Below are 122,481 nucleotides of genomic sequence, written 5' to 3'. Positions count from 1 at the left end.
AGGGAAAAGCAGCTGGGGAGGATCAGGTAACAGCAGATCTGTTGAAGGATGGCGGGGAGATCGTTCTATAAAAACTAGCCACCCTGTATATGCAATGCCTTATGACCTCAACCGTACCAGAAGCTTGGAAGAATGCCAACATTATCTTGGTTCATAAGAAGGGAGACACCAAGGACTTGAAAAATTATAGACCGATCAGCTTACTATCTGCTGCTTACAAGGTATTTACTAAGGTAATCGCTAATAGAGTCAGGGCAACCTTAGCCTTTAATCAACCAAATGATCAGGCAGGCTTTCATAAAGGATATTCCACAATAGATCATATTCACACTATCAATCAGGTGATAGAAAAATGCGCAGAATATAACAAACTCCTATATATAGCCTTCATTGATTACGAGAAAGCATTCGACTCAGTGGAATCTTCAACAGCCATAGAGGCATTGCATAATCAGCGTGTAGAAGAGCCCTATGTCAAAATACTGGAAAATATAGCAACTGCACAGCTACCATAGTCCTCCATAAAGTCAGCAGTAAAGAAAGGGCGTCGGGCAAGGAGACACGATCTCGCCAATGCTATTCACCGCCTGTTTACAGGAGGTATTCCGAGGCCTGAATTGAGAACAGTTGGGAATAAGAGTGAATGGAGAATACCAAAATAATCTGCGATTCGCTGATGACATTGCCTTGCTGAGTCACTCGGGAGGTGAACTGCAAATCATGATCAATGAGTTAGACAGGCAGAGCAGAATGCTGGGTCTAAAAATTAACATGCAGAAAACCAAAGTAATGTTCAACAGTCTAGCAAGGAACAGCAGTTCACAATTGGCAGTGAGTGCCTGGAAGTGGTAAATGAATACGTCTTCTTAGGGCAGGTAGTGACAGCTGATCCAGATCATGAGACGTAAATAACTATTAAGGGTAAGAATGGGGTGGAGTGTATATGGCAGCTTCACTCAGATCATGAATGGCAGTTTACCAATTTCCCTCAAGAGAAAAGTGTACAACAGCTGTATCTTAGCAGTACTCACCTACGGGGCAGAAACGTGGAGGCTAACAAAAAGAGTTCAGCTTAAGTTAAGGACAACGCAGCGAGCCATGGAAAGAAAATGATAGGTGTAACGTTAAGAGACCGGAAGTGGGCAGAGTGGGTGAGTGAACAAACGTGGGTTAATGACATCCTAGTCGAAATCAAGAGGAAGAAATGATCTTGGGCAGGGCATGTAATGTGAAGACAAGATAACCGCTGGTCCTTATAGGTAACGGAGTGGATTCCAAGAGAAAGTAAGCGTAGCAGGGGATGGCAGAAGGTTAGGTGGGCGGATGAGATTAAGAAGTTTGCAGGCAAAGGGTGGATGACGCTGGCAAAAGACAGGGTTAATTGGAGAGACATGGGAGAGGCCTTTGCCCTGCAGTGGGTGTAATAAGGCTGATGATGATATGAAGTGTGGCTAGGCTACCCGTGCCGTCCCTTCATGTATCAATAGACCCCTACTTTTCCCTCCATTAACAACCCCATTCCCCAACAAACGGCCTTGAGCCTCCCTCTCTAAATAAACAGCTCATTCATTCAAACACAAACATCTCGAGTGCCAAAGGCAAAGCGTATTCTGGAATTGTATGCGAAGAGCCACTTACACGTGGAGGAACCCTGAAAGCGAGGAGGTGACTAGTCGCGGTATGCGCATTACAATTCATCTAGGGTGACAGAAGAGTACTGCACTGGATCAAATGTATACCTATCCATGCTTAATTCCAGCTCGGATAGACTCAGTTGAAACGTACGTGCTAATGCTTCATTCAACGCCCGCAGGGTATATACCACGCTAGAACCCAAGGAGGCAGTCTGACCACAGATGCGGTCACTAATGTGACTCGCTGCACCCAGCATCTGTACCGCCCAGAAAAAAATTGGCAGTGGCTTAGCTCGGCTATACCAGGATATACATAGCGAGAGGTACATTTCCTTGGCTGAGCTTGTTTTTCGGAAACTCGAATGGTGTGATCAGTCACATGACGGGTCTTCACATCCTCTTCTGTTGGTTCCCTTTGAATGACGGCTTCCATAGGCTCCATCTCGACGGCTATGCGCCGTCTATTACGCTCAGCAGTCTGGCATCTCCATTTGGCAAGCCATTCCTCTCTCTGTTCGGCCGTCTCCACTGCTACCAGCTGCCAGGCGACAACCAAGATCGAAAGAGTTAATCTTCTCTTGCTATACCGCCGTTTAGCAGCAGCTGGACTCTCCTCTGCATGCATGTCAAACGTTGTGATACAGACTGACTGACTGATGTTGCTGAGAGGAAGAAGGAAAAGTGCACGGGCCTACCTACTGGTTCAAGCCGAGCCATGCTCGCTGCCGCGTGCTGAAAGTAGGAGGGGTAAAGGATAGGAGAGCAAAGAGTGAAAGAAAAGACGCGCCGCGCTAATATATATGCATCGGGCCGATCCCGGAGGCAGTGCAATACCGGGCCGACCCGTCCTTTCTCCCGGCCTTCTCGATTGAAGAAGGAAACCAGCGCAAAAGACGAAGACACAGGAACAAGGAAGTCCTGTGTTCCTTGTTCCTGTGTCTTCGTCTTTTGCGCTGGTTTCCTTCTTCAATCATGTACCGACTCGCCCAGCTCTCCACTCTACTAAACCCGTCCTTCTCGTACGTCCGATACAGACGCCCGTTACATCTCCGCCTTTTATACGCTACGCTGCGCATGCGACGCGCGATTCGTTTGATAGAGCGGCGTGCGGCGAGGCGGCGACGAAGAACGCGGCGCAGCTATGGGGTCTCTCTTTGGTTACTATGATATCAGCGCATGCGCACAACTGCTCATCCGCGTGACGTCACGCTTGGCTCCGTCGGTGGAGCGGGCGCGCGGCCGCGACTAGAGTTTTGAAAGAGACGCGAGAGGAAAGATTTGAAAAGCAGACGCGCGTCGCAAAACCGTTGACACAAAGCTTTGAAAATTGTGAGCGGCATTAGCATCATCACGGAGGACAGGAAAGATATTCAATGCATTAGTGGTGGTTATTCTGACAGCCATCCTTGCTTGCGTGCGTTCAGTTTTTGCTTCGTTTCATACGGCGATGGAATCGTTCAGGAGCGAGACAGGATGGAAGCCAAGCGTCAGCGTTACGGTGTTAAAGGTAAGCTCTCCGAAATTTTTTCCCTAGCTGTCATGTTGTTCGCGCTTAAAGATTGCACTTTCGGTCGTCATTACACGCTGTTGTTTTCGAAGGCGTCAGGAGTTTTACATGCCAGAAGAACGCGGTCGACAAGTGCGAATGCGGTCTTCGAACGCGAGCCCAGCGCTCGATCTTGGAGCAGTAGTTCCATAAACCACGGACACTTGTATAAGCACGTGTTTCAGGATTGTTGGCCAAGGCGGCGAACTTTTCTTGTGGAGTGGCTCCTCAAGCTGCGGCCGGGTCAAGCGTCGAACTGCGTGCAGGACACATGTTCACCTTGCGCTGACAGCTCCTTCCTCCGTGTTATGGCTTCGTCTGTCACGGATCCCTGAAAGCTGGGGCTGGGCCGTGGGGCTTGGAGCCCCACTTGCTGAACCAAAAGACGCTGTGGAACGCTCCTCGGCCCTGTCCCTCAAGCAGCGAACCAAACTTGGAAAGGACTTATAATTGGCCGGGTTTTTTGGGCCTGTGCGTGGTATGAGTTGCGGTGTGTGTAGTCGATGTCTTCGTGAAACGCGGTGCGGTCTACAGAGTTCTCAGTTTTCGTATGACGTCACTGTTGTGGGGCGGTGCTTAATTGTGCCGCATTACCTGAAGCCCCTCGCACTCCCACACGAGGTGCCGCAAATTTGGGGTCACTCCACAGCCACATGCGTATATAGGACTTCAAGGGCGGCGGTGACTGCGGGTTGGTGGGATCTTTGCGTTCGAAAAAAGCGACGCGATCGGAAAAGCGAATTTGTTTGCTTTTAATTTTTTAGGCGACGCGGTCTAGTACGCGGTAAAGCGAATTTGCTTGCTTGTACTTTTTTAGGCCACTTTATTGATCAGTCGAATTTGCTTGCTTGTACTTTTTTAGGCCACTTTATTGATCAGTCGATGCACCACGCACGTTATTACATCATCCTAGCTATATAGTTTGATTTCAGATTTGGTTTGAAAAATTTGGAGCACGCTTAAGCTCGCGACAGCGTGTTACAGCGTTGCCAAGGGGTGCACGGAATCAACGTTGCACGGAACGCCATCGCCCTTTCGGCGCGACGCGTGGCCCGTTGTGCGATTTAAGGAAGGGATGCCTGTCTCACATATCTCGGTGGACACCCGAACCGGGCCGTAAGGAAAGGAAAATGAAATTTGGTTTTAAGGAAAGGAAATGACGCCTGTCTCACAATTCTTACTGTACACCTGTGCCGCGCCGTAAGGGAAGGAAAATCCCTTCCCTTACGGCGCAGTTCAGATGTCCACTTCGCTCACGGCCAATGACGCCGACGACACCGGCTTTTCTGCGACACGAGCTCCTTAACGCTGTCGCATTAATACTCGCGGACATACAGTGCAAAAAAAAAAAACAGCATCCACTAAATTAAGGGACAACACGTCTTCACCCAGCCAACCAAGTTATATCCAGTGGATATTCATATATCTTCCACAAGATATCAGATGTCCATACGATGTTCACAAATGCTCATATTACGTCCATGTAATGTCCATACAATGTTCATTTTGATCACAGTGGACGCCCATACAATACTCATATTGTGCCCACATGAGGCGATTCCTAGACATTCAGAGGATGTTAACCAGATATTCTGCCAATCTATTTTCAGGTTGGGTGCTGGATGCTGTGCCATATATTTTGTGCGCTGTACAGCTTACAACAAAACAAATATGATGCAAGATATGACAGAGAGATACAAAGCAAAAACCAACAGGTGCTAATTACACAGGAAACTTCAATATTTTGTACATGTACATTTCACATAACAGGTGCATTATGAGAAAATTATGCACTGGGCTGTGATCAGTGCAATTACATAAACATGTCACAAAGAAGTGTCATTTTCTGGTATGCATGTTACTTGAAATGTCATTTCCAGTATGTGCAAGATAGAACATTCATGTGTAGTGAAGTCATTAGTTTGCGCTCTCTGTGACTTTGTGATCTTTCATCATACTCATTCTGTTCTTGCAAGCTGTACAGCACATAAAATAACAAAGAATATTGCACCTCGAGGCAGTACACGGTTTCGAAAGGAATATGCACAGGCACAGGCTTTGAGTACGGAAGAACATCAAGGAATACAATCACTTGTTTTGCCCTCAGCCATATTTTATTGCCCAGTAGCCATAATGATCAGCGTCTGTTGCTGTCTTTTACTCCAGGTCCTCGGAGGCCTGTGAATATAACAGTGCATTGTGTTGAACAGTAGTAATGACAGCAGGAAATATGGACAAAAAAGGGTGCACAAGAATATGCAAAAGCTAATGTTTGACCCAACTGGCTTAATATCTTTACTGAAAAGTAATGAGAAAAAAAGCATGCGATAGAAGCCAAGTACACAAACGTGCATCCACTATAACCTTTAGCCTTACCAGAGGTAAGACTAAATCCAGACAGGGGTTTTAGAGTACAAAGATCACATGCAATAGCCTGAATGCTTAACATGAAGAAAGAAACCCAAGCCTCAGCAAACAAACACAAGGACGACAACCAAGAATTTCAAATACATATATGCAACCATACTTTTGCAATGAAGTTAGAATGTGCACAGCAATAGTGAATAATGTTGGCTGGCGACTGCATTCAGATAAAACTCAAGAATGAAGTGGCAAATGCTTTCTTAAAGCAGGCCCTCCATCCACTAGCATCAACAGATTCTCATGTCATGGGTGTTACCCCATTTACACCAGCTAGAGTGACATCGTAGATGAAAGGGGATTAACCACTGTGGCATGATAATCGATCCCCGCCTTTGGATGGAGGAACATCTGTCGCTTTGTTCTTAAGCTGTATCCAAAAATACTGCAGTGGGACAGTGGTGCCAATCACAGCATGCTTTCAGCAGGAATGAGCATGCGTATATCACCATATTGGGCGACGTATGCTGACTTCATGAGTGTGGTTGGTGCATAAAAGTAGGAAGTAGCAGGTATAACAATGTGCAATCAGAGCCAGCCGTGGTGTATTTAAAAAGATAGAAGACACCTTATGGCAAAGAGTGAGGGGGGATATTTGGTTTTTTTCATGTCTATGATGTTTGCAGTAAGCAGGCAGGATAAAATGTATTGAGCAAATGTGCACATTTTTGGGGGAATTTATAAGGAGACCAGCCATGGCCTAAATAGGGCAAGGATATCGTAGATTAAGCCAGACATAGGTAGGCTTTTTGAGTTTCACTGGAAAAATTGTGTAATAAATGCAGCAGCGTACAACTAGATTTTCACATTAGGTAGTCAATATTAGACTTCCATGAATTTTTGTTAAAGGTTGTAATATCTATGCCAAAGTACTTGTATGCTAGGGAGAAGTCAAGGTGACTATATTTTGAAAATAATAGGGACAGGGTGACTGGTTATGAGAAATGCTCAATTTTAAAAAGTAAAGCTTCGCACTCTAGCAAAAGCATTACACGGTGTTATTGAATTCAGTCCGAAGTGATGCAGTGACAGAACTATCAGAACAATTAGCAGCAAAAAATAGCATAACTAGAAACAACACTGAATGAACTGCTAATTCAGATCAGAAACAATAAACATGCTAAGGCACATTATTGACGCATGCCTGAAAGGGTGGGAAAACCATGAGAGTTGGTAGCATTAGCAGTCTTATGTTGTGTAGTTAAAAAGGAAGTCCGTGATCCTGTAGAGAACCAAGTAGTCAATGTTGAGGTGCCTTAGTTTTATTATAGAATCCTGGAGCTTAACAGTGAGAGAAGCCTTGAAGACATCTAAGAACAAAGCTCTTTCCAAACTCAGAAGCTACAAATGTATATGCTAATCATTGTTGAACATTAGAAATGGTTTTTCATGAAAGAATTTACAGAATCGAATTTGGGACAAGTGGGAAAACAGGTTTAAATGAAGCGAGTCAATGAGGCCAAAGAAAAGTGATTGCTTGAATTTTTTGTGTGTTATGTGAGGGAGAAATATGTGGCAGTAGTTGGTAATTAGCCTGTATTTAATGCAGAACTAGAAAATATTCGGTGAAAGCTATTTGCTTTCCGTAGTCATGACTATAACTACCTAAAGATGAAGTACGAAAAACAGTTTCATACCAGCTGTTTGCCTTCATGACGCAGAATGCATCTACTGAGTGACATGATGCATGAGACTATTGTTTCTCTGAACATGTTTTCCAAGATATCTGAAAAGGAACAGCAAAGAAAAATGGTCATGCCCTGCTGCATTATACGAGGTTTACAACCAGCAACTCTCATTGTATACATAAGATGTAAACCCTTGCTGGGGCACAATCAGTAGCAAGAATTTTCACAGCACAACTTTCATTCTACACACTGTAACAAAATAGAAAATTTCAGAAAAAGCAGTCAAAGCCACGAGCTGAAACAAAAAGTATTCAATAGCCAAATATCGCGAAATGTGCTATTGAAATAAAAGGAAATTACAAGAAGTGAGAACAGACCAAGTTCCCACGAAAGTTTAAAAGCACAAAGATGAAAAAAAAAAATCCGGGTACAAAAAAGGCAAAGTTCGACACAACAGCTTGACTGAACAAAGGCAGATAAGAGCGTATTGGGCGCTGTTAGCAAATTTTACAGCAACACAAGATCTTCAAAAACTGTCTTCTTGAGCCGCCGGAGACAGGAAACTGCCCCCCTCCCCCTGTAGTATGGGCCATAGCATGCCTGACGGCAGGAATATGCAGTGGAATGTGTGCCATCAAAGTGCAGGCTATTCCAACAATTGTTAGAGGGCACAGCTGTCAAAAACTTTGCCTTACAACTGAGCACTGAAGTCTCATGCGTGCAGGCTGTTATTTAGAGGCAGAGAAGTGGCACAGAGTGCAGCCACTCCGGCGAAACTACTTCGGGGACAAATCGAGCCACAATAACTAAACACCACAGATTTTGAAGCCATGCCTGCACTCCATGAGCTGATAAACCGGAAGATGAAATTGCCAGCATGAAAATTGCTCAATACCACAAACGAACACTAACACTTTGTTTGGCAGAACAGTGTCATAAACACTCACCATTATTGCTGTTATCCGCGTAATCCTCCAGTACTTCCAACAGTGAGGGCTCAGGACTGTATACAACATGCACAACAAGCTTGCCGCCACAATGAAAAAAATGTGAACACGCAAAACAACAAATAAAAACTTGCGAAGAAACGCTGAAAGAAATCACGAAAACGTCGCGGCCGGCGCATATAATGACGTTTGGATTGGATTGGATTGGATTAAATGTAAAGCTAGCGTCGCGGCTAATGACGATGCCCATGGCCGTTAGGCTGCCCAGAGTCAAGAAAGTTCTAATTATTGTTCTGGTTTTGAAATCGCGGCATTTGTGGCTATCGGTCTAACTTGAGCAATTTCTTCAAATAATCGTACCGTACATGCATTCGCACGCATAAAATAAAATCAAAGCGTGCAATAGTCAACTGCTTGAAATAATTCGTTCCTGGAAATGTAAGACTGCGAAAACAGGAATGATTAAAATCTAAAGGTAGCATAATTTCAGCATGTTCATGCCTTCAAAAACAAAGATATCTTGTTCTGGCAAGTTGTTTGCACATTTCCAAAACTTTCAATGTGCTGAAAGAACATCATGCATATTTGAATATCCTCTGAATATCCGCTAACTGATATCTGAATCCAATAGTCCCCTCAACATGAAAAGGATATCAACACATGGACATTGGATGTTAGGACCATTTGTGGATATCCTCTGCATATTCATGGTTTACTCGGCAGCGTCCGACCGTTTCCTCATTTTTCCTGCTCACCTTTGTTTGCGTTCATTTTTAATGCAAAAGCATCATATAGCTCAGTTGTGTCCGCAGATCTTGTCCACAAAATGTGTCCACACAATATATGATGTCACTCCACATGAATGAATGTGTAAATGTTTATAATGATAAGGAACAAATTAATGAATGGTGTCATATGCCGTGATGAAGAATGATGACGTGTGCGCATGCGTGCATGCGTTTGTGTGTGTGTGAAGCCTCCTGGTAGCAAGTATACATGTAACATGGCTCATTGAACACCTCATTTGCATTGTGAGTAGGGGGTGGCATCCATCTACAAATTCAAGGCAGCAAAACCAGGGGAAGGTTTACATGATTGATTTTGAGGAATTAAGGCACGTAACTGGCTCCCTGGTTCAGTGGATACCTCAATGGTGCTTTGAGGTGGTGGTGGTGGTGCTGAAAACTTTGTGGTGGCCCACCTGCAAAAAAGCTGTGCCTTCCTAGCAATGCTAAACCATGAGGATTTTTTTTTATCATCTGCATGTGTGCAATGTAAGAATAGAAGGCTGGCATTTTGCTTGTCATTTCCACTTGATGGAAATTTATTGCAATCTGGGAAAGCAGTATATAGGGCCCACCAAAAGGAGTATGAAGCATCATTTTGAAGGGGGATGTATTTTTAAAACACCTATGCATGGGATTGACTCCCATCTGGGCATATGGGAATGGGAGCCTGGCCCATAGAAACATATGTAGGCAAAACTAAAACTTTCAGAGATATCTTTCTCGTTTCACAGAGTACCCATGAAGGTGGCCGTTTAACTGTCAACAGTTAGCGTGTGCTTTGCAGAAGAGTGTATGGCAAGTCTTTTTGAAGCTATCTTTGTAAAATGCTAAGATAAATGTGTGTTCGGAAGCTGGTCGCCAGTTCCCATTGAACTCTGTTTACGTATTTAGCACCAAGGAATATTTCAACTGGCTATTATTTTCATCTGGGAAAAGCAAGTATTTAACTGTTTCAATGCAGATAGGTATACCTTGGTGCGTGTTATTACCACACACATATTTAAAACATTGCTTCAGTGCTATAGCTATAGTGGAGAACTTAGGTGCAATAAAATTTTGCCGTAACAGAAGTGTCGATTTTAGTTCAACTACTAGTGCCAGTGAAGTTAGAGGCACATTTAGCATTCATCCCTTTTAAGTTGTTTCCTCATCTCTTGTCCATAAAAGCCATGCAGCATAAAGAATAAACGTGCACTTTCAGATACCCGGCCTCTTCCAGTCCATATGCATGTTCTGACCTTACAACCATTCAACGTCTAATTATTGATGCTATCCTTAAAATATTTAAATGACAGTCTGTGAAATAAAATTATGCATTTGCAGGTTCTTTCACCTACTCGCTTTTTGGTGAGGGAAGCTCCAGGCCCCCAGATGTCTCAAGGTGGGAGAGACTTCATCATCATGGAGTCAAAGATTAAGAAACTTCTGAAGAAACAGGACGCAGAGTTTACAAGTGAACTGCCACTTGAAGTTGGATCTGTAAGTGCTAGCAACTAACATTTGATTGGTTTCTGAAGTCTGAGACAAAGCACCTGTTGGTGTAGGATGATCGGTGCGTGGGAGGAAATGGTTGGTCTTGTGGAGATTTTTGAAATTTTTGTGGGGTATGTACAATCATTTATACAGCAGTTTGGTCACGATTAAGTTATTGATGATTTAAGTCCTGATGATCATCATTCTGAGGAGCTGCATAGGAATTATAGAGAATTTATGTGTGCTTCTAAACTTGATTTTAGATTCAGATATGCATGAATTTGTATGACATATGTATGTGGTTGCTGTAATCATGCGTTATTTTTGCTTATTAATGGTTTATGGTTTATGGGGGTTTAACATCCCGAAGTGACTCAGCTAGGCTATGAGGGACGCCATAGTGAAGGTGTCTGGAAATTTCAACTGCCTGAGGTTCTTTAATGTGCACTGACATCACACAGTACATGGGCCTTTAGAATTTCGCCTCCACCGAAATTTGATCGCCGCAGATGGGATCGATGTGAAAGCATATCATACGGCTCAGTGGTCAGAAAATCCGGTGTTGACTGACTGTCTATGTTAAACGGACTGAAACGCCCACGTGACTTCAGATGTAGGCAGTGCCTACATCGTCAGAAAAGAAAGAAAAATAAAATTTCTTATGAAGAGGATTTCGAACCCAGGCTGGCACAAACAGATCAGCTTCGCTGACCACTTCATTAGAGCATTACATCATCACCACAGCACAACACCTTGCACGCTAAACTGCCATTCTCTCTTGCTGGGTGTGGGTATTGTCATCGTCATCAACTTCCATTCGGGCGGTGTGAATAGATTAGCTTAGTACGGAATCGCCGCAGCCAAATGCCCCGCATGCATGCTTTTGCGTTCATAGAACATAAGTAGTCTTTAAGTGCTCTCCGTAATTTTATAGTAAAATACAATTTCAAAGCCAGGAGCATTCACTGCATTATGTTTCTGCTACGCACAATCTAGATTAAGTACACATTTACTTTCAGTCATCATCAGTGGCCATGCATTTTGGGAATAATAAAAAGAAGTTTACGTACCTGGATTAAGTTAGATCAAGCACACATTTAATGTGTGTCATCATCAGAGACCATGCATATTGTGAATAATAAAAAGTATTCTGCATGTTGGGAATAATAAAAAGTATTCTCCGTGCCCAGATCAAGTGCCCAATGCACTTTCATTGTTGGTGAAGCAGTCAAGAGCATAGGCGTGCACACAGGAGGGTGCAGGGCCCCTAATCATCTAAAGGGTGCGCCAAACCTGCCCCATACCTTTACCCTGTCAGACCTGTCCCATCATTATTTATAGTGCGGTATTATTATTAGTAGTTTTCGAGGAAAGGAAATGGCACAGTAACTGTCTCACTTCTCGGTGGACACCTCAACCACTCCATAAAGGAAGTGCGGTGCTGCTGAGCTGAAGTACAGGGGTTAGAACTGGACCGTGGTGGCTGAGTTTCAGTGCAGGCGAAACGCAAAAGGCGCCTGTGTACTGTGCAATGTCAGTGCATGTTAAAGATCCCCAGGTGCTTGAAATTCTTCTGGAGCCCTCCACTACGGCACCTTACTTTTTCTTCTTTCACTCCCAGTGTTATGGCCATGCAGGTTTTTTTAGGATACTGGTGGCCGAGGGCCCGTGATGTTGTGTTCGAAGAACTGTTTATTTACCGGATCACTTTGAGGCAATCTTTTCAGGTTCTTTTTTTCAGTTAACAAAAGACAGATGTGTTGTATATTTGCTGTGGTTTAGAGAAAATGTCAACCCTTTCCGAGGCACATTGTTAAACTGATGCCTCAGCGGCACAGGGACTGCCTTTCTCTGCAAATGTTACACATGAAAGTAAAAACTACTGCTCAATAATATTTTGTGTATTTTGCAATTTCATGAAATTAAAATAAATTTTTTAACCATTCCTCATCTTTGCATTGCATTTTGACAATAGGAGCCTCAGTGGTAGGTGTTGGGGGTGGGGGTGCTGTAGTGAAACTTGGCTCCCCCTAATGGAGAATCCTGTGCACGCCTATGGTCAAGAGCAAGTTAGTAATTGGCAAAAATCAGGAGTACCCAGAAAGAGACAAGGCGTCAGGTCAATGCCGTTACCCCAGTATAGGTAAGGTAGATAACACTTTCACTGCATCGTGGGGCACCAGTTGGTCGTGTCATGTGTGCATGATGTGCGGCCATGAATACTGAGTCAGGTGATGAAACTGTGTGAAACAGTGAAAATTGCAAAGAGCCGGCAAAACGCACTCATACAATGTCACTATTGCCATCTGTTGGCAGCTCTAAGAATCCAATATTGCCAACAGCTCACTGGTACATGGGTCACGGCGGACCCAAGAGAATTTCAGGGTGGCCCACCAGTAGGCCATCAGCACAGAGATCCGGCCTTCAGAAATCGCTGCCGCACTGAGTGTGTTAAATTAGCCAAGGTATTCTGCACAGATCTGTAAAGTAGCTCAAATAACCATGGTGCTAATGACTCAGGCAGTGGTTTGGAGCAGTCGGGCATCCTCCCGGTAATGAGGTTTGAAGTAAAGAAAAGCTAACAAGCAATGCAAAGGAGAAATGTGGCAGGTGATGATCAAGTAACTGCAGCAAGTCTATTGAAAGGAATTGACATTTTGCTGTGAAAACTTGCTGCCTTGTATATGCAATGCCTCACGACCTCAAGCATACTGGAATCTTGGAAGAACGCTAAGATTATTATATTTCATTAGAAAGGAGATGTCAAGGACTTCAAAAATTGCAGACTGGTCAGCTTACTGTCCATTGTTTACAAGGTTTGCACTAAGATAATTGCTAATAGAATTAGAAACAGAAGTACAGAGAATATCATTGTCGTCATCATCATCATCAGCCTAACTACACCCACTGCAGGACAAAGACCTCTCCCATCTCTTTAGTAACCCTGTTTTGTGCCAGCTGTGCCACCCTAATCCTGCAAACTTTTTAATCTCATCTGCCCACCTAACTTTCTGTTGCCCTCTGCTACGCTTCCTTTCCCGTGGAATCCAGTCTGTTACCCTTAAGGACCAGCGATTATCCCGCCTTCGTATTACGTGCCCTGCCCAAGCCCATTTCTTCCTCTTGATTTCACACAGAATATAACCAGTCCCTATATATGGCCTTAAACTTAGGGGCACACCTAGCAGTTGCAAGCTATTAGCCTACAATACGCTTATAAGACCAAAACTTGAATATGCCACCATCGTTTGGGACCCCCATGCAAAAAAAGACACAGGAGAATTATGAAAAATACAGAGACGTGCAGTACGTTTTATATTTAATAGGTACAATAGAACTGATTCCTTATCTTCGTTAATGGCAGCAAATGATATTAAACCACTCCACGTCAGACGCAAGATAGCCCGCCTATCCTTCCTTCACCAACTAATTCATGGAGAACTAGGCATTTCTCCAGTCCCCTATGTGCAGTTTTCAGAAACGCGTAGAACTCGTCGTCATCATTATCACACTTCAGCACCATACTTCGCGCATACTAACGCTTTCAAATTTTCTTTTTTTGGAATGATTGACAAATGAAACGCCCTGCCTCTACGAGTGATATCGGCTGTTGATTTTGACAGGGCACTCCGTGAGCTATTTTAGATATATGTACTACATTATACAATTTTATTGTTATGTGTTTTACGATGTAGCTGCTCTTGTACTGAGTGAATGTATTTTTCTGCCCTCCCTGCCTGGACTCAAATGATGGTCTGCAGTAATGTGAAAATAAATTTAAAAAATGTAGATTACAAGAAAGCATTCGACCTCAGCAGTATAGCTGGCGTTGTGTAACCAGGATACAGATTAAGAGGCATACTGTGCAGGTATTGAAAAATATCTATAGCGGTTGCACAGCGACCATAGTTGCCCACCGGGAAAGTGATAAAATCCCAGTCACACTGGGTGTCAGGAGGGAGACATGATCTCTTCACTACTAATCGCTGAGTGTTTTCAGGACGTATTCCAATAACTGGATTGGAAAGAGTTCGAATTAAAGTTAATGGCCGAATACTTTAGTAATCTTCAATTTGCTGATAACATTGCCTTACTTGCAGTACATGATTGGGAACCTACATAGGCAAAGCAGAGTGGTGAGTCTTAAAATTAATATGAAGAAAACTAAAGCAATGTTCAGCAGTCTCAAAAGAGAGCAACAGATAATGATGAGCAGCAAAGCATTAAAGGTCATAACGGGATAAAAAAAAGAAAAAACTGGTTTTTCAGGAAACCAAATGGCGCAGGAACTGTCTTGCATATCTCGGTGAACACCCGAGCCTTTATCCCTTAAGGAAGGGATCAAGGAGGCAGTGAAAGAAGATAGGAAGAATGAGGTGGCATAGTGGAGAGCTCTGGAATAATTTGGACCACCTGGAGATCTTGAACATGCACTGACATCGCACAGTGCACGGACGCCTTTTTGCATTTTGATGGAGGTGAAACGCAAAAACGGGATTCACCTGGTGCTTAGGGCAGGTAGCAACTGCAGATCGAGGTCATGCGAGCTAAGTGACTAGGAGAATAGGACTAACATAGAGAGCATTTTGGAGGCACTGTCAAGTCATGAGTAGCAGTTTACCAGCATCCTCATATAGGGCAAGAAAGTGTATTCCAAGTATAGGCAAGTGTAGCGGCTGGCGGCAAAGAATCAGTTGGATGGATGAGATCAGTTTGGGGAGATAAGATGGCTGCAACCTGCACAGGACAGGGTTAATTAATTGAAGGGATATTGGGAAGGCCTTCGTCCTTTATAGTGGACCTGTAGTTAGGCTGGTTGTGATGGTGTCGGTGATGACTAACATTGTTTAAGAAATGGATCCATCATCTGTAATACAGAACAGGAACTGGACGCAGCGATCAGTTTGTGAAGGGAGTGCTGGTTTTTCATGCAGGTTACTGCTGCAATGCAAATTACTACTTTGTTCAAATTTATTTTCACGGATCAAACAAGTAGGCAAATTAATTGTGAAAAAAGGAAGAAGCATTGAACAGCATTCACTGCGCTGCATTTTCAGTGAGCACTGCAATGCTTAACACTCAGTTTTTCTTCTTCATTATGATTTTTTTTTTTGACCATGCAGATTGTGTTGATGAACAAGCCAAAGGAAAATGAGTGGTACCGTGCACTGATCAACAAGGTTGTGGATTATGAGCGCGGCTACGATGTGGAGTGAGTCACATTCACATGTGCTTGCAGCCCGAATGCTTGTTTCATTACATGTGGAGCACTGTCAGCTGTCATTGACTCTGTGGTATGGCTTAATTGCATGCAGGGAAGGAAGCCTTATTTTGTAAACATTGTGCTCATTACAAGCTGTGTTAAAATAACTGCTAGCTTTTGTTTGTATGTTGGTTGGGAGTCATGTGAAAGCTCAAGGTGTGTATGAAATGGCTTGTTGATCTTTTTATGCAGTTTGCTTAGGGGCACTCTACAAGCATGCATATATTTGAATTCATGTTCTTTCAAGGTGTTTATGAGGAAGACTTTACTAGCTTTTAAGCCTTAAGTTCATGCCAGGCAACACTAATTTGAAGTTGAGCTTGCAAGCTGTACACACTAATTCTTTATGACAGAAGCTGCAGCCTACTCGACACCACTGAAGGCCATAAAACAACAAATGGTCAATATTCAATAATCAATGGTCAGTATTCAAGGGTCAGTAATCTGAAGCCTGATATCAAACATCGTGCATTAGCACTTGCTGTCCTTATTTTTCTTTTGCTAATTCATTCAGCAATATGTCCTTCTGATGTGGGCTTTGCCGTATGTCCCACTGCTTAATTATCCACTGACCTCCGTCTGGCAATTCAAGGTGCATTTCTAAACACAAAGCACAAACAGGTGAAAGTAACTAGGCTTGAACCAAATGCTCGTAGTCTTGCGCTACCTGCGTAGTCTTGCAACTTGTTGCCCAAGCATGGCTCCATCAGCTACCATGAAATTATAAATTTAGCGGAAGAAACAGCTAGGCGCATGCTGGTAGAGCCAGGAATTGAACCTTCAACCTCTAAATTTTAGGATTGTATGAAATGAATTGAGAGGTCATGAACAAAGCACATGCTTGAAAAGATTATAGTGTTACTAGCCAAGCATATGATGTGCGTCATAAGACCTCTGGCAAGGATAGTGGTGATGATAAGGACATAATGGATGATAGACGGGTCATTATTTTCCTTGATTGCTAAAAACAATGCACACATACTGTGTTGTTTCACGTTGTTTAATGCTTGTCGCACATATATTAAATAATTTATTGAAATCAGTGCAGATGATACCTAAATGCCTATAAGAATATTCATCTCAATGCTGACATATTAACATAATATTTTAATTTAGTTTTGGTGTATGATACTTAGCAAGCTCTAACAAGATGTGTTATGCTTCTTTCCTGCTAGGGTCACCTTGGTCGACTACGGTGAAGTGCTCTTCGCGAACAGAAGACAGTATGTGACATTTGTTTTTAATTAGAAAGTACAGTGTCAATCTAGGCGGCCTGCCGATGTCTGCTTGTGCTGCCTTGACATTTATGGCATTTGCAGTGCGATGCAGGAAGAAAAAGCATGCTTGTGCTCTGTGACACCGTGCTGCTGAGGTTTTCACACCGTTCGTTTTGTTTTGCAGTGCAGTCATTTCACAGCTGGTAGCATTCTGTGCAGTTTTATTCTGCACCCTTTCTCCGTGCATTGTTGTGAGTTTCATTGCTTTCTTGTGCTTTCATGCATACCCGACTTGCTTTCAGGTTTACTCAATTAGTTATCATTCATTGAAAAGCGCTTTGGACGTCAGAAAGCTTTAGCATTGTGTTATGTTTATTTTGTTTTGTGCGCAAGATGTACAACACCTTGCATGTGTTTGAGTTTCACTTTTATTGCCTTTCTTCAAAATGTGTTTCATTGAGTTTTAAGAACTATTAGGACAGCACTAACGTTCAGACCAGACTCTTGGTCTGCAGTGGTTAAAATGGTAGCTAAGACGCTATGGTAAATTGCAAGTGAGCTTATCTCCAATTAGCAGCAACGACATAAGCAAAAACCAGTTTTTCTGGGAAGTGTAGTGAAATATTAGGCGAGCGGTGCATTAGAGAAAAAGATGCCAGATCCAGCGTGCAGGCAGCGCAGCCAGTAAAGGAATGAAACAGATTCGTAACACAGTGCGCCTTGACGAAAGCTTGATCCCGTAACAGTAGAACAGAGTTAAGTAAGGAAAACGAATTGCAAAACAATTTAAATGTAGTACATAACATTTATATAAGCTGAATAAAGAGATTCGAGCCTTATTTTAAGCTTAAATTACGTGCTTACTTTGATCAGTGGGAGAACATTTCAGGACATGATATCGCATGAAGATGTTCCCGTATCTTAACAAATATAGTGCAGTCACTTTTCTTTGTGATTCAAGTCAATGTGAAAATGAGCCACATTGATACTATTTGCACTAGTATATTTTGGTTACACTTGAATGGTTACATTTGAAGAGATGGTAATCGGTGTTTTCATTGATTACCATTTCAAGTCACTGTTAGTAATGTGGCTTATGTTTTTCATCCTGTGACTAGCACAATGTTGGCGCCTAATTTTTCTTTCCCTCACTGTTCCCTTTTCTGGCAGGTTACGCAAGGTGCCCAATAAAAGGGTTCTTAAAGTGCCCTTTCAATGCGTCGAATTTTCTCTACTTGGATTGACACCTGTGTCGCCAGCAGCTGTCGGAGCAGCCATGACAGCTAAGCAGTAAGGGTGCTTTAATTATTAAAGCTTTGTTACCAGCAAAAGGTTTAGTACAGGATGTGCCATTCAACAGCATTTGAAATGCCAGCGATGATGCTTGCTGAGAGGCTAAACTGGCAGTGTAGCTCACGGTTCTCTACTATTTGACTGTTATTTATTGGTCACTAGCACTCCTTAAAGGTGGATTGGTATGATGCATTTAGTATATCACAGCAGACAGCAACTAAACTTGGCCATGGCTTTTAAAAACTTGCTTTACACCTGGTCTCGCGATCACTAGAGCAGCAAAAGCAGAATGAGTGGAATTTGAGCTGCTGTGCCTCTTTAAGATTCCTTGGAGTGATTGCAGTTATGCTGTCTTAGTAATCTTAGTGTCGCTTTCTGTTTCAAGGAAGTCCAACGACCTGTGGAGTGTTGCTGCCATCTTATATGTGAACTCAATGATGAAGAGTAAGTTGATTGATCATGAATCTGTACTAGTGCACATTCAAGCATTTCTTCCTTCCTGGTGCATTTAATAAGTAGAGTTTCTTGGGCACTATATATATAGGGGTGTTTCTCAGTGCAAAGCTTGCAGTAGTTTTTCCAAGTTATAGGGTAGTCGATGATGAACCTGCACTAAAGTTTTTCTCTTTATTTTTGTTTTTACTCAATTATTGCCATTATTCACTTCAATGCCCTGTAAGCATCTATGCTTAAAGGAGTAGACGCACCAAATGCTAGTTGTGTGTTCTGTCTTTGGAATAATGCACAGCACTTTATAAAACATGGGTATGCATGTGGATTAAACTAACCAGTGGTAAATAATTTATAATTGAATCTTCTTTCCCGTTTTGTTTCAGTTTTGATTTCAATGGCCTAATGATGGCTGTGAAGTCACAGAGGATTTGGGGTTATGTGAGGCATACAAAAAATAGCTGGCAGTTTAGCATTGCTTAGAACGAAATATTGTGGGAAAGCACATTTTTTTTTTTGCAGGTGCATGCAGCACTGCGACAAAGTGCAGTTGAGATGTCCACTGACCCAGGGAGTCAGTTATGTGCCTTTCCTTTCCTCAAAATCAACTGGTTTTGAGAAAAGGAAAGGTGCATAATTGCCTCAGTTCATAGGCGGACGCCCAGCTGAAATGTTTACTGACCCAGTGGGCCAGTTACACTTGCTACTACTCTGAGACTTTGTACACACAGACACACACTGCTGAAACCTGGAGAGTGCTTCCACACTAAAAACTGCAATATGTTCTACATTTTAATTCACCCCAGCTGATAAACAAGCCTGCCCAAGAGTTGAAATCACAAAAAAGGAACAAGCAGCAATTAAATCGGAGTTTTTGCATATCTCATGTGACCGCAAATTATCTGTTACGTCGCATCCATTGTTCAGCCCCTGGAACTGAAACGGCAATGAGAAAAAAATTCAATTATGAATTATTCAGCTGGCTTAGGTAAATTCCACATTATGACTCGTAAACATATGAGTCACAATGTGCATACCCTTCCAAAGGAAAAAAAACACATCCATAAATTTGGTGTCTCTATTCCTTTAAAGGCCAGCTCATTTTCTCTCCTGCTAGCATTTATATTGCAGCTCATTGCAGCCTAATAACAGTATTACACAGCTAGTCGTAGTGGTCACTGAATGGTGTGGGTAACAAGGTTGTAAGAGACTCTTTGCTAATTTAAAAAAAAAGGACTGCATCCACTTGTGTATGCATATAGTGCTATTCGGTATTCAGTTATTCACTTCCTGCAGGAGCAGCTTGGTGCGCACGGGTCGCTATTATGGTGACCATTGTTTGATGGGGTTCTCATTTTAGTCAATTGTTTTACATCTGCTTGTTCTCCGTTTTTGTCCTCTGTTGACGTTTTGTGAGCTGAGCAGGTTCACTAAAAGCTGACATTTTTTTTTTTCTTCTAGCTTTTCGTTTGGTTCACAGTAAAATTTGGCTGACAAGCTTCAGCAAAAGTCAGCGTCTTAACTTTTTTTTGCAGAGGCCAGTTCAGTGCAGGTAGAAGTGCTTGGCGAGACCGTTTCGGGCGGTCTCTACGGAAGGCTGGTTGTTGAATGGAACAAAAGTTTCGTCATCCTGAATGAAGAGCTGGTCAATCTGAACTATGCCATTTTGGATCCTGAATCAGGCCGCGACGGTATGTGAACCTGCTGTACTGACCACACTGCATTGAACATGGGCTGCTCTGCTCTGTTCTAACAGACTGAGCAGTTTGAAAAACTTTGTGTTAGCTGTTACTGGCATTCTTGTACTAATCATGTTGCTATCCATTCAAGAAACTTATAGCTGAAAAAATGGGCTCAGTTAACTGTACTCAAGCGAGAACCTGCACATCCTGCTTCCTGTCAGACCACCTGAATTCATTTCAGACGGACTGCAGGAATTGCATACTAGTCTTGGGGAGGTATTGCACGTGCGTCAATTGAGACTCGGCGGCAGTTAGTCCTTTATTGCAGCCTTATTGCAAGCAGGCAGCACCTGGTCCCTTAACGATGGTGCTGACCGGTTCAGTTGGTTCAGGAACCATGCAAAGTCACTGTGATATACAAGAATGAAATTGTTATTGAATAGGCCTAACTGTAGTGGCATATATAGCTCCATTTGGTGCACAGCTGGTACTGATCTTGCTTTTTGTCAGTATATTATTTTTACAACCAGATTGCGTATAGAAAATTTGATAATGACCTGTTTATGATTGGAATAGGCTTAGAAGTTTCTTTTCATGCCTTACCATGGGTCGCTCCGTATCAATAAAGATCAGTATCTGCAGCCACCACACCGTCACACTAAACGAAAAAATCATGATAAGCACATCCGGCCATACGTCACACGGTGCAATACTTTTAAGTTTTCTTTTTTTCTGTCGTCCGTAGAGATTTGGAATTCTTTGCCGGGGGATGTTGTTGACGACGATTCTGTGTCTAGCTTTGTCAATAAGGTAGAATCTTTGTTTCACTCAGTGCCATAACGCGGAAGCTCTTTTTTTTTTTCTCTACCGTTTGATTTTGGTTGGAATGATGTTCTGTTTTAGATAACAAGTTCTAGTGTTATTATATTTTACAAAGTGTTGTACATTGTGAATACCTTTGTAACCCACTGCCTGTATAGGCCTGTCAAAGGCTTACAGTATTGCTAAATAAATAAATAAATAAATAAATAGAATTAGAATAAGCTTAAGCCGGTTCCATAAGGACTGCACCACTTATTATCTGCACTACATCCTTGAGCCACACGTGTTGTGCTCATTTAGTGTGTGCGAGGGCGAGCTGAGAGGACATTGTTAAGAGTGATGAATAACAAAGAGCCTATGTTTGACCTGCTGCAGTGACCACAGTTTGAAGTCCTTCTGCACCTGGACTGCATATTGCGTCGTGAATAACTTTAATGGCTGAAATTGTTAGAGACAGCCAGCATGGCACATCTCACAGCGTGGGTACCTCTGGCATCTTAAAATAAAATTCACTTAGCCTAGATTCAGGTTGTAGCAAACATCAGTTTCTTGTAGATATTATGAGCAGTGCTGTTTAAATGCAGGGATGAGAAGTTGAGCCAACTGTCAGTAGTTTGCAACGTAGATGGCGCTGTTTATGGACTGAGGCACTGAACTGATCAGTGGCAGAGAGGCGAGGGCAACTGATATGAGGAACTCAAAGAACCAGGTTGTTGTCTGCCGGCCATATCGTGGCTTCATTGTAAAGTTTCTTTGGTATGTCTTGGTTAAACTGGTTAGTGAAACCATACAAATGCAGTACAGTTTAACCTTGCTGTACTCAGATTTTACAACAAAATGTATGTATTTAGCTGTGTATTTGCATGCATGTAGCCAGTTTTGAGGCGTTCACATTTGATGAGGCAAAATTGCTTTTCCTGCCTCATTAGGTTTCTTACAGCACTCATATTTTGTTTCTGACATTATTTTTCCGTGACAGAGGTTTTAGTGTTGCAGTTTAAAGTTGCTGAATTTGTTGGCTCACTGCCATTGCAATATTTGCCAGCAAATTCCTCAATCCCTGATACTCTTCTATTACGAAAGACCATACAATTCAGTTTTTCCTGGGAGTACTTGCAGGCGCAGTTTTTTAATAAAAAATTTTCATGTACATTTTCTTCTACTTTAGGTGTTCTGTTGAAAGAGGAAGGGGCTCAACATAAAAATGGTGAAGACAAGCATCCCTCAGTGCCGGACCTGCCAGTCGAAACAAATGTTGAGGGCTCCAGCTTGTGCCACGACTTTCAGAAGAGTGCCCTAGCAGAGCCGCAAGAAACGCTTGACAAAGCCTCCAAAGCTTTCCCACCAATTCTGGAACAACATTTCCACCTGGACAATCATATGGAAGAAGTGTCAGTGGGAACTCCCATTTGTGGCGACACACTAAGCTCTTTCAGGCAGCAGTCAAGCTCATCTACTAGCCCCTTAGCTCGGTCATCTGAACCTCAAGCTCTGTCTCTGAAAGATGCTGCTTCCAAAGATCTTGGCAAGCATGAAGCAGTGCGTTCTGTAGATGGAACAAATGTGTCAACACCAACCACCATGTCTTCGTGCCCCGCTGCCGCATCCCAAGGGTCCTTGTTCAAACTGATCTCTGACAGTTTGCTACAAACCCTAACCGCCTTATCCGAGCCAGTTGCACTGCCTTGCACGACTGGCATTAACCTCATTGAAGAGCCAGCAGCTAAACCCTGTGGCCAGGTGATCCGGCCACCATCCGGCTCAACTGCAGCCATTGCGCAGGTAGAAGAGGGCACCACGATTGCACCAGTACAAAACTCGAGCCCTCATCTCGCGGTCCCTTCACCTTCCAAAAATGATGGTGACAATGTCGGACTAGTGCCACCTCAGGCAGGTGCAAGTGACAGGTGCTTATCGCAGGTGGTCAGCAAGGCAGATAAACTAAAAGAGCTGCTTCGACCAAAAAAAATTTCAAGCAGTGGGCTGTGCAGGCAAAACTTCTTCTCTTCTCCCTGTGCCTCATCCACATCCTCCTCATCCAAAGAGGCATCTAACGGTAGCGGGCGAGTGGATCTTATGAATCCTGAAATGAGAACCAAAGCTGCTTGTGCTGGATCACCTGATGGTCAGGTAAGGAATACTTCCCATTGGGATCACTTGTGATCATGGTGGAAAGCTTTTCGAGACATATTGAAACTTCTGCCCCCTACTTTGCAGGCACTTGACAAGGCTAAGCCACGGGCAGAAAAGGCAGCCTCTAATCCAACTAAAACCAAAGGCCAGGTGAGTCTTTTCATATGTGCACCTTTCATTTTTTTCTTAACGAAGGAGTGAAGTTGTCTAAATTGAACTGCATTTTTATTTTCTGTCTTCACCCAGCAGGCATGTGCTGAAAAGGCTGAAAAATTGCTTTTTCATAATAGCTGCTCCCAATGCTTTTCTGCTTTATGAGACACGCAGGGTTTAAATGCAATACCTTTATTTAATATCACATCACCTTATTTTGTTTAAAGACCTTCTTGTGAGGTGTTACATAAGGGGTGGGATTTACAAGGCGGTGACATTGACAGCAGCTGTAAATGTTGATGGGCAGGTTGTGGAAGCGATATATGCTGGGAAAGGCCATTCCAGTCAGGTGCTACTGGACAAAAAAATGAGTTGGCAAAGATAGTAGTACAGTCACGCGAGCGCAGAACTTGAAGACGGTGACCAATGCGATGGGATCTGTGTGGCGGGGGTACGCAGATGTAGGGTTCTTGTCTGAGCAGTGAGTAAAAAACTTGTGAAACAAGACAAGACTGGCAGTGCAATGGCAAGCAGAAGGGTTACACAAACCTGATTACAATTTTAATGATGATATGTTAACATCATATGAGTTTGAGGAGTGGTGGCTGTGTTTTGCACAGCTTCGAGGGCATTTGTTAAATATGCTTAATGATGGCTTGCTTGATAAGATCTTCTAAGTACATGTGATGTACATACTGAAAAGCTTCTGTCCATATCTGCATAATTAATACGTGTAGTATCAAAATCATATTTTCTGGTTGAGTCTTTATAAATGCTGAAGGAAATTTTTGATTCAGTGTCTTGTTAAATCTTAACTGTATTTGAAAAATTTACCATTGAAAGCTAAGACTTGTGCAAGCATATATGGACATCCTGGGATTGCTTCTGCACTGGCTGTTACGGTTGAAAAGGGTAGGTTTACAACACTTGATATAAGCACTGCCTTTGAGTATTTTTTGAAAGTTTTGCACTATAAGTGCTGTAAACTACTGGAAGGCACCTGAAAGCAATCTTGTTTACCAAAGGCTTGGTTATAATATGGGCTTCCCTTGCTTTTAGTGTACCATCGGAACTGTGAAGGTTTCTCAACAAGTCGATGAGCGGCAACATTAGGCCTCAACTTCATAGGAAGGTGTTGCAGCACCTCCCCATGCAGCATGTTTTACCACATGCAGCATGTGGTAAGCCTTTCACTCAAGAGGCACCATTTGTATTCTCTGTAGGCTGCTGCAAAATCAAGGCGCAAGGGACCACCCAAACTGGGTGAGTACGAAGGCTTTATGACACCATGTCATGTGATCGAAGAGGATGTGGATCAGGCTGCTGAGGAAGCAAAGTGGAACCTCAAATTCACCCTTGAAGAGCCGGACCTTGCTGCCATGAATGTTTGCAAGGCAACGGAAGACTTTTGGTGAGTGTGCATGCACCATGCCTGGCATCTGTTGCTTACTTACTAGTTGTGCTCTTTGTGCTGACGAGGTCCTGTGCAAGCTATGGGGAATAGAATCCTTATAGATTTTCAGAAGCGGGAGGGTCCTTTCATGCCACTTTCATGCCAGTTATTATTGCCTCGGAATTGGTGGAGAAATCTGTGAGCGATGTCTCAAAAGAATTCTTCTGAAGTCTGCAAGAAGAAGCACTGTTGCTTGTTTCAGTGATTTGCTGCTAATTTTATTAAGTGCTGCCTATTAAAGAAGTTTGATTTTTTAAAGATTTTATATGGATATAAGACTGTGCATTAGGCCAGATTTTTTTGTGTTATTGAAAACTTTTAATATGCTTGGTATGATATCTGCACGATTATTGAATGGCACACATATGTGGCATATTTGTGTGCTGATGTCACAAAAATGCTGTGGGCTGCTGTGCACTTAGCTGATGTCACCTTCTTTACCTGACTCTGTGAAATACCTGCTGTTGTAAAAAGAGGTAAAACCTAACTTGTGCTTTATTTGTAAGCTGTGTGTGCTACATGGGACAGTTGAACTTGGCTGGGATGTTCGAAGCCAACGCACTCTACTGGGAAGAGTTCAGTTCATTGCACTCAAAAGGAGGGGAAGCTTGAACTATATGCATAATTCTACAGCGTGAAAGACGAAGACGAAAAGAATGAGACGAGACAAACATGGCGTTTTGTTTGTCTCGCTTCATCCTTTTTGTCTTCATGTTTCGTGCTTTAGAATTAGGCAATCGCCTGCCTTTCTGTCCTACAGAAGTTGAACTACATCTTATGTCAGAGTTATCACCCTTTCTTGTCTTTCAGGGTTTCTGTCTTTCTAGCTTGCACTGTTTTTTTATTTTGCGTTCGTGTGGATTGAAGAAAGACACAGTGGAAGGCTCATAGGAGCCCAAGCTGCCTGTGTCCAGGGAAATATAGCCTATGCTGCTTAGTTTTTCTTATTTTCCAGTGATATGTTTGCAAATGTACTCTTCTTTTAATTAAGATCTCATGCAAGAGAAACAAGGAAAGATACATGATGGTGGCACTTTATTAATATGAAAGCATTATATGTCCCACTAGAGCAAAAGCCGGCATCCGCCATCCGCCATCTATGGTGCAAAATTTGGAGGATGCCAGAATGCCAGTTTACGATGTCAAAATTCATAAGCGAACATGTATAGTCATGAGTGATGAAACATAACATACCGTGACCTATGAAATTCAAGACTCGTAGTCATTCTGCAACATATCATGACTCAGCACTTTAAAAGTAATGTAATATAAGATGTATAGAGTTTGTACTAAGTATGCATAGTCATGCCTCATAGTCATTCTGCAACATAGCATGACTCAGCACTCTAATGCTTTCCATTCTCACACGCAAGCAGTCTTAAGTGTCTGGGCAGAATTTTTTCAGTGACACTACATGTGTAAATGACCCTGATGTAATAAAAGGTATTGTATAGTTGGATACAACTTAAGTTGCAGTGAAGCTCTGCCCACATTCACGACTACCACACAGATTTCCTCCACAACAAAAAAGTAGATTGTTAAAACTTTTCTTATTACCTAAACAAAAAAACTAATCACAAGAAAAAATTATAGGAGCGAGAATTTTGCTATCTGGCTTGTTTAATATAGTCAAACATTAAAAGTTGATTATGTTTACTATTGCGATGGGCCAGCAGAGTAATACAGTACGCCACGGACCGTCACCCAGTGTTAGCAACCGCCATTTTTAAAGTTGTATCCTATTATAGAATGCGTAGGATATTAAATATAGAGCAAGAGCTGACAATATAGTGTTCTATGCTCTGTCTCACAAATTTTTTGCAGGTGCAGCAACACAAAAAATATTTTAAGTGTTAAACTATTCTCAAACAACTGCAGTAACTGGAAAGATAGCTCTGGCTTTTTTTTTTTTGGAAAGTACAACTGGCACTTTGTTCACTGGTTAAATTAGCAGAGAAAGACTGCATAAACACAGCACTGTGGAGGCCTGCTGCGAATTGGCGTGACGTCATTCACAAATGTGGCGTTCACAGAGTCGGCTGAGTCTCCTGCATGCAGCAGCTGGACACTGGTACACTTTCGTTCGCATTGGTGGAGCTGCCAGTCACAGAATGACAGGAATGGAGGTGCACATTTATGCAGTGTGTGCTGTTTTGATAGGCACAGACTGCTTTAGCATTTACAGTGCTGGAAACGACTTGTGAGATGGAGTACGTATAGGTCTTCTGGGAATCTACTGCACTTGGGTTTTCTGGAGGCTTCAAAGTGGTTCTTTTTTCTTTATTTTACTCACCTGGAGAGCAGGCCTGCCTACCTTTTGCCAGAGATTTTAGAAGTTTGATGGCAGTTTTAACTTCAACCATCAAGCGGCTTGTAATTTTTTCAACCTGGTACCATTGTTCATTTTGATACCCTTGTTAGTTATTCTTAGTTAATTCTGACTCATTCGTATGCCTCTTTTCTCCCTCCCTTTTCACAACAGCTGCCATGACTTCCGGAACTTCTCTGAAGTGCCACCCAATTTGGACCCTTATATGCAGCTCAAGAATGGTGCTCATTTCAGTGCTAATTTTGTAAGTTCATGCTTCCGGGGCTAAGATGAGTGAAAATAGGGCTGCTTTAGATCGCAATTGTGTGTATCTGTTACCCTGATTTCACATGGTGTTAATCTTATGGTAGTAATGTAACAAAAAGCTGCAAAGACATGAACAGCAAAACCATACCTTTGCTATCTGAGTGCAGCACATGGCTGCCTAGCCATGGCAATTGCGGGTATGTCGTGTTTGCTCGTATTGACCAGTTGAACTTGCAGTCATTCTATCATCTGAATCTTGATTCTGTAACAGAGTAGCTGTAAACTGTAAATCTACAATGTTTAATGCGATAGCACTAAGGACCCTGTGTTGTAGAAAAATTGACGTCGTTGTCCGTAACGAAAAATCTATGAAAAATCCCCAGTGGAACAACCTAGGGGGCAGGCGAGCCACTTGGGTCATGTGACCTTGTGACGCCATCACAATCCACACACCAGTTTGTGAGAAAACTGCCCACCATGGAAGGTGGCAGTTAAAATAATGGTTGGGTGCGAGTGTTTAATTGGGAAGAGCATTGCAATTAACCTGGGTCTCACAAGCCCCATTGGTGGCAGCACCTGCCACCACAATTAAAGGCAGTGGCGCATCGCTTAACTGGTACAGCGTTGTGCCAGGAGGGGTATGAGAACTACCAGGGATCTATAAATGTAAAATCGAGGGTGAACAATTCTGCATATATGGGCATTAACCCATTAAAGCTATTGCATCATACCCTTAAGACACAACTTCAGTGTCCCCTCCAGTTTTTTCTGGTGTTGACAGTTTAGTTTTGTGAGCACTTTTCGTGTTCCACTATGGCATACCTCATAACCTCAGTGGCTTTTGGACGTTAAGCCCCTTCAAATCAAATCAAAACTTTTTGTGTAATGTCAGTGATGTGAGCCGTTATGCATGTCGCTCAGAAACATTCACTTAAGGATTGAACTGAGTCATTTGGAGGCTTCCGGACCACATCAAACTCATGAGAGTTGTCTTACTGTTCTGCTGTGAAGCCAATGCTTTTCAGAGGTTTAATTCAAACATTTACATAAAGGATTTGTGGCTTGACCAGTGTCTAGCACTCAGAAACAGTTTTCTGACTACTCACTGATAATTCATTGTCCATTTTACTGCCGAACATTCAGATAATAATAATTGTTTTGTTGTGCATGGTTCTATGATTTTTGTTTCTTGCTTATGTCTTTCAGATTAACCTATGTTCATTAATAAAAATGTTTAAAATGTCCAGAAACAAACATGTTTTGGATATTCATTTATGGCAGATATCAAACTCTTAACAGGTCACAGATATTGAGGACCTGTGGATGTTGTACACTGTGTCATTGTGAATAACTGCTCAGGCAGACTGCTGACAGCTATCTTGTAATGAGTTTAGAAGCACTAAGGGATACTGGGGAAAAGAGCACTTATCTTTGTAAATATGTTTATGAGTTGAATACTTGCTGCATATCACCTTGAATATTTTTGAAATCTTCATAGTTATAAAAACATTACATTAGAGAGCATGTGCTGATGTTTTCAAGAAGCCCTTTAAATTAGTCTTATTAGCATTATGCACTTTCTGGTGTCTTAATATGGGGATGCTGCCTCACTGGCCATTATAGCAAGCTATACAAGAATAGCCATTGAGAGATAGACCATTGCTTTAATATGCCTTTGAAAGGCCCTGCGACATCAATATGTAAATTTGTTTGCACCTTTCTTGCAAAATTCTGTCCTCGCTTGTTTGTTTGTTTGCTTGTTTGTGTTCCACCGTTGCTTTTGTGCAGGGTTCTGGCAAACTTCCATCTCTGCCTGCCCAGAAGTCAAAATTGCGAGCCCTTTGCCATGGCTTGAGAGCACCAAAGTCTGCAACAACGTGCCTGGATGACACATGCTTTCCTGACTTTATGAAAGAAGTGAGTATCATAGGGCATATAGGACCTGGATAACTGTTACCTTACACCCTGGACCAGGCTAAAACAGTTTTGTGAGGTTCAGTTAAGACCGATTGTGAGAAAAAGTGAGTGACATGATAGTGGATGTGACAAAAAATGAAGTGACGTAAATCTTCAGGTATAACGTAACATATCTTTTTAGGTGCCTGCGTATCTAAGAGAGTGATTGTACTGAAGCAGTTTGATTGCCCGTCATCTTTATTGTGATGAAGGTTACCTGTAGTTGAAAGCTAGAGACACGTGCTGAGGCATAGTTGTATGGTTGGGGGGGGAGGGGGGGAAGAAGCAAAGGGATGATGATAGAATAGTCCTTGCCCACTCCCAACAATTAGATAAGCCTGCATATGTTCCTGTAGCAAGTGTTAGCCTGTATTTATAAAGTTCGCTGCAAACTTTGCAGTGAAGCTCAGAGTAGGCATGTCTCAGGAGTCTATCAGTTTCTCAAAGAGGAGCTTTAAGTTAGTGAAGTTGATGAAGGATGATTATGAATTTTTATGGCGCAAGGGCATCTATGACCAAAGAGCGCCATGGCACAAGGTATTCTCGACTTCTCAAGTTGGGGTAAAAGACCCATTTCCAAAGCATCTCACCCTAAAGAAGCCCAGCACCAGACCAGGGGAAAGCTTGTACCCATTGTATCACCGGTGGGCACCTGGAGGCACCGGGGATCGAACACCACCCTACACCTTCTGCATGCGAGGCAGATGCTCAACCATTTGGCCACTGCTGCGGTTCAAGGTAGTAAAGTTGAAGCTAGGTGGCCTGCGGGGTCATCATGCCACTTTGTGAACCATGGGGAAATGCAATCAGAGAACCTCGCCTAGGAATTTGATATTAGTAAGACTCCTAGCTTCCAGTGATTCTGCAAAAAATCAAGGATTTAAGCATTTTTCACGGAATTTAGTGTTAGCAGCCAAATTCTCATTTTTTGATAAGGTTGCTGTTATAGGCACCAGTAGCAATGACAGAATGATGAGAAAATTACTAATTTCCGTTATTTGAATGAATGCAACACAAGGGAGATTTTGAGACCTCAGGAAAGTTTTTAGAAATTACAATTATAATGAAATCCCAAACCATTCAGGCCAACCATAGCCAAAGGAAGGTAAGGTTTCTGTCAAAAATAAGGTTGGAGTTTGCAAGCATGCCTGAAATTGGCCAAGGATCACCAGACCTAGCTGGTGAGTGGCATTAAGTGCACCTGAAAACTGCCCGAGAACTGAAATCCGGTGACGGAGACCTGATTTCGATGTCCCATCTTTCTGGGCTGCAATGCAATGAAGAAGTGGCCTCAACACTCTCTAGATATGTTTTTGTATTTCTTCCTCCTGTTTTCAAAAATGTAATTAGCTTCACTATATCTCAGTTCTATTATGGGAAAAGAACTGAAACCTTATTAGGTATTGAAGTAGAACTTTTTTCTAGGCTAGTTGGTCCTTTTTGACATAAGTGAAGCAGTTCAGTGCTCTTTCCTGTCCCTTCTTCATTTCGCCTTTGGGCTTCTTCTTTCACGCTGCTTCACTTATGTACTAATTAGGTCATTCTTATAGGGCGTCAAGACGCATTTTGTTTTCAGTCGAAATGGAGCTGTAGCCAAAGACCTGTCACGCAAATCTACGCTATTTTTACTGTTATTGAGACACATCATCAAATAAAAATGTTTAATTATGTCAAAGTACCATAATTATGAATTAGGTGACATTATTATTCACAAAAATTGATATGTTTGACCCAACCATGAAAAAAATAGTATAGCTTCATAGTTTAGTTCTTCCTGAATTGAGCGATATAAGATTAATCGAACTGTAAAATCATAACAAAAACTTCCGTAAGGCTAAAGTCATGCATGTTGGCAAAAACATGAAGCGGAGAAAATTGCAATTCAAGTACATGCGCCAGCCAGTTGGTGGTTTTTGCAGAGGGCTCAGAAAATGGCAGAATGCAGACGTTCTGAGAGGATTTCATAATAGAGAGCATTACCAGAATGTAACGAAGAGTGCCAACTTTCGAACAAGACCAAGATGGCGGCAATACAGGACGTGGTTGTGAGATGCAACGGGTGCAAAGTTCTGCTTCATTTTTTCCGAAGTGTCATATTTATGAATTTTTTAGCAGCTGTAGGTCGATTTAGAGCTCGAAGCTTTATAGATAGGTACTTTAGAGTATATTGAACCTGAGTATGCCATTTCAGAAAGATCGAAATTTTAGCTTTTTGACAGTTTCAAGACTTGCATCTTCTGTCGCAGTTAAAAAAAATTTTCCTGGAGTTGAGCCATTTGTACAACTAGCCAAATTCCACTGCAATAAAATTCACGGGGTTCGTGAAAAAGTTTGCCAAAGAGCAACATCATTGTTGAGGAATTGGACCTAAAGAATGAGAAATTGGACTGGATAATTAATTAATAAGCAATGTTAATTACCAAAATTCTGTCAGATTTGGCCTTTCGTTGCAAAATCTGTGCTGTGGCATGATTTTCTTGTGTTATTCCAAAAATTTCTAAAAGTGGATGTATTTGCATCATAAAAGCATCCGGTGCATTGGTTACTAAAGTGCATGATACCATTTTTTTGTCCCTGCTCACATTTATATAAAAGCGGCCATTTTTGTCTCAGAATTTGAACTGCAAGTGTGCTGCCTGGAGGCATTTCTATGTTGATGTGCCATGTGTGCACTTGCATCACAATGCATACGTCAGATAGGGGTCATATGAAACTTTGAATTGATGTTGTGAATGACGTGGCAGGAATGCGGCTGCTATGATTCTTCGAACGCGCTTTGTGGCACGTGGCATGATGTCAGGATGGTGTGAAAGGAACAAGGACAAGAGAGGCACAAGAACACAATAGGACAGGTGCCTCTCTTGTGCCTCTCTTATCCTTGTTCTTTCCAAGCTGTCTTGACATCAGCTACAGCTATGAACCAACTAGCCCAAACCAAAGTACTACGTGGCATGAACATGCCCTGCTACTGATTCTTCGAATGCGCTTTGTGGCATGTGGCATGAGCACGCCTGCTGCATGTCGTTCTGTTGGGGCTCCGCCTAGAACCGGCGTCACTCTGCCATTTACAGAGCGGTGCATTTGCGCCAAAAAGAAAAGTAAAAAATTCCTTTCTACGATGCTCGTCTATGGAGCAAAAGTGAGGGTAGTGCACTCACGCCGGTAGCGGATTCCTCCTGCAACGCACCAATTGCTCGGTGTCACTTGGCATCCGATTCCGCATGGAATGTCAGTGGCTCCTCTGAAAGTGCTGACTGACTTTGGCACCTGTTTTTGATGAAAAGAAAAAAAGAAATGGCTTTATCGCAAAAGCTTCATTGAAACAGAAGCCAGCCCTGCAAATTGTTCATTGTGAGAGAAATAACGGCATTGCTTTATATAGTTTGCTGACAGGGAATTGGAAATACTTTGTTGTGGCAGAAATTTTGTTGCAGCATTCGTTGTGGCGTGATCGGACTGCATATATTCTGTTTGCTCTCAATGATTAGATATGCCAGCTTTTTTTTATGTTTCACTGCGTGACCCATAGCTTGTGTTCTGCGACAATCCTAACCCATCGCTCTCTTTCTCAATTCCCTTTTCTTTTTTCTTTCTCTAGCGCTTGTGGTCCCTGGGGTTCCGTGGTCCTTCCTGCATTCAGTCGGTGGTCTGGCCAACCGTAACATTTGGCCGCAATGTGGTAGCTGTGGCTCCTCCACACTCGGGCAAAACACTCGCCTACCTCATACCGCTGATGTCGCAAGTGCAGACTGATTCCGCATACGAGGAGCTGTGTGATGACGTTGGAGTGAGTACAGCGGAGTTTTCTGAACAATGCTCAAATCTAGAGCTCTGCGAGGTGATCTGACTGATGAAGTAAAGTTCCTTGAAGTGGCTCATTCACAGACAAACCAGAGTGAAAGGACACATGGCTTTAGTTTGCATTGAAAGTGCAGTGGGATTTTCTCAAAATAGCAGTGCTTTTGAGGCTCCTGAAGATTGCAAGATGTTTTGTGACCTATACTCACGCAGCCTATGCTCTTCTGAAACCAAAAGTATATATTTGAAAAACATTATTGCTATGGGGTTGTAATGGCTGAGCCTTGAGACAGACGCTAAAATGGGTCACCGGCATGACCTAAGTGGGAGCTTGTGAAGAGGCTCCCAAAACAGACAGTGCACATTGCTGGTATGAAACGACTCACACTTTTACTTCACTCAGAGGCAGGGTATTGCTTTTGCCTTTCTTGCTTCTTTCCCATGCAGCATGGTGCCATTGAGAGGGCGCTCATGGAGTCTGTTGAATTTGCTAGTTTGGGGGAATCATCACAGTTAATGGCTTTCGAATTTGCATATTTACAGAATGCCAAGCAATGCCATACCATACATTGACCCTTCGAGTGTTTCAGTCTTAGGCACATAACTTCCCATTCACAGTGCCTCAACGATTGGCTCAGGTGTCCAGCTTAGCATTTGTGCATGACATTGCTGTGCTACTTGACGAACACTGTATGCGTGCTCATGAATGGTGCATTGCTTGCATTGCAGCCCTTGGTCCTAATACTGACATCCACCTGGAAGGGAGCCCAGCGCATCTACGAGCAGGTCAAGTTGTTGTCTCCCAAAACTAAGGGTCCTACCTGCTGCACCCTCTATGCTGCCGGCTCGGAGTGTGGAAAAGAGGTGACTGTTGGGGCTGCACGAGTGGCAGAGTTTTGCAGTTGAATCAAACAAGCATTCAGAAAAGGTGGTATCAAACGTGCAGTGAGGTTTGGGAATGGATTGTTAGTCCATCCCCATCACTAGTCAATAACTTGTGTTTCCTCTTCTTTTGGAGAGGACATACAGTGATTACTGAATTCATTGTCAATCTACATTCCTTGAAAGGTTCTTGTAAGATACTGTTCCATGTTTAAATTGCCATATACCATTGACAGAAAGTGATTTTGTTCGTGGGATTCTTCTGTTACATCTAGTGCCACTGCTGCAAGCAGTCAATGATAACTCCATAGAGGGGCCATTTCACAGAATGGCCATCAGCTACACTCTACATAAATTGGTGTTGGTACATTACTCTTTGCTTAGGTGCCTATTGTCAATGGCGTCGACATCCTGGTGGCCACCCCGCACAGCTTTCTACGCTACCTGAACAAATACGAGCGACTCATCCTGAACCTGAACCGGTGCTGCCACCTGGTCCTGGACGATGGTGACAGACTGTTGGACAAATACAAAACGGAGGTGTGGATTGTCATGACAACACTGGAACCAGCGAATTACTGAAAATTGTTGACTGTGGTTAGAATAGAACAAAACTCGATGGCGTCACAGCGTCGCCAAAGTCAAGCTCACCTACGAAGAGAGGAGAGAAAGAGAGAGAGCAGAGGCGGCTTGCAGATGCAAATAAGACAGTCTTATTTCCGGTCTAATCTTATTCATGATGTAACACCTCTCTTGCTTTTGAGAAAAGGAAAGGCACATAGCTAGTTCAATTTGTTGGTGGGTGCAACGTGCCAGGAAGCCTGACTAAAACTTTGGGTTACCAAGCCCTTAGTTGGCATGCGCTTGAGATGTCCACCAACAAATTGAACTAGCTATGCGCCTTTCCTTTTCTAAATATTGAGAGAGGGTTTAGACTGCCCGGCTTAGGCTTTGGACTGTCATCTGCAAAATCCGTGATTGGGACTATAAGTGCTAGGCACTAAAAAAGCCATTCGCAGTTAGTACTGCTTCACTTGACAATATTTGAAGTAATACTCACAACAACAACACACTAGAATTTTTGAAACTCTTCTGAGCCTCATTAGGGCACCTTTGAATGTCCTGTAGCCTTGGTTGATGGAACCATGACAGACAATGGAAGTGGAAAATGTAGCCGTTAAATGCATTCCTGCATGAAAACTGCAAGAAACCATTTAATTCTTTCAGATGCTCCCACAGTGGGAAAATCTGACAAGACATTATAACTGGTGTCCCAAATATAACGAGCTGAGGACTAATTGTTTTTTTCTTCTGAAACCAAATTAACTTCCAAGTGGTTTCATGAGTTTTAGTTGAGACTTACGCGAACAGATAACTGTTTCAGTTGGCAGTTTGGTACCATTTTTATTTAGACTGTGATTGACATTGATTCAAGATTATTTGGGATGGCTGTGCAGGTCGTAATGGTGATGAGGGAATTCTTGCGAAGCCGGAAGAAGAAGCACTTGCGGTCCTTCCGATCCCCACAAATCCTTGTCTGCTCAACCACGTGGACTAACAACCTACGCATGTTTCTGCATTCGCCTGAAGCAATCCCCAACCCTTTGGTCATGTTCTCATCATTTTTGGAGGCCGCCGTGTACGCGCAGGTGCCGACAGTTGCCCACTACGTCGACCCAGATGCACGCAGTGAGGCTCTGCTTGGTGAGCATATTACCTTCTTTTTGAGGGTGGAAATTTTTCGTGCCCGTATATAGCTATACGTGGCATTACAACTTAGCTTAATGAGAAGTGCTGCAGGTGCTTTGAGCAGTTTCAAAATGATGATGACGATGTTCTTCGCAGCGGGTATGACTGCAGCATCGTCATCTTCAAGTTTTACTTCTGCTTTCATGATGGCAACAGCTGTTGGCCAGAAAGGCAACAGCGCTTATGCTATAATGTGGCTTTTTTGATGTTACTAGTATTTCCCGCAAAATTATGTCATTTGGTGGCACTTCCGACTTTTCTGCGACACGGGGCCCTTAACGCTGTCGCGTTAAAAAAGGCAGGCAGAGGAGCATGCAACACAATTATTGACAACAATGGCGTTTTATTGCTGCAGTGCAATAAGTAATGGGGAGAGCATTTAAAGAAGAGAAACGTCTAATTTGCTGCCCCTAATCATGCAGCGAATTTCGTTTTTGAGTAATGATAGCCATTCCTGACATACCAGGTGAACTTCTGTGAAGCTGTCACCCCATGGGAATACAAAGTCCATTGCACTTGGTGAGACAGCTGAAGCCTATGAAATGTACAGAAAAAAGGATCTTTTCGCACACCGTGTCACTTTAATTCCTTTGCAGGGATGTACGGTACCTGAAAAGATAAAACTGGTTTGGGAACTACTGTCTCGAACCTTTCTGTGTTTTAAAAATTTAGGGATTGCTTTTCTTTTGCAAGTTTTTCTCGTGTACGAGTGTTTATTCCATCACTGGGACAAATCAGTAGTTGCTAGTGCCTATGTTCTGTGTTTCTCTGTCCTGATCCTGTAATTTACGCAGTGCCGCTTCAAATGTGGGTTAGTGAGGTTCACAGGGTTGTCTATAAAAGTCTGCAGAGCTTTTTATGCTCTACTGAGGGAATTCCCAAAACCTAGGCGTACCTTTAGAGGGGCCAAGACAGCTTCAGTTTTTGCATGTTTTGAGCTGTAATGAGGTTGTTTGTGCACTCCCAGGCATCGATTTACTTATAAATGCATGGGCATCACTTACTCTCGGAAGCTAGCTTGCACATTGTACTATTGGAGGATATGTTCATGCTTTGCAGTTACCAAAGTGTGAGTTGATAGCAGAAGGTATCAGAGCTTACACTTATCACAGTGCACCGATCAGAGAACGTAGTACAGTTAATTTGATCAGTATGGTTTGACAGATCCTCAAATGTCGATAGCTTGTGTGTACTAACTGATCATTGTGTAGTCATGATGGCTGCTTTCTGGAGGTTTGCATATGGGTATTCAATTTTTGAGAAACACTTCAAATTTGTGTCTGCGTCAGCAAGGTGAATTTACAGTTAGTGTCCCTCTATATTTTTTTTTTAAACAGCAATCCTGAAACAACATTGCGGTCAAAAGGTGGTGGTGACAATGGCTAAGAGAGAGGTGGCCATTGCAGCACAGCAGTTGCTTTCATCATCCGGTGTGCATTCCCTCCTGGTTCACGATGAGCTGACGCTGGCTGCCATACAGGGTGAATCTTCATGAATGCTCCTTGTCATTAAATTTTGAACTTCGCTACTCATGACATTCCTGTTCATTGCGACATAAATTAATTTGTGGCATCTTACAACTTACTCCTGTACGCATCAGGTTCGGCTTTAGCTCGTGAAGCGTATGAGAAATAATTTTCTGCGCATAGAAGCCCATTTAATTATCTTTTGGTTAGTGAAATTGCACAAGGAAACAGTTTGTGGGAAGAGTTTAACATAACTGTATTCATGTGGGACGTAAAAACTCGGTTTAAAAAAGCCCTGAAACACCTGTTATTGATGCTGCCACTTTTTTGAGTGTGAACCTTTTTCACTCATTTTGGCATTGGCTGGCATACTGGAAGATACAGAAGCAAGGTTGGGTTGCAGCAGGTGAAGCATATAGAGCATGCAGACAGCGCTATTCTCTAATTTTTGTTGTTTCGACCGCATGCATTGATGTATGTAGCCTATCCTTTACCGCAAGGAGCCTCCCCAGGGGCGGAATTTCATCTTAGTGATGCAATGGAAACCACCCCCACACTGTAGATCCTACGAGGAATAATGATAAACTGAAACAGTTGCAGCAAAATGTGCATGACCATTTCAAGAAGTCCCTGTAGTGTGTAACTGCAATGTGGTAAAGGAAGAAACTATTCAAGAATATAACTGTGCTCAGCAATTTTTAATGATTTAATTTATTGCTTTGCTTCCAGCAGAAATTAAGCACTTATCTTGAGGTAAGCAAGGTCTCATTTTGAATTGCAGAAGTGTCAAGTGAGTGGACATCTGCACACCCCGAGGGCAGGTCGCCTGTTCTGGTGGTCCAAGATAGCATGCTGCTTTTGGCCGACATTCGTGATGCCTCCGTTCTCGTCCATTATGACATACCGGAGTTGTCAGAGTTCAGCTTTGGACTTCGCTACTCCTGTATTGCCGACCGCATGCGCTCATTCAGAGACAAGGCAAGTTTTGAATGTGCTTCTGCAGTGTAGTGAAAGGGAAAACTTTTTGTACATTGCTGTTCAACAGGTGTATACTGCTAACTTAATTTGCTTTAGTTTCTGTTAGTTCTTTTAATTTTAACTAGCAATTACTGATACAGTAACAGTGGAATGGTGTCTGAGCTGGTTTAGCGAGAGATGAATATTTCATTTTAAATCTTGTCTTTAAGGCAAAAACTAAGTGAGGTACCAGTGAACACATTGTAAAATAATTAGAGCTGTATCAGAAGGGCATGCAAGTTTTGTTGTACTAGTAGTAGAGGCATTGGTGCAATACTACTTGGTTATACAGTTGAGAACTAGCTATAGTGCACACTATTTGGTCAGAAAATGTACTCTGGCTGTAGTCAGAACACACACTTTGTCAGCCCTTGTGTATGCTGCAGCTTTTTTGCTCTCAAATTCAGCCAGAAATTTCGCATTGTTCACGAATTTATGCTGGAAAAAAAAAATGAAATATAGTAATTGAATGGACTTGATTACACCATTTTTCTTGTTTCCTTTTTTTTTTAACACATAGCAGGGCAACGTTCAAACCATTCTGGGAAGCTTTGCCTCATGGAGTTTGGCTTGAAACGTTTCTTACAGAGCACATGAAAGGAACATTTTGGTCTTAACAAATTTGTTTTTGGCTGTGACAACTGCTAATCTTGGATTAGCACGCTTCAGTGCTGTTTTTCTTATCACTTCTACCGTTTGTTTGAACATTGCCATCCTTGAATTTGCAGAGGATGCCTTATACTTTTTTCTTAAATGTGACTAAAAGAAGTGAAAGGATGTATTGAAATAGATTAGTTAGTGCGACTAATGCAGTTTGAAACATTGCCAGACAATGGCATTCAGTTGCCGTGACTATGACTGCACAGTTAATATCTTTTTCTAGGTTTCGATAATGGCTTTCAGGATCGGGCTGGAAACCATAGAACCATAGAACCATTATCGGAACTATAGAATGATTACCTGCAGCTTCAGGAGTGTCCGTATTTCTCCTGGGTACCTTGCTGCATGTAGAAAAAAGGTTGATTTAATCAAAAGTGGTATTTGAGTTAAATGGCTTTAGGATGCACTGAAAGCTTAACCAGCTAGTGAGAGTTCTGAAATTTGTTCGAGTTAACTGAACACTAAAATCATGTGAGTTTAAATTACTGCAGGCTGATACAGCCCCGTATTTAAGGACCTGTTATGAAGTTAAAGCCTCTGGTCAGTTATAAAAGTTAAAATCTTGTTTCTGCTTGTTTTGTTTCAGGGAAATACTTGTGCGCCTGATGGGCCAGTGTCCCATGTGGTAATAACAAGAGATGACGGAAACCGTTCTCTACAGCTTGTGGAGTTCCTGAGAAGGTTGGCCATCAAGATACCGGACGAACTGCAGCAGCTTGCCGCTCAGGAGCGCACTGTGAGTTCAATAAGGCTTGTCAGCAGAGTTCCTTTTTTGCTTTCTTTAGTTTCTCCACACTATCTTAGAGCAGGCATGGAGCAGTCCTTCTGAATTGCGTTGTTTTGTGTTCTTCATTGTGCCATAGTTATATAGATGCTGAAACAATCTGCAGTTTCGCGCAGACCTGCATAAAGTTGAATATGGACGAGAACATTGATATCCAGTCTGAATTGAAATCTGCATCGCATCACAACTTTTGTTCTTTTTATAACAAAAGCTGTGTCAAAAGTCAAGAAGCAAAGGATACTTGAAATTTGTGCTAGTGAGATTGTATAGAATTGGTAGTATAGTTCTTGTAAATGCTTGTGTTAACCCAAAAGTAATGTTCAACAATGTCGGAAGGGAACAGCAGTTTACAACTGATAGCAAGGCGCCACTTGAAGTGCTAAGGGATTATGTGTACTTAAAGCAGGTAGCAACTACAAATCTGGATGACGAGAGTGAAATAACTTTTGGAATAAGAATGGGGTGGGTGGAGCACATTTGTCAGGTTCTCTCAGACCATGAATGGCAGTCTATCAATATCCCTCAAAGGAAAAGTATATAACAGCTGTATCTTGATAATCCATAACAGCGCGACTGACGGGACAGAGAAGAGAAGACACAACACAGAACACTCTATGTTGTGTCCTCTCTTCTCTGTCCCGTACGTCCCGCTGTTATAGATTATCGTGAGCACCAACTCGCCCAACAAATGGTATTGGTAGCTGTATCTTACCTGCACTCACCTAAGAGGAAGAAAAGGGGGCTAGCAAAATGGTTCAGCTTAAGTTGGGAACAACGCAGTGAGCCATTGAAAGGAAAATGATAGGCGTAATGTTCAGAGACCGGAAGCGGGCGGAGCGGTTGAGGGAACAAATGCAAGTTAATGACATCCTAGTAGAAATCAAGAAGAAGAAATGGGTTTGGGCAAAGCATGTAATGTGAAGACAAGATAACTGATGGTCAGTAAGTGTAACGGACTGGATACCAAGAGAAGGTAAGTTTAGCAGGGGCAGCAGAGAGTTGGGTGGGTGGATGAAATTGAAGAGTTTGCAGGGATAGGGTGGCGAGAGATATGGAAAGGCCTTTTTATCCAGCAGCGGGTGTAGTCAGGCTGAGGATGACGACTTGCAATTTTTGCTGATGGGATTGCGTAGAATTGGCAGTATAGTTCTTACACATGCTTGCATATTTCATTGTTCCACAACTCCAGCCGCCATTCACTGCACACCAGGAACATGGGTTGTGGCAGGAGTATCAATAATACTAGTTGCTTTGTTTTATCTAAACTTTCATGGGAATGTTTGTGTGGAGGAGTGCACTTTTAATTGGCATTTGTATTGATGGGACCCACCTCCCCCACCTCCATTTCAGAGGGTCTCAACTGATGCCAAGCTGGCGCTGTGCCCAAACCTCAAGGCCTTTGGCTACTGCGAAGGGCAGAAATACTGCTCCTTCCGCCACCAGATCTTGCCTCAGGTGGATCACTCACCACTCTGGCACGACCTGCCTTCTGTGGGCACGGTCCGTATAAAGATCATCAAGGTGATGAGTGCGTCGCACTTTTATGCACGGATTCTGCAGCACTGGGAACCCGGATTGGCTGACGGTGAGACGGGCTTGAAGAGTAAAACTCTTTTTTTGTTACTAGAGTGCCCCTGTAAGGTGTATTTTATTTCAACAGCGGTTAAAGGGGGATGTTGCTTTCAACAATTATTTTTATTTCTTGTATTTACACAAAATTTTTGATCATATTAGAAATAACTTTATGACTACTCTCGCAAAATTTCACTGCTATGTCTCTTGAAATTGTTCTCTAAAATATATTTTCCCTCTGAATATGGTAAAAAGCTCAAGAATGAAGAAAATGTTGCAGAAAGCTGGTTCAACATTCATTGTGCTTCTGCTGCCGTGCTACAGGTCTAGATGTTTTTAGCATTTTTTCTTTTCTCCAAGCACCAATTCTTGTTCTGAATTTTTATGATGCAGCGTTCATTGACATATCCAGAGTGAGGAGCTAATTTCGTACTAGAAAATTAAAATTCATAAATTTGGAAAACAAATGATGCCTTGGTCTGCAGTATGGCCCTAGGAATGCAACAAAGCAAACAAGGTCAAAACTAATGAAGTAGTTGTGAAGAAATCTGGTTCACAACGTGAGCATCTAGTCAGAATAGCAAAACGAAGAAAAACTGATTGTTCAAGTGTTTCCTCACAATGTACAACTGCCACAGTTCACCAAACAGTTTTTAGAGCGAGAGCTCTAATCCTTGGGGTACAACTTCCAGTTTCGATGTGGATGAGACAAAGACCTTCAATGCCTCACAAGGTCAAACCAAACAACTGCGTGGTGGTATGGCCCAACCTATGGTAGTGTGACCTTGACTGTGGTGGCTTACTGGTTATGGCACTTGGCTACTGAGCCGAAAGACGCGGGTTTGATCCCGGCCGCAGCACTCGAATTTCGATGGAGGTAGAATTCTAGACGCCCGTGTACTGTGCGATGTCAGTGCATGTTAAAGAATCCCAGATGGTCAAAATTTCCGGAGACCTTCACTACGGTTAAAGAACCCCAGATGGTCGAAATTTCTGGAGACCTTCACTACGGCATCCCTCGTAGCCATAGTCGCCTTGGGACATTAAACCAAAATAAACCGTATGACTATAATCATTGAGTACCGACCTTGACCCCTGACATTGGAATTTGATTTGAGACAGTGGGCACCACCACAACAATGACCTTCAATGCCTCATAAGATCAAACCAAACTTAACTGCATGATGGTATGGCCCAAGCTATGGTAGTATGACCACGTGATTATATGACTATGACCACTGGGCACCTGATGGCCTTGACCTTGACATTTTATTTGAAACAGTGAGACCATGCTTAATTTCGCTCGTATAACTAGGTTTAAGCCACATTGAATCCCATTTTTTTAAAAGTACTTCCTGGTCAATTTCAGCAATGAAACTTATGGGCAGCATAAAAAACGTAGCATAAAAGCAGATACAACAATTCTCAAAAAATCGCTTTTTTGGGCCCTTTTTCGGGATTTCAAAGCTGGATATCCCCTTAGGGACGTTTGCCAATTCTGCGCCATCGTTGGCATAACATAGAGGAGGAATGAGGAGCTAAGGCCAGTGGCGCCGTTCATCGCGGCATGAATGTGTGGTGTTATATATGTGCAGCGGTACAAAAGAGTGCTTGTGCTATTCGAGCTTCTGTGCAGAGAGGGCACCACTGTGTATACTGGTGAACGGTGACCTCAGCAGTGCAGACAGCTGTCACAAGATGTCACATTACATGGGCGTCGCAACCATAAGAAGTTTTTCTTTAGATTTTTATTCATTACTGGTTTTCGGGTGACGTTTAAGGAAGGTTCACCTGCAAATTTTTTTGTGTTCGTCAAGTGGAGAGTCGTGTTATGGGAATTTCAAGTACATAATAAGATCCTGCTGCCTGCCTGATGCTGCTGCTTTTCGTGAGCACTTGCTGCTAATGCATTGCTCACACAACTTCTGCAGATGCACTCATGAGCCTATGTCGGAGACTAGATCGTGGTTGTTCATGTTAATTTTTTTTTGCTTTATTTTTGTTGCATGATAAATCTGCTGTCTCGACCTTGCAAGTTTCATGCAACTGTTACCAGTGCTACCATGCACTAATGTCTGCTCCTGCCTATATGACATGCCAACTTGTGTGCTAAGCGTTCTAGCTGTTGAAGAGTGCACATTTTGGGTTGTTTGAGATTTTAGGCTCTTTAATATGAATTGAGCAGTATTTTGTTTGCTCAAAATATGATCATGAGTGTGTGCCGTGCATGCTGCATTTGTTCTCTCAAGATGTCCTAATCTCTGATTCAACTTTCTTGCTTTTTCTCTACTTTGTCTTTTGTGCTGGCTAATTCTAATTGAACTTAAATCCTGATCCTGTAGTCTCATTTCGGCTTTAAATCTCAAGGGTTTATTTGAAGCTTGTTCTGCAACTAGAAATAGACTTTTGAAGTTGCAATTGAGATAATATATAGTGCTTCTATCAATTTCTGTGTCTTTGTTTCAGAGGACAAGGCTGAAGTCAGAAATCTGGAGGAGACTGTGTTGAATCTCGGCAGCTACCTCACACAGCCGGGAAACTGCAAACCCCTGGAGGAAAAAGCTGTGCCCATGCCTGGCCAAGTATTTGCTCTGCGATGCACCGCTGACCACTTTCAAAGAGTTTTGGTGAGAATATATCGCCGCTGTCCCAGCCGTCCTTTCACACTGGTCTAATGTGATTAGCTCACAGAAAGTCAGTGAGCTAAATGATTCAAAATATGCCTAAGCTGGGGCTGCCACTCCAAGTCTTCATAGCTTCTAAGCATGAAATTTCCAAAAATGTGGCCACCCATTAAGCGTTCATCATGAATTGTAGAAGTGCACCCATGCTGTAGTAATTGGTCATTTTGTAATATCCACTCTTATTGCTATCTAGAGACTGAATCTGCAAGTCACTGCCGCCACTGCTAATTGCATGGTGAGTTAATTGAGTGGGGTAGCAATAATTAAAATAATAAAAATGGGCATTTGAACTGTACATTATACAATGACTCATCTCTCATAGTCATATCTTATTGAGGCAGAAACTTGGGCTAGTTGGATATTGTTTGAACTCATATTTTCTAGCACTTGGTAACACAAGGGACAAGAACACAAATACACAGGACGTACGCTAGTCTTCACCTGTCGTTTAATTGAAAAAACATTCAATATAAGACATCTCAATTGCTGATGTTCACACACGCACAGTAGCAACGCCACGTTTCAAGAACAGCAATTCTTTTTTTGATAGATAAACAGTGTGATGTGTCAGCACCCCATCTGTAAAAAAAAGAATTGTTGTTCTTGAAACGTGGCGTTGCTACTGCGCGTGTGTGAATATCAGCAATTGAGATGTCTTATATTGAATGTTTTTTCGAATAAACGACAGTTGAAGACTAGCGTACGTCCTGTGTATTTGTGTTCTTGTCCCTTGTGTTCACCAAGCACTAGAAAATATGAGTTCATGTCTTATCATTGGCGGCTTTTGTGAACGAAATTCTGCAGAGATAGATTCAGTGGAAGTTAACTGGGCCCCAAGATTTTAACCTCATGGTACTAGAGTGTCAAAACAAAAAAAAACTTGAACTGTCCAGGGCTTCAGTAGCCTTTTGCAGTTTGCTTGGAAGCTAGCAGCGCAAAATTTTAAAATAAAGAGAATACATGAAATAATTTTTTTAGTGCAGGATCAGAGAGCAGCTCGTGTTTCCTTGCATGCCCTGAAGATGCAAAGAGAAACAAATATCACCAATTTTAGCCCACTTAACCGCAGCTACAATAACCGCGGTTAACATCACCTGTCTACAGGGGTTCAGGTACAGTTGTGCCCAATGTGACTAGCAACGCACCCAGTGTGAACTAACCGAGGTATTCGCTTTAACGTAAGTCTGCGTGACTTCACACAAAGTAGACAGTTTGTGCAGGTATTCAGTGTACTTAGCTCTCTGGGCTGACACGTAGCTGTGTCAATTTCCAGCACCACTGTGTTCGCACTGCTTCGAGAACGAAGCTCTTGCCACACCTCTTGCGTTGCAGCTTGTGTTGAGCACAGTAGTACGTAATACGCCCAGATTGGCTAGTAAGTTGAGGTCGACGTTGTTGGTAAGCAGTCATTATTCATGTGAGCGACAGCAAGCAAGGAAAATTCTGTGGACGGTACAAGGGAAAAGATACACAATCACAGAAGCGTATGACAGCGGCGGAAGGTCAGGATTGAATATGCGCTGCTTGATAGCTTTGATGAAAACTTGTGCAGTGAAGCTGTGTTACCTGTCAAAAGGAAGATGACTAGCTACAGCACATTCAGGCTTATGTAAATTTTACTTCGTTTTTAGATCAATGCTGACAAAACTGTAGCAATAAAATTGCACTATTTTCCAATGCATCTTCTGTGGACAGCTTGTGGACGGTAGTTACATGCTAGAGAGTTGAATGACATGCCTGTCCTGGAGCAGCACAAAATTTTTTTTTTTCAGCTACACACAAACACACCTGTAAAGTTCGGAACCGAAATTCTAAATTGACAGTGTGTGGCCTTTTCAGGTGACTTCAGTTGCACCAGGTGACCGTGCACCGGCTAGGGTGACTGTGACGCACATGGACTTTGGGGGCCAGTCCACTGTGGCCGCCAATAAACTCATTCCACTGCCACCAAAGCTCAGTCAAGTGCGGCCACAGGCAGTTGAAGTGTACTGCTGCGGAATCAAGCCCCCAGATGGCGATGTCAGCTGGAGTTTCCAAGCAGATTTCAGGGTGCATAGCCTTTTCTTCAAGAAGGAACTTGTGGGCAAGGTAAGGGGTTTTTTTTGTTTTTCTCATTATTCTCTGCTCATCTCTAATAACACAGACTGCTTCAAGATAGTGTATTCTACAGATATTGATGAGTGAATCCAATCAAACCAGAGTGAACCCCATAGTACTGTAGTGAACTTGATAGGGGCAGTGAGGCGAGGAAGGCTGGAGAGCAGCAGTGCTGGCATGACAGAAACTGCAGAAATCTTGAGTCCTAAATTTTAAAACAAAGATTGGAGGAAACACTTAAGCTCCATCTTAAGGGTATGACGTGATAGCATAGTGGGTTAATTCCCATATATGAAGAGTGTCATTCTCTTTACATTCATATATCCCTGGGAGTCCTCATACCCTTCCTGGCGCAGTGGTGCAGTGGTTAAGCGATGCACCACTGCCCTGCGATGGTCGGTGCTTCCAGCTGTGAGCCTTGTGTGGCACAGGTTGATCTTTCCGAGCAGCCAATCAATAATTTAACTGCCACCTGCCAGGGTGGGCAGTTTGCTTACTGTCCCATGGGCAGGTTGTGATGAAGCTGCAAGGTCACATGACCTACGTGGCCCTTCTGCCTCCTAGATTGCTCTCTGCACTACCTGCCAGAGTCATGCTTCGTGATTTTTCGTTCACAACGCCGATGCCTACAACGCCTGGGCCGTATTTTCTGAACAACGAGGCGTTTTGAAGGTTGCCATGGCCTCCTGCAGGAATGGATTTGAAGGAAAATGCGGCAGCATATTGGCTGCAGAGAGTATTTTTCAATTAGTTACATTCATGAACGAATTGTTCTTCAGTGAGCTTGATTCAGACAATCTGAATATTCACTCGCATTTTTGGCCCTCTATTTTTGCAGGAGGAATAAAAAGTTATTGGAAACAGTTATGTGCAACGTGCCGTTATCCTTGTACGTAAGCTCTAAGCCAAGTTAACGAACTTGAAGACTCCTAGCTGGGGCTTAATCTCAGAGCAACTCGTCCAAGTGTGACATAAAATGAGTGACTATATAATGAAACATCCCTCACATGTGCTCTTTCTGCAGCGCATAAATGTACATGCTGTTGGTTCTCTGCACTCTCATGCTCTGTCTTTTGCTCAGAAAGCCCTGGAACGGCCGTCAAGTTGTTCTCATATTATTTTGCCATGGAGCATTAGTATAGATGTTCAAAACAAAATTTGACTTTATCTGATTTGTTGCAGGCTACATAGCAAAGAGCATTCTGAAACTTAAGTTTCAATCCCGGCCACAGCAGTCACATTTAGTTGGAGGTTAAAGTAAGGCGCATGTTTATTGTGCAATGTCAGTGCACATTAAAGAACTCCTATGGTGGTCTGAATTCATGCGAAGCCCTCAACTACAGCATCACTGAAATCCCATGTGTTGCTTTGGGGCATTAAATCTCATGTACTGTCATCCCCCTAGTCGGGACAAAACACCACAGCACACACTGGGTCTCTGGAAAGTACACAGCACGAGTGGGGGTCGACATACAGTATTGTGCATATTTATTGTGAATACTTTTTAAAATATTCCCACCTCAGCCACTCGCTTGTTTGTGGTGAAACTACGCACAAAGCTTAGGTATTGTGGTAACTTTTTTGTCTCATAGTCTGAAAACGGTACTTTACCTGGCTCAGCAGCTGTGCATGATGTAAACCTATAATAGTCTGCGCCAGGATTGAAGAACTGAAAGCTGAAAATGCCGTGTTCTCGCCGAATGGCAGCGGTGGCACCATCTGTTGTCTGTAGGAGAAAATACCATGATGTGAAAAGCGCCGAGGCGAGTGTTGCTAGCTGTGCAGGTCATGCATTGTACATGCAGGGCACTGTACACTTTACTGACAACCATGAAACAAATGACATGGCACACAGAGCAGGGGTTCTTTGATTGCGCCACCACTGCCCTTCGGGGCAGCCTGGCACTGGCAGCTTTCAGTTCGTCGATCTCGGTGCAGGCAATTGCGGGTTTCTATCATGCGCTGCTGAACCCAAGTATCATTATCAAACTTAATACATGACAAAAGTTACTGCAATACTCAAGCTCTGTGTTCAGTTTCACTGCAAATGAGCGAGCAGTAGAGGCGAGAAAAGTTTGAGTACATATTGAGTACATTACTAACAAAGCTAACTGCATGTTGGGCTACGTGCGCCGTAACTTTTCCAAAACTCCATCTTTGAAATTATTGCTTTATAAAACAATAATACGTTCTAATCTGGAATATGCTGCCGCGATATGAGATCCCCATCATGATAAACTCATGATAAGCTCATAACTTTTCTTGAGCTGGTTCAAAATGATGCTTCTCGTTTTATCCTGTCAAACTTTGACCGTGCCGCAAGTGTAACAAGTATGAAAGCTAATCTTTCTTTACCTATTTTAGCATCCCACCGGCAGACAATTCGTTTGAGCCTTATTCATAAACTATACCATCACCCCATGCTACACGATGCCCTCATTTCGTCCCCCAGATACGTGCCAAACTGCATTGATCATCGTCACAAAGTTGGTTTTGAAACATGTAACACTATAATGGCATTTCAGTCTCTTGCCTCATACATCACGTGAATGGAACCGCCTTCCCGCAGATGTCGTCGACATAATTGATAAACAGCATTTTCGTTCTGCACTAGCTAACATTGTATAACAGGAGGATGATAATAGTACTTGTTCTGTAATATGCATTGCATCTATTTATGTATTTTTGTTTTGTAACTACTCCCCTCTTTAATGCCTTTGGCGCTGAGGGTTCAATAAATGAAAGGAAATGAAAAAGATGCACAATACTGTGTGCTGTCAAGAGATTATGCAGTTTCACTACAGTGCCTAATAATCTACTCACTGAACTCGCCATCGCTTGAGAACTCCAATGCCAGCAGCATATCCGCTATGTTGTGGCTCTTGTGGGGAAGAATTTATTTTCCTGTTTTAATAATGTTGCCGGTGACACTCACTACAGCTTCCTTTCATGCGTTCAAAAGTCCGCACGTTCAAGGTATCAGCTCAAACCAAATATTGTGCGATGCACGTCATGCTGAAGAAGGTAGCTTAATTGAGCACCAGGTTTATAGCAATATCTTTATGTTAGTCAATCGAAGCACTAATTTATGCCTTCTCTTTTGGCAAACAGAATGCCTGCATTGTAAATAAAATGGTTTGATGCATTATTTGAATAAAACTTTTCAGCCACTCTCCCAGCCATGGTGGCCGCATTGCAGGAATGCAAAAACGGCTGTGCACTACATGTCGCAAAAAAAAAAGTTAACCATGCTTTGTCAGTCAAAGTTTTCTGATGCCTTATGTATTAAAAATTAATAGGTATTTCATGCATATGCAAGTAGAATTTACTTTTGTGCTTGCACTTAAAGGGAGCAAACATTTATATTTCCGTTACACAACAGAACAGAAGAGTTCAAATGCCGCAGCGTGGTCCATAATTTCCACTTTGTGACTGCATGTGGTTATTTATGTTTTTGCAGCTTTATAAGCACATCAGTGAGCGGCAGTGCACGGCACAGAACCTTAGAAAATTGAAACTGATCCGCAGTACCAAACAGCTCGCCAGCAACAGGGGATTAATCTGATAGACCCGTCAATTTTTTTTTAGCCGCATGCAGCTCCGCAAGCTTTGCCGCAGGCGAATGGCGTCCTCTGCCTCTGCGTGTATCGCTGGCATGGTACGCATTCAGTATCGCTCTACATGACCACCCTGACCAAATTGATCCAATGAGTGGACGAACTTGGTGGCAGCAAGTGTGCGCAGCGCCATCTGCCAGTGTTCGTGCAAATGACCTTGGTGCTCCGCTCGCCCTCGCCTCGCTACTCCTATCAGTTTACTGTGCACCCATAGTAAAACCTGAAACTGTTCATTTTTAAGGCCACCAAGATTGCTGCGAAACAAGCTTCGATTCATGACTCGGGCCGGTGACCTCTGGAAAACACCTGCAACATCAAACCTTTATCCATTGCGCAGGTTATTAAAAAAAAGAATTGAGTTTTATTTGGGTCATGGTACATAGTGTTAAATTAACACATGTGTCATTTGTGTGTTAACTGCGCTTGAGCAACGGAGGAAAAGAGCCAAAGGAGCTCCAATAGTTGCATAACAGTGCCACATATGTTGTAGCTATGCATCTTTGAATTAGCAATTACCTGGTGCAACATTTTTCTTGCTTATTGGCTGACAGCACTAACGCACTGATTCTCAAGCACTTTGTGCATGCTGATGCTTAATCTCAGGGGCAGTATGGGGTGGAATTTTCAGGGATGCGGCAAAATACAAGCAACCATTCCTAGGGTTCAGGAGTGACGCACCTTTTTTTTTTGCATTTCACTGTTGTACCATTTCGGGAGGACATAATACACACTAAATTGTACGGAGCCATATTTGGGTTGTTGGGGGTTTAGCGCACCTTTTTTTCCTAATTCTTTGTTATTCCTTTTTCGAGCAGGTGGCTCTGCGCCTTGGCAACACACTGTGGTTTGACCGGCTTGTGGAGCAAGAAAAGGTGCCACGTATGGATGTAACCGTGACGGTGCAGAGCGTTGGCGGCACCCTTGTTCAGGAGGGCTTTGCCTGCAAGAGTGCCAGCCATGTGGAGAGCCTGCGCCAGATGGCTGTCAGTGCGGGGGTCTCACTACCCTTACCTCCATCAGGTGTGTGCTGTTGGCTATGTGAGGATTGCTTGGTGTGTGTTTGGGGTTGCGTGCAGAATGGACATTACACACGGAGCAGGTGTTGTGCACGTAACAGCTAGGGACTGCACATAGAACAGGGACTGTGTGTGGAACAGAGACTGCATATGAAACAGGAATTAAATATGAAACAGAGACTGTGCATGGAACGGGTAACAGGTTGTGCATGGAACAGGGGTTGTGGGTGTGTGTGGGGCAAATGAAAAGACTGGTGCCTGCTGTTCTGTAAAGTCACATCTGGCTATGCAACTTATCGGCTTTGTCCGAAGTAAATGGTTTCATGGTACGGGGTGCTGTGCCAAATCAAAATTGTGAAATTTCTTAGTAAAACAAGCACGAGGTTGTTTATTGCTAGGGAGGCATAAAACACGCCGTTTTCTTTGTTTTTTTCCCTGCGGCAGTCATTTGATTGTGTTTGCAACAGACAGTGCCATATGCATATTTCTTCGCATGTGAAGTTTGACGTCAGCAGCTGAGGCTGCCGACAGGTAATGGGATATTTCTCCTTACTTAAAAACTATGAAGAGGTCAAGTATCTTCACTTGGGTTCATATTGGTTGGGCTCAGTTGCTGACTGGTGATTTTTGGAATCGAAAGGTGACAAGAAAAAGGTCTTGATAATTGAGTGGTCATAAAAAAAAATGGCCTGCAATAACTGTACAATATTGTGAATGGTTCTGTGAAGCCGTCTCAAAAATTGACATGTTAAAATTTTTGACATTCAGCAGATCGGTTGCCAACATGCCTGCCTTCGCATATTGCAGAAGTCATTTGGTAATCTACTTTGTAAGCATGTGCATGGTGCCGGCGGTATAGACCCTGATTTCCTCTGAACTTTTCAGAAAAGAAACCATGCAGGAACAGCATGAATACCACTGTCAAGAGGCATCACACAGCACACCTTGATGTGGAGAGTTACAACCATGTGTACCTCTGGAAGGTGGTCTCGCCTGTGCATTTTTATGTTCAGCCAGCTCGGCACACTGAATGGTGGGTAATGGAAACAATTTGTCACTGTATTGTGCCTCTAATTTGATATATCTAATTCTATTTATTTTTAAGCATTTTCATGACTGCAAAATTGGCTTAAAATGAATGTGCACATTTACTTGCATAATTTGTGTACCCCTAAATGTTATCTCCCTGCTGTGCCAGACCACCAGCATGCATGCATCTGCATGCAGTGCGAAGTCGTTAAGTTCGTTTGTAAGTTGGTTCCGGCAAAAGAAAAATGCCGATTGCACACCATTTGCCCGGCTTGCTCTCACCGGCGATCTCGTTTCTCGGATGAACGGTTACGAGAGCAAACTTCTGGTAACCTACGGCGTGCACCAGGATCCGAAACTGCTGAATCGTTTGCTGTTTAGTTTGCAGTTGGTTAGCTAGGCTGCATGTGGGGGTGCCGTTTTATTCTCTATGAATCTCTCTTTTTTTTAATCTCTATTTGCCTCCGACTGTTGGCTTTGCGATTGTATCTATGCGCTTTTGAGCTGTGCAGGTGCTGCATGCCATCCTGCGGGTAACTACACAACGTCGGGCAAGAGGGGTGCGAGGGTTGTGTAGACATATATTTGGACTGTTGTTTTCGGTTAGTGAGGGGTGTGGGTGCAAGCTTGAGGTGTTGGCATATAAACGGCAATGCACAGTGTATATTTAGAGCCCTTTGTTATCTGATAAAATCCAGTTTTACCCAATTTTTGCACCCCAACCATAGTTCTTAAAAATCGGGTTAAACGCTATTTCTACGTGAAAATGCACTGTGAAGAGGATGTAGTATTTTAGAAGACAGATATATAAAAATAACGGATGTATCATGCACTTATTCAAAAGAAGCTTTTCAAGTTAACTCGTTATTTTAAACTTGATTTAACGTTTCTTATTTATGATGTGGCTGATAAGTTCTAAAAGTGTATTTTTGAGAATGAAGAGAGTACCAACTAACTAACCAGACTAACCAGGCATCTTATCGGCATCATTGTATCGAGAGCTAAGCACCCTCATGGCTTTCTACTCCAAGGCTCTTGTGTGCTTAAAATAATTGGTGTGGTGATGAATTGATGTTTACGAATGTGGACATGCTGTGCAGGAGATAGTGTTGTACAACAAGAATTAATTGTATTATTTAGAAAAAAAAAGAAGAAATAATCTCCTTTTGTGAACTGTTTTCTTGCAACCCACCACCTTCATATAAGCCAAAAAGAGGATTTTTAGCCCTACACAAAAAGAGCGCTTATTCTATTTATTTATTTATTTTTTTCTTTTTTTATTTCAAAATCATGCAGGCCAAAAAATTACTCAAAAATAACCCGAGTCATTGAAATATTGACTGAATAAACCAATTTTTACCCAGATTGCAGCTAAAAAAATATCGTCCATTTTTACCTCTCAAAATCAGAAGAAAAATGAAACCCAGAAACGAAGGGCTCCATATATTTGCATGTTATGACATTTGTAGACTTTTTTTAGGATGTGTTCGCAAAATCTCTGCATAATTTATGCGCCCTCTTTTGGAGTGCCAATTTAAAGAAACAAATGTGCAAATTATGTGAGTAAATATGGTATTTCGGTACATCGCTAGCTCTGTGACTTTTAACAGCAGTGAACGCTCTAAATAGGAAACGCTGAAATTCAGTGTTTGGAGACCTCAGGGAGTGAATTTTAGTAAAGCAGAAGTTTTTCAATGAAGAGAAGCCCATCTTCCCTAGATCTTGGTCTTACCTTTCTGTTTATCGTGATCTGATCACGGATTCTTACAGAAGATCTCGTCTTTCCTTGTGTCATGTTAGTGCGAGTGTAGTGTGCTGGCTTAACTGCCTGCACATATCATTACTTAGCCAGTATGACCAATCAGAGACAGGCTGCCAGTTTTTATCATAGTAAGCATTAGTGCTTCTCCAATTGCATGGATCTTAATTAAATGGGGTCACTAGTTGCTGTAAGAGCCAGAGGAGGGGTGTCGTTGATTTTTACTTTCTAGTGCTACGATATAATGCAGATGAACATGATGTGTAGAGCAGAGTGATGTGATGTTCTGAACATCACTTTCTTGAAGGAGTGCGGTAAGCTTGTCTTTTGTGGCCCGCATATCTGTGTGACCCTTTAACCTCATTAATACTGAAATGTTTACGGACACTTCTTGCAGAGTTGTGTTCCGGCCTTCTGCATGTCACAGTGTTGTATTTCTCATGGCTTATTAGTTCTCAGTATGTGTGACTGCTGTCTTTTTGTTTGTACAGCTTGCTTCAACTGGAGGACGACATTCAGAAAGCTGTCGAAAAAAGAACTGTGAGAAAGCTGAAATGTGTGAGTGTTGGAGCATCGTGTATCGCCCGCTGTACCAACAGCAGCAGGTGAGAAATTACTCAGGTAATGATGATAATAATTCCACATCGCCACACTCATTAGGTGGCTGATACAGGGAGAAGGAATAATTATAAAAAAAAAGGCATTACAATGGCAACATAAGAACTTCGAACGGCCATAACAGTTTAATACTCCTGTGGGAATGCTTCAGTGGCACATGCCCTTGTGTGTGTATTAATTATATTTTAATGTTAGCATCTTTCTTCGAGCTTGGTATTGGAATCTGTTACATTGAACCTACCATCAAAATTTGATCTGTGCCCAGCTTTCTTCAAAAGTGGCATCAGTCGAAGTGATTTAGTTATGCTCCCTTAAAAAAAGTTAATTCATGCTTACAGTGCAATGCAATCAGTCAAATTTTTCTAGAGAGTACTTGCCCTTGAAATTCACAAAGCACATTTCATGCACAGAACATCTTGCACTGAAGTACATATTCATACCTTTTTTAAGTAGTCTGGCCGTGATATCAATGGCGCCGGTGTTCTTCTGTCACAGAGAATTGATTTTAATGAAATATATTGTGCCTTGTGTTTGTATTGTAATAGAATGCTTGTTATTCACAAATATGGGAAGCTGTCAGGATATTTACTATGGAGTTTAAAATAATTGTAGAACATTTTTTTTCCTTGTTTTATGTCAGTGAGGATAGTTTGCATAAAAGCAAATGGTCCACAAAGCATAAATCAAGTACCTCATTATTCGTTCCAGAAGGCCATGCATGTGTGAGGTGCATATGTGTTGACAATTGGCCAGATATTACAGAAAAAAGGGAGGCAGCTTTTGAAGTTTTATCTGTGTGTACACCACGCCTCTTCTGTGGGTCCAACTCAGGTGGCACATGTTTTTCGATCACTGGACAGGCAGTATGATTGGACTGCAACATCTTGCTCCTTTCTTCCTGTCAAGCGTAATGCAACTTTTGATGTTAAAACAAGATAAAACAATCTCAACTTTGTTAACAGAATGTCTGATTGCAGTACGCACATCGTTTTTGAGATTTCTGTGACAGTGCTGTACTAAACGCCTGAGCCAATTTTCAGTGTTGTAATGCAACAGCCATTTGTGTTTACACTTTATAATGCTTCTGTGATGCTCTGCCTTCCTCTCTGAAAATGCATATGATTAATTTGTGTAATCGTTCCATAGTTATTGAATTTTCCCTTGATTCTCTGCTGCATCAACAAGTGATGACTGCTTTTGTTATGATGAGTTTTAATTTTTTTCTTTTTTAACGTAGCACGTGCATCCTGTTGCTTATGCTGTTATGATAATCTTTTTTTTATGCATTATTCTAGCTGCACATCCATCCCTTCTGCAATTCTGGTTGAATGCTATTTATGCATTTATTATTCTATTTATGTTATAGCGGGCTAAAATGTGGAGCTCCCAGTGAACACTAGTGCCAATAAATAAAATGAACACAAACAACCTAAACCATTAGATAACACTTCCATTTCTGTTCCTCCTTTCCTTTCTCCTTTTTTTCAACCCTCTATTATACTTTCCACTTTCTTAATAGTTTTCCCACTTATGCTTGTTTGTATTCTAATTCTCAGTTGTTGCATTCACTACTGCTGTCCCATGTTTTTTACAGCGATAGCTGTAAAGTGCATGTTTCTCAGTTCTGTGGCATCAGCATCGTTGGTGTAATACAAGAGAGAAATGAGGAGGAATAGGGTGCCTCAATGCAGTGTTCCTACGGAGACACCCATTGTTCAATCAGGGGACACCATTTGAATGATAAGGATTATGCCAACGCAAGCTTCTGAAATTTATTATGAAATTATACTTTGATGTCTGGAAGCAGTGGTAAACATTCTCGTGCGTTAAAGATGTGAAAATGCTGATTTCCGCAATAATATTTTGATGTGCCTAAATGAGCCTGTGCTACAAAATGGCGGAGATTTCAGCACTGTACCAAAGGAATGCTGCATCGAGGCACTCCAAGGGTAAAGGGATCAACCACTGACCAAAACGTGCCACTAGATTATGGCGGAAATGAAAAAAATTGCGCCTCATATTGTACGAATTGAGCACTGCAATATCGTAGAAACAATGATTAAATAATTTTAATTTGCCATTGAAAATTGCATAAAAAGCCATCTTGCTGTGAAACCTGCCATTTTCGGTGTATTCCACAATGTGACCACATCTCGGTACAATATCGCTGATTTCTTTTAAGTGCACAATGTTTTTCTTTTTTTTTTTCAGGAGAGTTCATCACGTTTTATTATAGTTGAGACTGTCTCCAGTGTACCCTAGGTTGCGAAGCAATGCTCCTTTTGCATCATCGACCATTGTTTCAGCTTTTGTAACTAGATGGCGCCACAGTATTTTGCATTTCTTAGATGGAGCGGCAACTACTATCCACTGAACTTTTTGATGATGAGGAGTACATCACTGTGTCATAAAAGGTTTTGGTATCGAAACAGAAACGGGTGCTCAGTGATCATGGTTCCCATCATCTGGATACATAAAAATGGGTGCATGCACTGATTGAAAAATTCTCAGTAAAAATCTACAGGATTTCTGACAAAACCGGTGTGAAATCTGATATACCTTAGACAGAAAGCTTTTTGTTGTGCCAAAAAAAAATTGAGTGCTTGAAAAGAAAAGATTGTAAATAGCTATTTTTCAGTTGCATCTTTTATTCTTTCAAATGTTGCCTTAGACATTAGAATATCCAGTCCACCACGTGGTATTTGCTTTCGACTGCTAAAATAATTTATAATTGCATTTCTTTTTGAAGCTGCTTCTGTTTTGGTGTCATCAGCCATACAGTGGCTGTGATGTGTTGGGAGTACTTAGATCGTGTTATGCATGAAAAAAAAAAACGATATAATGGCTGATACATAGCTTTAATTCACTATAGTTACTACAGTGCTTGAATGGCAACAAATGACATACCAGTGGTTATATTGCATTTAGTTTCATGTCTTATGTAACCAAAACACACCCAATGCATCACAACCATCGTTTGGCCAATGACACTGAAACCAAAACACCATCAAGAAGAAATTTAGTTGAGTTATTTAACGTCCGTAGGGGAACACCGCTTGGTGAACCAAGTATGTCCAATGCATCATTTGAAAGAAGAAAACATGCTACTAAAATTTTAAGGAGCAAAGAGGAATGGCACCGTCTGGGCACAGTGGTGGGAACTGTTTGCGTTTGCACTGTTCACACTAATACCCAAAGAGGCCGCTTTTTGGAGCGGGGAATTGGGCATTTGCTGCAGACAGCTAGCTGTTGATGAATTTCTTGTTGCACTGGTATGAAAACTGGCAGTAAGTTTTTTTAGAAAGTGCACCATTTCATATTTAATTTCTTCTTTTTTTTCACTGCTTTGTTTTAAGTCATTCTTTTTCTAGTTTTATATCTTGGTTTGTGTGTACGAGAACTGCTCTTTCTGCTTCAACCATAGTTGTGAAGTTGACAATATTAAAAGGAAAGAAATAAATAACAGGCATGTGTGTCTTTTTTTCTTTTGTAATTGCTCACAGGTGGTACCGTGCAGAGGTGCTGGAATTTATCAGTGACGATGAAGTCATTGTATTCTTTCCCGACTATGGGGACACTGCGACCTGCCATCCAGACGAGCTGTTTGAGTCCCTCCCGTCGATGATGATGCTACCGTACCAAGGCATCTTGTGTTCTCTGGCTGGCATAGGCCCCCCATCCCAGGAGTGGAGTGAAGAGGCTCAGCGTGTGCTTGAAGACTTTGGCTACGATGACAACGACATAAATCAAATGTTGTGCCTGAGAGTGAGTACTTGAGGGGGCGCACGGTGAACAGAAAAGGCCACGGCTGTAAAAATATTTAACTTCGTGCGAGATATTTTTATTGATCCATATGACACTTCTATGAAACTAATCGGTGAAACCCAAGAGGACATCATAGAGTTTTCTCAGAATGCTGGAGCAGTGAATTGCTGTGCTCTATCCAGTTTACTTCAGTATTATTTCTATATTGATGAACAATTTAAGGTTGTATTCTTGCAGAAGTGAACTGAATGAAGTGCAGCAACTTGGTGTGCTACATTCAAATTGTTTACACATTTTGTGTTTAATTGGCTGCTTCAGTCAAGTTTCTTCTGTTTGTTTGAGGTATACTGAAACTGGGGAGCGCTATAATCAAGACAAGGGGACAACAGCACATAAGAACACCACAAGACACGAGCGCAAACTTTCAACTGAGTTTATTTTCGACACGGTGCATATTTATACTACGCATCTAATCATGGGACACACAAACATAAAAGTGTTAGAGCCAGCCAAGATATCAAAACAATCACCTACACCATGCGAGATATAGGCTATCCTCGCAAGTCATGCATTTCACAAAAGTCATGCATTTCACAAAAAACAATCGCATGGTGTAGGTGATTGTTTTGATATCTTGGCAGGCTCTAATGCTTTTATGTTTGTGTGTCCCATGATTAGATGCGTATAAATATGCGCCATGTCGAAAATAAACTCAGTTGAAAGTTTGCGCTCGTGTCTTGTGGTGTTGTCCTCTTGTCTTGATTATAGCGCTCCCCAGTTTTAGTATGCACAACCAACTAGCCCCCTACAAAGCTTTACTGATGTTTGAGGTATCATATGAATTTAAGAGCTGCACTGATGCATTTTTTTGTGTATGCAATTCTTGCGCGGTTGTTTTGTGCTGCCCAGTTAAATTCAATAACAGCCGTTATAACAGTACTGCATCATAATTTCATAGAAGCAAAAAGCAGGTGCACACGTCATGTTGTTAAAGGCATATCTGCTGTAGATTTCACCCAGAGCAGCTGATAATATGCTGAAGCCCTTGTTTTTTCCACCTGTAAGGTTGTGACAAAAACTGCTGGGGATCGGCAAGAAAGTTTTCAATATGAAGTGCTCCTCTTCAACTCGTGCTCTGCGGGAAGAATCAGTGCAGCCAAAGTGCTTGTGGACCAAAGACTTGCCAACGCAACAGAGCTGCCTGCGCTGAACTTTGACATTAACTGTCCACACGAGTGCCTGCCTGAAGAGGTAAGTCTGATGTCCGGGTATGAGCTTATATTGCCAGTAGTGAGTTACTGATGATGCCGATGATGCGATTTACAAAATGTTGCATCAGCAGCAGAATCCCACAAATCATGAAGAGTTGATGAAGTGGTCCATACTGTTAATGCAGCGATTAAGAAAAAAAGTGAAACGTGTAGCAAACAGAAAAAAAAAACAATACAGTTAGACAAGTTCATTGCACCATTTCTTATATCTGGTTATGCTACTAGTTCCACAAAATTTGCAGGCTATATGATGATGTTTTGAGAATTCTTGAAATGGTGGCAGGGTGGACATATAAAGAAGCAAGTGTAGTTAAAAACAATTGGTATATATATAACTTTATCTCTCTGTCCCAGAAATTGCATATGTAAGGCATAATTTTGTGTAAACTAGAAAAATATATGTAAATTAACAAGCGCGTTGAAGTTTCCTTTATACCAAAATTTGTTCCTGTCAGTGTTTCTTTTTCCATTTTCTTTCTAGGTCACTTTCACATCATCTTTATGTAATTATTTCTTTGGCAGGTTTATAAGGATTGTTTTGCTTTGGGACATTGTCTCGTATACTGTTGTAGACGTGTGGTGCTTTAGTTTGTGGTAAAATCTACACTTTTCATTGCCTGATGAACTGGCCAGTAGATCAATTAGTCAAGTTGCAGAATAAAAATTTATCTATTGATTGGCCTGTATGCACAAAGCAAAGTTGTACTGTTCTTTCAGTTTATACCTGACAAAAATTACCCTCAACCTAGAGAAATTTTCTACTATAAAATGTATTCAAAGGACAATAATTCACAATAGGTAGAAACGTAAATACAGCTGACTATGTGACAGAAGGTGCATACATGATGATCTAGGTGATATCAGTGAAATATATAGAAATCTCGATCATTCACATGAATTTTGTTTTTGTGAAGTGTGGAGCAAGGAAATCTTCCTAGGAAGCAAAAATACATTGAGGTTCTGTGGAGGTATTAATGTGCTGGTGGCCTTTATTTACATCCATCTATGTGCTGTTAATTTTTATTGCTTAATCTTTTAATTGCTATGCTATGAAGCAATGTTTCAAAAGAGAAAATTCTTGCTGAAAATTCGTATACTTTCTAAAATACTGTGGAGAAAAATACGTAGCCACATTTAAAGTGACTAAGCAAGTTTCTTTCTGTGTTCCACTTTTGGAACATTGGTATTTCCCACAGAATGCAAACGACATCTGAAGCAGCTTTTATGTTCTGTGCAGTGCGAATTTCTTGTTATCTGAAGACAACTTTATAAGCTTCCTGCAGTGTCTGTAAATTATAGAGAGCAAGTAATTGCAAAAACAACAATGCTTGAATAATGTTTCCTTTCACCGTGCGAGCTGCAACACATTCAGCACTTCAGAAGCTGTGTTTGGCAGGAGAGCAGTTGTTGAGAAATAGTTTTTACACCGTAGCCATGATCCGCATGTCCCACAAAGAGCCACACGTAGCTCCACACACGATCACATGACCACCACTGATCACATGCATCAAGCTGCTTTCATTGTCTTCAGGTGCCGTGCGTGCTAGGAGTGGGGGGGGGGGCACTGCAGACACCTCGCCTCTCGCTTCGTCCAATATTTGCTGTCATCAGGTGGGACACATGGTATTGAGAGGCTCGAGGTGCTTTGAAATGCCTCTCAGACACCACGCATAGCCAGGAAGTGAGGACCCGAACACATGCATTTGAGCCCGAAGAGAGCACCAAGACAACACAGGTAGCACGTGCTTGTGATGCTGCCCACGAACGCTTAATAACATCCGCAAACTTTGCCCACACATTTCATAGACAGAGCGGGTCAGCATTTACACCAGCTGCCATAATATTGGACTTTTAAGGAACGCGTATCTTCTACATGTGTTTTCAACTTTGTTATTGCCGAAGGCCAGTGTTCTGAAAAAAGCAACATTTTCATAAAGCTTAAAGCATTTCTTCCACGAAGTCGCCAGCTGTTTTTCATTATTTTTGTTCAGTTGTCTTAAATTCAACATTTGTTTTTTTTGCTTGAGGGCTGCACAAACGCTAGGCTGTGACAAGGCTCAAAATATGTCCATTTGCCTGTAATAATTCAGTCTATAATGAAGTTGATAATAAAAATTATAGTTGTATTGTTCACAATCACAACACAGTAAAGCAAAGACAAAAATTTCGAAGATGGATGTATTCTAAAGGTAGCAGACAAAAAAATATTGAGTTTCATATGTTCCAGTTTTGCAACATTGCCAAGTAAAAGGCTAATGAAATGAGCTGCATGGCAACTTTGATGATGAGTATCATGAGGTGTGCAATCATTTCCAGTTGTATTTCAAGTGTGAAAACTTGGGATACGTTCCATCAGCATGCATACTGACCTGAAAGTTAACTAATTGTCTTTGTTGATTCAATTACTAAACTGGTCATCACAGCTCTTGCATTTTTGCAACCAGCCCCTCAGAATACAGGTTTCAAATAGCACTTACAGGCATCATTTTTGAACTGGCAGTATGCTGTCCTCTTAGTCAAGGCCTTGTTTTGCAGGGGGACAGCGGTCTTCCACAGAGTGGCTCAAGTGACAGCGGAAAATTACTTGTGGGCGAGAGGAAGATGGAAGATTACATGAACAACATGTATGCCATGATTTTTGGACAGCTCCAGAGTTCAAAGCGAGAGATGGAGTCAGGTCCTGAGCCAACTACACTGCAACAAGATCCCGCTTGCTTGTCACAAGCAGAAGAGACAGAAAAATGTGAAGAGCCCGAGAGGCAGATGCAGAAAGTGTCGGAGGGAGAAGAGTTGCTACAAGAACACCACCAGTCCAGAATGAAGAAGCAGTCTACCAAAACCAAGCTGCAAGCTGCCTTGAAGAGCAGCATGCCACTTCTCGATTCGCAGTTCAAAACGGCATCAAGGTATGGTTTTTCGTAAAAAAAAGAAACTGTCATATTTGTAGTTCGCGGTCCAGGCTATGGATATGAAGCAAGAAAAGCCTTAAATACCATGTTCACCCTTTTTAGAAGTTTCGGTGTTTACTGGAATGGTGTTGGCAGTGCTATCATTGCACTGAAGGAGACTGCAATGCTTTTCACGCATTTTTCTGCAACCGCTTCCTTTCTAACCAACTGTAGCTATGTACTGAGCAAGTTTAGGTGGTTGTGATTTTTGTTATATTTCTTTTTCAGCCTCCTAGCACCTGTGTCATGGTGGCAGGACCACCACTGGGTGTACGTGCACGTCCTGGTTGCAAATGCAACATACTACGAGCTGGATGTTACTGCATCTGTACTTCTGTTCAGGTGGGTCGCATTTAACTGTGCTGATGTAAATATACTACCAAGCAGCCAAGTGGGAAGTGATTAGACAGTTGCTATTCTAAATTTTATCTTACGACATAATGTAATACCACAAGTTTTACTGGAAGTTCTCAATCGCTATTGACACCTAGTGCCTTTTTGAAACCATTTTATTGGTACCACAAGACCAGGTTTTATGTTTTAGACAGTTGCGTGGCGCAAACCATTTTGGCTGTCCGAAACCACTAGTTATAGTTGGCTACTGACATTCTTGCTTGGTATGGAAAAAAAGCGAAAACTGTACAACTGTGCAAAAAAAAATCAATTCGTTGGTTAACGTCTGATATTCTAGCGGTTGTCATGTGGACAGCCTATATAATACTTGTCTAGTTTCATTTTTTGTGGCGTGTTGCTGGATATGAGGTCTGTTGAAGATGAGATTGCTACTACAACAAGTCGAATTCACTTTTTCAGTGTTGATTTTAAAAGCATATTGCTTGTGTGCACCTAAATGAAACACTAGTTTTTGTCACCAAAACATCTCAGTGGGCACTGGATCTCCCTTCGAGATCCTGCGGGCGTTCTGAACGTCCGTAAGACGTCCATAGGAGTTTTAATGTCCACTGGGATTCTACTTTGCAGGCCTTAATTGTGTGCACAGTCTGCCTTTTCATTAACATGCCATGCATAAGGCCTCTAGTTTCCCACAATTTCGTGAGAAATTGCAGGCTGTAGCATTTTTCGTGAAACTGTGCTAGCAGCTATATGCTCTTTATCTTTTTTAATAATATTTTGTTTGCGGACATCAGTGGGAACAACAGAATGATGGGGATGTGATTAATTTGTCTAAATTACCTTGATCTGTAAAATCGTAATGAACGAAGTGCAGGTGTAATGACACTCTTGCTCCTCAGTCATTCATGCAAGGAAGTGCATCAGGCGCTGCGGTTCTGCCAGGAATGCTCCCCAGTCACAATACTGGCACCTGTCGAAATCATTATTACCGTATTTGCACGAGTATAATGTTACTTTTTTTAAATAATCTTGCTTCAAAAAGCACCTCCTTGCATTGCATTTGGAGCCAAACTGCAAATATAGCGCAATTTTTTAATTTTTATCGTCGTTCTTCGCGATACAGACAGCAAGCTCGCCCACTAGGCTTGTAAGCTGCGAGAAAAAGCCAACTTGTCAACGACCTTGGGTCACAAGAGCGAAGCGCACGGTTGCTTTTGTGAGGGAGTCTTCCAACGGAATATTGCAAATGGTTTGTTCTCACTTCGCGAAGTTGGAGATTTTCTGCCGTAGAAAATTAAGGCCCTTAACAACGCATATGCTCGTCTCCTATGGTAGAGAAATTATAAAATTTACATATCTTAATGATTTTAATTAAAGAGTCAGCTGTTCATTTTAAGGTGTCATTGCCATTTCCGCTATGTGGCACTGCTCTATTCTGCTATGTGCACATGCATCCCACGCAAGGTGCTCGGTGTATTATTGTTGGTGTGCTTCTCTCGCCACACACCAAGCTTGGCAGAAGATGGTTCCTGAGATTGCCCATTGACTTTTTTCTGGAAGCAGGATCGAGACAGCAGAGCACAAGTTCTTGGTTCATGAGAGGCTGCGTCATTCTATTGTACCTGAGCATACAAAGCTGGTTCAGAAGGAACAGTATTTTGCGATCACCCTGGAGAAAGCACCAGCCAAGCTTACCTGGGACTATCTTACAAGACACGCATGCAAGGTGTGTGTTGGCCGTCTCTTTGACTTCCAAGTACCCGCCACAATGGCTCAGTAGGTTTGGTATTTGTGCAGTTATGCAGTGACACTTAATGGCACTCCTAGCTTGTTATTGTGGAAACCACACATGTAACTGCACTCCTAAAATATATTTTTACAGCAAAACTTGGGCAATAATGTTTGAATGGTGCCGGCAAACCATTAACACAACAGAGCAAGCAGGGCATGCTGATACTTCATAGACTAGTTCATGGTGTTACCGCAATTTGGCGTCAGCTTCATAAAAATCGTGAAGTACAGTTGGAAAATTGCCCCCGAAGATTTCTGCTAGCTCTTCTTGTGACATTTTCTTGATGTATATAAATTTCATCCAATTAGGAGCAACTGAAAAATAACTTCCTTGAATTGAGGAAAAAAAAAACCATTTGTTGTGAAAGGTGATATTGTTGCTGATGTTTTCATAAAGTCACATTTCTTTAAATTCAGGCTGAGGCATACAGTTGGAAACAACATTTGTTTTCTCACCGTATCTTGTTTGCATTTAGTTACCTACCCTGCATGATTGGTGCCAATATTGACAATGCCTCTGGGAGGGAGTTTTTATAGGGTGGGCTTTGGTATCGTGTGAGAACAGCATGGTGTGCTGTTTTTACGTCTTTGCTGTGTGGTTTAGTATTCTGTTCTGTTTGCAGGTGCCACACATTTGTTGTGACCTGAGCCGCATTTACGATGAAGATGAATTCTTGGATGCTTACAAGGATCCCTACTTCACAGGTCTGGTGCTCAGTGGGATTTTTTTTTTCTTCTTTTCTTCTGTGTGTGAGTTGAGTACTGTGAAGGGATTAAGTTGACTTTACTAGAGAGTTTTAGTTTCATGTACGTAGAGGCTTCACATACGTAGAGCTTACGGGTGACCAGTGCGCATGCGCAGAACGCAAAGGGTATGCGTGAGTCTCATGTACGTACGTGAGATTCGGATTTTTATGTTGCGGTCTTTTCGTTGCTTGCGCACGTAGTGTTGACAAACATGGCGGTGCCCTGCCTGCCGCTTCACAGCGATAACAAGTTTGTCGCTAATCCCTCGACGCGATATTGTGTTCTAAACTGTTGTATTCGCCATCGATTTGCCCATTCTTACCTTCGCATAAAGTTTCAAGCGACAAATAGCTTTTGTTTTTCAGATATAAGGGCGATTTCCCAGCTGTTAAGCCTAACGAAGCAGCGCTCCAACGCAGTTCGACTGGCTTGGCTTTGACTCGTCTTGTGTTAGGGTGGCTACAACAGTGTCTTCATCTGTCAGTAGATAGTGCTAGAAAGAATAATAATAATTGGAAGGCTCCGGGATAATTTCGACCCTCCGCGGTGGCTCAGTGGTTAGGGCGCTCGACTACTGATCCGGAGTCCCGGGTTCGAACCGGACCGCGGCGGCTGTGTTTTTATGGAGGAAAAACGCTAAGGCGCTCGTGTGCTGTGCGATGTCAGTGCACGTTAAAGATCCCCAGGTGGTCGCTAGAAAGAATGCGCGGCGTCTGTCGCGTGCGTGCAACTAAAAGAGTTTGAAACGACATGCGCATATGCTACGTAGACTTCTCACGTTTGCGTACGTGAAACATGCGTGAAACTATAACTCTCTACTGTCGCAAGAGTGCCAGTGGCGTGGCATCTGTCCTTGTGCACAAATGCAGTTTGGTTTCATCTATAGGTGCTAATGCATTTTCTAAAGTAAAAGGTATAATTCGCTAGCAGATCAATTTGTCTTCTTCCAAATAACATGTTTTATGTGTAAGATGGATTATGGAAGTATCTGTACAAAGGTACTTGCAGGCATCACTGAGCAGCGTTTCTTAAGTATGGTTGTACAGTCACTTTTATCCGACAGCAAGGGTGTTTGTCATACCGTGATTCTTGTGAGCATGTTTGTGCATTAGGAGATTAACTGAGAAAATCAGCTCAGTAAGGCATTTAACAAGCAATCTTTTTATTTTTTTCGAGTGTGAAGTTATTAGTGGGTGAACAGTGTTGCGGTAATTCCGTGGGGACAGAACTGCAAAGCACTGCTATTGTATAGTAGGGTATGACTTTGAACATATTTTTTGGACTATAATGGAAATAGTGCAAAACATGAGACAAGTTGCTTTCTGTCTTTTTGCCTTTAGGGCCCACACGGAGCCCAGTGATCTTGCCATATGACCAATTGGCTCATGCTGACCAGAGTATATTGAAGGAAGGTGACGTTGAGGATGACACCTGTAGCCCCACCATGGTCATGGATCGCGACTTCAATAACATCTTTGAAGACCCGGAACAGTAATAGGCTGCCCCAAAGACTGTATGCTGCCTCTTGAAATTCTTTTCTTTTCTGTAATAAACACATTGATCTATGCTTTATGATGATTTTCATTTGCATTCGTATTACAAATAAAATTGTTCCAGGAAATAGTCAGATCATCAGTGTGCATCGTTACTTCAAAAAAAATATTACATATAGCTCGACTCCTAGTCTCAAGCCATAATTTATTTTGGCTTGTAGTTAGGCTTTTTAAATTCTGCATTTTTTTCTACCAGAAAAAGTGCTTGGTTTGCAAAGGGGCTCAAATTAAAATTAATGCGTAGCTAAGCTTATCGTACTCCTGCTATTGACACCGGTTGTCATGGCAGCCAATGAGACATGGCTGATGGCGCTGAGTGCTCACATGCATTGAGTTCACCTGAATTGCAATTATAGATTTTGCTGATGCGAAGTATTCACTATGAGGGCACATTGCTTTTAAAACAGGGCGTGCAAGGGCGTAATTGAAAGGCCAAGGCAATGAAACAAAAAAAGTTTAACTAAAGTATAAAACGCGTTTGAGTAAAGCCCACCAGTAATATTTTAAAACTTGCTTTATAAAGGTGGCATTTGCAGCATAGTGATACCACTGGTAGCGAAACATCAGAAAACAGCTAGGTGAACAGTGCCAGTTCCTGAAGGTGGTCGACTGCATTCTAGTGCAATCTCCTGAGTGGTAGCACATCAGACTTGGGAATTTGGAAAGTGCTAGACGTGGCTCGGGCAACTCAGAGTTCCTTTAGGTAGCCGGAGCGCAATTGAGAAGGTCACGTGACACAAGTGCCGATGGGCGAAGTGTGCATGGTGGGTGAGACTGTGCGTGCCACTATTTTCATTTCACGCGCCAATATACGCCGAAGTCAATGTGCAACATCATCTATCAGAATAGGTAGTTTTCGAAATTGCTAAATCTGATATGGCTGAGCAGTGAGCTACAAATGTTCAATTAAAACAAGGCACCTAATTAGTGCAATAGAATTTAGTTCGCTACGTTTTGCATGGTTGATACTGTTGACCTGCCTTCTGACGTCAATTTGCCACCAGTGGTAAGTCAAGACTAAATAAAAGTTCTTTATAATGAAATAATGGATATAATAGAGGAATAGCCATTGCTCTTGGAAGCTCCCGTAGAAGCCCATGCATCAGATATATCGTTTTTATGAAAATTTCCCACCATGGGATATAAAGAGCCCCCAATGAACCCCAGGTAATGGCCATTAATTACCCGGTTATTTTGAGCTGTGCAGGTCAATTTGTAACGGTGCCCAACACTACCGTAATGATTCGATGTGGCAAATGGCAAGCTGAAATTATCACAAATAACCTGCCCTGTTGAGCACAGTGCACATGCGAAAAACTTTACCAGCCTGCATGGAGCGTTTGTCCCTACAAGTCAGTCTCGACACGTGGTTTGATGGCAGCGTTAACCCTCGTCGCCGGAAATTGGGGGTGTGGCCCGTTGAGCGATGTCACGCTGCGCAGTGCACACGGCCAGCTGCAGCATACTGTGCCTCGACAGAGCTGACACAGCCATTGGTGTTCCCCCGCACTCATTTAGCCACATCAAAATATTTTTTCGGAACTTAAAATTTCGGCATCGTTGACACATGCGAGCGTTCAATACTGCTTGCACAAATCGAAGTCTTAATTTAGCAACTAGTTGGCGCAACCTGATTCATAATGGCGTCTTTTTATCACACAATGGATGCCACCACCCTGGAAAGGAACTTGCATCGAGACACCCAGACTGACATATATATGGTTCCTAGCTTGTTCCTAGATGGTAACAAATTGACGCTAGAGTCACCAATGCAGGAGTAAATAGCGACTCTAGCGCCTTTTTTATTTTTATCATCAAGGTTCATGCCTGATGAAAAGGAATGTGAACAGCGGAGAGCATAGGCACCCCGCTGTTCGTATTTTTTTCGTGACAGTATAGTACGTATATTTTTACGCGCGGGCTTTAGTGGTGGGTGCGCACGTTGAAGGCTCCCACAATGCACATCGGTGGCAGACTAAACGCCAGCTGTGCTACCCTAGGTACAATGGCAGGTGAGCCCGTTAGCATGCGACAGTTTCAACCTAGGTGGCATACCTCTATAACAAACAAATTGCGAGGGACTTTCGACTTTTTTATAACCGAGGGTCAACTTATCACTGGCTGCAAAAGGCTGGCGGACCTTGCTGGAGGGGCCTGTTGAGTGAAGCGGCTCAAAACTGAGCCATTAAGATTGCTATACGCTGTGGCTAAAGGTTTTATTGGCCAGAGAAGTTTACGGGTTGTGGGTGACTGAAAAAATTTAGAAGCAGTCGCGCAAGCCAATCGCCTGAAATGTCTGCAGGTGTGTGGGTATCAGCTCACAACATTACCAGGCAGCAGTGCAATTCTTTTTTCCAAGAACATTCATTCTACAAACTTTTGTGGCCGGCAGTACGTCAGACGGACCCGGTGCATTTTTTCCAGGGTGCAGTACTTAAAAGGGGGTCAGGTACAGAATGCAGAACGCTTGTCAAGAACACGTTCTGGTTGCGTTTCGGGCTGAGCACGCGATATCTAGCGATAACCTTAGGTTAAAAATGGTCTTGATGTAAGCATGTGGAGTTAAAACTCATAGGATTTTATAATCTTTTTTGTCTTCCTCGTTGCAGCAGCTTTGGGAGCTGCTAGACAAGCTAAACAAGTTTTTTCCCTCTGTACGGAAAAAAGATTATGAAGTTCTAGATCGAGCGTCAACACAAGGCACAAATGGCCTATTTTTTTGTGTGTGCGCTAGGTTTCTGCGAACGTTTTTGCCGCACCCGAATAACTCCGACTATGGTAGAATACAACTGAAAAAAAAAAAACACTGGGCCACGGTCCGTGGCGTACTGTGTTACTCCGCTGGCCAATCATAAATGTAATCAAAATCAGCTTTTTTGTGTTTGACTTTACTAAACAAGCCAGGTATCAAAACTCTAGAGCTTATAACTTTTTGTTTGTGATCAGTTTCTTGTTTAGATGACAAGTTTTAACGAGATTACTTTTTTCGTCGTGAAGGAATTTTGTGCGCCGGTCCTGAATGCGGGCGGAGCTTCACTGCAGACTTAAGTTGTATCCGACTATATAGCAACATGTATTGAGTATCCCACGTTTAGCAGCGCCCTCTTATTAAGGGGGACACTGGTCTTTGGGACCAAAAAACGACCCAAAAATCAATTTTTAAAAACAGACATTTTTGGACCCTATAGCTATTATTCTTCAGCTCTACCAGTTTTCTCCTCCAGGAAGTCAGTATTTTGACCATAATATTAAATTTAGATCACTGTGTGGGCTCAATTTGTTCAGGAGCAGGCGATTTAACACCGTGAAAATTTTGGACACCTGGCTTTCTTAGTACGTCAATATCTCGACGTCTAGGACAAATATACATGTCATGCTGTTTGCTAAGGGAAGCTGAAGGCACAATGTATGCAATAATCGAAGCACAATTGTTCAATCACGCTTCAAGAATTTATAATTTTGCAAAGTTTATCAATGCACGATATTCACACTTTGAATGCTGCTATTCTAGGTGCTGTAAAAATACTAATGAGAGCAAAATGTAAAAACTGCTTTGATTATTTCACCCTTTACTCACCATACTATGTAAAAACTGCTTTGATTATTTCACCCTTTACTCGCCATACTATGTAGCCATGGGTTAAAAATTTTTTTATTGAGCCATTTTTTTTGTACCGAGGTACTAATAAATGACTAAATAAAATTGATTATCTTAGGAACTAATGAATTAACTGAAAAGCAATTTCATATTTGAAATCAGTATAAAAACTGCAATGTGATACAGTTTCATTAGGATTGGACTAAAAATAAGAAAAATAGGTCTAAGACCAGTGTCCCCCCTTAAAAAGCTGCACGTCTAAAATCGCGCAGTCACTATTGGCTTGCCCGCGAGGGCTGATCATCTCGTAACCGCTAGTAATGCGGTTATTTTCTTCCATAGTAGCCGCTCTCACACTAGCGGAGAATGCAGACGCACTCTGCGTGCAGTCTCCCGCACCAACAGTGTTTAGTGCGACGTTGTTATTGTTGGACTCAGGTGGAGTGGAAGATACCAACAGTGGTGGATTGGTCAGGTCACATGATCGTGTGACGTAATCACAACCTGCCCAGCGGATTGCGAACAAATGATATATCGTGAGAGGTTGCTCTGGAAGAGCAATCTTGGCTCTTACAAGCCCCACCAATGGCAGCACACCTCCCATCGCAGTGCAGCAGCACATGCCTTAACTGCTGCACCTCTGCCAGGATCCAGTGGTTTGAGGACTCCTAGGAATGTATGAGCGCAAAGTCCAGAATGACCAATTCCGCATATATATATAGGCATTAACCCATTAGTGCTATTGTGTCGCACCCTAAGGCGAGGCTGAAAATGGCTTTGAATAAAGTTCTGGTATACCTAGAATGTTAAAGGACATCCCTTCACAGGTATCCTCCAGCAAGAATTTTTTAAATGCACTTTGTGGAAGCTGAGTTATCTCATGTCTTCGCACCTTTTTCTCCCCTCTCGTCAGTTTTTTACACGCTGAAATGTCAGCGCTCCTCCTCCGGCCCCACCCACTTGGTCCGAGGAGGGGCGGAGCTTCCGGTCGCGGCCTCGTGCGTGACACCAGAGCGGGACATCACGCTGCTGACATAACGAGCGCTACATGACGCTTTGCGTGCGGATTCGTGCAAAAGCTTGGCACTGCAGGCTGCCGCGAGGCTTGGAAGTGAGAATTTCTAAAAATATATTGTAAATGATTGGTTATATTCGCTTTTGAGGTCCTGTATGTGGCAAGAACACTCGGTGGCCTGTACTCTACATAATCAAGTGTACTATAGCACCTCAAACACCGTTTCCAGGTACCCTTTAATTGTCCCCTTCAATTGTTTTCCCGCGGGAGGGCGGAGGGGTCTCTTGCGCGCTGTCATTTTTTACCGTTGTTTTTTGGCGTTGAGTGCCGCATGAAGTGCTCATCCAAGTCTTCACCTTTAGTTTGGACGGAGCTGTACCTCTTGTCACAAAATGCTCTAACTGTCTGGGTGCCTGAAATATAAATGTTAAGCATTATGAACATCTCCTTCAGCCCCACTTGATGCATGATTTGCCTCTCATGCTGGCCCATTTTCCCAGAAACACAATTGGTCTGACAACTCACAATGACAGCAACACCTTGGCAGTTTCTCTTAAACATGCAACATTCCCAGAGGCCTTGTTAATGCAACTATCACCAGAACAAATGCAGCATATACTCTCTAGTGTATTCATATTTCAAACTTCTCCCCTACATCATGTTTTTACTTCTATAAGAAATTATTCAAACGATATCACTGTTAAAAATTAAATTCAGAAGCCTCATGAAATAAGAGGCTTTTCCATAAGCTGATCACATAACACTTACTTGAGCTCACTGCTTTTGGTGCTGTCTGGGTACCAGTGCTGCGGCAGGATGCTCTCAAGGCGACTTGAACAAATTTACTGCACTGCTGTACCGCTGACTTGCCAGTGTAGCAGGACTCCTATACTGGCAAGCTGTGTTGCACATTACTGGTGCACTCAGTCATGCCCGACTCCTCTGGAAGTGCTCCTGCAATGCTTTTGTCTGAAAATTCCACACTGTCACTTTCAGGTGGTTGTGAAGAACTGCTAGATGCCTCTTGTTGAGCATCAACAGTGCTGGAATCTCTCAGCAGAGCCTCAATTATCTGTGGAGGAAATGAACGTTGAAGTTCGAGTCTGTGAGCACAACATGTATTTGAAAAATTACAGCGCGGAAAACGGGGACATCAAGGGTAGAAAACACAGGACAAGCGCTGACTCTCAACTAAAGTTTAATCACAGCAAACAGGCAAACATAAGCGAACAGGCCACAACCAAACATTAAAACCACAAGGCACGTGCACTATTTTGGGTCAAGATAGGCAACCTCACTGTCACGCAGAAGCACGGATGGTTTGCTGACACACAATCTTGATTTCTTTCTCATCTTGTATGCTTCTACGATCTCTCTGGTCAATTGATTGGGGTGTTTGTACAATATGCCACTGTAATACAAGGCAGGAAAACATGATTTACACTCTCGGCAATGATCAACCAAATTTGTAGAGCGGTTAGAATCTAATGAGTTTAGATGTTCTCAGACGTGTGTTAATACACCGTCCTGTTTGACCAATGTAAATTTGACCACAGGACAGCAGTATTTTGTACACCACGCCCTCAGAGCACGGTACAAAATTCCTAATCATGCTTAATGCCACAAGACGTTGCAGATTTGTTAGAATTGCGAGCCTTATTTTCAACAATTGAACAAATTTTATTGATCTTATTTGGTGCCGAAAAAACTATATCAACTTCATACCTATGGCCACATTTTTAAGACCATGGGACAGGCGGTGTGCATAGGGAAGGACTGTGAACTTTGCACAAGCAACGATATGCCATTAACAGTGTGGGCCTGAAAATCTGATGTCGTGGCCCCTTTAAGTAACCGCATACCCAGCAATCCTGGATAAAAGCATTTTTAAGCGGGAAAACGTTTATGAACGCAATTTTTTCGTATAATGGAGGATTTCACTATAACAATTAATATACTCGCATATCACCCGACGGCAGTCTTGTGTTTTTTTCTATTCACGTTTTTGCTATCGTCAAAAGCGTTCACCATTGGTTTTCAATGGCAGTGTTAAGGGTTTTCGATGCGATCGACGGAAACTCTTCATAAAAAAATGATTTTGCTACATATAAGAATAATAGACCATTGCTTTCAATATTTCCACAACAGTGTCTTACAATTTTCCAATTTTAAAAATTTTTGCCCGAGAAAGCTGGACATGTTCTGATTATGTCGCGGTTATATGTAACGGAAAGGGGCGCGTCGTGGGGATCCCTTAGGCATTTACATGGTTGGTTAGCTTAGCGTCTGCTCCGATGCTGTCCGGTGTTTGTGCGTGTGGCGTACGTGACTCAAGGTATCGGGTGTTCACCTGTGTTCGTAAAAAAAAATAAGGCGCGCACCAAAAGTGAAAAGACGATACGTGACTGCAACGACGTTGTTTTAATCATTTCTCTTGTAAATTTCCTATCGCTGTGGCTCGACGCCGCACAGATTTTCTCGTTGGTCGCCGCTAGTATTTTACGCATGCACAGAGTGGTAGAAAACGACAGGATGAGCTCTGCCTTGTGCGCGGGTCTAGGGGACGCTCACAACATTGAACGTTTGGCATCCCAGGTGAAAAAAAAAATGGATCTGATCCAATTAGGCATTCAAATGGGATTCATTTGGTTTCGATTAGAACTTCCAAACTGGAGCTTTCTTTAAGTACACAACTGGAAACAATTGAACACAACATGGTTTTTTTTCCCCTGGGACGTTTTCCGCGCACGTTCTTCGCACCAACTGCTAAAATGTTGCAATGTTCTCAAAAGAATGATGCTGACAGGAGTACGCAAGAATTGATTGTTAATGTCATCGAATGCTGAGAGGGGTGCTTGATCCATGCATGGATGCAACTGTAATAGTGCATGGTCGTATTTAAAAAAAATGGTAGGGATTTGACGTAGTTAAACAGAGTAGGGCGTGCGAAACCACTTGAGACAACGCCGCGTTTCAAAGCCAACTGCATACAAAATCAAAGTCAAAGTCAAATTTCAAGGTCAGGGGTCAAAGATCAAGGCCAAGGAGTGAGGCTTCACACGTACCTCGGGTTCGTTTGCTAGTGAAGTATATGTAGTGCTTTCCCACTAAAATATATTGCTGAAGCGGCAACAGAATGATAAAAAAGACAACAAACCAGGCCGCAGATGGTAAACGATGATAAAAAGAACGACAGTTTTGTACGGTGACCGCGAAGAGCAGTTGGACTCAGATCGCTCTTGGCAGAAATTCCTGACCCGCTCGTGCGTACGACGAATTTTTATTGTAACAATGACGTCATTGGGTCATTGTTACAATAGCTAGGTTCCTCTTATCTAGACGATGGCAGACAGCCCTCAGCGATAGGTGTACGTGCATGAGGCAAGGCTAAGGCGCTGTGTACGCGCACTGGTGTTTGGAAATTTGTTTTCGTTGTCCGATCACCGGACAACAGATTCGACCGCGGCGGTCGAATTTCGATGGAGGCGAAAATCTAGAGGCCCGTGTTTCTGTGCGATGTCAGTGCACGTTAAAGAACCCCAGGTGGTGGAAATTTCCGGAGCCCTTCACTACGGCGTCCCTCATAGCCTGAGTCGCTTTCGGGCGTTAAACCCCCATAGACCATAAGCCATGTTTTTGTTGTTTGCGGAGCTGCTGAGTTGGATTGTTGCCGATTCTTCAAAACAACAGGGGCGTTCAATTCAAGCTCGTTAGCGCGAAATCCGACGCCGGATCATAGGCCATCATAAGCACAGCTCGCATTTCAGAATGTCACTGGCCTTTCCAAATGTCGCCTGCCGACCTGTTTAAATGCACGCATACGTGCTTTGTAGTAGAAAACAGCCCGAGGAAGCCCGCTGTCGGTGAGGCAGTGAAAAGAGCGTTGACGACATGACTAGCGCTACGTGCGTGTTCGCCATTGCATTACCGATGGTTTTGCGAGCAGTTTTCGCTATCACCGAGGATACGTGTGATGCAGGTGGAGGGACCATCGTGAGCCATTTTCTTCACGGTCCGGATGCTGCAAAGGTATGCCGTTAGCTAAGTCTGCTTCATATTTTGAAGTGCTATCGTCCGTAGGTAGTCGGGGAAAATCAGAAATCGCTCTTCGCTCGATTGTTCTGATCGCTACTTGGTATACGATTCAAGCGTAATCTGTTACGCCTGTGTATGCCGAGTGTTCCAAATTAGACATTAACGATTTTTTTTTAAACAAGCGACGAGTATTGCACGGGAGCCGTTTTTGTACTCAGATTTTGCAAATAGGAGGACACGTATTGTGATAGCAAGTGCCGCTGGAAATTGCTGGAAATAAGTAAGGTCATCTGATAATGTTTTAATCACTGCCTTTAGCCTGCATACTTACGTTATAGTCTTAAGTCTACAGTGAAGCTCTGCCCGGAGTAAGGACTGCCGCGCAGAATCCCTCCGCTACAGAAAAACAGTACGCGTTGTGAGAGCTTTTCTTGTTACCTAAACAAGCCATAGCCACGAGACGTAATTATGAGCACAAGAATTTAAATTCGTCGGGCTTGTTTTGATGTAGTCAAACATGTCAAAGAACCATTTTCGCTTACTGTTGAGATTGGTCAGCGGAGTAATAAAGGACGCCGCAGACCATGGCGCATTTTTACTAATTGTCGTTCTTTTAAGTTGTATCCTACTACGGAACGTACTTCGTAGGTGGTCCTAGATTTAGACAATTTTATTTGGAAGAGTTCTCCTAGTACATCCGTTTTCCGGCTGAGACATCATCCCCCGAATTTTCGACTCAATTCATGCAGCTGTGTGCTGTGCGCGCAAGACGGCAACAGTTGACGCTACCTCCACGGTGTGGCGCAGCTTTTGCATACTCTCTTGAGGCTTGAGCGAGTTTCATTTTCCGCGTAAATAAAAATACTGTATATACTACTAAACAGTTGGGGTGCTCACATGAAAATCGGCTCAAAAGAGTGCAGCCGTTAGTCTAACACTTCTCTGCGATACCGGCCTATGCATTAGCATGCAACGTATTAGATGCCTTTTTAGTTAAATGAATACGTCGAAGAAGTATTAAACTCACAATTAAAATGTCTTAGCGGACCGCAAGAAAGCTTGCAGTTCCCCACAGGGAGCAGTTTCCCTTTACTAGCCAATGTCCATGGGCCCAGCAACTGTTTTGTATTTTGAAAGGAATATAAAATAAAAACCTTGAAACCTTGAACGCCGATTTAGACAAAAACCAACCAACTTGGAAGGCCTCCCAGAGCTCCTCTTATTCTTTTGCGACTCTCGGTGGGGACCATGATGGGCTTTTTTTTTTTAAACTTTTAACCGAATTTAGACAAGAACCGGCACAAAATAAACGCTGTAAAATATAGTCATGTACCTCAGGGCGATGCGGCGTGAAAGGTGTGAAAGGAGCGAAATTAATAATCAGTGCCACCAGCTTCTTCCCACGCTGCAGGAAACTTCATACGCAACACTCAGTGTGTCCCACCGAGGATCCTCGAGGTGCTCGTTGCGCAGAGTTTACCGAGATCGAGTCGAAAAAGTCAGAGCTGGGGTTCTCGAAGTAAGGATATGCTACGAGAACTCAAGCGAATGGAATGTTCTATAGAGTACGGCGGCATTTGAGTTTCTTATATAACGAGATATTGACTAAAGCTCGTTCATTTGCAGTAAAGAGGGTCAGTCTAAGCTATACTAGCAACCCCTTTTTTTTCCTTCCCTCGTCACTCAAGCTCATTCTCCAATTCGCATTGTAACGGCAAAGCGGACACTAACAGTGTACGTAGAGTCTAAACGCAAGCGACTGAGCGAACTGAGCGGCGCGTCACGGTGAGAAATTTCCAACTTGTTTGTACCTCGTCGCTCTAGCCGCCGCGACTGCTCGAAACAGGTTTTTGCGCCGCAACGGCAGAAATCGCGAGCGTTTACGCTCGCACGTGAAACAGGCCTAACGCGATTTGAAGGCTAGCGTATCATTTCGGCCAAAAGGGGGGACCAATAATTTTTTTCCTGGCGTGACGATCGGTTAGTCTGATGTAGAAATCAGGGTGCAGGATAGAGGGGCGTTCCTTAATTCGGCTAACTTCATGTATTTGATTCAGCCTTCTTGGGAAAATAAGCCGCTTTATAGCAGCTTAATTTGATAGATTTAGCTTGAAGTGATAATCTTCAAATCGCGTCAGACTGCGCGTGACACTTTCTAAAGAGTCGTCGTTTTTAAGCAGTCAGTCGCTCCGGCCTCCGGTCTCAGTTGTTACAAAGTGAAATTATTCAAACTATAGCCCCTGGATTTTTTTTGTGACATTTTTGACACGTCTGGATGCAGTGACAAGCTTGGAGTATTTCAGGGCGCTGACTTGTGAAAATGTTGGCGCTAACAAAGCATAACAGCATAAAATGCGTCCGCGCATATAATATTTCGACCGTCAACTGTCCAGGTTTGGGGCAGCGCCTGGCTTTTGTGCCTTTTCATGACGTTGACATTTGTCGCGACTTTGTAAGTCTGTACCGCCACAGCAGATGACATTTTCGCGTTGTTCTGAAGCATCGAAAGCAAGGCTGCTTTCGATGCTTAATATGCTTTGACTCCTTAGGGTCAAAGGAATATATTTTTGCAGTAACGACCTCGTAAAGAACCATGCGAGATTAAAATATAATCTTTTGTTTTCAGCACCAGCAGCTTGAAATATCGCCTTTGAGGATGACTTGTGTCTTTTGCGCATGTTGTAGTTTTGTGGCATGCATGTCAAACATTCTTAGAAAAAAATTTGAATATTAAAAAAATTTAAAGTACTGGTATAGAAATACTGAAGGTAATGGTCCATTCTTCCGATATGTAGCGAAATAATTTTTTATAGTGTTTCCATAGACCGCATCGAGCAATTAAGACTTCCACAGAAAACCAAAGGGGAAGGCTTCTGACCATAGCGAAAACGTTTAAAAAAATCAAGCCTTCCGACGGGAGATCTGCGGATATTTTGATTGTCATAGTGAAATGTTACAATATATGAAAAAAAAAATGACGCTCACAAGCTCTTTTCCGTCAAAAATGCTTTCGTCCAGAACTGTCGGGTATGGTTTGTCGACTACTACTCTGCGGTCTCGCTGATGTATTGTCTGTAAAACTGGCTCGCGTTCACGTAGGCGTGGCAACTGAATTCTCGTTTTGAATTATGTTCTCCTAAGAATATTCACTATTTATCAATGATGTCACGTTACGGGCTCGTTTCCTTCGTCCGCTTCATTTTCTTGCTCATCTCCTTTCAAGCATGGCTAACATACGCTCCTGTCAATGTATACAGTATGCGCTAAATTTTACCAATTATACAGGTACGGTCATACTGAAATTTGCACTCTTTGTTGTGGGCCAGTCTGGGTCTAAGACTCCTGGTTCGCTCAGTGATATGCAAGCTGCTTTCTTTCAACAAGGTGTATAAGCACAGAAGCCCCTCAGCTGATCAAACCCGTACTCCCGCATCTCAACGTCCTTAATGTTTGGGGAACTAAAAGATAATTTTCCCTGTAGGTTGCGGATGGCCGCCGCCTTGTGCTGTGAACCCAAATTATTCTGTCGAAACAATGTGCCTCGATTAACACGCCGCATGTTACGTTGACTCTGTGACGTAGATGCATTGTCTGTCATGCAAGTGAACTAGCCTTGTCTCAGTTTCTGACGCTATATACATTTTAGCAAGCAACCCATTTTTTTGTTCTTAGTGAAAAATGAATCTGTTGTTCTTCCAAGGTTTGTTTTTGTTTGCCCGGCATAAAATGACGCATTGATTGCCGAGCAAATTAGAATTAAGAACCGAAGTTTTTTTTTTTTTTTTCTCCCAACACCCAAATTGAAACTAGTGACATCTGGACTGAGGAGGACTCCGTGATTGCCGTCTAGAAATGTGTGAAGATATACATAGCTTTCCTCAGGGATACACACGAAAAGAACTGTTCTGGTCTGCGAAAATGCCCGCTGGTGGCGGTAGCTGCATTTCATTTTTAGACCTTTTGAAGCTTACAAAAAGTAATTAAATTTTCGAATAAAGTACCACGTCGTGAGAACGCTGCGAGAACTTCAATTTTTACAAATGTTTATTCAACAATTTTATTGTCACGCCCTACAGGTACCGCATACGGAGGTTATGAAAATCGTTAGACTGAACTAAATATATCATGTCCAAGTTCGACACGAAGTTCCTCTTCGTTGCGCAGCAGTTTATTTGGTCGGTATAGTTGTGTTAAGGATTTGCAGTGAATCAACTGGTATATACGAAATTATACAGTTGAGACCACTTATAACGGCAGCAGTAATAACGAACGCTGTCTTAATACGAACGAGGACGGTGGTACCGTTAAAATACGCACTGGGGCAATGGTACTGCATCTCAGACACAACGAACAACTGTGGCCCCATGCTCGGTTATAGCGAAGGGGGAGGGGCTGTCGATTCATCCCGTAGTCGATAAACTCGGGCTTCTCGCAAGCGTGGACACCAAGAGCGTCTCAATCCCAGCCGCATTCACAGCGCCCAAAAAAGTGTGGCGTGTGTTTTTATTTCTATTTTTTCCTTCCTGACTGTACACGCGCACAACCTGGACAACTTTATTGTTACCCTTTGTAAATAGTGTATATATGACCACTCCCTATGTCCTTTCTTGCTGTCCCCTCACCTCTTTCATTTCACTTCTTCATACTTACTGCCTGCTGTCCTTTATTTCCGCTGCCCCAGCTCAGGTGCCGCCGCCACAGTGATGACAGATGCCGGGGGTAGCAAAAATCTTTTACCCTCCTTTTCTATAATTATTTTTTAATAAACACTTACTACTACTACTTACCCAGAAAAGGAATGAAAAGGGCTGCACTGAAACTGTTGATAACCGCCCGCCAAGCAAGCGCCAACTGGCCAGAAGGCCTACTCCGCGTCGGCAAATTGTCTGAAGTATAACTAGAAGTGTGGTGGGTGCTAGAGAGGGGTGGCGTTGAAGTCAAAAGTGTTGGGCTCAGTCGGTGATCAAACAACTGCAGCAATGTCGGAATTTCGGATACAAGACATGTGGCATGCCATGCTGGGCCCCCTTACAAAAATTTCTTTAGACAGTCTACAGACTCTCCGTATACTTCTGTCTACAATGTCTGTAGACTCTCAGTAAAAACTCCAGAGAACAGTCTATAGGCAATACAAATGCTATAGACCATCTATAGATTATGTATAGATTTATGGCCATACACTTTTAGTAGACTTTTCTCTATAGACAGTCTATAGACTATGAATAGACAAAAATAAATATCTACAGGAAGGCAATAGAGTCTATAAGAAGTCTACAGACTGTCTACAGACCGTTTTTGTAAGGGCCAGCCGGTCTCCGCCATGGCTCTCCACCATGCGCGACGCGCTGCACTATACTTCTTGTTCGCTGAATATGCACAGGAAACACAGATGACCCAGTCCAATACATAGGTGGTGAGACGAACGGGGACATATCGCAAAGCGTCGTTGATGCACAACTGGTAGGAACTGATATCGCCGGTTGGGATGACTTCATTGGTGCGTGAAGTACGTGAAGTACAAGCACCCAGCTGCTGGAATCTGAAGAATGCGATAACAAGTATAGCCGACTTAGCACACTACAACGGCGCTTCGTTCCATCGCGTCTCCGCGAACTCCGAGGATAAGGGTGAGAAACACGTGGCTGTGTTGAAGAGCTTAGAAAGCACCGTCAATGACCTCCGGTGAAGCAGCAGGCATGATGATGACGTCATTATAGCGGCGTAGCAGACGCGCATGACGCAATGTTTAAATAATGCAGGCGAGCTTTGTCTGAATTAGTATTTTTGGTTGTAATATTGATAGTCCACTTGCTACGAACCTTCGATACAACGAACGCAATCGGCGCTACCGTCAGGTTCGTTATAAGGGAGCTCCACTCTACACAAGAGAATACTTCGCGCACAAAAATCAATGAAGAAACTTCATATTGCCTCCATTATTGCCCTTTAGTATCAGCAGATGACCCATTAAAGCTAACCTAACAAATGACAGGTCTTGCATGCTTCTCGTCTTTTTACCTGCACCTCCCATCCCCCCTTTTTTCGCAGCATTTCTAAAATGGCTTCCTAAAGCGCGTAGTAAAATGCCAATGACACATGCGACGAACAGGCATAAGTGGTGGCAAATGTAAGTTATGTACAGCTGTAAGTGCAGCTGTTTGTCTTCAACTGCGCCTGTGTCAGTGACATTGTGGCTTAGCTATGAGAGATAAGTGCAGTTTAGACGACATTTAAACGACAACGCGACCGCATCCGAATGACAGAAAACATCATGATGCTAGAGCAAAAATGACATCCTACAAAAGGTTATTCTCATAAAGCCTATTTGATGTCGCCATAATGATCATTTGTCTCCCTGTACGCTCGTGCAAAGCTTGTCTATCCACCATCGATTTTGAGCAACCTGACAGTTTCTGCACTGAAATAACATTTTTTATTTGTGCGCTGAAAGAATTGGGAGACGGGCTAATTTTCTAACATTTATTTACTGCTCTCCGTCTCCGCGCCTCTCCGCACACCGCTGCTCTGCTTTGCACGTGCTTTTGAATCTTCGGCGGTGTCAACAGTTTTAAACTTACGGAGCGTAGCTGAATATTAACTGATTCGGATTCCTATCATTGAGGTTGCAGCGCGCTTTCTAATCGCGGTGCCTTGTGTCCTGCGAACGGTCGAATCTGTACAGACTGTAGCGACACTGAATCCTGTCGCTATAGTTTCCTTCTCATGATAGATGCCACCGCCAGTCCAGTCAGCTGGGCCTAGCTTCCGGCGTAGAACCCTTCCGTGTCTCGTTTCTTTAATTATCGGCAGATGTCGCCACCGGTAGTCGCCTCGGTTCTGTGCTAGCGCAGCGGCTTACGTCACCGACGTGGACAAAGCGGCAAAGCGCGTGCAGGCTTTAACGCCGTGTTGTATTCACGAATCCTCGCGATCAGCGAAAGGGAATGCTTTGTGTTTCACCTGTGGGCATGCTTTTCCCTGTTAAAGAGCGAAAGAATCAAACCGCATAAGTTAACAGCATGAAAGCAGCTCCACTAGGTTTAGTCATCATCATCATCAGTCTGACTGCGTGCACTGCATACGACAAGGCCGCTCTCATGTCTCTCCAATTAACCCGGTCCTATGCCAGCTGCAGACACCTTATCCCCGCAAATTCCTTAATCTCATCCGCCCATCTAACTTTCTGCCGCCCCTGCTATGCTTACCTTCTCTTGGAATCCCTGCTATTCCCTTTAATGACCATCAGCTATCTTACCTTCGTATTGCATGCCCTGCCCAAACCCATTTCTTCCACTTGATTTCGACTAGATATCATTAAACCGGGTTTGTTCCCTCACCCACTCTGCCCACTTCCAGTCTCTTAACGTTACAGCTATCATTTGTCTTTCCATAGCTCGCTGCGTTTTCGTCAATTTAAGTTGAACCCTTTTCATTAACCTCCACATTTCTGTCCCATAGGTGAGTGCCCTTCAGATACAGCTGTTGCGCACTTTTCTCGAGGGATATTGGTAAACTGCCACTCATCTGAGAGAACCTGCCATATGCGCTCCACCGCATTCTTAGCTCTCTGTATGCACACTCATGATCCTAACCAGATTTAAGCTAGCTTAAATGATCCCGCGATAGCGTTGTCACGACCGCTCGACGAGAACCGTCAATGGGTCGAACTGAAAACAGGAAAGTTTGAGGAAAGCCGCGGAAATAAATACATAAAACAAATGCGGCCGAAGCGCCAACCAAAAACCTTTCCCTATGGGCGTCATGCTATAGAATATACCATCATGTAGTTAAGAAAAACACAAAACGGGCAGCTCTTACATTTAGAGCATATAATGACTTTTAGTCGTGTGCCGATTAAAAAAAATCACTTGTATGACCCTTGTTATTCAGCGACACATCCCAGCTTGAATCTGCTGTGCCTCGTGGGAGGGCACTTGCTCTCTTCACCAAACCTGGTTGGTGGACTGATCAATCACCAGTCAAAGCAATACTGGACTCGTGAAGTCGAACTTGTTCTGTCTATTTTTAAGCAAGACATTAGAAACATGCTTTCAGCATTTCAAATTCAAATGTTTTATACCTTTTCCTGCTTCTTTACAGCTGATGGAAAACATGGACAGATTCTACTGTTTGGTGTACCATTCGAAAAACCCAGAATTTCGAAATGAAATGCCCTGTCTTTGCGCACGTGCGTCGCTAATTGAGATGCCGGGAGAGCACGCCAAATACTCGTACCAATTTTCTCCAAATAAAACGCACCTGTAAGTTTACAGCTTCCATCTCCTACCTTCCCTCACACCACGTGAGAGCGCGAAAGCACGTATACAACTGCGCCGACAGTCGCCAAGCGTCACAAGATGGACACTCTTTCCTGATGAAGCTGTGCGAGATTATGAAAGCAGCTGTCACTTAACCAGGGGTCATTCCCTATTTGGATCCATGTGAAATTCATATCCATTTTATATTTCATTTGAATTGACATCATCATGACGGCAGCGTAAGACAAAAGCAGCAAGCGGCCAATCTCAGAAATCGCAAAATAAACGGTCCGTACATCGATGAAAGCCTTCACCTCTTAATCACTCAATGCAGCCAATGGTGAGGACCGGCCGTCAATGAGTCAAAGGCTCGGTCACTTTTCACGGACGCTTGAAAAACCGCGACTACGTTACCGACCAACAGTGGCCACTGCCAGAGATCCCAGTGAATCCGAAATGGAAAATAGATAACGAATCCTTATAGAATACGGCCCCAGGGTACGAGTTCCCAAAGCTGGTGGTTTGCAAGAATGTCTCATGATGGGCTAGCGCTTTGGGGCTGACTATAATAAGGCATTTTGTTGACGGGAACCACTAATCCTGGCGATGTAAGAAAGCCACGTTTGTATACATTTATTTAAAGGTCACTACACTGAAGCTGAAGGGGTGCTGAAATGTTTTCGTCATTACCGCAGAAGAAACTGCTGCCAGCTGTCGTATCATGGAGCCGTACTCTCAAAGAGCACTTATAGAGACCGACACAGCACGCCTTGTGGAGGTTGATCATTCATGGACGTCGTGAGATTTCGACGCATTGTTGCCAATTTTGAGCCTATTTACCTTCATTGTTATTCTTTTAGTCGCTGACGGTGTCCCATATCACCATGAGGCAAAATAGGAACGTTGGCTCAAGGGGCAGAGCCGTACCAAAGCATATTCGGAGCTTTGTTAGACAGCGATATAAGACTGCGTGGAGTTTTTAACTGACGCGTCGACTCAGTGCCGGAGATGTTTGCGCATATTTCAAAGCTAACCACTTGCGCGAAATGGCCGGTTGTTTTCTGCTTTAAGAGAAAGGAAAGTTTCTTTAAATGTTTTAAAGAAAATTAAAATAAGGCATCAATTACGTGCGATTTTGGCGATTTTGTTGGAACGCTCGAAGTTAATAGCGCTTAATTTGTTATATTTATCACTTCGTTAAAAGCCGCTTTACCAGCTTGTTGATGTTTATATTGATAAACTTATAAAAGAGATGTTCCGTTGAAAGGCAGTGTATGAGGGCAATTTTCGCTTTCTTTTGTCACTAAAAAAGAGTGCTTGTAGCAAATGGAAGACTACAGCTTTAAGCTAATGCAGAGGCTTTCAGGGGCCATAATAGAGAGTGTTTTTACTCACAGGCCAAGCGCTGAATTGGATTGCTGTACAGGGACCACGCGCATAAGTAACGACGAATGAAGAAAGAACGGAGGCCTCTACAGATTGGCAGGAATGAAGTGTTTTGCAACGCGCTTAATGTTGGCCTCATCTTTTAAAGGGCGGGTTGCCTAACATTGTGCTGAGCAGTCTCGTGAGCCTGAGAGGTGAAACTTCGCAATTACGGATGGTGGAAAACGTGTCAGATAGCGTGACGAAGATGTAACGCATGTGGCCTTTTTGGCGACATTTTGGGACTTACTCTACATAGTGATTTATTCCCCAATTCAGAAGTTTTTATTTTTTCAAATATCTGACAGAAATTGTTTTTTTTCTTTCTAGAAAGCATAGCCATGTGCGCGATTGTAAGCTGTTTTTCTGAAGGTTTTAATTCTTCCTCACATAGACATAAATTGTTAAGTAGATGTTCGATGCTTATAACAGGGAAAACTAGCCAGTGACAGAAAAAAATTTGTCAATACTTTTGGCTTGATATTTAACTGTACAGAATGTGAACGAGTAACTGGAAAGACGTCTTGTTTCAGTCTTTCAGGATCAACGGCAGTATACACAAAGAAAACAGACGGAGCGTTTAAATACAAGAATGAAATCGTTGCTAAATATGTCCGCAGTAAGTTATTTCTTCATACATTTTAATAACTGTATTAATTCACTCCCAGTGAGTCCCAGTCATGAAAGCCTTCAGCACCACTGTTGGCGATAATAAAGACCACGATAGCTGGAGCATATCACGACGACAAATGATGGGTTACACAGCTTGCTGTGCCGTGCCGTATATAGACTCGATTAACGAATGTAAGTAGTGCGCCAGTTGGTTTTAAGAATTAAACCATCCGGAAGGTTACATCCAGGCAGCCTCGCGGCACTGGTTTGCCGCGAAGGTAAAAAAAAAAATCAAAGGCAAAGCCTTTTAATGTTAGGATGCGATGAAGTAACGCAAAATGGCGGTATATAGAAAGCCAATATCTACCGGAAAAGAATGCCCGATATTGCTTGAGGTGACAGCATACAATTTTGAAACATTTTATCGGCTTGTCAGGTATTTTTTCTAATTGGGCAGTACGAAAGGGAAACGTTATTCGCGATATTGAAATGTCGCACTAAGATTACTTACCTCCACGTGCAACGACAATTAGAATCAATTGTCGAGTTTCAGCCGCCGCGGTGGCTGAGTGGTTATGGCGCTCGGCTGCCGGCCCGAAAGACGCGCGTTCGATCCCAACCACGACGGTCGAATTTCGATGGAGGCGAAATTCTAGAGGCCCGTGTGCTGTGCGATGTCAGTGCACGTAAAAGAACCCCAGGTGGTTGAAATTTGCGCAGCCCTTCACTACGGCGTCCCTCATAGCCTGATTCGCTTTGGGACGTTAGACCCCCCATAAACCATAAATTGTCGAGTTTCCTGGTAACAATTACTGCTTTTCTTAGCACAGAATTGAATTGAATGTTTATTTCAGGCAGACAAGGCGCAAAAGTACGTGTCTGTCTAAGAGGCTGACAAAAAGGCACGGATGCCTGACGAGTATCAGTCTCTCAATACACACAACACCTCAGCATACGGTGAATGCTTGTGAATGGTGGGTGTTTGCAGCCGCAATACGCGTTATTTTTTTTTTCAGACTGGACTTTATTTGAAGAAAGGTTTAGAATCTTATACACGGACTACAACTCATGTGTTGTTTTCAACTCGACTACTTTAGGTGAGTTATTTATTTAGTTGTCGCATGAGGAAATATAGCCTATCTATGTGTCGCCGCGTCGACACCCTTAAGGATGGAGTACCCTGGTGCACAGCGTCAGCATTACGGCCGACATCAGGCCACCCTAATCCGGCTTTGACAGAGTGGGACATCATCGTTTCCTCTTCCTGTCCATCCCTCCGTCAATAAGTTTAAAGTCGTAACTGCATAAGCTATTTCGCGTTCTTGTCCCGAGATTTTGTATTCTGCGTATAGGGTGTGGTTAGGGCGCTCGACTACTGATCCGGAGTTCCCGGGTTCGAACACGACCGCGGCGGCTGCGTTTTTATGGAGGAAAAGCGCTAAGGCGCCCGTGTGCTGTGCGATGTCAGTGCACGTTAGAGATCCCCAGGTGGTCGAAATTATCCCGGAGCCCTCCACTACGGCACCTCTTTTTTCCTTTTTTCTTTCACGTCCTCCTCTATACTTTCCCTTACGGCGCGGTTCAGGTGCCCAACGATGTATGGCACAGATACTGCGCCATTTCCTTTCCCCCAGAACCAATTATATATTTATATAGGGTGTGTCTTGGCATCTTCAGTGTATTATACTTAATGGCTGAAGACGTATGAGTAAGCTATGTTGATTTAAGGGGTTCCTATTAGAAACTATAACAACTGAACACTCTTTGTTCACTTTTGCGAAAAATAATATAATAATAATAAGTGGTTTTGGGGGAAAGGAAATGGCGCAGTATCTGTCTCATATATCGTTGGACACCTGAACCGCGCCGTAAGGGAAGGGTAAAGGAGGGAGTGAAAGAAGAGAGGAAGAAGAGGTGCCGTAGTGGAGGGTGCCATATTACTTGAGGAGAAGAAGAAGAAGAAGAAGAGGGCTCCGGAATAACTTCTACCACCTGGGGATGTTTAACGTGCACTGACATGGCACAGCACACGGACGCCTTAGCGTTTTTCCTTCAAAAAAACGCAGCCGCCGCGGTCGGGTTCGAACCCGGGAACTCCAGATCAGTAGTCGAGCGCCCTAAACACTGAGCCACCGCGGCGGGTTCGAAAAATAGTTAAAAGAGCATTTTGTACTGGAATCTTCTCTGTCGAAGACCTTAGGCTGCCTAGACTGCTTCAATCGAAATTAAGGCAACCCAGCATAGTTCAGTTTTGCTGGAAAGAGCTAAAACAACATTCCGTGTCGGAAACATTACAAATGATAACCTTAAATTGGCTCCACGCTTTAAGCGTGGCCAACTAAAGCATCTAGCTTATAAGTGAAAAGAAAGATAATGGCTTGGTGCCACATGAGAGTCGAAGGTTATGCACGGCGTCAGCGCTCCGTGGCAGTGTATTTACGAGAGGTTCTCTAGATGCTCTCTGTATTCTCGCAGGTGCGCAGCTGTGGGTTAAGCGCAAATATTTACTCGAGGAAAAAGAGATGCCCTACTTGTGCTCACTCACGTACAATCTCGCCACGAAGGACTCAGACGTTCGCCACATGGTCTTCGACTGGAAAAATTGCCCTGAGAGAAGGAGCTACAAGAGAAACCCAGGCCACCAATCTTGACTGACTGTACCCTGCTCAATAAACTCTATATGCATCTTTCTATGAGCTCAACCTGTGACTGCTCTGTACCTGCTTATTCATCAGTGCTGTCGCGTCAGGTCGTTAAGCTCATTTTCTAAATTATTGGACAAAATTTTTAATATTGGAAAGTTGTAAGGTACTGGTACAGGAATAATGAAGGAAAAGTTCCATTCTTCCCACATGTAGAAAAATCTTTCTTCTACAGTGTTTCCATCGATCGCATCGAACAGTTAAGAATGCCATAGAAAACCAATGGGGAACGCTTTTGAGCTCCACTACGGCGCCTCTCTCTTCCTTTCTTCTTTGACTCCCTTCTTTATCCCTTCCCTTACGGCGCGGTTCAGGTGTCCGCCGATATATGAGACAGCTACTGCGCCATTTCCTTTCCCCCAAAAACCAATTATAACTATATATAACGCTTTTGACAACAGCAAAAACGTTAATAGCAAAAAAATGCAAACCTGCCGACGGGAGATCTGCGGATATATTAATTGTTATAGTGAGACCTTACAATATATGAAAAAAGTGCGCTCATAACCTCTTTCGCGTTAAAAAATGCTTTTTGTCCAGAATTTTTGGCTATGTTTGGGCTTAATGACGAGAACTCAGCAGTCGTTTGTATTAAAATTATTCACTTTCTACAGAAATTGCTTAAAACTGACGTCATTCCGGAGCTTTCCTGCGGGAGAGTTAAACAGTGGTAAACATTTTGCAGCACTCAGGCTCATGAATGTTCATCACAAAACCTTTCCTGAAACTGCCAACTTGTGCCGACTTGCTCTGAAGGTCAATGTGCACCAGTTGAAATTAGTGCGAAAGCTTCAACTGCTATCTAAAGATCAAGTCGCAGGCGAAAGAATTAGGCTCATCGCTATGAAAGCAATGCTGAAGTTTGGAATAACATTTACAGAAATTAGCTCCAGGAACATGTGTTTTTATCTCAATGATCAATGTAAAACTTGTACTTTGGCAACCAAGTCCAGCTTTATCGGGCAAAAATTCAGAAAATTGAAAAATTGCAAGACACTATTATAGAAATACTGAAGGTGACGGTCCATTCTTCGGATATGTTGCAAAATATTTCTTTTAAAGTTTCCCCATCGATCACATCGAACGGTTAAGGCTGCCATAGAAAACCAAACGGGAACGCTTTTGACGATAGCAAAAAGGTGAATAGAAAAAAAATGCAAGACTGCCGTCGGGTGATCTGCGGACATATTGACTGTTAAAGTGAAATCTTACATTATATGAAAATATTGCGTTCATAAACGGTTTATCGCTCAAAAATGCTTTTGTCCAGAATTGCTGGGTATGGTATACATGCCAATTGTAGTTAAACTCAGATGAGACAGGCCTATACAAGTTTCACACCTCTTATATAGAGGTGCGAGACATCTCGGCGCCATCTTGGGCTGTGGGTACGGCGTTGGTGCAGCGGCTGCTGCGCTGTTCCAGTAAATGCCACCCGGTAGCGTGGTGTTTTGCGGTGTTGCTGAACAGAGAATACGGCTGGTTTTGTGTGTATGAGAAAGATGTCAGGGCTGCATGGCTGCAAGCAACAGTAGCGGTCAGAGCGAAGCTGAAGGGCGGCGCGCTTCGCCAACTGCCGAGGTGTCTGTTGCGGAGCACATTTTGTGTGGAGCATATTTTACCAGCAATTAATTTTAACTGCAGTTGTAATTGCAATTGCGGCCACAGCTATATAGAGGGAACCGCATACGGAGCTATCTGTTGCGCGATGCATGTGTATACTAGTGCTCACCGCAGTACATCTGCATCGCGCACTTATCATCGCGCAGTGCGGCCTCTTTCATCCATATATCTCATGACGGTGTTTGTCAACACTTATAAGTGGACTACAGTCATATGGCATGAAAAAAATGGAAGTTATGCAGGTTACATCACATGCGTATTGTTTACCTTTGTTTATGAGGTTTGTCGTCCCATCCCATAGGACGTAAAAACATAAGGTCGTGCCTTTTGCTTCCTGGGCTATGCCATACCATTGGGCTGCTGCATGACTGGCCTCGTCCATCATGGGGTATTGGTTTGGTTCGGCTTATGGGGGCTTAACGTCCCAAAGCGACTCAGGCTATGAGGGACGCTGTAGTGAAGGGCTTCGGAAATTTCGGCCACCTGGGGTTCTTTAACATGCACTGACATCGCACTGTACACGGGCCTCTAGTATTTCGCCTCCATCGAAATTCGACAGCCGCGGCCGGGATCGAATCCGCGTCTTTCAGGCCAGCAGCCGAGCGCCATAACCACTGAGCCACCGCGGTGGCCTACCATCATGGGGGTATTACGCGATAGCATATACAGCTCGTTCGGTCGAAAAGCCGTCGGCGTAGTAGTCGGCACCGCGTGTCGGAAATAATCACAGGCCGCGTACAAAAAATCGCATCATGGTAATTTGTTGTTCTAGTAATTGATTGGTGTGTGATAGGCGATGACGAGTTAATGAAACTATTGTAATTAATTGATTAATTAAATATATGAAAAAATAAAAAAAATGGTTCAAGGTTCCAAAACGCTCAGAATGGAAAACCAATGCTTGCTGACTATTTATACACTAAATTCTACAGCGCCCTGAATTTGAACAATCTACAGACTAAAGACGATAACAGCCTTAATTTCCTTTCGTCTATAGGCAGTTTGCAGACTGTCTGTTAACAGAAGTCAATAACAATTGCAATTTCCTTTTGTCTACAGCAATTGAATAGACAATATATAGTCCACAGTTCCTTAGAATTTCAATTTCCTTTTGTCCATACACGATCTATGCACTTACTTTAGACTAAAGTCTACAACAATTTCAACTTTCATTTGTCCATAGGCAATCGATGTACTTACTTTAGACTAAAGTCTATAACAATTTCAGTTATGCTTTGTCTAGGCAATCTGTAGGCTTCCTTAGACCAAAGTATATAACAATTACAATTTCTTTTTGTCTATCAGCAGTCAACAGACAATATATAAAACGCAGTTCATTAGAATTTGTTTCCTTTTGTCTACAGACGATGTACGAACTTCCTTTAGACTAAAGTCTACAACAATTTCAATTTCGTTTTGTTTATAGGCAATCTACAGACTAACTTTACTGTCTATAAACATTCAAATTTTCTTTGTTCTATAGGCTATCAGCAGACTAACTTTAGACAATAGTCTATAACAATTTCAATTTCCTTTTGAATACTGTCTATAAACATTCAATTTTTTTTTGTTCTATAGGCTATCAGCAGACTAACTTTATACAATAGTCTATAACAATTTCAATTTCCTTTTGTCTGTGGCAATTGAATAGACTATATATAGTCTAGAGTCCATTAGAATTTAAATTTCCTTTTGTCCATAGACGATCTATGCACTTCCTTTAGACTAAAGTCTACAACAATTTCAATTTTCGTTTGTCCATAGGCAATCTACATACTTAATTTAGACTAAAGTCTATGACAATTTCAGTTATGCTTTGCCTAGGCAATCTATAGGCTTCCTTAGAACAAATTATATAACAATTACAAGTTCTTTTTGTCTATTGGCAGTCAATAGACTATATATAAAACGCAGTTCATTAGAATTTCAGTTTCCTTTTGTCTATAGACGATGTATGAATTTCCTTTAGACTAAAGTCTACAACAATTTCAATTTCCTTTTCTTTATAGGCAATCTACAGACTAACTTTAGACCGCAGTCTATAAACATTCAAATTTCCTTTTGTCTATAGCCAATTTGTAGACTTCTAAAAAACATATAACAATGTCAATTTCTTTTTGCCTATTCCAGGTCTACAGATAGTGCATACTGCAGACGCAGGTTGCGAAAAAGACCAGCCGGCAGAATCACTCGTGGCGTCTCTTTCAGCGGTCTTAGGGATAATGTATGGGCTGCAGCTGCATTGGAAGATCATAGCACATTCACCTGAGACAAAGTTTTCTATTCCTGGAACGATAGCGTTCACCGCTTCTACGTAAGCAGGAGGATAAGGGACCTGATCCCTTTTAAAATCGAATTTCGATGGAGGCGAAATTCTAGAGGCCCGTGTACTGTGCGATGTCAGTGCACGTTAAAGAACCCCGGGTAGTCGAAATTTCCGGAGCCCTTCACTACGGCGTCTCTCATAGCCTGAGTCGCTTTGGGACGTTAAACCCACATAAATCAAACCAAACCCAAACCTTTTAAAATCCGAGTACATGCTTGGCCAGTGGCTGAAGACATGAAAAAAAAGAAAAACTCACAGGACGGTTACGACTATGTAACGCGAGATTCAGCGATAACGATTCATGCTCTTAGTCACGTGACCACTGGTGTAGTGGTCACGTGATTCACTCGCAGACCGCTGCTCCAAACAGAGCCACCCTTAGCCTTATGCGACCCAGGCTGACCAGAGGGTTGACTCTGCAGCGGGTGACCGCAACTATAAGGATAGCCCTTTTGCTATTCCGGGAATTAATAAAGTATCCGGTGAAGACAATGCGACGACCTCCAATATATATTTTTAAGGAGTCTTGACATCCTGCTTTTTGTTATACTGTGACGTATATTGTACAGTCAAATAAAGGTTATTTAATGGTAACAGGTAAATCATAGAAAGGCAGTCTCATGGGAGGCTGCTCAGCGATTTGCTCATCCAGCTGGTGAATTCTGGTTAGTAAACAGAGCTTTCCGTGAACCCAGGTCCGTAAGCTCTAGGACAAGTAGGAGTCGAAACTTTAAGTTCTTTTATTTTTTTGCTTCAAAATAAAGTTGTTACCACCACCACCTAATGCCGCGTGTCCTCAGCTTGCGCTTAGTGTAAAATTTAGAGTCCTTCTTGCTACGGACAAACTGAGACTGTGACGACCTTACCGCCTAAACTGCTCCATAACAGAGTGGTTTCATTTTATATCCACCGTCGAAGGCGACCGTGACCACGCATAATAATCCTTGTTAACGCCACTTTCTTCACCCCCTCGCTGTGGCTCAGTAGTTAGGGCACTCGGCTACTGATCAGGAGCACCCGGGTTCGAACCCGGCCGCGGCGGCTACGTTTTTATGGAGGTAAAACGCTAAGGCGCCTGTGTGCTGTGCGATATCAGTGCACGTTGAAGATCCCCAGGTGGTCGAAATTATTCCGGAGCACTCCACTACGGCACCTCTTTCTTTCTTCTTTCACTCTCACCTTGATTCCTTCCCTTACGTCGCGGTTCCGGTGTCCACCGCGATGTGTGATAGTTACTGCTCCCTTCCCTTTCCGCAAAAAACAACTTTCATTTTCATTTCACTTTTTTCAAATTCTGCACATTATGTAATACTTCATGACGAAGACCTTGAGATAAATGTATAAAACACTATATATATAAAATAAATGTGAATATATGAAAAATACATAAAAATAAAGAAATAAATACTAAGTACGCGAGTCGTGCTAAGAAAGGGGCGTCAAAACATCCAAAATCCATTTATTGAAACTCGTCCATGAAGGTCCCGAAAGGAATACCGACAAAAAAGTTCTGCTTTCTGAAGCATCCAAAGTAACTGGATTAGTCTGCCGTGGAATGAATGCTAAATTTCATCTTACTTTCCGAGGACCACTCCACTGCGAAGAGCATCGAGTGTGACTTGCAGTCAGTTGGCACAAAGTGTTGTAAATATCCATGTACTGTACATGTAGAAATTTTACTTCAGAGCAATCACAATTTTCGAAGTTTTTTCTCTGTAGTCCAATGAAGAGCTGAAGAACCTCTGGCCTTATGACTTTTGGAACAATAATAATGCCTTAGGAAGCATTGTCGTTTCCTGTGTACAAGCACTGAACAAGGAGACCATTCGGTCTGCATATAGGTGTACTTCCTTCACAATGACCGACGGGGCAAGAGTAGTGTAGGTTGTGCTGCATACGTCGGGCTTCTCCGGGACTAATTGCCTGAAATGAAAATGTCAGCTCATCGGTGGTGCAAAACACAGTATAAGTCAAGCACGCGCCAAAATGGCCGTTCTGTTCGTGCGATTAGACCCTAACTGAGCTGATATATTTTACAGCGACAGCTGTTAAGCACTCCTTCCGGCGTTACGCGTCGTCATCGTAGTAGTAGTGTGTCGTAGTCGTCGGCCGATGGGTGCGTTGCCATGGGAACCATCCGTAGGGTGGTTACCGTGGAAGGAAGAAGGTATGGCGAGAGCGTACAAAATTCAGCGGGGCACCTTGTTGACGTAAAGTGCGGTGAGGCGAAAGCCTTTAGCGTGATGTTGCTGCTTGTGTTGCTGATGTGTGGTTAAGCTGCTGATTAAGTACACAACTGTTTGTTAAACTTAAATGCTGGAGACACTGGAAAGGGCGTTTGGGAGGCATCCATTTGATTCGACGCCTTTCTGCAAACAATCTCCAGCGTCCGAGACAAGAACTACATAAGCGTTGACAAGAGGTAGCGTAGTTAGCACGCTCGGCTGCGGAACGGAAGGATAGTAGTTCGAATCTCATCCTGCACAAGGATTTCTTATCGAGTTGAAGAGCTTAACGGTCGGACGGACGGACGGACGGACGGACGGACGGACGGACGGACGCGAGCATGAACCATTAAAGGCTTCCGCCTTAAAAGCGCTACCGGTCGGTGGTGGCCACGGCAAACGTCCCGAAGGTGGTTACCGTGGGAGGAGGAGGGTATAGTGTAGCGTAGAAAAGCTTAACCGGAGGGTGGTTGCCGTGAAAGGAGGAAATTATGGCGAGAACGTAAGGTGGAGTTAAGTGTTGGGTAGTTACCATGGGAACGAACCTTAATGTGGTTAACGTGAAAAGAGGAGAGAAAGTGTAGCTAGCACGGAGGATATCGCACGATCCATCTGCGGCAGGTGCTGCTGAAAGCGCCGCCCGACGAGAGGAGCATAAGTAGCGCGGCGCGCCTAGAGCGGAGGACAGGAGAGGAGACCTAGACTAAAAGCGACTATGCGTGGAAAACTAAAACGAAGGCCCTAGAACAATGCAGCTGTGAGGTCGCTCGCATACTGCCACATTGTGTACCTCAACATAACGGGAAATATAAATACCTTAACAGCTGTCGCTGAACCTCGCTTAACACTGTGGTAACCACCCTGTCATTTTTTTTATATTTACGCAGCCGTCGCTACAAGCCCTTTATGTCCCTTGTACCTGCATAATTGTCTGTAGAGCCGTCAAAGCGTGAGATGCTCGCTATACGAAAAGTAAGAGTGCGTATTTGTAATAGCAGGCAAATATTAGAAAATTAATCCCATTGCTTTAATTTATACAGCGTACAGAAACAGATGACATGTTTTATGAGTTTTGTGCACAATATGATTGTAATTTAGCCCCCCTCAGGAAAGTAAATGACCTCTTCTACAAAGTCTACATCTGCCAGAGCTTGTTTAGACATGATTTCGGTCATGAATTAGTTCTCCACGCAAATATGAAGTACAAAGCCTGTAACGAAGGTAAAAATTTTGTCCCCGGCTTGCAATTTAAACCACTGCCTAACAAACACATTTACTGAACGCTGAACAAAAAAAAAATAAGCAAACAAGCAGTTCCTCAATGAGATTAGCTGCTACGTCTAATCAAGGAATAAAACAAGAGCCCTGCGCTTGTTCTTACCTCTTTATGAGCGGAAATTCCCAGGATTTTCCTTTGCGACTTCACTGTTTTACTTATGCAAAATATTGTTCTAGCTATTATTTAATGAACAGGACTACATACCACATCTAGAGGCTTGTGCAGATAATATATCGAACAAGATGCCAAAATACACTGCCATCTTCAGCGCAATGCCATATTTGAAGACCTTCATACTCATAGGAAAACTAGCAAGCCTACTCAACAAGTATTTTTTTTTATAGACTCTGACAGGACTCATTGACAGTGACTTTCGAGATAACCTCTACTAACAGAGGTGAGAACACAACATCGAGAACAAGAGTATGAGGTGGGAACAGTGCACGGTTTATGCGCTTTCTGTCTGAGTAAACTATATTCGTACAGTTTGTAATAGGACATTAAGACATAACTATTTCACTCAGCCTGAAATCAGAAGCACCATAACAAACGTAAGGAGATTATGGAATATTTGACAACCAACTTGTGCAGGTTTGCGTTAGGGACTGGACCAAAGAGTTCTACGGAGGAGAGAATTAACGTCGTACAATCCGTTTAGAACAACCAGTATGATACATAATTAGATATGCAGTTAAGGTAATAGCGTATTCCAATCGACCAATGTGCGAAGGAGCTCAGTATCCGTCGCCGCGTCCGGTTGTCCAATATGAACGCAGGATGTGAATCTAAATAGCGTGTTGGAACATGCCTTTCCGTTCGGCTAGAAAAAAAAAAACGTCCCCGGATCCTCGACTGGTACACGTTATGAGGCAAATCTCATGTCTATCACCCTTAACTAGGAGTTTGTTGAATTTACTAAGCTAACATATTTTAGTGGCGTGCCCAGCATATGCACGAGAAAGACTCATGCTAGCATCTGCTTTGAAGTCTTTTGACACAAGGCCCCTCTCGGAAGATTTGATCCTTAAGGCTTGGCCAGATAGTTCGAAAACTGTACAGGCGACGCGAGTGCTCTTACGCTTTTTAAGCGACACGGGCCTTGCCTCGCGTTTGTGATGTAAGAAAGTGTGCCTTGTTTTTGCTTATCTTTTTTTCATCTGCCTCCTCCCATCATCATCACCCCCCATCGTGACCCTCTTTTTTATCATCTTCCAGTTCCCCAGTGCAGAGTAGCAGGCCAGATATTTATTTTTCCGGACAACCTCTCTGCCTTTCCCGTCAATAAACCTTCTCTCTCTCTTTAAGCTATCCTTACAACCAAAATAGTTTTAAGTAGGTCTATTAGGTCTCGGGATCATCACTAGAAGGAGCGTCAGGAGGGATGAAGTAAGATGACTGTGTTTCATTGCTACTACCAGTATAAATGTGAAACATATGATTGAACTCACAATGCATTCTGCAGTAGAACTTGTAGTGGGCATGCCTTGCATTGTGCAGTCATTAGAGCAACCAACTTGAATCTGAACGGAGAGAAATGACAGTTTGCTGGTAAATATGACAGATATACAAACAAGCCACGAATTCCTTCTTAAACTCTATTCCTGACCCCGCATCGTGCATTTATTAGGAGTAAATCTATAGAATGCTGTATACTGTAACACACGTACTGGAGTACCGAATCACCATGACGCTGTATTTTTCAATTTTTTCCCCGGGACTATATGTTTTTCAATTTACGGTAATTAGAGTTGGCTGTATATTATCCAGACATTAAAGAAACAGTTTCAATGCATCTAAACCGCTAACTGAGATGCACTGCAGTGTTTTGTCCCGACTTTAACGTCATTACTCGAAACACAAATTCATTTCATGGATCATGTCCAACAATCCTCTACAAAAATGTTGGATATTAGAAAACTTTAAGGTACTGTTATGAAAAATATTGAAGGTAATAGTCCATTTTTGCGATGTGTAGCACAACCTTTCTTTCAAAGTTTTTTTCATCGCTCGCATCGAGCGGTTCAGACTGCCATTGAAACGAATGGCGAAAGCTTTTGACGATAGCATGAACGTTAATAGCAAGGTAGGTAGGTGAAAACTTTATTGATGAGCTTATGGATGAGTCACCGCCTAGTGTTGGTCTGGCTCTTGATCCCGGGTGGTGGCCGACAGTCCATAATAGCATGAAAATGCAAGCCTGCCGACGGGAAATATGCGGATATATTGAGTGTTGTAGTGAAATGTTACAAAATAAGAAGAAATTGCGTTCATAAACTTTTTCCCGTTCAAAAATTATTTTGTCCAGAATCGTTGGTATGTGCCAACTCCGCCTAGAGAGGCGCTCATTCCTCCCAGGAATAGGGATTCAACAGGCTGCGTATGCCCACCGAAAGACATGGACCTAAGTATTTATGGGACACTTAACTCGGTCGCGCAGCCTGTTTGATAGCGACAGCTGTAGGTATGTGATTGCGATGCGATCGCGGACCAAAGAGATGGTGCGGACGCTTTGCCTCTATCCTTCACAAGAGGGCTGGGAGGCGGCCCTGCTTAACTGCTCAGATCTTCACGCCCAAAGGGCCTTGGTTCAGACAGCCAGGACGGCGGCGTCGACCAGTGGGGTCCCAGACTAGGGACACCACCTGGTATGTGGGTCCCCACTAGGGGGTCCACACCTCTGTTTAGTGTGAATGAAAAGTTTTTAACCACCACCGCCACCGCCTTTTGACGTGCATGGAGTTGGTCAACATGGGCAGAGCTCATCAGACCACCCATTTTTGTTGTACGGCGAGACCACAGTGGAGGTAAATAGGATGTGTAGTGTGTGCAAAATAAATAAATAAAAAACTTGTGATGCATATCCTATTCCATGGTGTCGACCAGTGCTTTGTGATCACAATACAGCATGGCTGTTGCTCACGACGCGGTGGAACCAAGCTTTAGTTCATGGCCGGTTTCGGTGCACGCTTCTGCGTGCCTTGTTGATGCTCTCTCACACATTCCCCAGCATGCTGCCGCTTGAGCTCGCGCTTTACGCACAGGCCCACAATTTATGAAAATTGAAAATGCCAATCTACCGGCGCCGGTGCGGGGATGAGCGCGATACGGAGTGTGCTGGGGGCGAGGGCTTAAGCATGAACGTCTGGACGCTACGGAACAAGTTTAGAACCATCGGCAGCCATCGTTGTGAGTAATAAATGTGGCAGAACATTACTAACCTTTAGTTTTTCCGTCTTGACGAATACGCATGAAGATGTTCCTGGAAGGCACAAAGAAAACTTATCAGACAGTTCACACATCTAATATCTTGAGAAAATAAGCCCGACGTGTAATACTTTTAGATACTTCGCATGTAAGGTATTTCCCATTAGTTAGGAATACAGCTAGTCAAAAGAATATTAACGCACATTTACTTTTACGAATGAAAGAATATTCGTTCAACCTAGCTGCATCCGACAAAACCTTCACTTCCAGAACTCCAAAACAGTTTAATTGGTATTCAGGTTTATAACTCCCGTCATTAATGCCATTAAAAATTGGTCATATGACCGTTATCAGAATTTTCGCAAAATTTTGCGAAGATAAACTGTGCTATATGATTTTTGTGGAGCAAGGGGTTCTGAAAATTTGTTGCCGATTCGGTGTCGAACAAATTATGCGTTCGAGTCATGAAATGTATAATGTCCCTTCGAGTTGAAATAAGGTACACAATGTTATTCCTTAATTTACCAGCCTCACAAGCGCTAACAAGCTGAATATGTTTCTAGCTGATCTATTCAGCTAACCGTAGTTTAGTTATACGCACTCATTTTGGAACACCTCTTGTATGTCTTTTATCTAGCATATATATTGTCATGTAGTTGGTCCTATGTGCTAGGGGGTTGCATTAGGCGGTAAATACGTTTCCCCCGCTTAATCACGGGTGACACAGTTAAAAAAACGCCGACCCAACCCCCCGATCACGAACGCTACCCAGCGCACGCCGGCCATGGCTCGCATTGCTCTGAGGGGAACAAAAGAACGACACTGGCTGACACAAAGTAAGGCCTTTACTGCTACAACAACAATAACACCAGCAAGCAACAAAATACGCAAAGGAATCGAGTTCCTCCGACCCACCAGCATGGTTACGAGCTAATTTTTGCCCACGCTAGGGGAAGGGGAGATGGTCCGAGGACTGGACGAGCTCGCGAGAAACGTTTCAGTTCTTTTAGTTACTTTTAGTTCTTTTTAGTTCTCGAGTTAAGACTTCCGGAACATGCCCAAGTTTACAGGTCCGGTTTTGATGACGTGTCTCGGTCACGTTACCTAGGTGGGGATGTAACGGACGGACATGGTCACGTGACCTAGGATGTAACGGACGGTCACCGCGAGTATGAGCCACTAAAGTCTTTCACCTTAATACGCAAAGGGGTCGAGAATGTCCCACTCACCAGCAGGGTTACGAGCTAATGTTCGCTCACGCTAGGCGAGGGGAGATGGTCCGAGGCCGGACTGGACGAACTCGCGAGAAACGTTCCCCCCATGAGGCCAGGCCTCGCACCGCTAGCGGAGAGCGGAGCGCCGTGTCGGCACGTCTGCACGCGACCAGTTCCCGAGGCGAAGAGAGAGTGAGAGAGCAGTCTCCTGCACGCGCAGCGATTACGCTATCCGTGGCGCTCGTGGCGCTACGACGCAGGCGCCCTGTCTTGTTAGTTAAGCTAACTAGGGAGGACGAATCGCGGGAACGGCAACCATCAAGGCGAGTCCCCACAATGCGTGTATGCACCTCTGTCTGCTCAGAACGCGGCTTCCTGGTCCTCGTAGAGCTTCTAGATCTCCTATATTTATTGCCAGAAAGACCGTAAGCAGTGTAAGAAATGTTAACATTAAATATGATTTCATTTGATTTTAAGTAGAAATGACTACGGTGCTACTGTCGCAGGCAGTAGCTGGCGATGGCATCCGGCGCCTTCAGTGTACAGAGTAGGCGAGAGGGAAAGCTACGCGTCTGAAGGGAGAAGAGGCATACAGCAGACTCGACGCGCATGGACTCTAAAGGAACGCTGGAAACGTGCTTTATGAAACGAAGCCCCTCCTAGCGGCTGCATGCCTCGAAGCACTGCACTCTGCCGCCATCTGCAAAACGACCATCGAAACTCCAGTTGCAGTCTGAACAGGGACTCAAGCTTTGTGAAGTCTTCCTCCTCTGCCGCATTCCCCATCCTGGCCTTCCCTCTCCGCGCCTTCCCTTGCTGTAGAGATTGTTCACAACACTACTTTTGGCTTTAGTAGGCGCTCATGCCTATCTTACAGAGTACATGAGGTGTTCTAGGTGCCCAAAAATCAGTGAAAAGGCCTTATTTACGTAATTCGGCAGACGGAATGACTTGGAGAGCTGGAAATGAAAGCACAAAACGGAATTTTAGACACTCGTTTTCTTTCACTACACCTAATTTTTTTAGTTTGTGTGCACCACAGCAAAAACAAATGAAACGTTGCGGAGTATTGGCGTTTTGTTGTAATTAAATTTTATATCTGCCTGAAATAATGGCTGTAACTTTGTTTCGTCATTTTTATTTCTCTCTATAAAGCTGTTTAAGAAGACATAGTACGTAAATGACTTTACTCTTTTACGTAATCAACCGGGAAAACGATAAGAACCAGGTCACAGGTACCTAATGACTGCCCCGCGTTTTGAACATTACTGTATACATGAATTCATGGTAAAACGGCTATCGCTTACCATGGCCTGGTTTGTGTCGTAAAAAGTACAATGATGTAAATTGTCGCTCCCTGCTGAGTAGTACTGTCCAGTTTAAGAATGCATTTTGAAGAGCCTAGCATTGGGGCATCCTGCTTTCTTACAGCAAATTTTCAACAAAATTTCCCGTATTTTTTTGAAGCATGCTTGCAGCGAAGATGAATTACTTACTCTCTTTAATCCCCTAGTTTTGTACAAGCAGTCTTCAGAAGTTTTTTAACTTGTAGTAAATGTCTTTTAAGAACTGCTGTTGTCACTCTGCGAATAGTTTGTGCTGAGACACCATGAAACTCACGTGTTCCCTTTTCCCCCACCCCTACTCCCATCCTGGGCTTCCTTCTTTCATCCAACTTTTATTACCGCCTGTGTACTGCAAGACTATGGTTGCTGCGTCACCGACAATAAAATCTTGCTAACGGCCGGATTTGTTAATGTGACATTAAAATTCGTTTGGGAGGTATTCGTGAAAAAACACGGTAAAAAGGTGGAGCATAATGGCCCGCAGTTAGTATAACTAGAATAAGAATGGGGTGGAGCACATTCAGCAGGTTCTCCCAGATCATGAATGGCAGTTTACCAATTATCCTCGATAGAAAAGATATAACAGCTGTATCTTACCGGTACTTACCTATGAAGCAGAAACATGAAGGCTAACAAAAAGTATTCAACTTAATTTGAGTACAACACAGCGAGCTATAGAAAAGAAAATGATTGATGTAACGTTAAGGGGCAGGTAGAAGACACAGTGGATCAGGGAACAAACGCGGTTCAGTGATATCCTAGCCGAAACCAAGTAAGGAGAAATGGGCTCGGGTAGGGCATGTAATACGAAGGCAAGATAACGGCTTGTCCTTTAGGGTAACGAAATGGATTACAAGCGAAGGCAAGTGTAGCAGGGGGCGGCAGAAAACTGGGTGCGAGGATGAGATTAAGAGGTTTGCGGGGATAAGGTAGCCTCGGCTGGCACATCACTGGATTAATTGGAGATATATGGAAGACGAATTTGTCTTGCAGTGGGCATAGTCCGGCTGAGGTTGATGATGACTAAGCCATTTGCCAATTAAGCACAGCATAAATAAACATGATGGTGCCCATGATAAATATTGTCGAATAAAATTCATTAGCTCCATCGAACTTCTTTTTGACGGCTGTGCAAAAGAAACAGATACGTATACGTTACATAAGCAATAACAAAAGCATTCGTCGTTATTTTTCTATGAATTAGGTGACCGTTATCAAAAGAATACTTTCTATTTGTTTCTTCGGCATCCAACAGATTATACCTGCCTTATGGCTTCACACTCTGTCTTCCAACACTCTCGCAGTCTTGAGACAAACAGGAAGTTTTTAGAGAGAACAAAAAGAAACATGGTTTTGAGCAAAACTGTTTTAGGGTCTGTTAAACTTCAGCAATGCGAATACATTTCACGAAGTCTTACCCGTGGCTAGAACGACGAGTTTCAATAAGAAGGATGCAGCCATTTGTCTGGTTCCCTGGTAGCTGCTGCTTTGCAGTAAATCGGGCAGACGAAGGTTAGCGTGCGCTATTTATAGCCCACGCCAGCGTGATGAAACACAAGTCATGCCGCCAGGATTACTCGGAAGCAATCCATCACCATGAAGCCGCATAGATTCCTCGTGCAGAAACCGACAACTTGATGTAGATAAGGTCATTTCGAAGAAAGCAGTCGCTCGATTTCTTGGATTACATTCCTCTCGCACCCATCTGGCAGCGTTTAAGACGTCAAACCTAGGAAAAAAGGAAAATTGGAGACTGGTTTTTGTGGAAACTAAATGGGCAGTATCTGTTTCATATGTCATTGGACACCTGAACTCCGCCGTAAGGGAAGGAAGGAAGGCGAGAGTGCAAGAAGAAAGAGAGAAAGGGGTGCCACAGTGGAACGCTCCGGAATAATTACGAGCTCCTGGGCATCTTTAGCGTGCACTGACATCGCACAACAGACGGGCACCTTTAATTTTGTTTTGCCTCTGAAATTGCGGCAATCGGCTTGCATCAAACCTGGGGTGTGTCCAGTTTTATGACTTCATTACAATAAAGGTCTCAGCTCTGAAATGCGCAAGCCATCTGCCATCATATAGGCTCATTTCTCATGTTGCCGTTACTGGATTTCCGTTACAGAATGCTGGCTTCTAAATATCTTCTTGGGCTAGAGCTTCGTGCGTGAGGAATTACTTGATGTGTTCCACTAGTTTGATAATGATTACGACAGCAGTTTTCACTTATCTTAAAAGTGTACAGACACGAAATTTCGAGCGCGAACAAACTATACGGTTTGTCTCGTAGGCGCAAGGAGATGCCTTCTTGCAAGCTTCAGTTGCAAGCGTTGGGTTGAGCATTATTTATGATTTTTAATGCTGTACGGGGAGCCAATCGGCATTTTCGCCCCTATCGAGGGACTTTAAGATGCACTTGCCCTGTTTATTGTGACGTCACGGAACCCGGTGGTTTTTCACAGGAACGACCAGTGCTTACCGGCGACGCCGACGTAACCAGGGGTGCGGTAGTCAAGGTTGGCCGGTCGAGCATGGTGTCAAGGTGGACTTGAGCGCTGGTGCCGACCGAGACAGAAACTACCGCTTAAAAATCCTTTGTAATTGATTATTAAAGCTTTGAAAAATCGCTAATGGTTTTGAAATATGATTTCTAGCCATGTGGTCTTCTTTCAAGAAAAAAAAATAAGAAAAGATTGGACACCCAGAATTTTTGCGTTTGTACCCCTTTAACCCTGGCCGGGAAGAAGCTGAGCAAATCAACGTCATTGACCAACTCCACTTCCTCGGGCCCCGCCGTTGATAGACCCTACTTGATCTGCAAACTTCAGCGTCTACTCAGAGTCATCGCCAATGGCATCGAGGCAGTTGCTTTTATTCATCATCTATGATTCCATTTTTTCTTTCTATATTTGCAGTCGTGGTGATGACTCGTTTACAACTTTTTTTTATAAAGACTATCTGCTGAAGTTTGTCGATGTACATTCTGAGGACAACCGAAAGTTAAGTAAGACGTGCCGCTGGGAGAATTAGTTCTCAACATACTGACGGACTCGAAGGAGACGTGCAGGAACTACACGAGGGGCAGTATCAGCAGAACAGCCCTTAGAATACTCAGCGGGGTAACCTCCGCCGAGGAGAAACCCAGGCATAACCTAATCTGGGTCCCGGGCCACGCGGGCATAGGAGGGAACGAAAGGGCAGACAGCCTAGCTTGAGGTAACGCCTTCCTAGCGGGGCAGTCAAATGCTCCGGAGCTCCGCCTACAGGCTTGCAAGGGGGGATACGCAGAGACCTTGAACTTGCGTAGGGGAGCTAGAATTAGATATCCACCACCACACAAAGCCCTAACAAAGGAGGAAGCGACCGGCTGGCGCAGATTACAGACCAACTCCTTTCCTAACCTACACATACTTAATAAGATGTTCCCGACACAATACAGAGCCACCTGCCCTTGGTGCGATGCCACACCTACAATTCACCATATCACGTGGGAGTGCGAACGCAACAAAGCATTCCACCAACACGAACACCCGAGTGTGGAGCAATGGGAGAGTAGGCTCACCAGCGGCGAGCTCACGACCCAAAGGGCCTTAGTGCAGCACGCGAATGATGCAGCACGACTCAGTGAAGCCTTGGAATAGGGGCCCACCCTTGCTGACGAGAAGCCTAAAGTCGCCAGCGCCAGAGAAGACGACGGAGACTTCATAACCGCGAAACCCTTGAAAGATCCAATAAAGTTTTCATTCACTCACTCTATAAGTTTAGAGAGAGAGAGAGAGAAAGAGAGTAAAACAGTATTCAGGCACCCCAGTACGGGGCTGCAAGGGTGGGATATCACTGCATCAACAAAGTGTCCGAGAGGCCCAGCACAGAGACGAGTTGCACCAGGGTGCGTATATATTTAGAAAACTTGGCGCAAGAAAAAAACACAGAAGGAGAATGACATTCAAAAGACATTCGCAGGCGCTACTATCAATATTTTTTTTCAGGCCAGAGACAGGACGCAGAATCTTTTAAAAAAATACGCGGCCCGCTGCCCTGTCGTCACTAACAACCACTAGGAAGGGCGCCATGATGCCCTCGTGTCTTTATACATGCACAGGGAAGCGCACGGTGCGTGTGCATCGAGGCGCCCCAAAACTGCGCCAGGTTCAGGAGCTATCGCTTTATCATGCTCACTGTCCGACGAAATGAAAGCACATTGATTGATTGATTGACAGTTGCGCTGCAGCAGCAAGCTAGAGCTGTGTAGCGTTCAGCCACCACTCTGTGAAGTGGTGAAGCCCAGTTTTTCGTTTTAATGCGAGACCGTTGAGGAGCTCGTGATGCGTCGTCGTCGCAGGTCCGTCGCGTCGTTCGTGCCTGAATAATTCGAGGAGCACAAGCGGCGAAGGCCTTGCGCTGCTGTTCCGTCAACGCGCGGAGCCGTCCCACTGTCCCTGCACGCGGCTGCCCATACGCGGTGGCGGCCTGATAACGCTACTGCGTTCTACTACTCTTAAAAGCTTAAGCGTCTTCCATATTTTTTGATGGTCGCTTTGTGTTTCTGGTCGCGGTAAAAGCGTGATGCATGTTTTTGCATTGACTCCTGATCAAGCGCCCACTACACTCTACTGTGCATATAGTTGAACGTATAATGTAGGCAACATCAAGACCAGGAAAGCCGACATGAGACCCGCTTGATAAATTGTGTTGGTGGGTGCTACCTGCTGGGCCACTGACGCTCACGGTGGTGGTGGTGGTGTAGCACTTTTATTAAACAGCCTTTATGTTAGGCGTTTAACAGGTCCTGGGCCAAGTTGACAATTGCGCGTTGCAGGTTCAGGTCCCGGAAAGCGAGCCAGATGGGCCACGGTGGAGGTGAGGCGAAAGGATAGGCGGGGTACTGGAAGGCCGAGTGGCACTGTGTAAGACAGTGTTCTGTATGTGCATATGTGTGTGGACAGTTTGAGCAGTGAGGTGTGAAAGTGTACCAGTACAAATAAAGTTTGGCTGGTGTACGAAGGAGATTAAATTGTATTCGCTCATGGTGGACGATACCATTGCGTACCATCTGAGCTCTTTTATTGGCACAGCACTTCTGAATGTGCTAGTGAATGTTGCGCCACGGTTGTCGCATTAGTATTAGTGAGTCATCCTGAGCGTTCGACTTGACGCAGGTTGTCCACTGAGAAATGAAATGAAGACGCGCCTCCGAGCGCTAATTGCACAACTTGGACACACGGTTCGAACGTTTGTAGTGAGCTAGCTTCCAATCTGGCTAAGAAAAGTGCACTACATACATACATACATGCACACATACATACATACATAGACATACATACATACATACATACACACACATACACATACACATACATACACATACATACATACATACATACATACATACATACATACATACATACATACATACATACATACATACATACATACATACATACATACATACATACATACATACATACATACATATTTTATTTTTCCAGAAATTGGAAAGGTCACCTTAGCTAAAAGCTAAATGAGCTAAACGGAACTCGAAACCGCATGACGCAACCCTCAACGGTACGACATGGGTGGTTGCGTCATAATTTTAATGCGGAAATTGATTTTCGAGGAAAGGAATTAGCGCATAAACTGTCTCACATCTCGGTGGACACATCAACCGTGATTTAAAGAAAGAGGTAAAGTATGCGAAGGCATACAATTGAAGCTGCAGATGTCATCGATCATCTCAGAAGATTCCAGCGCAAAAAGCAACGGGCAAGAAACAAGGATGATGACACGGAATGAAGCTCTGAACTTTCAACCTTATTTCGGAAATATTATTACAAGGTATTTGTGCAGTGTCCTGTCAGAGGCAATGACGCACAAGCAGAGCAAAAACACTTTTGATAGGACAATGACTCAGGATCTAAATGTCGTCCTAAATGTCGTCCTCCTTGTTTCTTTTCCGTTGTTCTTTATTGCGCTGGTTCTTCTGAGGTCACGGCTTACCAACTAGGCCAACAACAAGTGTTGCTGCGTTGTCGTCGGTTCAGATCCCTCTCTCAAGTTAGCCTCTAACTTGGCTAGCACATGTAAGCCGTATGCAAAGAAAAGCCGTATGGCACCACCCGGTACGCTGTACGACAAGGTTGATCAGAATTTCGGTACGAGTGTATTCGGGAAAACTGGCGCCCCTTTGAGGTCAACCATTGAGGGCTTTATGAGACTAATGAAAAGGATGTGACTGTCTCAAATTGCGGCGCTCGGCTTGCTACATGAATCCTACGGCCGCTTGATAACGTCACCTGATTTTTCTTGCCATCGCTGGGATTTTCTGTGCCATCGGCGAACACACACACACACACACACACAAAAAAAAAAAAACACACACACACAAAAAACACTTTTTTGTGTGTGATAAGGTTCTAGAACCATAACCTTTTCGTTCGCACTCCAGCCTACAATATTAATTTAAAATCTTGTCATATACATGTGCTAGACGCGAAGCGAAATACTCGAAAAGGTGCGTGTTCTTACGCTTGTTATCTACATTTTAAGCACGCTCCCGTCAGCGAACACGCCAAAAATCCTTGGCAGAACAAACGCAAACTCGGTTTGGGGCTGAGATACACACTGAAAATGTAATTTTTCGATATGAAAACGAAGCTTTCCCGCGGTAGCCGGAGCCTGAAGATCCCATCAACAGACAACCACCGCCTGTCCTCCGCATGGTAATAATGACCACGACATTACCCAGAGACATCAGTTTTTTTTTCTCGGAACTACTATTCAAAACATTACGCTCGTTAAAAAAAAGGTACATATAAAATGGGCTGCTGAGAGACGTCAGTTTTTTTTCTCGGAACTATTATTCAAAACATTACGCTCGTTAAAAAAGTTATAAATAAAATGGGCTGTTGAGAGACGTCAGTTTTTTTTTTCTCGGAACTATTATTCAGAGCATTACGCTCGTTAAAAAAGTTACAAATAAAATGGACTGCTGTCACCTATTACAAAAAGCAGCAACTGCCGGCTAATTGCTTGATTACTTATCTTGCTGTCAGTTTACCAAATATGTAGGAGGTCACTCCATCGATGGCATGACTTTTTGTGAGTCCTGAAACGACAGAATTTCGGAATTTTTGTCAAGCGCAAACATAAGAAGTGACGATGTTCTAAAGAGGTTCTGTATGAAATGACCGCACTGTTGCAATGATCCAATACAATTTTCAGGCTTACGGTTTGGTGTTTCGTTTTTGGTTGGCACGTTTGCATTGACTCAATACAATTTGCAGGCGATGAGGTGTAAAGTTTCGTTTTGCTACAATGCTTCTTTTTTTGTAGCGATAGCTACATTACGGTAGCATTTCGAGCCTTCAGCGTGGCACCACGCTGTCACGTGGTTGGCCACGTGGTGCGGAGCAGCTGCCGGCGGCGCGGCGCTGTGGCTGATCACGTGGTTGGTCACGTGGTTGATCACGTGACTATGTTCCACACGGCCAGCTGTAGCTACCGCGTCACTCCAGGTTTAACCAGAGCTAAACCACCGCTTATTTTTGCTTGGTGTACATCCATGCGCCATATTTTAGTCAATAAGCAATGTTTTAGCCATAGCGCTACTGTGCCAGGACTTTTAGAGTGGTAGCTCACTAAACGCATAAGTCGCTCACCATTCCGTGCCTGATTCGACCTTGGCTTAACCTTTAGAACCAGAGCACAGTAACACATTGATCTTGGCCGATTTAGCCCAAAACCGATGTTCAAGCACAACTGAGTGTGCCCGAAAGGATAATAATTGGTTTTTTTGGGGAAAAGAAATGGCGCAGTATCTGTCTCATATATCGTTGGACACCTGAACCGCGCCGTAAGGGAAGGGATAAAGGAGGGAGTGAAAGAAGAAAGGAAGAAAGAGGTGCCGTAGTGGAGGGCTCCGGATTAATTTCGACCACCTGGGGATGTTTGACTTGCACTAACCGCGCACAGCACACGGGCGCCTTGGGGAAAGCAAATGGCGCAGTAGCTGTCTCACATCTCGGCGGACACCTTAACTGCGCCGTAAGGGAAGGGATAAATCAGGGACTAATAGAAGTAAAGAAGAAAGAGATGCCGTAGTGGAGGTCTCCGGAATAATTTTGACCACCTCGAGATCATTAACGTGCACTGACTTCGCACAGCACACGGGCGCCTTAGCGTTTCGCCTCCATCGAAACGCGGCCGCCGCGGCCGGGTGCCGATTCGATTTTTTCATTGTTGATTGCGCCGATTGAGGTGTAATGTTTAAGTTGCACGATCCCAGAGCACATCAAGGAGCCCGGGTGGTCCAAAGTAGATTCGGAGTCTTTCAGTTAGGCGCCTTTTTCTGTCTTCGTTTTTTTGTTCTATCTGTAATCGCTTCCTTCGGGGCGGATTGAGGTGTACGCAGACACTGAGACAGTTACTGCGTCTTTCCATTCCTCGTGACCAATGCTATTATCATTGTTTAGGGTGTGGGGAATGTAGTTGCAACTACATTTCCAGCCCGTGTCCATTCACTGCCGCCCTTCAGTGTAGTAAAAGGTACGAAAGTACAAAGCCAGCAATCACATATTCCGGACGCGGCCACCTTGAACTAGTTTTCAAAGAAGCTAGTGACTGATAGTGGATCAAGGTTAAAGGGCCTTGCAGGGCAGTCGCTTTACAGCGTTGACGAACTCAAGAAGCTAGGAACAATGCAAAGCTGTCTTATCGAACACCACTTGTCTAGTTTCGTGTTAAGAACTGGCGCGGACTGAAAAAAGGTATTTGATGACAATGCTTTTCAAAAGGCACTTGAGCTCTGCTATGCGAGCAGATAGAGCGTCCAATATGTCAAAGAATGCTCTCATTGTGTTTTAATTATAGCAGATAAAAGAGGCGGGGTTGGGTGATAACCTCTAAGAAAGGAATTGGAGAGGGGCTTTGCGGCAATGTTGCCGGATACTCAAGCCGTAGAACGGCTAACGAAAGGAACATAGAATACCTTGAAATACAAAACTGACTAAAACAATAAATGCGGTATTTATAGTATTTAATATACGTACCAAATCTACATCATTTACACGACGTGCACTAGGCCCTCTGGACAAGTAAATTAAGACAGTGCACATGTAGGTTTGTGAAGAGTCCATCGGTCAACTGTTCAGTTAGTAATCATAATATGTGAGGCACACAGATGAGATGGAAGGTGTGAAAGTATAAGGTGGTCGCAGATTGCGATGGACAGGACAGTTGGAAGTGAGTGGCCGAGGCATTTCTCCAGCAGTGGAAGCAGTTGGGCTGCGGATGACGATGTAAGTGGTTAAAAAGATGTAAAGCTCTGTACATCGTCTTACCACGTTCTCGTTTATGATGTAGCTCGCACAACAAATCCCTGTCATCATCATTGTCAGCGACAGCAGCACCGCTATAATCATTATCAGCCTAGTAGAGTCCAGTGCACGATAGCCAATCTATGGAGTTTCTTCATGTTACCTAGAGGGGAAGCTGGCGCCACCGTCTATGTAAGCGTCTTGAAGAGCACTTCTCCAACGGCAGGAATGCCGGGAAGACGAGGTTTCTTTAATGGCTTGGCTGGGGTTGGGCCAGAAACTTGGAGTCTGCCTCTGAATGAACAAGTGTAGAGCGAAGCTCTCCTCTGAGCTCACATGAAATTGTTTCAATAGAGCGTTTGTCACATCTTCAATAAATTTGGCGCATGTATTAGGATGATATATGCAAGGTTTTACAGCATTTCCGGGAGGTTTGCTTCGAGAAGAATTTCACTATTGCAGATGAATACACGTTCACGTCCAACAATGCCAAGCCAAATACGAAACTTCGTCTTCCCGGCATTCCTGCGCATAAGTATGGTGGATGAAATACAGCGCTCCCTACTCTCCCACTTGGTAATATTGGCAAAATCCATGAGCAAAGCCGGTGATTCGTGGTATTTTGTGAGCCTGTATCTCGGTATATTATCGGAGCATTGCTCGCGATGACGTCGTGCGGTAAGGAACTCCGCTCCTTATCTCGACGTCGGAGCGAAATGTGCTTTATCCGGCGTCGTTATTGTCATAGAGTTGCACTCCTGGCCTTGAGTGCTCCGCGAAATCAAGACCACCTGCCCTGCCTTTGTGAGATAACCACCTTCCCACAAAGAGCGCGATTGCTCGGAGCAAGGAGCAATCTGGCGCTAAACCTAATAAGAAATGACAATGCCGACGGCATTGAGCTAAGGAAAGATCTTCAGCCTATTATGTGTGCACTGTTTTCGCAATCTTTGTAAGGGAAAGTAAATAAGGGGATCGTTACGACATACATATGAAGGAAGCCAACAATCGCCGATACCAAGAAAAGCATTGGGAAATGTTGCTATTTTTTATTTTCTTTTTAGGAATTAATCATTGGGAAATGATCAATGGGCGCTAGTAAATGTGAAATGGCTATAGCATGTGTGCCGAATGTGAGTACACGTATCTTCTTGGTGATTGCTTTGGAATTTCTGAGTCAACATATAAGTCTAAAGTCGAGAAAGGTCGTAAGACGTGGCGATGTCCAGATTGTCGCAAAACAAAAGCAGAAGACTATGACAAATCCAGTATGCAGCTTGAACTTGCTAGCTGTTTAACCAGTATATGTGAAAAGCTTGATGCTCTTGCGGGCCTACCTCTGCAAGTCTATTTAGTGAAGCATTCAATTGAACTAATGTCAAAAAAGTATCATGACATACTCCAGCGACAGGTACAAAATGATAAGGAAATCTGTAGTTTGAAGAAACGTGTAAATGCGCTTGAAACGAGCTCCGATTCTTTTGAGATTCACTCCTTGAAAATGACAGTGCACGACCTCGAATGGCGTAGTAGAAAGCTAAAGCTTGAGGTTTAGCTTTCTACTACGGCATGTCATTCATTGTGAAGCAGATGTTGACAAGCTGTGAAGCAAGTAATTTGTGTTGAAAAGTGGTGTAATTTTTTTTTCAATGCCATTCTTATTTTACTGATCCAGTCGATTTGTGTGACTTCAGTAGTTACGTTAAAAGTAATAACTCGCAATGTTGTACCTTTATTCATTTTAATCTCAGATCTGGACGAAATAAGCATGACGAACTTGACTTTTTTCGCTGAAGTGCAAACAAGCTTTAACGTTGTTAAGTTTTCGGAAACATGGTTTGCCTGTCTAGAGGATGTTTATGTCATTCCAACATACAAGTGTTACTGTGTGAACCGTCCTGCTAGAAGAGAAGAAGGTTTTTCTATGTTAGTTTCGAATGATTTCGAATGCGAAATGCTTCTTGAATATCGTTGTATAACACCTTGTTGTGAAGTGCTTACAGTTGGGTCTGGCACGCGGATATTTTCTGTATGCTATCGGCCACCCGGTAGTAGTTCGACTGAGTTCTTTTCATCTTTAGATTCATTCTTAGAATTTGTCAACATGAACAAATATCAGTTAATTTTAGGTGGTGACCTTAATATTGACGTGCTAGCCAATAGTAACACCGCAATAGAATTCAAGAGCCTACTAAATGTTCATTCTTGTGAAAATGTTATCATGTCACCCACACGGATTACGTCATAACCTGAAACACTCTTAGCCTCTTCATCACAAACTTTAATCCAGCAATCCTAAAATCCGGTACTATCGCTCGCGCTATTAGCGATCACTTGCGAATATTTATATCTGTCAATATGAGTCTCAATTCTAAGCGACACCTAGAACGATCATCTTTTCGACTTATAAATTATCCCACATTATGTGAGTTTAAGGAGCGCTTAGCTATCGTTATCTGGGAAGAGGTTTTTGCAGAAAGCGACCCTAATGAAGCATATAAGAATTTTTTAGAAAAATTCTGCGAGATCTGCTATATTTCTTTCCTTCTGAAAAAATTTAAACAATCAATGAAAAGTAGGAAGCTATGGATCGACAAAGAAATGCTGCAGTTAATAAAGAAACGAGAAAAACTTTACAAGCTATTTTTGGGAAGCAGGTGTCCTGAAGCGTTGAAAAAATTCAAGAAATTTACGAACTTTCTCACTAAACTACTTCGCGTTGCTAAAAAGCAATATATTTTTGACCGCTTTATTTCAACTGAGGGGCGATCTGAAAATGTCTAGAAGGTGTTAAAGTCGATGTTAAGAAACTCCCTGGAACCAAAAGCGCAAATTATGCAAGATGGAAATGAGTTAAAGGGTGCTAAGTTAGCGAATGCTTTCAACGACTACTTTATTTCTTTTGCTGACTCATCAGATAGTGACGCAGATTTGCCCTGTATGATTGGTCAAAACCGTGAAACAATATTTTTAGAACCGGTTGCAGTGAATGAAGTAGTTACAACATGCTTATCGCTGAATAACAGTAAGGCTACAGACGCGTCAGGTTTGCAGATACATCCCATAAAGTTTGTTATCGGTTTTCTTGCGCCTTGCCTTGCCCATATCTTTAATCTGTGTTTGCTGCCTGGCATTTTTCTGCGTCTTATGCAGACAGGAAATGTTATAGTTGTGTTTAAAAAAAGGAAACAAAAATGCATTGGGAAACTATCACCCTATATCTATCTTGCCTGTTTTTTCTAAAGGCTTGGAAAAAGTTATTCTAGAACGGCTGTCGTCTTTCACTGATAGATATAACATTGTTACTATTGCTCAGTATGGCTTTTGCAAAAACAAATCGACAGAATCAGCTCTTCTTGCTCTGAAAGAGTTCATACTGCAAAACCTTGAGTAAAGAAATCTGGTACTCGGATTATTTTCATATTTCTCAAAAGCGTTTGATTTAGTTAATCATTCTGTTTTTCTTGAAAAATTGGATCAATATGGCATTAGAGGCAAAGCCCACTTATTAATTTCTTCGTACCTGCGACATAGGTCCTAGTTCGTTAGTATAGCTGGTGAATGTTCCCAGCTTAAACCGGTAGTTTCTGGCGTTCCACAAGAGAGTATTTTGGGCCCATTTCTTTTTGTTATCTATGTTAATAACATCGTCCACGTCGATAGAACTGCCAAGTACACAATTTATTCTGACGACACTAGTATGTTTTTTTTCTGGTACTTCAACTGCTGACCTTGGCAACCGAGCAAACAACCCCTTGGGACTAATAAATGCTTGGGCATTTAACAAAATTTACAAATTAATGTTAATAAAACTAAAGCGGTCAAGCTTCACCCGCATCGTAAACACTTCGCGTTTTCTCTGATTGAATTAGACAATACCACAGTACACTTCGTACAGTCTGTAAAAACACTGGGCGTCTACTTTGCAGATGATATGTCATGCACTGACCACATTAGCTACATAGTTAACAAGCTTTCCAAAACAGTCGGTATCATGCGCCGTCATTGCTTTAATTTTCCTACAGCGGTTGACATGTTACTCTAGAAATCTTTATTATCCTCTGTACTTAACTACGGATGTCTTGTGTGGGCAACAACCACAGCAGAAAATCTTAATAAACTTAGTCATACGAATCGTACGCATTGTAAGTAAAGTGCCATATTTTTTCACACCGCACGTCTTTTCCAGAAACGCAACATTATACCAATAAAATGCACATATGACATTAAGCTGTTCATGATGATAAATCCAGGCGCTCACAAACAACGACACAGAGGGGACACAGCGCTTCCTCTTTTTTGTTTGTGAGCGCCTGGATTTATCATCATGAACGTATACCAACTAGCTCAGTTTTCTGCCCCGTTGCAACTATAAGCTGTGTCATAAATGTAAACTCGCAATAATGAAAAACGATGACGCTTTGATTAATCTGGCTGGTTTAGAGAAAAACAAAACAGCGTATGATATGCGCAGCATAGAGCCTTGGAATGTTAAGACATATCGTACCAATTATGGTCATCAGATGTTGGAATACACTTTACCTAGGTTAGTGAGCCAGCTGCACTGCGGTGACAGTCTTGACTTGTTTGACATTTCTGTACAAGAATTGCGACAAAGATTCATGTAGGTTTATGTCGCGAGCACCCCTCTCTCCCCCCCCCCCCCCCCTTCCTGTAGTTTTTTTTTCTGCGTGCTGCATTCTAATATTTATTTTTATTTACAAGTATATATGTATTATATGATGCATGCGCTTTCATGATGTTCCCATTTTCCCCTTTATCTGTTCTTTGCTGTCGTGCTTCCGCCCCCGTCAATGCTGCTGTGTAAATTTAGGGGAAATCAGGATCTCTCAAGCTGTTTATACAGCTTTTTCCCTGGCCTTCCTTGCAACACTTTGTTGCAAAATAAACTTAAACTTCCATTCAGTGCACCCATTTGCGTTAGAAAACGTCACCTGGGAGCGAAAAAATGAAACCTTCGGTTTTCAAGGCAGATATTTAAACTACAAAATATACTACAGCCAGGGAGGAACGAATTACGGAATACTACTCGGACTGTTGTAATTACGTAGAGTGATCGGAAACCTCATTGGAACATTACTGTTGTGTTACGGTTTCGATGTGCGTATATTAGGAACACCCCTATCCTTTCCATTTTCCGCCTTTCATTGAACTATAGAAGGAGGTGGTGGTGGTGGTAGTGTTTTTATTCAAAATAATAGTAAAAAGGAAGGAAAAGATTTTTGCTAGCCCCGGCATCTGCCATCGATACTGAAGCACCTGAGCTGGGGCAGCGGAAATAAAGGACAGCAGGCAGAATGGAGAAATGAAATGAAAGAGGTGAGGGGACAGGAATAGAGGACAGGGGGAGAAGTAATATGTACAAACTATTTACACAATAAGTAATATGTCCAGGTTGTGCGCGTGATTAGTTCAGTTTAGAGGAATTAAATCACACAAGCGCACAGCACTGTGTAGGTTACAACTGGAGTGGGGCGTCCAGTTATTAATCGTTCAAGGTAGAACTCGCGGAGCGTTCGGTCACTGCGTGTAACTACCTGACGGAGAACAGACGGGACGTCAAGCCCGTGTGTTCGAGGAATGCACAGAGGCTCACCAAAGTTCGCTCACGAGTGCGCGCACTGCCCTGCGGCCACAATAGCGTCTTGATGGAGTCTGGTAGTATGCCCTGCGCCCTATAGGCCGCGAGCATATCGCGACGAGCATCGGCGAACGCGGAGCAGCGAAGGAGCAGATGTTCTAGTGTTTCCACTGCACCGCATCCGTCACACACATCACTCATCGCGATTCCGTGCCGCACCCGTCGTTCCCTGGGCCACACGCAGCCAATGCGCGCGCGGAGGATCATTGCACGTTGCGACCGTGTAAGTGCGCGACAGCCGGTGACACTGTCGATGCGCTCACCTCCCGCGATGCGTGGGTCGGGGTGCTGCTTTCGGAGATGGTCGTGAATGGCCGCACGCACGTCCTCCAGCGCAAGGGGCAGATCGCTGGCAGGTAGTTAGTGTGCAGCGGTCGCGAGGTCGTCAGCTTCTTCGTTGCCGGCGATGCCGCAGTGACCGGGCACCCACTGTGCACGCACGGCACAACCTCTCTGCGCGAGGCGCTCGATGCGCGAGCGAATTTCCCGCACTAGCGGGGTACCGCGGCCGTTAGATTGCAGGCGGCTTAGGGCGGCGCGGGAGTCGCACAGCAGAGCACTCCTGGGCGGCGGAGGGCCGAGGGTGAGCAGCAGGTCCAGCCCGAGCCGGATCCCCATCAACTCCGCCGTGGTGGAGGAGCCCAGGAAGGTTGCGTGTTGCTGGCTGTGCAGTCGCAGGGCGGGGATGGTGGCCGCCGCAGCAAGGGAGCAGCTGTCGCGGGCCACTGAGCCGTCGGTGTACACGAGGAGATGGTCCTGGAGCTCCTCGTGTATGACGGCTCTGGCCAGCTGCTGCACAGCGCAGAGGGGTGTGCTCCGCTTTCCCGCGATGCCGACGATCTCTCGCTGTACCTCCGAGGCAGCAGGCCAGGGCGCGCAGGAGCCGTAGGGGGGTGGGCCTTGGGTCAATTGCTCATACTCGAGCAGCGCCGCGCCCATTCGTGAGCGCGGGTGCGAGCGCATACGCTGCAGCAGCGAGCCGCCGTCCGGTGCGCGGTGAAGCCGGTCGATGTGATTCAGTGTCCTGCGCGCTGCTTGGAGCTCAAGGGGCCACGCTCCTGCCTCGGCCAACGTTGCGGCGCACTGCGAGTTTTTGGGCAGGCCTAGGCACACGCGCAGGGACTTGCGGTGCTGAAGCTCGAGCTTCTTCCAGCACGGCTTGCGCACCGTGACGAGCGGCAGCGCATAGAGCACCGCCCCCAAAGCTGCGGCGTTGTATAGACGCAGCGCGGCTTGCTGGGAGATGCCCTGGCCTCGAGCGGTGAGCTTGTGCACGGCGGCGGTGATCCTCTTCATCTGCAGACAGGCCTTGGTCGCCGCGGGGCGGAAGGAAAGGCGCCAGTCGATGTCCAGGCCAAGGTACCGCACCGATTTACGCCAAGGAATCGGAGTCCCGTCCAGTGACAGTGGCGCAAGGTGCGCGCGCGAGCGCGAAACGCAGGCCATGGCCACCGATTTGTCCGCGCTCAGTGGCAGACCAAGGCCGCGCAATCTGGCATCGATTGCGGTCAGGGCTCCCTGAAGGCACCCCCGCAAGCGGAACGCCTCGCCCGGTGGTCCCCGGCACCACAGAGCTATGTCGTCTGCATATATGGACATGTACACATGGTGTCGCCCGCTCGTGGGGAGGGAGGCCGGCACCACCGACATGGCCACATTAAACAGAAATGGTGATAGGACAGAGCCCTGCGGCACGCCCATGTCGACTGGGCGAGGCTTGGAGAGCTTACCCCCTACTCGTACGCGCATGGTGCGCCCGCTCAGGAAGCCATGAACGTATCGCAAAAGGCGCCCGCTCACACCGGCCCCCTCAAGCACCGCGAGAATTGGTGCGCGGTGAACGCTGTCAAAAGCGCCCGAGACGTCCAGCAGCAGCAGCAGCGCAACCTGGCCTGCTGCCCTGGCATGCTCCAGCGCTGTAACAACGTCCGATATAGAATCAGCCGTGCACCGCATCCCACGGAAACCCGTCTGCCGCTCGTCAAAGAAATCAGCCTCCGTAGCCCGCTCGTTCAGACGCTGCAACGCCATATGCTCCATGAGCTTACCTGCCGCCGATGTTAATGCCACTGGCCGGTATCCGCTCAGCTCCGTAGGTGGGCGCCCTGCCTTTCGGATGGGACAAACGACCGCGGTTTGCCAATCCTCCGGAAGCTCCCCGCGTTCCCACACCAGGTTGATCTGCTGCAGGAGGATCTGTCGTTGCTGCGCATCCAGGTTTCGCAGCATTTGGTATGTCACCCCGTCCGGTCCGGGCGCCGAGCGGCGGCGGCAGCGCTGCAGCGCATTGTTCAATTCCGCCGCGGTGAACGGCGCATCACATGGACCTTCCGAGGCGACGGGCGAGGGACTGGCGTCGCTTCTGGGGCTCTCAGGAGCAGCTATGTTAGCGGCGTTTGCGGGGCTGGGCGGCGCAAACCGATCGGCAAACCACTCTGCCAATTCTACAAAGCTGAGCCCGCTGGAGATTGCGAGGGCGGCCAGCGGTTGACGGTTTGCCTGTGGTTCGGTGATGCGCCGCAGGGTGTCAAACAGCCTCCGCGAGCTGACATCTTCCTCCATCCTTTGGCATAGTGAAGCCCACTGCCGGCGGTATAGCTTGTTGGCGTGGCGGCGCGCTGCTGCGTCCAAGCGGTTGTAGACAGTCCAGTCGGCGGCTCTGTCAGTCCGTCGCGCCCGTCGCTCTGCGCGATCTCTCTTCTCGCGCAGATTGAGCAGCTTCATATCAGGTGCGGGCTGCCCTGCCCTTACCTCTGCTCGTTGGGTGGCTGCGAGAGCGCTTCGGACTAGACTTGAAAAGAAATCTGCGCCAGTGGCCGCCGCCTCGTCGACCGCCCGCCTGAACGCACTCCAGTTGGTAATGGAGTAGGCACGTTTGGGGCGCGCCTCCATCGCAGTGGGTTCAATTAGGATGGAGTAATGATCCGAGCCCCAGAGAGATGGTGATCGGCGCCATGTCGCCTCGATGCCTCTGGATGCGAAGGCAACGTCGATGCAGGAGCCGGTTGTTCCGCGTCGTCGAAAGGTGGGCTCGCCGGTGTTCAAGGGGGTGAGTCCCAGTTGCGTTGCTGCGTCGTGCAGGTCGTCTCCCCGCGCGGAGTGGCGCGCACTGCCCCACGCACTATGGTGGGCGTTAAAATCACCACAGATGATTTGGCGCGGGGCACAGCACGAAGACACAGCACGAAAACACAGCGCGTTCCAAGCGACAGCTGGACGCACATAAACACTGGCCACCGACGTGTCAACACCACCGACGCGCACTGTCACCACCACGCACTCCTGGGCATCAGATGTCGCCGCCGCCGAGCCGACGAGGGTGTGCTGGACGTCCTGCCGCACGTATATCGCGCACCTTGATTTCCCGGGGCGATGAGCTGTGACACAACAGGGCACTGCGGCACAGGTGGGCTCCTCGCACGTGGTGGCTGAGTGGTAGCCAATGTAGCCAGGTAGCCGCATCTGGGGCTCCCCGTCATGTGAACGTACGTACGTCTCCTGCAGCGCGATAACTTCCGGCGAATCCTGTGAGATGCGAACTCGCATTTCGGCGTACCGCGCCGCAAGTGAGCGCACGTTCCACTGCAGGATGGATGGTATGCGGGAGGGAGCCCGGCGGCTAGCCATCATGCTGGCTTATCTGTGCGGGAGCACCCGCTGCTTCTAAGCAAGCCCGGTGTCCATCGGTGCCCTCCGGGAAAAGTGCGCTGAGGGCGCTCAACGCCAGCTTTAGGCGCGCGATCTCCGCGTCCCGTGCGTCAGGGGGCTGGCCGTGAGAAGCGGCCGCAGGCTCGGGCCGCGCTGTACGGGACGCCGGGCAACCGGATCGCCGCTGCCGCTGCCGGCGCTGCCGTTGCTTCTGTGTCTGCTGCTGCTGCTGCTGCTGGGGTGTTCCCCTGACGACCTGCGCATAAGAAAGAGCGCGCGGCGTCTGCTGATGTTACTGGGCTGGGGCCGCTGTCTCAGCCTGGACGACGGCTCGGACAACCCGCCTGGACATCGGGGCCATGGATGTGGCCATTAAAGTGGCCACGTGACGCTCTCGCTGCCAGTGCGGGCACGCTGGGTCAATGGCTGCGTGCCGCCCCCCGCAGTTAATGCAGCGGGGCTTGCTCGCGCAGGTACCAGGCTCGTGTGGCCCGCCGCAGCGCGTGCATCGGGCAGGAGCACGACACACCTCAGTGGCATGCCCCAGGCTGGCGCACTTGGCACACTGGAGCGGCCGGGGACGGCAGGGGCGGACCGCGAGCCTGCGCTTGAATATGGTGATGAACGCCGGGGGTGTCGGCGCCGCAAAACGGAGAGCGAGTGTGCTGCCCGACAGAGACGCCGACACCATCGGTACCGTTGACTCCGCCGCCGCTAGCAGCTCCTCCGCCGTCCTGCGCCCGTCCACACCGAAGACCAGGCCGGAGCTTTGATTCCGAGGAGGAGACTCCTTGGCGCAGACCGGCACGCCGCGGATGACGGCCGTGGCTAGCAGGGCCTGGAGAGCATCGCTGCTCCCCGCGTCCACTGTCACCACATTCCGCCGCATGTTTACTCGGACGGCGAGGACGCTCGGGCGGGATCCGATCTCCTCGGCCAACTCCCAGCCCTGTTCCCTGGTGAAGGCGGTGCCCCGGTTCGCCGACCGAAACAGCACCGTCCCCACCAGGCTGGACGGGACCTCCACGGCAGCCGCGGCTCGCTCCAGGGCAGCTCTCCGACGCCGCTGCGCCTTGGCAGTGATAATGCTCCACGGGACCAGGCTGGCCCCAGCATCAGCGTCGCCGCTGCCTGCGGGGCATTGCCGCGGCGCGCCGCGGAGTTGGGCGTGCTCGGTGCCAGCAGACGAAGCCCCAGCCGCAGCCTGGTCTCGTGCGGCGCGATTTGGTGAGGTCGCACCCGTTTTTCTTCCGGACGCCGTCGCCCCACCAGCAACAGCAGCAGCATCAACAGCAGGCTGGAGGTGGGCTCCATGGGGCTCCTGCTGGGAAGGCCCTGCTCCTTCGAGTGTGGAGGGAGAGGGAGCAGTGACGGTGGGGGGCCTTCGAGCTTCCCGCTTGGCCACCGCGATGTCCCTTTTGGTTTCCGAGTCCCTCTCCTCCTCGGACCCCGTTGAGCGTCGCCGTTTCCGGAGTGCAGACTCGTCCATTGGGGTGCACTTGCTCTCCTCGGCTGCAGGTGTCCGCGGTGAGCCCGCAGCAGCAGCATCAGGAGGAGAGGGTATCACAGCCGGTTCCCCAGGAGCAGCAATGGCGGCAGGAAGCGCAGGGGTGGCCAGAAATGGCGGGGAGGGAGCCGCCATGGAGTTCTGCGTCTGGTGAGCGAGCGCCATGGCGTCCCGCAAGGCTAGAACGCGTGGGTCCGCCGGCGACACGTCCAAGGTCCCGATGACGGACTCAAGGTTCTCCGAGGTGGTGATGAGCGCCGCCGTCAGGCACCTCACCGTGTCCCGCAGATCAGCGATCTCGGCCTGCATTCGCCGAATGGTGCTGGACGACCTTCCTCTGGACGGCGTTCGTCTCCGTGATCGTGAGCGAGAGCGGCCTGCCCTGCGTTGCTGATTGTCACCGCCAAACACAGGCCTTCGCTCGTTCACGGTGTCTGTGGCCTCCATGGGGAGACCCCGCAACGCCGCGAAGCCTTAGGCCCAGCGTCCGAAGGAGCAGAGAGCTAAAAAACACGTCCGCTCGCTTCGAACGCCCACCGAAGAATCCTAAAAGGAGGAGGAGAATGAAGAGGAAAGTCAGGGAGGTTAACCGGAAGAATAATCGGTTTGCTACCCTGCACAGGGGGAAAGGGGTGAGAGGAGAAAACATGAAAGGCAAAGGAGAGTCACTATGAAAAGTCAGCGTTCGTAAAAGTCACAGCCTATATATTGTGCAGGCCAGAAGTTCGTAAGAAGCGGAGCAGTGCCTTGGAGGCCTTTACCGCCGACGATCGCCGCGCCCAGTGGGCGAGAATCTTCATTTCCATTGAACTATAGAGAAGTCCTAAATGTCTTTACGGTGGCTACTCAAGGAGGAAAGACACTATATTTTTGGGCGCTCTCA

At 44.1% G+C, this 122,481-nt stretch overlaps 2 protein-coding genes across 2 annotated transcripts; both read left to right on the top strand.

The window, feature by feature from the left end:
• Positions 1–2,892: 2,892 nt before the first annotated feature.
• On the top strand, positions 2,893–66,640 carry LOC144108122 (uncharacterized). Its single transcript, XM_077641402.1, has 32 exons — positions 2,893–3,141; positions 10,288–10,443; positions 15,561–15,649; positions 16,876–16,923; positions 18,088–18,207; positions 18,596–18,654; positions 20,196–20,351; positions 22,333–23,294; positions 23,382–23,447; positions 24,674–24,861; positions 27,386–27,476; positions 29,267–29,395; positions 33,033–33,221; positions 33,962–34,096; positions 34,499–34,654; positions 35,572–35,818; positions 37,201–37,344; positions 38,111–38,307; positions 39,593–39,742; positions 41,141–41,375; positions 43,829–43,989; positions 45,886–46,134; positions 50,576–50,780; positions 51,662–51,809; positions 54,056–54,169; positions 57,686–57,947; positions 59,013–59,198; positions 61,754–62,124; positions 62,395–62,508; positions 64,084–64,246; positions 64,935–65,016; positions 66,399–66,640. The coding sequence occupies exons 1-32, from the start codon at positions 3,082–3,084 to the stop codon at positions 66,551–66,553; spliced, it is 5,787 nt and encodes a 1,928-aa protein (XP_077497528.1). The 5' UTR covers positions 2,893–3,081; the 3' UTR covers positions 66,554–66,640.
• Positions 66,641–75,057: 8,417 nt separating this feature from the next.
• Positions 75,058–88,252, top strand: LOC144107190 (uncharacterized). The gene is made up of 5 exons (XM_077640200.1): positions 75,058–75,253; positions 83,360–83,520; positions 85,476–85,561; positions 86,571–86,651; positions 88,030–88,252. Exons 1-5 carry the CDS (start codon positions 75,116–75,118, stop codon positions 88,203–88,205), a joined length of 642 nt encoding a protein of 213 aa, XP_077496326.1. The 5' UTR covers positions 75,058–75,115; the 3' UTR covers positions 88,206–88,252.
• The last annotated feature ends 34,229 nt before the right edge of the window (positions 88,253–122,481 follow it).

The sequence above is a fragment of the Amblyomma americanum genome, chromosome 10, assembly GCF_052857255.1.
Source record: "Amblyomma americanum isolate KBUSLIRL-KWMA chromosome 10, ASM5285725v1, whole genome shotgun sequence".
NCBI classification, from domain to species: Eukaryota; Metazoa; Arthropoda; class Arachnida; order Ixodida; family Ixodidae; genus Amblyomma; species Amblyomma americanum.
The sequence above is the reverse complement of the archived record's forward strand: the minus strand, read 5'-3'. Positions and strand labels throughout refer to the sequence as shown.

What these genes read in the sequence shown, in the direction of transcription:
- LOC144108122 (XM_077641402.1), top strand. Translation starts at nt 3,082, where the DNA reads ATGGAATCGTTCAGGAGCGAGACAGGATGGAAGCCAAGCGTCAGCGTT. An exon ending in TGTGAACTCAATGATGAAGA is followed by an intron (nt 18,655 to 20,195) that starts GTAAGTTGATTG and finishes TTTTTTTTGCAG; the next exon opens with AGGCCAGTTCAGTGCAGGTA. An exon ending in ACCACTTTCAAAGAGTTTTG is followed by an intron (nt 43,990 to 45,885) that starts GTGAGAATATAT and finishes TGGCCTTTTCAG; the next exon opens with GTGACTTCAGTTGCACCAGG.
- LOC144107190 (XM_077640200.1), top strand. Translation starts at nt 75,116, where the DNA reads ATGACTAGCGCTACGTGCGTGTTCGCCATTGCATTACCGATGGTTTTG. An exon ending in ACGGTCCGGATGCTGCAAAG is followed by an intron (nt 75,254 to 83,359) that starts GTATGCCGTTAG and finishes GCTTCTTTACAG; the next exon opens with CTGATGGAAAACATGGACAG. An exon ending in TCTCCAAATAAAACGCACCT is followed by an intron (nt 83,521 to 85,475) that starts GTAAGTTTACAG and finishes GTCTTGTTTCAG; the next exon opens with TCTTTCAGGATCAACGGCAG.